General features: G+C 37.8%; 4 protein-coding genes and 1 long non-coding RNA gene across 5 annotated transcripts; 1 reads left to right on the top strand and 4 right to left on the bottom strand.

Annotated features, from left to right (window-relative positions):
* Positions 1-15,326: 15,326 nt before the first annotated feature.
* On the bottom strand, positions 15,327-28,766 carry LOC115925520 (guanylate-binding protein 4-like). The gene is made up of 7 exons (XM_030989542.1): positions 28,611-28,766; positions 27,244-27,360; positions 23,839-23,896; positions 21,634-21,656; positions 20,806-20,866; positions 17,820-17,918; positions 15,327-15,859 (listed from the first exon to the last, which is right to left on the bottom strand). Exons 2-7 carry the CDS (start codon positions 27,321-27,323, stop codon positions 15,674-15,676), a joined length of 507 nt encoding a protein of 168 aa, XP_030845402.1. The 5' UTR covers positions 27,324-27,360; positions 28,611-28,766; the 3' UTR covers positions 15,327-15,673.
* Positions 28,767-42,120: 13,354 nt separating this feature from the next.
* On the top strand, positions 42,121-43,617 carry LOC105447098. Its single transcript, XR_004064601.1, has 2 exons — positions 42,121-42,185; positions 43,565-43,617. It is a non-coding gene; the product is annotated as an uncharacterized LOC105447098 (long non-coding RNA).
* A 7,429-nt stretch (positions 43,618-51,046) lies between these two features.
* Positions 51,047-61,601, bottom strand: LOC115925243 (gastrin/cholecystokinin type B receptor-like). The gene is made up of 2 exons (XM_030988868.1): positions 60,340-61,601; positions 51,047-51,242 (listed from the first exon to the last, which is right to left on the bottom strand). Exons 1-2 carry the CDS (start codon positions 61,560-61,562, stop codon positions 51,047-51,049), a joined length of 1,419 nt encoding a protein of 472 aa, XP_030844728.1. The 5' UTR covers positions 61,563-61,601.
* A 24,638-nt stretch (positions 61,602-86,239) lies between these two features.
* LOC593348 (FAD synthase) lies at positions 86,240-100,521 on the bottom strand. Its single transcript, XM_030988867.1, has 13 exons — positions 100,266-100,521; positions 99,645-99,739; positions 97,437-97,560; positions 96,134-96,249; positions 94,992-95,132; positions 94,216-94,367; positions 93,135-93,223; positions 92,237-92,437; positions 90,925-91,033; positions 89,532-89,633; positions 88,062-88,183; positions 87,470-87,611; positions 86,240-86,419 (listed from the first exon to the last, which is right to left on the bottom strand). The coding sequence occupies exons 1-13, from the start codon at positions 100,411-100,413 to the stop codon at positions 86,269-86,271; spliced, it is 1,692 nt and encodes a 563-aa protein (XP_030844727.1). The 5' UTR covers positions 100,414-100,521; the 3' UTR covers positions 86,240-86,268.
* An 11,501-nt stretch (positions 100,522-112,022) lies between these two features.
* Positions 112,023-113,399, bottom strand: LOC115925242 (uncharacterized protein K02A2.6-like). Its single transcript, XM_030988866.1, has one exon. The coding sequence runs from the start codon at positions 113,397-113,399 to the stop codon at positions 112,023-112,025; it is 1,377 nt and encodes a 458-aa protein (XP_030844726.1).
* Between the last annotated feature and the right edge of the window lie 10,717 nt (positions 113,400-124,116).

Here is a 124,116-nt window from a genome sequence, read left to right as displayed (position 1 = left end):
GAACCTTTGAGAGACTTGTTTGAAATTACTGGACATAAATGTCCAATCATCCTTTCTCTGATTTCACGCTTCTCATTTTTCTGCAATCATGGAAATCAAATCACATACATGTATGTTCATTTTATGTAAAACATTAATAAGGCAGTGTTTCTATTTAAGAATTTTGAAGAAGAAAAAGAGTAAATATATCAATTTTTGCCTCTAACCTAGTTAATTAATCAGTTGTTGCCAAAAACAAATATTTCAATTTCCTTTTTCCCCAAACATATACGCAATGCTTGACTCTTTTAAACCTGTGTTCAGAGAACTGATGAATTGATGGAAAATGCAAGATATTAAAGTTCAACCTTCATCAATGATGGATAGCACTGAATAGCCATAGTTGACAGAATCTAAATCGTTCAGATTTAATGAAAGCAATAAGGAAACAAGCTCAAAAACGCAAAGTCTACCGAAACAAAAACAGGATACCGTTTACTCTGAAGTCCAGGCAGAATTTTAGTTCATTTTTTATGCTGGATTCAAGTACTATCTGACACAGACCATGTGCTAATTGGAGAACAGTAAAAGGCATTGATTTTACACACGATCTCAAGATTCTCAACTTATATGCTGTACACAATTCGATTGCAATTCTTGTTCTGAGTGGATATTTCTCGTCAAGGATATTAGGTCCAAGAGCCAAGGTTCTTAAATCACAGAGGAATATAAATCTTCATTCACCCATTACGTACTGGAACCAAGTTTTTGCTGTATTATAGTCTATGGGAATGAGAGAAGTCAGAAGTTAACAGGTTAATATTTGCAATATCTTACAGAGGATCATGAGATACATGTGCGTCTTGTGGAATCAAAAAACAGCTTTGGATGCCTACCAACCTACTCTGTTTAAACACTGACTTTAAAAGCCGTCTTAAAAATAAATGTTATCTTTATTTACAGCATACTTGTATACGTGGATGTAAATTTGTCAAAGTACCTACTCTTTCCCAATTTTCAAATTTTCTCCTGTTTTATGTAAAGCTCTTTGTACATTTTCTTCTATGTAAGGATATTTGTTGGTATTTTTGTTGTTGTTGTGTGTGTGTGTTAAAGCTCTTTAACATTTTGGTTTCTTTGCAGAGCTTTCCAAACAAAAATTTGTTGTATCACTTGTACTCTTTGTTTTAATTTCTTTACATAATTTATTCTTCTATTTATTATTTTTCAAGTCTTTTAATCTTTAATATCTTGAAGAAAAAAAAAATCATGTGCATTTCCCATAACACCAGAGGTAAAATGAGCATGTACGTATTTGTCCTTATTTTTCTCACGTTCAACAGACCAAGTGCCTGTACAATTATACATGTTAGAGAAGGGGAAGAAGCAAAACTGAACTTTTCATACCCATGTAATATCACAAAGACAACATTGCAACATAGCTCCCAAGCTCCCTTTTACAGTTCAGTAAACCCAGGTTCTAACCCATTGCCTCCACGGTATGAACTTGCAAATCATACAAAAAGTGATGATGACACTACTTGCTTTATCCTCCTAATCATTGACCCTATTTTAAGAAACGATGTGGGTACCTATATTCTCTTGGTATATAACCATAGTCAACTGCTGCTAGAGTATCCTAAAATTGATTTACGTGTTGCCTACCCTCCCGGGAAGGCTTCTTGTGAATCAAGTAGCAACCATGTAGATGGGGCATGGATCAAGCTACAATGTACTGCTCCTTTAGGGAATCTTGCAGGCCAAATTGTATGTTACCAGAATGGCATGAGGCTACCCCCTTTAGGAACACCTGTCGAAAATGGTAGACGACTAAGTCAGGTCATACTGGCGAGAATAGCAGATCACTCTGTGCGCTGTTGTTCATCCACCTTGGACCAAACAAAGACCTTGCAGCAATGCAGGGATTGTGGATGGGATCCCATTCAGAACATAGCATTAAAAGACATTACAGACCTGAGCACTACTGTCTCACCTACACAACACTCAAAATCAACACAAAACTTCACACTGGAAGGTGAAACCCCTTCTTCCCCTCCACACATGATTACAAACATGGCTACAAACAAAGATGTATGGTCCAATTTCAAGAGACCCGTGTACATTGCCTTAAGCTTCTTAATTTCGAGTTATGTTATTTACAGTATTACTCTTCTTCTTAAACAAGTAAAAACAAGATGCTTGAAAAGAAGTCTAATACCTCAAAGGGATCCGGTAACTTTGTGTCAGATTCTGAAACAAAATTCTGGATTTAGCTCATGCTGCAATGATAATTTTAATCCTTTAGGTCAGTCAGGAAGCCCATGACTTTTACAAGCCCATCGCCTCAATTATCAAGATATTTATGATTGAAATTACAAATTTTGAAAAACACTAGAGTCTATTGGGGAAAACGAGTATGGTAAAACCGGTCACTCAAAGATTTTTACTTTTTTGAGGCACTTATTGATCATTTTGAAGCGCAATTTTTTTAGGGCTTCAATATTACACCATATCACAGACACTGATAACACGTAGGGCCGTGTATCTGTATCCGTGTATATGTTAAGAGTTAATAAGAATATGTTACCTTCTATTTTCGATAATATGTTCAAAATAACAAAGGATGTTCATCCACATTACACAAGACATGCTAATGATTTATATATTCCATTGTTAAAATACCATACTTCACGTAGATCAGTTAAATATTCCGGAGTAATTAGTTGGAATGCAATACCTACCAATATAAAAATGTGCCCATCTGTTGCCTCATTTAAACGTAAATACAAGAACTACCCATTGTTTTTTTTTCTCTGTACTTTGTATTATTAATATCTGAGGACACTGGAGCCCAGCCTTTGAAAGGCCAATGGCCTCTGCTGGCTCCTCCATATTCTTTGTATTATTTATATTTATATATTTGCTTATATGTATAATGTATTGTTAAATGTATTTTTATACAAGAAATGGAAATAAAATGAACTTGAACTTGAACTTATCTCATATTTAACATTGTTAAACGATTCCTTTAATCGAGTGTTGAACAGAAAACATCAACTGGAAGAAGAAAAAAAGGTAGCAAACCATGAGACTCTGACATGTATTGAGGGGCGTAGGTAATATGTACAACAATTGAGCAGCTACATGTAATACCAAGCATTGGGGACTTCAGAGGACAAAAGTACATGTGTGTAGTGTATTAAAATGCTAGATTGTATATATAACTGTTATTTCAATTTTCAAGTACATCTTACAGACTCATGGATTGCATCATAAAGTTCTCTCCATTATCTTGCTTTCTATTTATAAAATGAGTAACAAGGCAAAAGCTATTTGGCGGGGGTAGACTCCAAAACTATTTCTTAGAATATGAGTCACCCAAAATCTTGACTATTAGGTCTATGGATAAAATTCAACTAGAAATTACATTCCAATTCAGAAGCTGTTGCAATTTGAAGCAGAAACTACTTGTTTGAGATATTACACAAAGTATTACAAGTTTTTGTAAGAACAGTATATTCAGCTCTAAAGGGATTGTAGAGGACGACCTGATAGTCTAGGTCTTATGATTCCACATCGGACAAATTGGAATCGGTGTTAATCTGTTAATACCAACAAGAGAATGTGAGTACTCATTGTCTTATTCTTACTAATGGCTATTAGTTATGTATCAAGATTAGGTGTAGAATGCTTCTATGTGCAAAATATAAGTGTGGTAGAATACCATTGATTTAATTACTTTAGAGTGCTTGTGGTAATACCACAAAGAAGATCCTGAAATAGAGTACACTCTACAATCATGAACAAAATGGCACTTGATTTTTTAAAGAAAACTTTATTTATTATGAATACTCGGTACACAAGATTGTGCATTGTGTAGTATTGTGTATATAACATGTAAAGAAATTCTTATTTTATATATGTACATGCATATGATGTTGGAAATTAAGATATAATTATAGAGTAAACAAATCATAAGAAATAGGTTATATGGCAGGGTGTTAACTGGAACTGAAGGACAGGACGGAACCATTAATTGGTCTAGGTCTATACCCAGCAACACAGCACTGACAAACTTAAAATAGCCAAGGTTTTACCTGTATACAAAAATGGATATCATGAAACAATCATGAATTATTGCGCTATATGTGTACTCTATATATTTCCAAAAATCAGTGAGCGGTGTTTTTACAACAGACTATTGTAAGAGGTTGTTTAACTTCTTAAAATTACTTTCCTCTCATCCAGCTGTTCATGTATTTTATCTCATTTCCATTTCTTTTCATCACCTTCACCCAGCTCATGTCTTTTTGGTTCATGCTTTATTATTATTCAGAACATTGCCACTGACTCATATCCCATTTCATCCTCGTTGGTTGACCTTTCACCCTTGGTTCTTCTCTTTTCTGTTCCTCTATTGGTTACTTGCTCTTTCATTTGAATGTATTTTTAATACATGTTGTACAAGCAAGGCAATTGAGGTTTGTAATACAGGGCAAATAAATAAAGAAGAGCACTTCTAGACTTCTTCTTCTCAATGTCTTTTAATTTGAGTACTTCTGTTCAGCTACATATATTTCTAGGTGTTTCTTTGCCTGAGTTTGTTTCTTGCATGATTGATTGTGGGGGTGATTGAGCATCTATTTAGTGTATTTACAATAGCATGTTTTTACACTAAGTGCAATATCATTAAACTTAATTGAGTTCTGATTTTTAAAAAAAAATGAATTCTCACAGAATCAAACGAAACTTACACTGAATATTCACGATTACAAATAAATGTCATGTGCCAAACAATTTTGGAAGAAAATGTATGCTGGCTGAGTAATGAGCATCTAAGATTAGGAAATCAATGTTGGTAGCCTCGACACCATTTGTGTATAGTCCCATAATCCATATACATCTTTCTGTGTACAGTGCTTGTTACTTTACCAAGACTGGGCCAAATTTATTATGCTTTTGATGACTCGAGAAACTTGCAGTACACACCAATACTTACATGCTACATGATCAACTTTTTCTGATCCATGCCACACCTTTTCTTTCACAATGCAATCGCATTACTAGAACTCACCTTTATCTTTAATCAACCTGGACGGATCATCGCCCATTCCCATTCACTATACTTTACGTAATAAAAGGCTGTATTGTCTGACCGTTCATGAATATTCATGTTTTTGCTTACCTTGGCAAAATGTTTGCTTTTGGGGGTTGGATGAAATGGACATAATGAACCAAGCAGAAGTGATCTATGATAATTCATGCTTCGATATTATCCTTCGTGTGCTTGACCTATAATCTTAAAATCGCTTAGCAAATTGAGTCCAAAGTTTGACTTGTTTCACATGTGTATTATAGGCAATGACGAGCTTGCAACCTATTTTGATCAAATTACGGTGGGTGAACTTTCAAAAGTCAATGGGACATGAGGGTTCCAATGAAAGAGCTAGTGATAACGTAAGTCGGGGTGGATGTGCTTTTCGTTTAAACAAAAAATGAATTTTTAACAATTTTTTTTGGTACAATTCCATAATGTATGGCTGCTGACTCTGACGATAGGGGGCGTTGTGAAATGAGACAAAAGGGAGCTATATGTTTTATAACTCTAAAACGCACATTTATAGCTGCATTAAGTGCTTTGACAGAGTGGTTGAATGTGGTTCTAGATTAATCTTGAATATACATGAACCTAATTTTATGATTTTCCTAAAATAAGAAATGCAATTTTGATAGTGTGACGTTAAGTACATGTATGATCAATACAATTGTACATCGCATATCAGTATTGAAATTTGGGGGCGTAACCATTGATAATAAACTATCTTGGCAATATCACATTTGTAATAAGGAATTGAAAAATATAAGCATTTTAAATAAGGTGAAAAAAATTCTCAACCGATATCTTTAAAATGTTGTATATTAATGGTTATCAGCGTGATGAGACATATACCTTTATGACTACACTTACATGCTTCTTGATTCCCCAACAAATAATAGGGTATGAAAGGACTGTATCCCCTTTTAGTGTTGAGGTGGCATTATCTTGTCAGCTACCTGCACATGACATGGTAACAGCCTAGGCGGTGGACTCGTACATTAAGACATTCATGAGTCACAGTTATATTAATCATTGCCAAGAGGATTGGATGACATTTAGAAGGAAAAAAAAATTCCCCTCTCTCTTTCAACCGTCATCCTGTATGCTATTTCAAGCATGCTCACAGACGTCATCCTCTAACATCGGGACTCTGTGCGGATCGACTGTGGTGAGCTCATTTTGTTCATTTTCATTACTTTTTTTTAATTCTGTAGTAACTCTACCATACAAAGGTCATACCAAGTGTTGATAGGGAAAGTTTACATTTCAAAAGATTTTTCTTGATATTTGTGTTCTAGATCCCCAATATGGATAGTAAAGGGCAGCAGGCGAAGAATTCTCCTTTATATTGAGGCAGATGGACATGCAGTACTACATGTATGTGCAGGTCTTTGAAGTGGTGAGACATGTGTGTACAGCCAGCCAGGGCGAGTCATGTTTAAAAGATAAAGGCCAGTTGTGAAAGAAACGTTGTGGAATCGATCAGAAAAGGTTGATCATCTAGCATATAAGTTTTGGTGTGTACTGCAAGGTTCTGGAATCATCAAAATGATTTTAGTGTCTAATAATATGTTTTCTGACATGGCAGATTCAACTATACAACTTTCAAAAGTAAAATTGCTTACCTTGACCATGAACATTCAAAATGGCTGCCGTTTCGTTGACAAACATTTAACAACTTCTTATCCATGGGTTTGGAGGAAATTTCAAGGTTATGGCAACCACTTATGATTTAAAAGTTACTTAGTTGAATTTGATATGTCAGATAACATATTATCAGACACTAAAATCATTAGAATTGGACGATGTTAACTGTGTTGGTGAATTTGACCACCAGTCTAAAGTGCATTGACCTTTTTGACCATAGCGCCCTCATTTAAGGTCGGAGGTATAAAAACCTATACATTTTTGGAATCCTCATGACCAGACAAGTAATTTGATATGCAATTTGATAAGGTTTACTGTGTTGGTCAATTTGACTACCAGTCAAAAGTGTTGACCTTTCAACGTTTTTTACCATAGCGCCCTCATTTAAGGTCAGAGGTATAGCAAACTATACATTTTTGGAATCCTTATGACCAGACGAGTAATTTGATATGCATATCGACATGATTTGAATATATTTGAATTTCTACCCTGTATGACCTTTGTTGACCCCTAACAAAAATGCCCAGGATTTTCAAGGGGGCAGCCCAAGTCAAAATTGTTGAGTATTCATCAGGGAACACAAAAACACTTTCAAACCTTTGTTCCCAGAGATTGGTCACAGGATCTACAGGCTGGTCTCCTACTATTCCTCTAAATTAAGATGATTATTTATCATTATCATTATTATTATTATTACATGTATTTCATTATTATTAAAGAGAATTGCACGTATATCACTTTGCCAGATCAAAATTTGTTGCTACATACTGTGTAGCAGTTAAGTAGCGTATTTCATGCCTGCCCTTTTGACCAATCAGAGGCCTAGAATCTTCAAATGCGGTATATAAAGAGAGATGGAGAACCATGAACATGAAGGTAGGTAAAAAATGAAATCGTAAGCAAGAGAAAAATACAGAATGAGAGAAAGAAGCGGGATGTTGAGTTGTGCGTGAGAGGGATGTTTACAGGACAAGTCCACTCAAAAATAACTTTCTTTCAATAAAAGCAGAAAAATCAGAAAAACCAATCAAAAGTCCAATCCAAAAATAATTTGCTTTTGAAAAATGCAGAAAAACAAGAGAAACAGAGCAAGACAAATTTGAGTAAAATACTGCATTAAAGGAAGTTATAAACTTTTTTGAATGTATGAGAAACAATGGAACTTTGAAAATCACTACACAAATTGCCAATTTGATTATCAGTGTGTGAGGTCATTGCCTCACTATTTATCAATTGCTTTATAATGAGTTTTATCCATTAATTTTCCTTTTTATCACCCAAAACTTGATTTCCCCATGCCTTTGCCCAGGTTATACGTTTTGTATCATATTGCGTGCATGACATTTCACAAAATATTTTTATGAACTTTGAAGAATTGACACTATTTCTGAATATTGTATATTCATAATCATTGATAAATGGTTTATCAAAATTCGCTTTTTTCATGATTTAAGTGAAAAAATAATAACTCTATATTAATAGTGCATCCACACAAAAACATATTACTATCAATATAATTTGGATGCTGTTGTGAGGAAATATGATTTTTAGGGGGAAATTTGGAAAATTATATTATCAATATAAAGAAAACAATTAGTGGATAGTGAGGCAATGCGGTCACAGACTCATGAGTAGGTTGCCAATTTTCCTTGTGATTTTCAAAGTTTCCATGTCATTAAGAATTCATAACTTTCTTATTAGTTATCCGATTGAACTCAATCTTTTTTTGATTGGTTTGTCTGATTTTTCTGCTTCTTATGAAAGTAAGTTATTTTGGAGTGGACTTGCCCTTTAATATCTTTCTAGAGGCTAACTTCAAATAAATCCTGCATGTTAAATGAAGAAATTTGATCTAGTTTGTATGTCTTCAGTGTGTTTTGGTAATCCAACAATTGATGCACATATATATGAAGATAGATGAAGGAATAGAAAAAACCCAAAGTAGAAAAAGAAGGGGGTTGAGTTGTGTAGAAGAGGAAAGCTCTAAACTAAATGATCGTAAGTTCTCAAAGTAGACATTGATTAAATGGACATTGCATATCAAATGAAAGCTCATGATCTAAGAAAGTGAAACATGTCATATATTTATACCCTAAAAATACATCTGTGACAACAATCAGACATTTCAAATTAAATCTTGGCATCCCCCCTCCCCCCCCCCAATAAACGAAACCGAAATCATACAAACTGGGGGCTTTAATGATAAGTAGGCGTTTGAAGCAATGTCACTTCCGGATTCACACAACGTCTTAATATCAACATACACGATATCAACAGGGATGAAACAGAGAAATTCCCAAAAGGGAAGTCGATTAAAGGGGGGTAGAAGGGGGCTGTGCCCCCTTTTCGCAGAAAACTTTAGTTGGAATGTATTTCCGTAAAAGGACATATTTTCCTTGCATTTAAATAAAAAAATTGAGAAATATTTGTTACCCCCATCTTGCTTAAAGGGGCTCTATAACATTGTTCAGATGAGAGAAAAATACTGCTAAAGTAGTGAGGTCAATGCTACATGTAGATGTACCATTAATGATAATTTGAAAGTTTAAGTGTTGTTTTGCCCCCGTCTTGAAATCTTGAAATCGGCAGAGGAATCTCATCCCCGTAGCTGCCATATTATCATCAATTTTAATGATAATTTCTAACATATTGAAAATTGGAAATAAGTGAGAGGATGGATATTATGAAGATATTACAGATTCTCAAAGTGACAAAAAAAAATCATACTTGTATTTCACACACCAAGCACTATACACTCATTATATAATATTGGCTGTGGTCTATCTGATACACCACAAAAGAAAGCCAATATTATTATTATTATTATACATACAATATTGAACTAAAGTCAAATTTAATGGATTGAAAGGCCAAATTCCAATGATGATTCATCATGTAAAACAACTTCCAATCCAACAGTGTCTAGATTGAACTTGTTCTATGGAATAGAATAAAATACATGATTTTGTTATCTGGGAAAAGAGCCTCTTGTGTATAATAATACTGTATATGCCACTATTTTTTTAAAGATAAATAACCCGAAAGACAAAATCTAATTAGTGCCTTAATGAAATAGAAACTGAAAGAAGATTAACATCACATGATGTAATTACTTTCTCCATCCTGCAGAAATATGTTTGTTAACAAACTACAAACATTACTGCTTTCTTTCAGCCAACAATCTTCAAAGGCTACAAGCAGTAAGTTTTTGTACAATTTTATATTATATTCAGTAAAGATAATTGACCTATAACTGTCAGTTTTGATGTGGGATGTGATATCCAGGCTTGTACACCTAGAAAATTGCTAATTATTTAAAAAATCATCCATGAACAGTAAATTGTTATACATCTTATGAAAGAGTGTTTTATCCCAAATCATTTAGTATCATTTTTTGTGGTATGTGTTCACGCTTGGATGGACAGGAAGCATTGTTTGCAAGAGTACAAAAATCTACTTGCGCCAAAGTTGCTTATGTGATGTTTGAATAAACTATTGGGATTTGGATATTAATCCGGTCTTTGCAGATCCAAATAATATCCCCAACAAAATTAATCATGCAACACATACCATATAGTGAATATAAAACATCAACAAACATTTGTGCGCGCGTGTTTGTATTTGTGTGACTTTGCTTCTGCAAAAAACATATGCAATGCATTTCATGTGATACATTCAATTCATTCTCTCACTCCGCTAATCCCAACATAATACATGCAATAGGCATCACTTTGGCGCAAGTTGATTTTTGCACTTTTGCAAACAATGTCTCCTGTTCATCCAAGCGTGAATACATACCACACGAAAATGATACCAAATGATTTGGGATAAAAACACTCTTTCATAAGATGTATAATAATTGATTGTTCATAGATGTTTTTTTAAAATAATTAGCGATTTTCTAGGTGTAATTTTTTTTTGACTCACACGGTATAGTGAGAGAACTACAACATCCTACACTCTATACTAAAAGAGTACCAATCACCAATTTGTATTTTCTTTTGTATGCTAGTTGATTTACTTTCCAATTGATGGTCTTACATTTTGCTTTCCATACTCTATGGTTTGCATCTCATTTACATCTCAACTCATGACCTCCATTTCCCCACCTTCACACATCACTCTCATTGCCTTTGCAGCACACTTTGTTACTTCCATTTTCACCTCTCATGTTTGTGATTCCATCACAAAGAATTTTTAGCATGTTAAAAATGTGCTTTCAATTAACAGAAAAGTGACTCCTGAGTAGTGCTGTAACATCACAGATATCTCCAATTCCGTTTAACCGCCAGTCAAAACCGGACGGTTTTCGGAATTTTGTTTAATTTTTTTTTTTTTTTTTTTTTTTTTTGACTGACTCAGTCGGCAGCAAACCAGGTCCATGTGAAAAAGCGGGAAGGACTTTCATTTAACAGCGAGGTGCATTTGAAGGCGCCGATTTGTGCTTGTGAACTTGTCACAAATAATAGTAACAATGTCGTTTTTAGAAGAATGTGTAAGATCATTAATTTAAATAAAAACAGTAGAGGACCTAGGATAGAACCTTGGGGTACGCCATGTGTAAAAGTTGGATGAATTATTATTATAAACTACATATTGAGATCTATTACAAAGATTACTTTCAAACCAAGATGACAGACAAATTGGAGTGTTGTTTTAGTTTCGGAGTGGGGAGTCAACACACAGATTACTGAGCTGGGAGACATTGCCAGGCATAGTGCCAGGTGGAGGGGCATAAATCGAAACTTAAACAAATTAAAATAAAAAAAAAAAATTATTAAAAAAAAATAAAATTAAAAATTAAAAAAAAACGGGAAAACAACACCGTCAAATTGAAAACGGAATCCACCATGGGCGGTCGGATACCCGACGGTTAAACGTTTGACTACAGCACTACTCCTGAGTAATCTAATTGAAGCACCTATAGAGGGCTTATGTGTGTCTGGTTATAAGTTATTCTTTATTTTCTTCATACTCGTTATCCGTTATTCAACAACAACAACACAGCTTGTCACATCTACCGATGATTGGATAATCCTCTCTTCAATCTAGAGGCCAAACTAATATCATCTTTCTTGACTTCCAAAAAGTGTTTGATCGCATACCACATCCACACCTTAGATCCAAACTACATTACCAAGGAATCAGGGGAGACTCTCTCCGCTGGACTATGTCACTCCTAGCGAATAGACTTCAAGCTGTCGTCGTCAATGGTGCTTGCTCAGCATGGATGCCGGTTACTTCAGGAGTACCGCAGGGTTCTGTCATTGGCCAGCTGCTTTTCCTGCTGTACATCAATGACATCAAACTCAAGTCTATTTGCAGATGACAGTGTCATCTATCAGCGGATTGACTTTCCCTGACACTCATGTACTGCAAGAAGATCTTCATATTCTTGCAGATTGGTCCACCAAATAGCTGATGGGATTCAACATCAAGAAGTGTGCTACATTGTCAATCATAAACAAGAAGCACCCCATCACAGTGGACTACACCCTACTAAATGAGTCATTTCGTGAGTAAAATAGTACAAGCATCTTGGTGTCACAATTACCCATGACCTTAAAATGGAACACCCAATGTAAACTCACCACCAAGAAAGCCAATAGAACCCTTGGTCTCCTACGCAGAACTCTATCACCGAGCACCAAGAACATCAAATCCAAAGCCTACACAATGCTTGTTCGTCCTCAACTTGAGTATGGCAGTGAAGCTTTGAACCCTCGAACTTCAGAAAGTACAGCAAGCTGCCGCTCGTTTTTTGTATACCAAGACTACCGGAGAGTAACGTCAGTCATATCACTGTCTTGTCAACAAAGTGGGATGGGATACCCTTCACAATCGCAGGCTTCTTGCACAGTCCACTTTGTTTTTAGATACACCATCATCAAATCAACATGCCTTTTCCCACTCACATTATCCCAGCTACATATCTCGGCAGAAATGATCACCCTCTGAAGTATACAGTGCCAACAGCTTCCATTGATAGCTTCAAATACTCCTTCTATCCTCGCACCATATGAACGTGGAGCCACCTATCAGCTGCTGCGGTAATATCTCCAACAGTGACCATCTTCCAGGAGGCTGCTCTACCCATCATCAGAGCGTTGCCTCCTCCTGTTGGGTCCAAGCTACTGTGTCTCGGTGTTTACTTGCACATCCACCGTTTTATTGTAAATAATGGACATTATTCACTGTTTTGAATTATTTTATGCACTGTCAATATATGCCAGCATGTTGCACGGACATCCCAGTTTAGCTGTATGATAAGCTGCCATCTGGATTATTTCTACAAGGTACAAGGTTAGTCCATGGAAAGAAGGGTACAGATTGTACTAATTCTCTAAAGAGAAATGTCCATTTGAAGGGACAAGAAATCAAGTACTGCTTCTTGCAGTTCTGATCATTGTGCTTTAGTAATGGAAAATGAAGCTTGTTTCATTTGGTCTTAAATGTTTTTATTTTTAAAGAACACCCATGTTCACCCATTTCCTTGTTTAAATTATTCTTCAGAATTATAATGAAATGTACTTCAGCTATATATGATAAATGCTAACCGACTAAAATTCTTAAAAAGTGCTCCTTTCTGATCACAATAGTCTTTCTTCTGAAGTCATATGTATGTGTTTTGTACATGACAGATTAACAGGAAAATCCTCTTATGAATATTTATGTATGATGTTATCTGTGATTTTGTATCTGAATAAAGATTTATTTTAACAACATAAAACAAAAGGCGGGACAATCCTCTTGTCCATAAGTTTACGAAATAATAAATCAATTCCTGCCTATCACCATGTTAATCAGTTGCTGCAAAAATCATAAAATAATGATTTCTGTTTCTTTTTCTCCAGACTCTTGCATACTGCCTGCATCTTTCAAAAGTATTACAAGAACTGAAGACTTCTATGCATTGGACGACACAAGACTTGAAACTACATGTGTATCTCCAGCACCTGTGAAAGATGATGATGGATAACAACAGCCAAATGAATAGCAATCAATCTTGAAAAAGTACGAATGAACCTCCAGAAAACTCAAAGATCTGGCAAACTCAAGTAGTAGGTAATGGTGATAGAATGATGCTTGACACGTGGTAGTTTGAGAGCGGTGATAACAATTTGGAATTCACACCATCAGATAAATTTAAATGCTGTACACAGACTTGTTGAGGAAGAATTTCTTCTGATCACCAAGAAAAACAGATGATCCAGGAGCAAGGCTTCATACTTGTACCTTTTTTTATGAACAGACCAGGCATACATTCAGCCTCACAACGGATCATCGTATAGAGAAGGTGACAAATCAGCAGAAGACAGCTTTAGATATATTGTAGACATTCCCTGTAACCAACATAGATCAATCAACACTGATTTCCTGAGTTCTACATGTACATGTACTACAATCTAAAATAAACTTATTTGTTTATTAGATATTGAGTAAAAATTACACTGTTCACACTATTGATGCTATGCAGAGTAATTGTCCACAAGAATTCTTGAGCAATTTTCAAATTTAATCATCTTTCTACAATTTTGTTTGTTTCTTCTTTCTTTCTTTCTTTTAACATTCATTATTAATGGGTTTTTCAAACTAAAAGCATTCTCATTTCATGTGTATTTCTTTTTCTGGTTTGGAACAAAACTGTTGGGTACATTCACTTTCTTTGATTCATTCTTTTCTTTTCCCAGTCCTTTAATCCATAGTATCTTAAAACATGTCTATGTTCCAGACAACCATAGGTAAAATGAGCCTACACATGTACATATTGGTCCTTATTTTTCTCACATTCAACAGACCAAGTGCCTGTACAATACTGTATGTTCAAGAAGGGGAGGAAGCAAAACTGAACTTTTCATACCCATGTGATATCACAAAGATAACATTGCAACATAGCTACAGAGCTCCCTTTTACAATTCAGAAAATCTAGGTTCTAACCCTTTGCCTCAACGATATGAACTTGAAAATCATGAGAAAAATGACGATGACCCTACTTGCTTTATCCTCCTAATCATTGACCCTGTTTTAAGAAGCGATGAGGGTACCTATATTCTCTCAGTATATAACCATAGTCAACTGCTACCAGAGTATCCTAGAATTGGTTTACGTGTTGCCTACCCTCCTGGTAACGCTTCTTGTGAATCAAGTAGCAACCATATAGATGGGACATGGATCAAGCTACAATGCACTGCTCCTTTAGGGAATCTTCCAGGCCAAATTGTATGTTACCAGAATGGCATGAGGCTACCCCCTTTAGGAACACCTGTCGAAAATGGTGGACGATTAAGTCAGGTCATACTGGCGAGAACAGCGGATCACTCAGTACGCTGTTGTTCATCCACCTTTGACCAAACAAAGACCATGCAGCAATGCAGGGATTGTGGATGGGATCCCATTCAGAACATAGCATTAACAGACATTACAGACCTGAGCACTTCTGTCTCACCTACACTACACTCAAAATCAACACAATACTTCACACTGGAGGGTGAAATCCCTTCTTCCCGTCCACAAATGATAACAGTCAAGGCTACCAACATAAATGTACGTTCCAAGACACCCCTGTACATGTACATTGTTATTGGTTTCATGGGTGTATCCATTGTTATTCTTATAGTACTGTACTTCATTAAGGGTAAGGAAAAAAAGCTGCTTAAAAAGAAGTATGATACCACAGATAGTTCAAATGAGCATGATAAACAAAATATACCAACTGAAGACAACAGTACTGGTATCTAATGAGTAAATGAGGTTCATGTGAATTTACATTAAACAATATTGTACCAAGTGAGATAGCCTTCAGAACAAGGCTCAAAATACACAGGGGCGACGTCAGCCCTGGCCTTCCTCACATGTCTCATGTGTGCATACAGTGAAAGCTGGCTTTAAATCTATCGTTAAAGACCAACAATTTTCATTTCCCTTCAAAATCTTCTTTAAAACCTATACTAAAGGAACCTATACATGTACATAAAGACCATATTTATTGTCTCTTTTGAGCGGTCTCTTATGCAAGGTACATGTACTGTGAATTTGCAAGTTTTCATATATCTCACCTCAGCCCTAACCTTTCGCTCTTCGGCCTCTTGTTTCTCTTGTTGCTCACGTTCTTCACGAGCTCTACGTATCTCCTCCTGTCAACAGAACAAACAAAACAGTGTGGATTATTGTGAACTTTTGAATACCAGAGTGCATACAACTGGGGGGGGGGGGGGTGAATGTATGCTTGGCAGGCTGGTTCATACACATTTGAGCCAAATAAGAGTTCTGTCATGAAAGAATACTGTAGATACATACCTGGTATATTAAAATCTGTAATTTCTAACAATCTAGATGCTATTATCTTGTCAAGGACAGCAAATGATAGTGGATTAATATTATGCAATTTTGAAAACCTCATTGCAAGAATGTATATTTACATATGTGTACACAAACGCATAATAGCAAAAAGGCACAATCACAATTTGTTGCTAGTTTTTTCAATCTTTTAGCTTTGATGAATAAAAAAAACGCACTAATACAGAGAAGTCAGTATACCGGTATTGTATTCCATTATGGAAAGTATCATGATTATAAAAGCAAATTTATATCATGATTATGCCGTACATTATTGTGTGCAACATATGCAATATTCCTACATGTACATGTACATGTTAAATACAGAAGAAACTCTTCTCAGCGTAATTAAGTCAAGTTCATAATGCTGCTGTGAGTCAGAGAGGTGTTACTCTATGTCAAATATTTTACACCTTTCTGGCTTTCACCAAGACAGGTGCTATACAAGTCTGGTGCGATTGCTATTGTTATGTCCTTATATCTCACATTATTGTTATGCATATTATGCTTTAATAATCTTTGCACAAACAGTACTATTTTACTGCTAAGTGCCTCTAGTATATACTGTATATGATATTGTTCCAAATGTATTTTTGCTGCTGTTGTTGTATCAGGGCTATGGTCAATCTTCTGTATTAAAAGTGCTTAATAAGAAACAAACAATAAATTAATTACTTACTTAATTTAATCAATTATTAATATAGATTTCATTGTAAATATTTTAGATTGCCTTTGTGGATTACCAAAGAGGTTGTTGCAAATGTTTTTAAGTTTTCAATAAAATCTTCTTCTTTTTTTAATGATTATGCAGTAGGAGAAACTAAGCGTTTTAATTTAAATCAATGTACAGGGTGTACATGTCAATTAAAATTTTAAGTAAAAGAATACCTCTGAATGGATACACTAAATACAAATATTGTACTCAATGTTGTAACTTGTATAATATATTCGTGACTTGTACTTAATACATACTGTAAGATAGTAATGTGGTAATGCTTGTTCATTCATTTCATTGTCTCAAATTCTAAATTTTCTACTTTCTTCTTCTTATTCAATCATTGTCTCTTTTGTCCTTTTCTTCATTGTTATTCAGGACGTATATTCCTTCTTCCCTACTCACCTTTCAGTTATTCTATTCTTTCCTCCAGACTCACTCAATCCTATCGATTAATTCTCCTTTTCTCACACGCTATTCTATTATTTTAGACATGTCCATTTTCTGCGATGTCATTGGTTAAGATGTTGTAAATGTTTGTTTATCTGAATGTTCTGCAGAAAGCAGTATGCAATACAAAGAAATAAAGTAGAGCACTAGTTACAGTACGAGACTTCACTTTTATAATTTCATTTATTTTGGCTCTCATTTTGGCTACTGACTTGGAGTTTAGTTAGATAATTATTTTTATTGCTGACTCATGTTTGACCGATTTCGGATTCTGATTTGCTGTCTGCGGGTGATTCTCAACTATAATTTAGAAGCTTTACAATACCATAACAATTATATTGTATTGAGGAAAGTGTCATACTATTTCATACATATCGTCCCTGTTTTCACGAAGTGACGGTAGTGAGGAAATTCGTAACACAAAATGTATGCGATTTTCATTCACTACCGTCACTTCGTGAAAATAGGGACGATATGTTGTGCAAGCAAAACAAAACCGATAATCTGTGTCAATAAATTCAATCAATCTTATTCAAATACCTGCGATAAACTGAATATCATCATTTTCTGTGTGACTAGTTTAAAGTACAAACCTTGCGCTCTGGAGTCATGGAGACGGTTGTCATGGTGAATTCTTGCTGCACTCGTTGCTCTGCTTCCACACGCTCCTGTTCTCGTTTTTGACGCAACTCCTGAAATAAGAAATACGTGGATAAGAAGATAGAAATACATGCAACAGTTGAAATCAATTTTTTGTTCACATAAAAAAAAATTAGTTAGAAAAGAATATTTGCCAACAGATCCATTTCAATAACAAACAGTTTTTCTCTATATCTTTTTTAATTATTTTCAAAATTTATAATTTATTTATATATTTGTTTAATCCCATTTCTATTCAATTTATTCTGTTTTTTTTTTTATTGAATTGCTGATCTTACAACCCTGGAAGTGCCAGACCTTGATATATTCATTGGGTGAGGATATTTAACACAACCATTGAGTGAGGATAATAAGAGTCACTATGCCATTTCAGTTGAAACTACTTTACCAATTTTTTGTTTGTTTGTTTTGTTTTGTTTTTTTGGAGGGGGGGGGGGGGCATTCTGTGGCTGAAAATCTAACCATCTATGACCACCACCCCCTCCCCTCGTACCCTTCAGATATTATTCTATGTTAGCACATTAACAAATACGTTAAGCCCATGCAGGTTTTCTGCTGAGAAACCTGCCTGCTAGTAAATTCATTAAAGGAAAATCCAACCTTCATAGACAACTCCTCTAACAGAAAGCAGAAAAATAAAAAGGCAGCAAACTGGTTAAAGTCTGAATATAATTGGACAAAATCCTAAAAAGTGTATGATTCTATTGAATTTGTAATCACTATACATGTACATACGAGCACTTCGATTTGGCTGAATCGGTAATTGGCAATTTACCCATTAGTTTCAAAACATAAAATGACTAAAATGTCAATTGTTCAAAAAGTATCACTCACAAGGTTATTTTCTTTTTGGAGAACCTATAATAACTAGAAATATCGCAATCTGTATTGCCGCGCAATGCGAATGTATCCCCCGGCAGTGGCAGCGATTTTTTTTATCCTTATGTGGAAGGAGGGACAAAGATTCCCTCTCCTCTTTGTGAAACAAAAGGATGACGTAGAGATTGCCGCAAGTGGCTCAGACTATTGTCAAGACTAGGAGCAGCATCACCAAAACAATAGGTGTGTAGATCAGATTATGATGCATATTTATAGAAAATTTGAAAGAAATGTGATTTGCATAGCGACACAAGATATTCCTTTAAATATAACCTTTGACCCTATAAGAGATGGAATACTGGGGGGTAGCAGCACCAAATTTGTGGAGGTCTAGAGTAAACTATAATGAACCTTAATACAAATTTGAAAGAAATCTGTTAAGAAATGTGAGTGCACACAAAACATCTATCAAAATATGGCCTTTGACCCTATAAAAGACGGAACACTGGGGGCAGCATCATCAAAATCTATAGGCTTGTAGATTCTACCAAGATACACCTGCGTTCAGAATTTGAACAAAATCCCTTTAGAAATGTGGCCTATAGAGCGCACACAAACCATCCACAAAAATATAGCCTTGTACCCTATAGAAGACGGAACACTGGGGGCAGCATCACCAAAAGTTATAGGTATGTAGATTATACCAGGATACACCTCCATACAAAATGTGAAAGAAATCCGTAGAGAAATGTGGCAGTTAGAGCGCACACTAGAGTGCACACAAGACATCTATCAAAATATGACCTTTGACCCTATAAAAGACGGAACATTGGAAGCAGCATCACTAAAATCTATAGGCTTGTAGATTATACCAAGATACACCTTCGTTCAAAATTTGAACAATATCCCTTTAGAAATGTGGCCTATAGAGCGCACACAAACAAAAATATGGCCTTGTACCCTATAGAAGGCGGAACACTGGGGGCAGCATTACCAAAAGTTATAGGTATGTAGATTATACCAGGATACACCTCCATACAAAATTTGAAAGAAATCCGTCAAGAAATGTGGCAGTTAGAGCGCACACTAGAGTGCACACAAGACATCTATCAAAATATGACCTTTGACCCTATAAAAGACGGAACATTGGAGGCAGCATCACTAAAATCTATAGGCTTGTAGACTATACCAAGATACACCTTCGTTCAAAATTTGAACAAAATCCCTTTAGAAATGTGGCCTATAGAGCGTACACAAACCATCCACAAAAATATGGCCTTGTACCCTATAGAAGACGGAACACTGGGGGCAGCATCACCAAAAGTTATAGGTATGTAGATTATACCAGGATACACCTCCATACAAAATTTGAAAGAAATCCGTCAAGAAATGTGGCAGTTAGAGCGCACACTAGAGTGCACACAAGACATCTATCAAAATATGACCTTTGACCCTATAAAAGACGGAACATTGGAGGCAGAATCACTAAAATCTATAGGCTTGTAGATTATACCAAGATACACCTTCGTTCAAAATTTGAACAAAATCCCTTTAAAAATGTGGCCTATAGAGCGCACACAAACCATCCACAGAAATATGGCCTTGTACCCTATAGAAGACGGAACACTGGGGGCAGCATCACCAAAAGTTATAGGTATGTAGATTATACCAGGATACACCTCCATACAAAATTTGAAAGAAATCCATCAAGAAATGTGGCAGTGAGAGCGCACACAAGAATATGACGCGGCGGCGGCGGACGCGGCGGCGGCGGCGTAACGCTGCTGAATCCAAAGTACCCCACCGGCATACTGCCGGGGGATACAATAATATTCTATCCATAATATATTTTTATAGTAGTGTCCCAAAGGACAAGGCACTTCAGAGACAATCAGAAATTATTTTTTTTTACTTGCCAATTTCAGATTTGTATAGATCTAGTGATCTCATACTTTGAACATTCATTCATAACTCTCTTTTTATTAGTCTGATTTATTTCAAACTTTCGCCATATTGTTACTCTTATTTTTCTGTTTTCATATAAATTATCTTACTACAAAGGTTGGATTGCCCTTGAACATGATCCATACTTATTCTTACCTCTGCCTTCTTCTCTGCTTCGTTGAGTGTTTTCTCTCCATTACTCACATTCTTTGCCACCCTGTTCAAAACAACCAAAAAAGATCACATAAATATGGTTCAACAATAATAATATTAATACTCAGTTTTTATATAGCACTTATTTCAATCACTAAGCGCTTCCAAACTTGGAGATTCTTACCCTGGCTTTAGCTGTGCTGCCATTAGAGCGCTCTAGCATTTCAAAGAATTAAATCCTGCACATGTATGCTCTGATGACAACTTTTGTATTGTCCATTCCCTCTTTTAAACCGTAGTCCGTACATTAAACATGGACACAACACTATACCTCGACGATACCCTTCTGTAAAACCAAACTTCTTTCATAATCCTAACCCTATAGCATATGTATCTAAAAAATATAATACAGATTAGAGCGTAGATGGAGCTTATATTAGATCATGAGTACACAATGCAAAGGGCTGTAGCGAAAGCATCTCTAAGAAAAGACGAAAATTTACACATGTACCATAATCCAAACAATTTTCAATGTATATTAATAGGGCACAAGTACAATGCATTTTACAAGAAATGTAAGCTCAAATTTGAACAACATTGATATAATCACTGATTTCATTTGTCAATGATGTTGTCCTTATTGTCAACTTTGTCAAAATATGATAATGTAAACATAAAAGGAGATATTAGATTTATACTCCGGATGAGAAATGAATACAAAATATGACATTGTTTATATTGGGCATCTTATACATCAATAAATATTGTGCTACTGAAACTGATTTGATAAATTCCTACCAAAAATAAAGCTTTATGACAAATATTACTTACATTGGTGACTTAGGAGTTTGTTTCTGTAATAACAAGAGAAGAAAAAAAAATAGTAAATACTTAGTACTGTAACACATTACCAAGCTCTTTTTGCAAGACAAGAGTTGGTTAAAATAAAGGATTTTATGGAAATATTATCTGCTCCAAGCATAAAATGTAACTTACTATTAAAACTTCAACACTTCCCCTCCTCTTCTGCCCCCCCCCCCAAAGGCTATAAGAACACATTCAAATTGTACTACATGTATATTTTTTTCCTGTTTTAACGATGGTTTGTCCTTTTGGAGACCTAATCACATGAAGTTCAATGAATCCATTGAAGAGGTCTTTTATTAGAAACCTTCCACCAAATAAAAAAAAAAAGAGAACTGCTTTCAATAAATAAATTTTGAATGTTTGATTCCTTTTTTTTTTCATTTTCTAGACTCAAAAATATTTGTAGGTAATTCTAAATCAATTTGACTGTTATATCTGTTGATTTAAGAATAGCTCCCTCTGCGACAATATGAACACAGCGCTATATCTTCATTTCTTACAAGGAAGTTTCAGAATCTGCAACTGTAAAATTTCACACACAATATACAGTATGTACGATAGAGTTTGCACAAGTCTTCAAAATGGACTTTAACTGCCTTTAAACATCACTATTTATATGTACTTGTACTCAAGTAAATGTCTCATGCATGTTGATTGTACAAAATGTCACACTTAAATACAAATCTGTCTGGAGTGGTGACCTTAAAGACCGTCAATACTACTGGGCCAGAAGGGATTAGACCACACAGGGAGGTCACTGACAGGTGGCTATCTCATTAACTTAGCTCTCAACTAACATAAGAAAAAGAGGATCATGGGGGACCAACAGGCACCGATTGGGGAAGTTTTCTATATAGAGGGAGCAAGTAGCTACAAGTAGGACAGTGGGGCTTGACCTCTTCTAATTTTTTTTTTAAATAAGCTCTTCGAACACATTAAAAATGTACATTTACATTGTTTTTTCTGCCTTAAATATCATTACATGTACAGGTACTCCAAAAAGTGAATGTCTAATGTATGTTGACTGTACACTGTACATAGCAAAAACGCAAAAGTGTCAGACTGAAACCCAAATCTGTCTGGAGTGGTGACCTTAATATTGACCTTTGTGAGCCTACTGTGAAACTGAACCAGTGCCAATAATTGGATCTGTGTGTTTTGTGAGAAGAAAGTTAACATATCATGCATACCGAACACACTCCCAAGATGGTTGGTTACATGAGAGTGTAGAAGTTGAGCAGAAATAGAAATGTAAGAAAGGAGAGGGGAGAGTCTGAGGGGACAGAGAGAAAGAGAGACTGACGAGATAGAGGGGGTGAGCCTAGCTATGAAAGATATAGAAGGGGAGGTATGTAAAGAGAGAGAGAGAGAGAGAGAGAGAGGGGGGGGGGGAGGGGAGAAAAACAATGATAGAGAGGATAGAGGAAGGGTCTAAAGAAAGGCAGATAAGTATTAAAAAAAATTAAAAAAAGATCTCTAGACAAAGAAGAGAGATTTAAGATTTGAAAGAGAATGAAAAAACTGGTGAGAAAGAGAGGGGAGATAGAGGGAGACAGGAGAATAGAGGGAGGGGAGAGGGGAGAGAGAGGGGACAGGGAGAAGAAGGGAGTGGGAGAGAGAGAGAGGGGAGAGAGGGAGGGGAAAGAGGGGGAGAGAGGGAGGGGAAAGAGGGGGAGAGAGGGAGGGGAAAGAGGGGGAGAGAGGGAGGGGAAAGAGGGGGAGAGAGGGAGGGGAAAGAGGAGAGAGAGGGAGGGGAAAGAGGAGAGAGGGAGGGGAAAGAGGGGAAAGAGGGGAGAGAGGAAGGGAGAGAGGAAGGGAGAGAGGGAGGGAAGGGAGAGAGGGAGGGAAGAGAGGGAGGGGAGAGCGGGAGGGGAGAGAGGGAGGGGAGAGAGAAAGGGGAGAGGGGAGAGAGGGAGGGGAGAGAGAAAGGGGAGAGGGGAGAGAGGGAGGGGAGAGAGAAAGGGGAGAGGGGAGAGGGAGGGGAGAGAGAAAGGGGAGAGGAAGGGGAGAGGAAGGGGAGAGAGATAGAGGGGGAGAGAGATAGAGGGGGAGAGAGATAGAGAGGGAGATAATGAGAGAACATGAGGGCAAAGAGAAGATAGAGAGGTGGAGGGAGGGATAGTAAGAGAGGAGAGAGAGAGAGAGAGAGAGAGACTATTTCATACATACCAGCTGTACACTTGGGACTATCACATGAGAGGTCTTGGTGTTTGGGGAAACTGAACCACTGTAAGAAAAAGAAATTAAGAATTACAGCAACAATGATAGTGGTAAACTTATGTACATCTGAATTCTCGCTACCCCAAATAGCGATTCTGCCGAGATCCGGGGAAAATCCTGAAAACGCGCATTGCATTATGGGATAGCTTTTCGACATTACAGCTTCCTGTGCAGGCGGCGCGATAGCGCAAACGTAAAACGCCGTCGCCACACAACGTGTATGCACCGAATATGTCGTCTGCTCGGTCTTGTTTTTTTTTTCGCAAATATTTCAACGTTTATTTGAACATTTCATTCATTGTTTTTTGCGTCTTTTGACATCAGTGACGATGGTTTTCTTTTGTGAGGCTGCACAGTGCTGGGCTCATGATTCCAAGCGTAAGAACCCTGAAAAATGGGGGTGGATGAAGGCCGTGACTTGGGATGGGACTCTATACCGGAAGTTGTAGTGACGACCCGAGAGAGTGAAAATTACCTCGTCTCGCGAATTTCGAGATTTTCGTACCTATTTAGGGTAGCGAGAATTGTACACATTAATGATACATGAATTCACATGTAATACTACCACTACTACTACTAATATCATTTTTGATAATAAATACCAACAACAACAGCAGCACTGCATTAATAATTAAAAGGGGAAAAAAAGAAAATATAAATGTAATTGCTTGTACAGAAAACAGTGTAATCTATAATTTGTAAGTACAGTGTATAAAAATGTACATGCAGTTATTACATGTAGACCCCTCATAGGGAAAAAGATATGAGGTTATATGAAAAAAATCACTTAATTTACATGGGGGTAATTAATGCACAAGTACTGTACAAAGGAAAATAAGTAGGGCTGAAGATTTGCTGATTGCAAAAATATTTCATTATGTTTATGTACATTTTGTACTATGCTATTGTGAAACACATTCAAATGACATGAGAAAATTACATTTAACAAAAAAAGTTCTCATCATTTGTGGTCTGTATAAGATTCTATGGGAATTACCGTATTCAGCCATCAACAAGGTCCAACTGTAAATACTTAACTATTTTTATTTTTTTACTGCTGACAAACAAACAAATTAATTCTGATTTTGTAACTTATACAAAAAGCAGACAAAATGATATTTTTAAAGAAAGAAATTATTTGTCAAAAGTTGAAAAGTTGACATTGAAATCTGTACAGACAGGAAGCTTATATGGTTATAGTTTTGTGCCTCATCATAAATAGAGAAAAAGAGACAAAATTCTTTTATAAAAAAAGGCATGTACTGTACATTCAAGCTCACTAGGAGTATATTTGTCTATAAATATCTAGCATATCCAACATTTTTAAAACTATTTAATTGTGCATAACAACACACATGTATATGTACACTGTATACAAAATCAATGTAGAAACATGCAACAATCATAGGCACTCCTGATTTACAAGTATGCCGTTTTGAACAAGTAAAATATAAATACAGGTTAAAAACACTCTAAATTTTCACACCACCCCTTGCAATCTTCCATCCATTCACATCCCTTTGCTTATTGCCACGATAAACTCATCTACAAACAAATGTACGTTTGCACTGGTGGTGATTTGCGTCTTAGCAAACACTTCACACAAATCTTCCTCATTCCATTTACATTAGGGTTGGCTGACATTTAAACACTTTAAATCCTAAACTGTATCAGGGTGTGTTTGAATACCGTAGCAAAAGGTAACACATCACCATTTTTATTGTAAACATGCACTATCGTGATAGAGATTAGTACCAACAAGATTACCGGTTTACTAACATATTAAAATGTATGGATACTTCTTTCCTTGGACCTACATGTACATGTAGTGACAAGTTATTCCATTAACCTGTCATTAATGAATGAACTACAATACTTGGAATCCAGTCTGCATACATTATGTGTTGCAATACCGGGCAACCATCAGCAAACTTTCAGGTTGTCATGAACAACCTTTGTTTAGAAGTATACATAAAATTTGAATATGTTAGAAAACCGGTCTATTGTGTACCGTAAGAATGACACAGATTCAGTGAGAGCTGGTACAATACGTTGAAGGTATTACTCTTTGAAGGCTTTGGCGGTCGTATGCTACAAACAGTGGATAGCCAGTCACCATGAGTGCCTATACATGTACCACATACATGTACATGTATTCCAAAGAAACATGGCAGTTTGAAGATCTACATGTACATTGTATATCAAGTGACTAGGGTTTGGTGTGAGGGATTTTATGTTATTTTGATGTTATCATTTTTCTCATCATAAGCTGTATTCCAATAAACCCATGTGGGCCTGCATCTTGAAGAGTATCCATCATAGTAATCAAAAATATTAAGTCTATAGCCATCATGGGGATAAAATATCCAATTTTAGCCATGTTATGTCATAGTAGATATATGTAGTAGAGGTTGTCAAGATTTAGGCAAATAAAGTCAGATAAATTTCCCCAAAAATTAACCATTCACTCATGCTCCTCAGATATAAATATTTTACAGTTTGGGTCTAACACTAACAGCATAATTCAATTTTTATTTGTTCTCACATGCAGTGCCTAGAAGTCAAGCCATTTGAGGGGGAGGGGGAGGGGGTGCACACTGGTCTCTCATGATATGCTATGCTCATTTACAATGTCTCTAACATGAGGGGAAGGGTATGCCTGGTGTGGGAGGGGTCCTATCCTCTTCATTTTCTCATAATTTTCCCATTTCTCTTCTTATTCTACCCTTCTTTTCCTTTTTTTGCTTTGTCTGTCTGGTGCAGGTGGGGGAGGGGGAATCCGGAATGTGCCCCTTGTCGCTTTGCCTAAGCTTAATTTAGGTCATACATGTAGATGTACTTACGTGTAGTACATGTATCGCCTGCTAGTCCAGTGATAGCAGGAATGAAAACAATATTTAAATTAATCAAATGCTCTTTCTGTAACATGTTCAGCATTTAACTACAAAAACGTCATCATTAAATGAATGAAAATTGCAGACATTTATATCATGAAACATGTAATTAAAAGCTCAATGCTAACAGATGCCTGAGAAACTAATCCTTTTACATTACTGGGGGAGAACCGAAGAGGTAAATTATATGGAATTGTTTTTAAAGTGGCAAAACTAGATGTACATGTACACTGTACATGTACATTATATCTGATCCCGAGTGGAAAATCTTTCCGCATTATTATTAGCGGCTACTGTTAATTCTTCAGCCTCGAGTCTGGATTTTAAAAGATAATCTTACATAATTTGGCAGTTTGAGCTTCTATTAACCCATTGCTTACTGGAACCTGGTGGTCCCTGTGTTAAGCCTATGGGAATTAGATAATGCAGTAGTCAGCGGGTTAACGGTAACTGAACTTACTTTGTAACTCCTCCATCCATCTCTATGCGTTTGCGATGCCTTTCCTCTTTCTTCCTCTCCCATTCCTCTTGGAAACTCATGGTTGATTGGGGCTGAACGGTCCACGGAATCAAAAAACTGCCACGAAGGGGAATAATAATAATAATAATAATAACGGTGATGTTGATGATGATGAAAATGATAACGATAATGATTATATAATAATAAAATTAATAATAATAAAAGGAATAATCATTATAATGATAATAAGAATGATAATAATAATAATAATAATGGTGATGATGATGATGATGATGATGAAAATGATAACGATAATGATAATAATAATAAAATTAATAATAAAAGGAATAATCATTATAATGATAATAATAATATAAGACTCTAGTATCAATAATATTAATAATAATGATAATAATAACATGTCATTTCAACCCTGTAGCATCATGGGACGTTAACAAAGTTTAAGTTCTATTGTATATAACCAAGCCATGAAGGCGAGGATAAGGATGAAGATATGTGTATCATGTGTAGATTCTACTGTTGTTGTTTTTAAAAAGATTCCACTACGATGAACATGTAAAATAAACTTCACCGTCCTTCTTGAAACATCCAACATTTACTCTAGACATCATCATTTTTACTTGCACCATAAACATTATAGTTAGGCACAAATTCACACAAGCCGTGCACAGTTGGCAGAAGATCACCCTTGTCTAGATGCTGAACAGGCTTTGACAAGTAGCAGAATAGAAGTAGAAGTAGTACTACTATTATTAGCAGACCCTAGTAGATCTACATGTAGTAAAGTAAGAGTCTCAGATCATATCACTTTGATGTCAACAAACAATAATCAATATGTCAATATCATGAATATGAACAACAACTCCATTGTAGAGTCTAAACTGATTCTTAACAATATTAAAGTTACTCTAATCACTGTTTTCACTCTCAATTGAAATTGGGCTAGACTTACAATGCACAATAGACAACAATGACCACTGTGATTGCAATGCACTGCTTATTTACAAAAGAACTTGTCTGAAGGCCTATTCCGAGTCAAAGGAAATATTCACCGCCCGACCGCGCCCACACACAAATCAATAGCATCGAAGAATCTCAAAGCCTAGCCTGCGAGCGCCCAAGCGAGGCTTCACGCATCGTACCGGCGCCGCTACACTGCCAGGGCCGCCTTCTACTTCTAGACCCGACTTCTTCGTTCGCAAGTCGGCAAGTCGTGCGTTCAAAAATCACCAAAATATCATATAAACTATCATCTCTGCCCTATACACACTCTGGCACACCAAACTGAAACCATGCACTCGTAATCAGACATTCAAAGCTGAGCTAATACTTAGTATTATACTTACTTTTAATAGATTGAAATGTCTTTTTCCTTAACCGGACCGGTGTCAACACTCACGGTATATATAGCTTACGTCACGGCGGAACAGGTGTTTTTGTTATAAAGTTTGCGATCGCGATCACCCATCGTCGGATCAAACTGTGCGAGTAGACTTTGTGACGAGAAGGTACACAAAGGGTGAATGGATGCTGGTGAAATGGAATAAGTAGGCTACTTTAAATTTCTACTGGGACCAATTGGAGGAAATTTAATTTTCTAATGTAAATATTAATATGATCAACATACAGTTACCGAAATACTACCAGGAAATGATAAATATTTGGTTTGATATGAATTGGAACGGATGCACATCATGCACCTTATTAAAAAAGGTTTATTCATAAAAAAGGACAAATGTATTTTCATGAAAATCTTTTCTTTAAAAATACCTATAAATTGTACCTTATTATAGACAAAGAAGGAAAATTGAAGTCAGATACTTATTTTAGATATATGGGACTAAATGAAGAGAAAATAGCAATTAAAGAAATGTATGCAGACACGCCTGAACTATGATGATGGAAAATCGATATAATGAAGGATACCCAATAGTTGACGGTTAGAATTTATTTTTTAAAGAAAACTTTTCAATTTTAATCATTGAATCAATGGGTTGAACCAATGGCGGATCCAGGATTTTCCTAAAACCGCGCCGTTTTACTGTTTTACTTTTCTTTTTCTTTTTTCTTCTTCTTCAGTTTTGTTTACTTCTCCCCCCCCCCCCCCCCTCCCCCCCCCCCCCCCCTTCTCTTGCTTACTTACTTGCTTAAGTCGGGTCAACTGCCCGAGCTGCATGTGATATATTCGTGAACCATCATGTATTCCCTTCTCACTTGGCCCCAAAGGGAGGGGGGTAAAACCGCCGAACCTCCCCCCCCCCCCTAGATCCGCCCCTGATTATCTTTTAAAGATAGGCAAATACAAAAATTTGCTAAAAAGTAAACAAGAAGAGAGAAAGATTGCTACAGAGCGAAATACATCGCCTAATATTTTTTTGTTAAAGGGCATTTGAAAGTGTCACAGATGATCAGCATGAAAGTGAAAACATATAATGGATGGCGCTCTGCCGCTATAATAGATACTGCCCTCTTCACTTCTCTTTTTTCTGTTTTGTTTGTTTGTATGTTTGTCGGGGGAAGCGGGGAGGGGAGGGGAAGACTTTGATCTGTAATATATGATTCAGTATAATTAATTTGAAGACATATAACTGCATTATGTATATCAATTAAAATGAAGATGTATTATTTTTTTATTTGTACTGAAGGAATGCAATAAAGAATTCTACAAAAAACAAAAATAACATTAATGCTGAAAAAAAAGTATACAGTATAGTACGGCTGTGAGTTTTTTTCTAGGAGGGGAGCGCCATCGCCCCGAAAAATCTGTGACACAAAAACAAACAAACATACAAACAGCAAGCCAAAACAGAAAATGCAACAACATCAAAAACGAACATTGATAGATGCTTTTAATTGCTGGGAACAAGTTTTCAGTGAAAAAAAGAAACGGTTATGTGACTTTTGTGGGTTCTTTTCATATATTAGCTATAATAGGGCCGAAATTTGATACCGAAGCAAATATTCAGGGCACAATCTCCTTACATTAGGAGCACGTCAGGGGCGAATCCATCTCCGGGCCCCCTCCCCCCCCCCCCCCCCCCTCACCCCCGCTTGTTCGGCCGGCTGGCTGAGTCGCCGCTAAATATTTTATCACGAGTTGGGCCCCCTTCCTCGCCGCCGGCTGGATCCGCCCCTGGAGCATGTACCCCCGGCCCCCTCATATCTGCCAATAATGGCGATTTATTAATTATTGGGAGTTAAATTTCTCTATAAATTATGTTAGATTTATTTTGTGAAGCGACACAATGCGCCGGTGGGCCGACAAAAACAACTTCGTGGAAATACCGACAATTAATACTGAAGAAACAAAAATTACTGAAAGTAAGAAACGCTTTTAAAATCGCGATAGGGCCAAAAATTGTATGAGAATTTTCTTAACTGGAAGAGTTGATCCATATGGATAATACTTCTTTTTAACAACGATTTTAATCAGGAATACATAAATTACAAGATGTGTTATCTGTTCATTTCCTGTGCTAAGTTCAAAGTGACTGTGAAAACAAAAATCATCAAAGAAACTTACTCCCCCCCCCCCCCCTCCCCCAGCTTGCTCCCCTCCCTCCAAATGAAATAAAGCTACATGAGAGCTCAGACTAAAATCCAAGGGCTTTAATGAATTATCATCTAAATGACTATCCGGACACAATTCGACCCGGAATTCGACAGTAAAAGAACGCAATGCAGAGTAATAAGCCCGGCCTACTAATTGCAAATGATGTGAATTTGTATGGATTCTCCCTACAGAGGGCAGCAGATCTAAAAGAATGAAAATTAATTTCTCCCCCCCCCCTCCTCTCTCTCTCTCTCTCTCTCTACTCTCTCTCATGAGTCGTGACTATACAACCTTTCAGTGCATGGCACACTACACCTGACACTCTCTCTTACCCTCCATTGGATACTTTACTTCTTGCAAACTTGTGATTGGTCATTATTACATTTCAAAACATGTCGGCCATATTGGCAACCATCTTGGACGATGCATCAAAATAAAAAAAAGTCCGTGGACTTCAAGTTTTGAAACGTGTAGAACAGAATGTGTATGTTTTTTACACCCATTTCAGATCAGGATTTCTTATCTTCTTCCTTCCATTTTTCTATCTCTCTATTCCTTATTTCTTCCCTCTCCCTTTCTCTCAACTTCTATTTCTTTATATACACCCACAACAAAAAGTGAGTCACCCTTACTCAAATTGATGAGTCACTGGTTTGTCCGTACAGCGAAACACTTGAAGGATCATGTGAGTCACTATGACTCGATACAAATGAGTCTTATTTATCTAAGAGACTCATTTGTATCGAGTCATAGTGACTCACATGATCCTTCAAGTGTTTCGCTGTACGGACAAACCAGTGACTCATCAATTTGAGTAAGGGTGACTCACTTTTTGTTGTGGGTGTAGGCTTTCTTCTTAGTATATTCTTGCTCCTTTTCTCTCTATCTATTTCCTTCTCTTTATCTAGCTGTCTATCTTTCTATTCCTTTCACTCTCTCCTTTCTCCTCTTTGGTAATGATTTCACTTTGCCTCTCCTTCCTTTGCGGTTAAAATTGTTGTTTAAAAGAAAAAATATGAACTACCATTTAGGCATACAAACACAGCTTTAAATAAAATAAACAAATATATTTACATAACAACCGAAATACACAAACATTGGAAAATATAGTTTGAAAAGGAAAAGGCTAAATATGTCATTCTACAAGGGGTTAAATATTTATTTTTTAACGATATGTATTAAAAAATATGCCAGGTATTCCACCATAATTTTGCTCCGGCAGCAATATTTTCTCCAGGATTTGTTCCGTCAAAGATAAGCTCAGGGTTAGATGTATTATTGTCTGGTATTGTTATAAGGATATCAAAATGATTATCGTCACAATTGTCATGGAGATGGAGGAAAAGATGCTATCCTGGTATCCTATGCTTTAAAGTTTTAAAATGTTTTACATTTTTTTTCTTCTTCAGTTTGGTTGGTCCTGTACCTGCCAAGGATAAGTTGTTATATTGGGAAGGAAGAATTAATTAATTATATAGCATAAAGTTGTTTTCGGGGAGAATATTTGTTAGAAGAATTCCTAGAGTAAGTGAGTGAGAGAGAGAGAGAGAGAGAGAGAAAGAGAAAGAGAGAGAGAGGGAGGGAGAGAGGGAGGGAGAGAGAGAGAGGGGGGGGGGTTGCCAAACTTGCCATGTCAGGCAAGGTCGAATGGGTAAGAAGAGGCTTGTCAGTAAATATGTGAAATGATGGAACAAAAGAATTATAAAGAGTAGAGACAGAGGGGGAGGAATGTAAGTCAGGGCTGCCCTGATGATGACAGAGTATAATTATGGAAATCTTAATGTAAATTTAACAAGTAAAAGCGCTATATACGCGGTGTTCTACTTTATATCTTTGGTAAAAGTATATACTTACATAAAATTATATTGTAAGGTAAAAAAAAAAAATAGTGAGTGAGAGAGAGAGATAGGGAGAGAGAAAAAGAGAGAGAGAGAGAGAGATAGGGAGAGAGAGATGGGGCCGATTCATGTATATCCTTACATAAAATTATATTATAAGGTTAAAAAAAAGAAAGAGTGAGTGGGAGAGAGAGAGAGAGAGATGGGGGCCGGGGGAGATAAAGAATGAGGATGTGGCAGAAGGAAGATTGTGATAATAAGAAAGAAAAAGAGGAAAGAAAGAGAGAAATGCGAAATTAAGAGAAAGTAGAATATGTGTGTGATAGTGTATTAATAAGAAATAGGCGAAATGGGAACCTTGGAAAAAACAATTAAGACCAATATGTCTCCTCCAAAGTATCAGTTAAAAATATTATTTAATTATTCTTCCTAGAGAAATCAAATTATAACACTCAATGAATGACCGCTATACTACAGAGATGAAAACTCTGCTTCGGAAAGAGGTAGAGAAAGAGAAAAAAACTAGGGAGAGAGAGGGGGAATGACGTTATTATTGACACTTAAAGGTATAGAGCAGTTCTGTTCATGCGATTGCATTGTGAAAAAATCGTTGTGGAATCGATCAGAAAAGGTTGATCATCTAGCATTTAAAGGGATAGTTGAGTTCTGTTTTCAGACCGCAAATGCCTTCAAAGTGCATGGTTATTGCTCTTATTCTTATCTATGACATTTCTAGTGCCCTTTTAGAACCTAAAATTGCTTTGAAGGTAATTTTAGACCCCAAAATGTGTGAAATTTAGCCAATACAAGCATACCAATTAAGATCCACTGTAAAAAAAAGTCACGGTGACCGTTAATTGATTATTTAATTAAAAATAACAATACATGGGCCAGCTGGTTGTGCGTAATATAAGCAACACGAAAATTGCAACAACAAAAAAACAACATCGGCATTGGCTGAAATACGACGTAAAAGGCGTTAATTACGTTTTTTTTAAACGGTTTTTTCAAATTTTTCAAAATATCTAATATTTGTGGTGGTACACAAGTATTAGAAATCGTTATATTTCAGGCGTCTCTGAACCGATTTTGATCAAACAAAGATGATTTTGTCATTTAAATATTATGTTCTTTCAAATATGACACTCAGTTTTTCATTATCTCACAAAAAATTATTTTGTGTAGCGCCCTCTGCAACAGAACTCAACTATCCCTTTAAGTATTGTTGTGTACTGCAAGGTTCTGGAATCATCAAAATGAAAAGAAATTTGACCCAGTTTTGGTAACGTTACAAGCAATGTACACATACAGATGTATATGGGACTACAGGATATCTATCCATGCCGGATAGATAAGATAATTTACAAAATATATCAATTAGTAGGCGGTTTCTCGGCCAAATTGTATCATCACGTATTAGTCAAAACGTATTATTTCACAAGATTGGTAATATTAGAGCTTCCATTTCTCTTTTTGAGAGGGGGGGGGGGGGGCGTTTCCAAAACTGGTTTATACCTTTAACGTCGAAATGGTTTTATCAAATTTTCTTTGTAATTATTTTTCTTCGGATATTCAATGACACATGAAATTATTACGAAACGACGAGGAAATTTTCGGAAAGGGAGTGAGAGACAGAGAGACATACGGACAAAAAGACATAAGAGGAGGGTAGTAATAACATATTATGTTATGCAGGGCCCGCTGGAAGAGCAGTTTCATAACTGAAGTGGCTACCCTGGGTAAATAAAACGTTATTATTATTATTATTATTATACAAATAAAATTAAAAAAAATTCTAGCTTCCCGCAAGTGTTTTGATACTAATCAGAATTCATTTTCTATATATTACTGCATATTTTAATTCATTTGAATAATTTGTAAGTTAACGTAGTACATAAAATTATGCAAACGTTATTGGTCACAAGAATAGTTACATGGGGTCAAGGGTGTCGATTTGTATCCGTGGTTCTGGGGATGATAGGTGCCAAAATATTTTCGGCAATGGATCAAAGCATCCAAGAGATAGAAGCGTGTGGCAGGTTGCACCCCATCCCCAAGCGCGTAGCCAGGATTTCATTTTAGGGGGGGGGGGGGGGTAGTGAGCACGCGAAGCGCGCTCCCTAGGGGGTTGGGTGCAGGGAGGGAGGAGTTTCCCCCTTCCCAAGCGAAGCGCGGAAGCTTTGACGTTTCATTAAATTATTAGAGAAAGAAGACGATTCGTTGAACCGTTCTCGACTCTTAATCCTTGTTTGAATCCCCTTCCTCCGGGCGTAGCGCGGAAAAGCTCTGACGTTTTATTAGATTATTAAAGAAAGAAGACGATTCGATGTACCATTCTCGACTCTTAATCCTTAAAGTTTGAATCAGGTTCCCCTCCCTCCGCGCGTAGCGCGGAAGCTCTGACGTTTTATTAGATTATTAAAGAAAGAAGACGATTCGATGTACCATTCTCGACTCTTAATCCTTAATGTTTGAATCAGGTTCCCCTCCCTCCGCGCGTAGCGCGGAAGCTTTGGCGTTTCATTAGATTATTAAAGAAAGAAGACGATACGATGTACCATTCTCGACTCTTAATCCTTGTCTGAATTTGAATCAAGTTCCCCTTCCTCCGGGCGTAGCGCGGAAAAGCTCTGACGTTTCATTAGATCATTAAAGAATTTAAGAAGACGATTCGATGTACCTTTCTCGACTCTTAATTCTTGACTGAATTCAGTTCCCCCCCCCCCCTCCTCCCTCGCGAAGCGGGGAACTTTGACATTTCATTTGATTTTTACTCTTAATCTACGTCTGAAATCATTTTCGCCCATCCCGCGCGTAGCGCGGAAGCTTTCACGTTTCATTAAATTATTAGAGAAGGAAGACGATTCGTTGTATCGTGTCCTTGTGTGAATTCAGTTTCCTCCCTCCCGCGCAAAGCGCGGAAGCTTTGACGTTTCATTTGATTATTACTCTTAATCCACGCCTGAAATCATATTCGCCCATCCCGCGCGAAGCGCGGAAGCTTCCACGTTTCATTAAATTATTAGAAAAAGAAGACGATTCGTTGTATCGTGTAATTTTACTTTTCATTTAATTATAACTCTTAATCCTAGTCTGAATCCAGTTGCCCCCCTCCCGCGCAAAGCGCGGAAGCTTTGCCGTTTTACTTAATTATTAGAGAAAGAAAACGATTCGGCGTTGTACTGTTCTCTATATTAAACCTTGTCAGAATTCAGTTTCCCCACATGATGTACGTATGGAACCTTCGTTCTCAAATCTTCGCATGCACAGCCCGAGTGGTGGGTAGCTTGTTATCTCCCGGCAATGCTTGTCGCAATAGCTTCTGGAAAGGAATTGTATACCACTGTTAGTGTTAACGGCCACTAATTAGGCCCATTAGTGACTATACAAAACATATGTATTATGAAAATGAGATAGCAAAATGTGTATATTGATGGTCATCTTGCGAGTAATAACCATTAACTATTCTCATCGGGCTCTCATTAATTTTTCTCTTCATTTTTTTAAATTTTTATGGTCAATTATTGGGGGGGGGGGATGATTGTACAGGCCATCCCCCCACCTGAAATATTGGGGGGGGGGGGATATATCCCCCCACCCCCCCCCCCCCCCCCGGGATCGACACCCATGCATGGGGTATAAAAAGAATCACGTACGCATTATTACAAGTGTCTCGACTCTCAGATTGAGTGATTTATTTGCATGTAAATACATATCGTAGGTATATTGGAAGTAGCAAAGGTGTAAACAGGTTGTGAAGAGTGGGTCATCTGAAGCGAGATAAAGGAGAAGGCGAGAAAATGATTAAGTGAGGTTGCACAAATTGCATTTCAAATTGGAGATAAGGAATAGGGAAGGAGGAGGAGGAAGGAGGAAGGCGGTACGCGCCTGTCGTCAAGTAAATATTTTCCATCCTATCACCGAAAGGGCTTTTGCTCACTCAAGCATAATTAATGTCAGATTTGTTGGTGTCATTTCATAGAACAGGCCTATAGCTATCCACTAAGATGCCTTTTGGGGGAGAAATATGTTGACATTTATTTTGGGAGAGAATTTTTTTTTTTTAAACTCTTTTCTTTTTCCTTGGACGCACTTTAGAAATACGTGTGAATTTATCCTTTGTACCGACCGATACACTATATGAAACGTTTTTATAAGACCAGTGTAGGCCTACATCGTATTTAACATCAACAATGAAATTGAGAAAGTCAACATTAACATTTTACAGGAAACATATAAAAGAAACAACGAGATTGTGAAGATGAATCTGCAAAAAAGTAACATCTGTAAGAAAACTGAAACTATAAAATTATGTATTAAATATGATGGCATCATGTTTTATTCTTTTCTATTCTTTTTCTTTCTTTTCTTTTTATTTCTTTTTCTTTCTTTTTTTTTTTTTTTTTTTTTTTTTTTCTTTTCTTTTTTTTTCTTTTTCTTTTTCTTTTCTTTTCTTTTTTCTTTTTCCTTTTCTTTTCTTTTCTTTTTTTTTTTTTTTTTCTTTTTTTTTTTTTTTCTTTTTTTTTTTCTTTTGTTTTCTTTTGTTTTCTTTTTTTTCTTTTCTTTTGTTTTCCTTTCTTTTCTTTTCTTTACTTTTCTTTACTTTTCTTTTCTTTACTTCTCTTCTCTTTCTTTCTTTTTTTTTCTTTTCTATTCTTTTGTTGTTTTCCTTTCCTGTACTAAACAATGCAATTTATTATAAATTTAGTTAATCATTTTATTTTCCTTGAACATAAATGTATGGTTCGACTTTGGGAGAAAAACATGCATTAAGTATTTTTCAATGTCTTCAATCAATGTCCGGGCCAAAATGACATAATTACCTCAAGGAGTGTATTCAACTTGTATCAGGGGCAGGGAAGGGTCCAAGATTTTCTGGCGGAGGAGGTGCACAAGTCCGAAATAATAGATAATAATAATAATAATAATAATAATAATAATAATAATAATAATAATAATAATAATAATAATAATGACTTAATAGAAAATATAACAAAATAAAAAACGGTCATCACGTTTTTTGGTGAGTCGTTTTCGCTAAAAACAGATAGTATACGTCACACGTTGAGTAAGTTGAGAAAACATTAAATGTGAAAGTATTTACAGCTTTAAGCCAGGATTGAAAGCAATAGAGGAAATCAAATATTGTTGCTCAATACTGGGGTCCAAATATTTACTTTAGCTTTACTTTCAGTGCACAACATAGTCATGGTGATATTCATGTCTTACCAATAAGGCAATCAAATCTACATTTGTATTTTACTTGTCATTTCCTGTAGAAGGCAATTATTGATCTGTTGGTACTTGGTACTAATTGGATACTGGGTAATCCCTTTGGCAGCTCTCCAAGGGTGCTATATTGGGATATGAGGCGAGTAACTGCAAGGAGCGCCACTTCTACCTTGTCAGTTATTGTAATAAAGATAAAGATCTTTGCCAAAGCGAAAAGTCATTTTCATTTGAGATATTGCTTCATTGAGCAGTATTGATCATTCTCTTGACGTCATTTTGCTAAAAGAAAATAAGAGGAACCAACTGATTATATGACTATTGTAAAACATCGGGCAAGTAAAAGGAAAAAACTAAATTAATAATCCAATCTCTATGTATTTTTTAAAATTATTTTGTTGATTATTCTGTAATTAGCTATGGATACCTACCGCATGCTGTTCTACATTGTACCGATAATACTGGTTTTGGCTCATACATCTCAGTCTGAAGGGCAGTCATTTGGTAAGTTGGAGATATTTTCTTCGCCTCTATCATTATATTTGCATTCATATTACTATTATTATTATTATCACTACTTTTATCGTTATCATCATTAAGAATACAATTATAATTTGTTTGCAATCCATTTCATCGTTAGTTAATATTATTAGTATTTGTATTGATATCATCAATTATCATTGTTATTATTTTAACTATTATCAATACTATTGTTATTATTATCATCATTATTATCATTAATGTTACTATGATAACTAGCACTCAGTACTAATGGTATACGTATAGCTAATAGTAGAAGTAGGATCGTATCATCATCATCATCATCACTATCATTATTACAAGCAATTTTTCCCTCTTCAATCGGTTGTAGTCGTAACTTAAGATTTTGTTGTGTACGACAACACAAAGACATGCCATGTTTTTTTCTTTCTATATAATTATGGATTTTAACTTCTATAGTAACACAACAAATTCCCATCATTTTTTCTTTAAATATGTGTCATAATGCTGGAATAATATATGTACAATATACATGTATGTATTTATGTTTTAACAAAAAATAACTACTGCAGATTTCAAGGATACAGCACGACTTAAAAAGAGAGAGGGTATCAGTGAATTTTAAATTTAATAAACGACATATAAATACACCTATTGTAAAATACATTCCATAATTTTTTCAGCTGAAAATAATCGCACTGATTTTTTTTTTTTTTTTTATAGAGATGCGTTCTAAACCTATCGTACTAGAATAATTTGCATAATGAGAGAAATGTTCCACATTTTGCACAATAGGATTCATGAATATTCATTGACTGCCTGTTAAAAGCAGTTTCTTCGAACTTGAATTGGGCTGCTTGGTCAGGCCACCCCCCCCCCCCCCCCCACAGTGGCGACTATCTGTTCCCCTCCTTCCCAAAATAGGAGATGTTTCTACATGATCCAAAATACAATTGTTGTTGAATTTGATATTTCAGAGAAGAGAAAAAAGTCGCACACATTATAGGACGAACTTAATCTATTTTGTAGTGTTTTAGCATTATTTCAAAGAATATTTTTACAACTTCAAAGTCACGTAAACTGGTTTTTATCATAAAATTGTCAACAACTAAGTATACCCCCCCCCCCTGTATTGAAAGTTGAGGTGTATTAATTTTGTACAGGCCATCCCCCTTCTTGAAAAGTGGGGAGATGTATATACCACCGGCCCGTTACCTGCGATTTACGCCTTTGGTAGAACTGAATTCTTATTTCGAATGCTGTTTTGTTCTTCACTTTGCCAAAAAGCGCAAATTGGATTTTGCATTCTCATTGTCTGGTGTTCAGTCATGCAAATAAAGATACCAAACAAAGATTGTATCATGGAACGCAGGGGGGGGGGGGGGGGGGGGTTATACCCAGAAATACCATTAACCCCTCGATGAAAGGTTCGCATTTACAAAATACAAAATTGAAAAGTTGTGAACGCCCCTTTTTTTTTTAGGGGGGGGAGGTCGAATTCCGTACACTGCTATAAAACTATATTTCTTGTGGCTATTTTAATTATTTTCATCACCTTTCAACATGTTCAACAGATTGTTGTTACCAATTCGAACTCTTGGGCTATTTCTATAATTCCAAGAACAACCCTAATCTGACAACCGAGTTGTGTATTGCATCCTGCAAAGAGGGCGGCCAATACGCTTACGCTGGTGTACCTGTCGTCAGTCACGACGGTGATGGCAAGCACTGTTTCTGCGGAAATAATGCTAGCTCAAACTACACTTGCATGGATACGAACTGGAAATGCCCGTGCTCTGAGTCTGAAAGCAGGATTGTCTGTAGCAATTTCGGAGGAATTTCTGTTTTTGATCGTAAGTATAATTGATGACATTACTGTTGCTGGTATTATTATTATTATTATCATTATTATCATCATTATTGTTATTACTATTATTATTATTATTATTATCATACTAACTAGTGTAGTAGAAGTAGCAGTAGTAGTATTTGAATTCAAATAATAGGGCCAATTCTTAAGGGTCTTCAGGAAAAACTATATAGGCCTAATATAATTATATAGAGAGACTCAAATGATTGCCGCGAAGGTATGGAAGGGGTGCTTTTACGGCAGGCCAATGAGATGCCGAGAAATCTGAATTTGGGATAAGGCATCAGAATTTTGAATTATGTGTTACTCCGCTGCTAACATGCCAAGGGAGACAGAATAACCCTACATTAGGCGCCTAGGCACAACCATCTTAGGGAAATAGAACGACCCGACGCCTATAATTCCAACCCTACCCAAAAAGGATGAAGCACCAGCCTCGGACATTGACATAGATTCATATCTGCCACCACTTCAATGGGGATAAAATTACCCCGCTCCTACTCGCTAGATCGATAGGAGCCATCAGCCATTTCAACTACATGGGTTCATACAATTCAGTTAACAACTAAATTATTTATACCCTTACCAACTTTTGCATTTCTTGTGAAGTATGTGAAAAATTGATTTGTCCTGATTTATATTTTTTTTAGAATGTGCAAAGCTTATAATTTTAACGAAATTTAAGCAAAGGCCCTACATAAAATTCAACAAGTCCACTTTTGTTATCTTGAGTAAAACGCAAAAAACACACACCCCCCCCCCCCCTTTACAAAAAAAATTGCAAAGAGGTATGAATAAGGGAAAGAGCAATGTCGATCTGGCCCTGCTCAGTGGCTGCCGGGCTCACGATTATTGGGCCAAAGGAATTTTCATTTTCGGTTTAACTTAATAACATTTGGAGTAGACTTTAAAAGATTATTATTATTAATCTAGTTGTAAACTGTATATCCTACCGCTGAAGGGAAGAAAAACAAACATACACTATGAATGGGTTACCAGTCTTTTCATTGCATGGGTTCATAATCCTACTACTGGCAGCACATGAAGGAAAACGATACAAACCTAAATTAGGGAGCAGTCACTTTAATGGCATGGTTTTGTATTATACCGGTGCCACCACACTGGTAAAAGCAAAACCTATAGCAAAGAGTCACAAATTAGCATAGGCAACGTAAGGTGGCGTAACACACATTTAATCAGATTTGGTTTTTATAGTAATATGGATATTTTTATAGCGCCGGTATCCGCCAGGCTCTGACGCTCATGGCGCTGTACACAGGCGCATACGCAGGGGGGAGGGTTTGGGGGTTAACCCCCCCCTTTGGTAATTTTATGTATGTAAACCCCCCTAAAAAAAAAAACCTAAACCCCCCCCCCCCCCCTTTTGATTTTTTTTTTTTTTTTTTTTTATTTAAAAAAAAAAAAATTATGCCCACGGCCCACCTAAAAAAGGTGACCTTACCCCCCAACTGATCAAAATGTCAAATTTCCAAATTTCGAGACCAGCGGTTGGCTAAGTCGTTGCGAAATTTTCGGACCGATTTATAAATGTTAACCCCCCCCCCCCCCCTGAAAATATCCTGCGTACGCGCCTGGCTGTACATATCACTTTCTTAACTAAAATAAAGTAAACTGAAGGAACACAAGTTATTACGTTACATTGAAATGATTAAATAGCACTGTTTAGAAAGAGATGGGTTTTTAGAGAAACTTTGAAGTCATGGAGGGCAATTAAGTTACGAATACTAAGTGGGATTGGGTAGGCTTCGTTAGAATCGTTACTAATTATTAGGGACTAACTGCAAGACCCCCTTTTTCCTGTATTGTTTTCTGTTTCTAGTTCTTCCTGGTCCTGAAAACTATGTTACTCCCAGAAAGCAAAGGACGACCGAAAAGTCAACTAGCGTGATGGCAATTTCTACGAATTATGGTAACTTAATATTTTATCCTAAAGCTAGCCCGGCCTTTATCATGGTTTTAAACAATTAACAACAGTGTTATACTTTGGTGTGTCTGTGATTGAACATGTTGATGTTCAAACCATCTTTAAAAAAGTAATTCCAAGTGAACCAAACACCGTATTAAGTCAACGTGGATTTTTTTTTTGCAGACGAAAATACCTCGTATTTAATGGTTTAAAAAAAACGCTAACATGTATCACAGGGTCTCCTGCCTACAACACAAGACAGAAGGGCATAACATCGAAATGGCTAAGAGGCACTATAGTCAGGTTTCTCTAGTATCTTAGGTGAATTCGTAAAATTGTAATTACAACTAATCAAGCAGCACCGTTTCCTTCTTCTTCTTCTTCTTCTTCTTCTTCTTTTTTTAAAAGAGTTACCAATGAAAAATAAATAGTTTAAAAAGTGCCCTATAGACACCACAGCACTTTACAAGATAAGTAAATCCGATAAACCTAAATCCACTATGTCACGTGATGTTGTTGTTGTGGATAATGATGTTGTTGCTGTTATTGCTACTGCAGTTGCTGTTGTTTTCTTTCTTTTTGTTATAGGATGCATGAACTAACCATTTTTACTAAAACAAAATATTGAAATCAATTGACTGTAGTGCGAATGTCTAATTTCACTCCATGTACCACATTTTAGCAACACTGCAAAACTGGTTCTGGTGACGGAGATTCTTCTTTCCTTTTTAACTATTCTAATATACTGAGTAGGGCTAGAATTATAACTATGAACCACCATGACCATGTCCCATATTTCCCTCTTCTACATAAAGATCTATATATTTGATCGTTTTACATTTTGTTGTCATCATGCGGTCTGTACCTTGCCAATTCTTCTTCCGGGTCAACTCAGTAGACAGTCATCTCAGAAGACCAACAGCCCCCCAACATCGACAAGGTCGGTCTGGTCAACCTTGTGACTTACTCTCGCTCTCAATGGCCTTCTGAGTCTTTCTGACAACAATTTTTTCAGAAGAGTTCACGAAACCAACATTGTCGGTCTCGTGGGCTGTTAACATATTCTGCATCGCCATATCGTCGATATATTTACATGTTACAAAAATTATGTTTGTCATTATTTTGAGGGATCCACATTTTACAAGCTCTGCTTTTCATTGGATCCCGCTCCATTTCCACAGGTTTATCTCTAAAAAGAAAAATTATAAAACCCATTATACTGGATATGTATGTATACTTTCTATTTCACAACCATGTAAAATGTATTATATTATTGAATGCTGAATTGTATATCTGATTTCTTGTCAAAATTACTGTTCTGTTGAAAATGAAAAATAAAAACTGAAACTGAAACTGAGTCCTGTTTTGTCATTATTTTGCAGCTGGGCAACAGTCAACGATAACTCAGCATGAACCTACACCGCCCTTTATCACCAAAAAAGGTAGTACTGTATTACAAAGTATTTTCATATTTTTATTTTATCAAGGGGACTTTGTTATTCCTTTATCATAGCCTTCACCTGTATGCTCTATATATTCCAGTGTATGAGAACGTGCTCACGGCCTCACGCGTTTTATATTTGGTAAAGAGAAAAACAATTATGCAACAATATGTAATGTAATGCTGCATTATTCCCTCTAAATTCTTAAAGTTTGGACTTTTATTCGAGAAAAAAAAATCAAGAGGCATCATTCAACTCAAATTACCTGTCTCTTTTGATAGGCCTACCACGCACTGATTCTTTCTACTGCAGTTGCCATTATTAATATTGTTGATATTATCATTGTTATTTATGATTATTATTATTATTATTATTATCATTAATATATATATTTTATGGAGCTTGTGGCAGATTAGCCTTGTGCTAAACAAGCTATTTAAGTAGTATTTTACTACTACTACTACTACTTAATATTTCTCTTTTCCTTTCTCCCTTTTTTCCTGTTTGACTTAAAGGAGTGACGGCCGTGGTCCTAGGAACTCTATGTGGAATCCTGCTCATCTATAGTGTTGTAGTTTCTTTGTTGCTTTACTTATCAAGGTATGAGTTAATACACTTCCTAACAATATCATAGACCAGTTCGTAGTTAGCATGTATTACAAGTGACCCAAAACTAAACACAGATCTTTTACACATGGAGTAGTCCCACTTCCACCTGTCTTCCATAGAATGTACCGTCATGACGGTGTATAAAATGAATAACGATTACATGACTTTCATGAGTACATAATTATCTTGTATTCTTTCCGAAGTGTTTAACAATTGTGGTACAGACCTTCATCTGCCTGTGCACAGACTGCCCCCCCCCCCCCCAAAAAAAAAAAAAAAAAAAAAACGCCGGCCAAAAACAAACAAAAAAGAGAAAAAAGAAAGGAAAAGGACGTAGGAAGAAAAAGAGTCGAAAACGGTACATTCTCTAATAATATAATGAAACGTCAAAGCTTCCACGCTTCGCGCGGGAGGGGGGGGGGGAAAACTGAATTAAGATAAAGATTAATAATCGAGAATGGTACAACGAATAGTCTTCTTTCTCTAATAATTTAATGAAACGTCAAAGCTTCCGCGCTTCGTGCGGGAGGGGGGAAACTGAATTCAGACAAGGATTAATAGTCGAGCATGGTACAACGAATCGTCTCCTTTCTTTAATAATTTAATGAAACGTCAGAGCTTCCGCGCTATGTGCGGATGAAGGGGAACATGATTCAAACAAGGATTAAGAGTCAAGAACAGTACAACGAATCGTCTTCTTTCTCTAATAATTTAATGAAACGTCAAAAGAAACTGAATTTAGACAAGGATTAAGAGTCGAGAAAGGTACAACGAATCGCCTTCTTTCGTACAACGAATCGTCTTCTTAATTAAACGTCAAAGCTTTCCCGCGCGAAGTCCCCCCCCCCCCCACCCTGCACCAATCCCCCCAGGGAGCGCGCTTCACGCGCTCTGTAAGTAATTCACACGTTTCGCGTGCTCATTACCGCCCCCCCCTAAAATAAAATCCTGGCTACGCGCTTGGTATCTACGAACTTGTTATTGGATCAATAGGAGCTCGCTCCTTGTATTGGTAACATCTATGGAAATACGACAACATGATGAAATGGTTGTATTAAATAGAAGTGCACTCTCCGTTGTAGTCACAATTTTTATCAACAGAATCGTTGTATCCTTGTATGACATTTCAGACGAGCTCGACGATCCTTGAGGAACTCTAAAGAGCCCACTGCTAAGCAGAAACCGTACACCGGTCTTGATCGGACGAATCCTGAATGCCATTCCTGTCAAGGCATATACCTGAGCCCGAACGGAGAAAGAAATCAATGCCCGAATTCCTTCCAATCTCATTCCTACCAAGAGATCGTAACTCCTTGCTCCTCCTACCGAAATGACGCAGTGGGGCAAGTGCACGGACGACAGGCGGGGCAGGAAGCAAGAAGAAATGCCCCGGACGAACTCGATGACGAGAATTACGTCATACCTGAACTCTAAAAAATATCTGTAATGTAAGGAACCCGGAAAATTGATCCGGACGTTATTATTTTATCATAGATACAGGGTTTTGATTATGATCGCAGTTTGGTTGTAGGGTAGGTTTAGGTTTAGGATTAGATTACAGTTTGGTATAGTGTTTGATACATGGTTAAAGTTAAGTATATGGCTAGTGTATATGAACACGACTGCGGAGTAATCGTCGCCGGAGTATATGTCGTAGCACCCGGGTTTTAACTGTGTTTCATATCTCAAATGATTACAAATTCGTTTATTCATAAAATTAAGAAAATAGATTTAGCTTATCACTAATAGCATACCTGTATAGTGTATATAATATATGCCCTATATCTTATATTTTTTCCAAAATGTAGAACAAACGTGTACGAGAACAATTGTTTTTGTTATAAAAGGAATATCGTCACGCATTTACCCGTGTCTATACATACATTTTATTCACATGTTCGGCAGTAGTTTCAATAAAGTGTATAACTGTCAATGTCATCACTGACAAAGGAGATAGTTTAGACGAGAAGAATAGAAGAATGGATCATTATGTCAACATGCAGATTCCTGTTATTTCATGCCATTAGCGTAGTTGTATATCACCATATTTTATATTTTGGAGATGCATACCGGATAAGTTTACCAGTTTGTCAGTTTTGATTTAACTAAATCAAGATTTGATATGAGCTGACGAATGTATACCCAATTTAATTGGAAAATGTAATCACTCTGTATTATGTCTTCAAATTTTTGTCGAATTCGATTATGTACGTAACAAAGCCAAAGATTGACCGTGACTAGTTTCTATGCTGTACTAAATTATGCAATATTATTCAATAGTGGTTGAATAATAACCAGTACCCGACTTCCAGTAGTTTTGTCGGCACTCACCCGATTTATGATATGGAGCTGGGTTAGTATTTCGTAATGTGGATAATTATGGCCAAGATGAAGATGGCACTGGTCACATGTATACGCTGTGGATTATTGCTGTTTCGTTTATAAAATATTATGATCATAAACATTTATGAAATTGTCTTCCATGTTAGACTGAGATTCAGATGAATCTATTTACTTTATTATAATAGTGCATGATATAAATAACGTAACAACAATATGCCATTGAATTGATTTAAGTTACTATTTAACTTTTCTAAAATACATGTCGATATAATTTTTCTAAAGATAAAAAAAAAAAATGTATTTCTGTCATTCCTTTTCCCAGTCCTACTGTCATGACGTCAGCTACTAAAGTAGACCTCATGCCATTTTAAAGCTCATTCGAACAAGTCAGAAGTCAAATTGAACACAAAAATAAGTCCAGACTGACATCTAAATTATTTCTTTCTGTCGACCATAATTGAATAAAAAGATTTTAAAAACCTTGAGTAAGCAAATCCGACAAATTCTATAGATTTTAACCTGGATCACGTGCCCCAAATTACAAACAATAAGACACATGCACACACAAAGGCGAGCCAAAAGGAAACCAATCAACCAGGGACGGCGATTTCTTTCCATGACCGGCGGAGGGGGGGGGGGGGGGGGCGAAATGCGAGGGGGAATCTGTTTTCCTGGAATACAGATTTTCTACAATATTTACTTCTACATTTTAAAGGATATTATGCGAGGAAGCGTAGCGACCGAGCGACAAGATTTTTGCATTTGTATTAGTCTAAACGCTGCACTCTTGGACCCTCCAGAGCCTAAAAGTGTGTTGAAGTCTTTAGTCAGAATGCTATCCATTTGTTTGTGTGCATTTTTTTTCAAATTTTACGGGGGGAGGGGGAAGATCCCCCCCCCCGAGGCGCTTACGCAGGATTTTTTCGAGGGGGGGGGGGGGTTAACATTTTTAAATCGGGCCGAAAATTTCGCATCGACTCAGCCAGCCGCTGAATAAGCGGGGGGGGGGGGGGGGGGGGGGGGGGGGGGGGGGGGGGGGGGGGGGGGGGGGGGGGGGGGGGGGGGGGGGGGGGGGGGGGGGGGGGGGGGGGGGGGGGGGGGGGGGGGTAAGAGGACACTTTTTTTTTTTTTTTTGTCTCGAAATTTGAAAATTTGACATTTTGCTCCGTTGGGGGGGGGGGGGGTAAGGTCTCCTTTTTTAGGTCAGCTATGGGAATAATTATTATTATTATTATTATTATTTTTTAAGGGGGGTTTATACACATAAAAATAGCAAAGGGGGTTTAACCCCCAAAACACCCCCCCCCCCCCCCTGCGTACGCGCCTGGTCCCCCCCCCCCCCCACCCCCGGGATCGCCGCCCCTGCAACCAACTATCAGGCAGGCACAATTAGCTATTATGAAGATTTTTTTATTAAAAAAAAAAAAAAAAACCAAAGGGGGGTGGGTTTTTTTTTTTTTTAGGGGGGGGGGGGTTAACCCCCAAACACACCCCCCCCCCCTGCGTTCGCGTCTGGAGGAGGTAATCCGCGTTGTAATGACTCAAAATGGCTCTTCTGTAGTATAAATTATGATAGCAAATTATTTTTCAAGAGGACGTTAAATCATTGAATAGCCACAGGTACGGGGATGAAAGCTCTGAAAGAGAGAGAGAGAGAGAGAGAGAGAAAGAGATAGAGAGAGAGAAAAGAGAGAAAGAGAGAGAGAGAGACGGGGAGACGTTGTCATGATTATACAAGATGACACATCAGATTGTGACCTTTAAGTGCGGGGTAGAAAACCTTTTATAGTGGAGAGTACACCGATCAGAGAAAAAAAAAAAATAACGCTGTTAAAGAGAAGTATCACACATAATATTGTGCCTCAATGAGAATAGTTTATAAGATGATGACGTGGATTCTATCAGATGATTGCTTGAAAGTGTACATGTGACCAGGTATTTATTTTGCCTGACGCGTAATTTTTGATAATGACCGGTCATTATCAAAATCATGTTATAAAACATCATTTTATAAAACAAATAAAACACAATCTTATAAAACAAAATAATACACATCATTTTGTTCGGGTAACACTCGATACCTTCAGAACAGTTCGAACACCCTCGGCTGTCGTCTCGGGCTTGTTAGACTGTTCCAAAGGTACCTTTGTGTGGTTATTCTTATTAGTACCCTCAATGCTGTCTATTGTACATTGTACATGAGGCGTTATTAATAACGTAGGACTGCGTCAGAGACGGATGCGTTATTATTTTGACATCGTAGGACAACAGATAATGATTGCAAAAAGGATAGTGCATTTTAAAAATTGAAAAATTGCGTTGAATATTTTGTAATGGCGTTATGGCCGTTTCTTGTGAAGAATCATTTCAGATGAGTGCGTTATAATGTACGTGAGAGTAATCAATACTCTCTCTCTCCGTCTGTCTGTCTCTCTCTCTCCTCTTCTCTCTCTCTCTCTCTCTCATTCTCTATCTCCTCTTCTCTCTCCCTTCTCTCTCTCATTCTCTATCTCCTCTCTCTCTCTCTCACTCTCTATCCGCTTGCTCCCTCTCTCTCTCTCTCTCCTTCTCTATCTCCTCTTCTCTCTCTCTCACTCTCTATCCGCTTCTCTCTCTCTCTCTCTCTCCTTCTCTCTCTCTCTCTGTCACTCTGTTTCTCTCTCTCTCTCTCTCTCATTCTCTATCTCCTCTTCCCTCTCCCCTTCTCTCTCTCATTCTCTATCTCCTCTTCTCTCTCTCTCTCCCCTTCTCTCTCTCTCTCTGTCACTCTCTCTCTCTCTCTCTATCCGCTTGCTCCCTCTCTCTCTCTCTCATTCTCTATCTCCTCTTCTCTCTCTCTCACTCTCTATCCGCTTGCTCCCTCTCTCTCTCTCTCATTCTCTATCTCCTCTTCTCTCTCTCTCACTCTCTATCCGCTTGCTCCCTCTCTCTCTCTCTCATTCTCTATCTCCTCTTCTCTCTCTCTCACTCTCTATCCGCTTGCTCCCTCTCTCTCTCTCCCTTCTCTCTCTCTCTCTGTCACTCTGTTCTCTCTCTCTCTCTCTCTCTCTCTCATCTCTATCTCCTCTTCCCTCTCCCCTTCTCTCTCTCATTCTCTATCTCCTCTTCTCTCTCTCTCTCCCCTTCTCTCTCTCTCTCTGTCACTCTCTCTCTCTCTCTCTCTCTCCTCTTCTCTCTCTCTCCTCTTCTCTCTCTCTGTCACTCTCTCTCTCTCATTCTCTATCTCCTCTCCCTCTCCCCTTCTCTCTCTCATTCTCTATCTCCTCTTCTCTCTCTCTCACTCTCTATCCGCTTGCTCCCTCTCTCTCTCCCCCCTTCTCTCTCTCTCTCTCTCTCTGTCACTCTGTTTCTCCCTCTCTCTCTCATTCTCTATCTCCTCTTCCCTCTCCCTCTCTCTCTCTCTCTCGCTATCATTCTCTATCTACTCTTCCCCCTCTCTCTCTCTCTCTCTCTCTCTATCTCTACCCCCTTGCTCTCTCTCTCTGTCACTCTGTCCCTCACTCTCTCTCTCTCTCTATCTCTCTATCTCCTCTTCTCCTACCTATTCCTCCCCTCTCCCCCTCTCTCTCATTCTATATCTCCTCTCCCCCCCTCTCTCTCCCCCTCTCTCTCATCTCTCTCCCTCTCTCTCTCTCATTCACATTCTCCATCTCCTCCTCCTCCCTCTACTTTTTTTTCTCTCTCTCTCTCTCTCTCTCTCTCTCTCTTACCATAGTTGTCCTTGGTTGGCAAGAGCTTAAAAAAACACTGCATTCAGCTTCAAAATCATTGTGGAAGGAAATGAGAATCATTAAGGCCTCGTTCCTATTCGTTCGTTCGTGTCTCCTTAGATCAAGATTAATGTAATCTTGATCTTCGGAGTAGTTGCTACAACCGGCCGTGTCAGACACGTTGCCCCGGGGTGCGAGATAGGACTCTTGTAGCGTGCCCCCATTTTAAAACAATTATACAGTTACAGTTAACATTACATTTAATTAATAGAATGAAACTATTAAAATTACTCTCATGTTACGGGAAAAAATATTGCATATATATTATGAATCAATTGATTTGGTCGATCCAGTTCGATGGCACAAACACGTACGGCACTACTGGACAGAGATCCTAATAATTCCTATCCTATTCATTAATGCATACAGATGATGTAGAACTATAATTATGTCTACAGGGACATCCATTGACAGTATGCACTATAACAATCCATATTATTTTAAAAATCTCTTGTAAATGGAATAAGAATAATATCTTTCTTAGGTTACATCTCCATGGACGATGACGCTATTCAATTACCAACTAATGGATATACCCTCGGCCATCATTTCTTTTTTCTCATTAAAGGTAATTATCTATGTTTCATTTCAGAGAAGCACACCTGGGTAAATGGGAAGGAGAAAGTCATTATGGTTGTTTGTTCCATTTCTGTTTTGCTTTTTTGCCTTTTTGCTATCTTCCAAAAAAAAAAAAAATCTTTCAATAAGTTAACTTCTCATGCTTCTTGATCACACGGCCACTGCGGGTAGTCTGCTGGTGGTCTACTTCAGCTGGAGGGCTGGCACAGGGGGTTGGGGTTGGAGAACGTCCGCCATCGGAGGTTGGATCAAACGTCATCTCTTCGCGTGTAGGAGTATTGGGTGTCTGGGTTGCCTCCTCATCATGATGGATACGCCTGCAAGGGCTCAATATCATCGAGGTGGTGCGGGTTTCTGCGTAGCACCCTTCCATTAGGTGTCTCGCCCTGGGTCAACTAAATAAATGATTGCAAGCCAACAATCCCTTGGTTTGAAAAAAAAAAATGATCTCTTACACTGCCAACTCAATGTAGAATAAAACAAAACAATTTTCTTTTTTCCTATAGGTGTTCATGCAGTATATCGTACTTTTTATTCTTTATTTGTTCAATTGGTAAGATTACCTTCAGTGCTTGCTATGTTAGAAATATTATATTGTCCACTTTGATTTTTTTTTTAAATAAAAGAGTTGTGAATGTGTAAACTGGCGATTTAGTCATGGGTTATGATGTAGTCATGGACAACTCTCCGTTTGTAATGTACAAACAATGTCATTAATTTCTGTTCTTCTCCGAAGTGCCTCTCTCATGGAGCACTACCAAAAATTTATATTATATATATATATATATATATATATATATATATATATATATATATATATATAATATTATAATAGGTGCTATACGAAGGAGAGACCCTCCTGATTCATAGATTTTGACAAATTGACAGTTAAGTCATTTTGTGTATTGAAAGGAATTGGAAAATAGCCCGGCACTTCGTCACCATGACACTAACGATTTTAATTGCCCATAAAATTCCAAAATTTCTTACTTTTTGGTCGATTTCATTCATTCGTTTACCAGTCAACTTCTTTTATAAATTTCTGCTATCTTTTGATTAAATTTTTTGTAAATCCTTTCATTATCTATCAAGTTGGATTTTATTTTAATTCCCCTTGTGGCTTTCAGTTCTCAACATTTTCCATTATGAAATTAATATTAGCATGTTTTCTAAAATAATGAGTATTATATGCCGTTATTGGCATAACAAAGTAATGGAAGGCTTTTGATATGAACGGGATAATAACCAAATCCAGCTGCGTTTGTAGCGGAGTTTCAAGTGCCCCCTCCAAAAAAGATGATTTTTTAAAAATTATACACGATTTAAGCAAGGCACGAGTATGAAAATAATGCGGAAACCAACATGATCCTCCGCCCACAAAAGCCCCCCCCCCCCCACATAATTTTTTTAATAAATATATATATTATAGAACCGCAGCTGCCTAAATCTTGATGGATTAGTTTTTTTAAATTTAACATGGATAATTGCTGAACCAACCATCACTACCGAGCAGCGCCATTCCGATTTTGATTTATTTAAGTCTTCATCCTACACCCAGAGCCCATTATCACATAAGCCATTGGATTCTTTAACCTATAAGCACTGACTTTAATTATATATTATACAAAACCCAGATTACCGGGATGGATTTGCGACTATGCGCCGCAAGATTACTCGATCAGTTTCACGGCAACAAAAGGATTTTCTACAAAATTGGGAAAAACTATTTAAAGGGCTAGTTAAGTTCTTGTTTAAGACCGCAAATGCCATCAAATTGCATGATTATTGCTCTTATTCTTATTATATGACATGTCTAGTGCCCTTTTAGAACCTAAATTGCTATAAAGGTAATTTTAGATCCCAAAATGTGTGAATTTAGATTGAATACGATCATACCAATTCAGCTCCACTTTTAAAAAAATGTGGTGACCGTTAATTAATTAATAATCAAAATACACGGGCCGGCATTGGCTGGAATAAAACGTATGTGGAGCTATCTCGTTGTTCAACGGCTGGTTCAAAATTACCGAATATTATTATGTGGGGCACCACAATGAAATGGTTATATCTATGGATATTTCAGCCGTCTCTGAACTGATTTTGATTAAACAAGGATGATTTTGTGTTTCAAATTTGACACTCAGTTTTTCATTATCTCCCCAACAGAAATTATTTTGTGTAGCACGTACCCTCTGCAACAAAACTCAACCATCCCTTTAAGAGAGTGTTAGAAAATCCTTCAATGATTTTGTTATCTTAAATAGATTTTAAATCTGTGCATCAGACATAATAAATTTCAAATCCTCACATGACACTAATGAAATTTTCAACTTATTTTCAAAGACAACTGGGACAACAAAGCTATTAACCATGTAATACTAAAGAAAAAACTTTTAAAATTAGGTTATACGATAGCATTCAACTGCAGACGGCTCAACAGCAATGCTATGTTTCCACATTATCTAACTCTTTCAAGTTTCACATAATTTACATATACTGAAGTATTCAAGCTGTTTATACTGTGTTTACAACGTTCCCGCACTGCGCCCACATCGTTAACACTAATCAGACTTAAAGATGAAGTTGAGTTCTGGTCATGCGATTGCATTGTGAAAGAAACGGTGTGGAACCGACCAGAAAAGGTTGATCATCTAGCATATAAGAATTTGTGTGTATTGCAGGTTCTGGAATCATCAAAATGATAAGAAATTTGGCCAAGTCTTGGTAAAGTTACAAACACTGTACACAGAAAGATGTATATGGACTACACGAACACGTGGCGTAAAAAGCCGGCCCCCCGATTTTTACGATGTTACATGCATATTTAGAATATGAAGGCATTTGAAGAGCCATGCTCTTCAGGGAACATGTCTTATCTGATGTTCTTCCACACTTGCATAATAAGAATGAGTAACGTTCACAAATTATTTTTCACCTCTTCCCAGAACTCAACCTTCTCTTTAATACACCGTTAACAATTGCCAATTGCTTTAACACTGTCTACGTGTTGTTTAAACCATGTCCACACGGTCACATTGTTTTCAATTGGTTCTAAATGTAATTTCCACACTTGTCTATTCGCATTGTTCCAGCAGTATATATAATAACTATTTCCACACTATCCACACTATCAGCCTAGTGTTCACACACTCTCCAGGCTGTTCATTTTATTACCACATCACATGCAATTCCACATTGTTTCAAATGTTTCCACACTATTTACAGTCTCTCCTTACTGTTCACACGCTCCACACCCTGTTCACATTATGTCCACATTGTTTACACGCTCCACACCCTGTTCACATTATGTCCACATTGTTTACCCGCTCCACACCCTGTTCACATTATGTCCACATTGTTTACCCGCTCCACACCCTGTTCACATTATTTCCACATTGTTTACACGCTCCACACCCTGTTCACATTATGTCCACATTGTTTACACGCTCCACACCCTGTTCACATTATGTCCACATTGTTCACACGCTCCACACCCTGTTCACATTATGTCCACATTGTTCACACGCTCCACACCCTGTTCACATTATGTCCACATTGTTTACACGCTCCACACCCTGTTCACATTATTTCCACATTGTTTACACGCTCCACACCCTGTTCACATTATTTCCACATTGTTTACCCGCTCCACACCCTGTTCACATTATTTCCACATTGTTTACACGCTCCACACCCTGTTCACATTATGTCCACATTGTTTACACGCTCCACACCCTGTTCACATTATGTCCACATTGTTTACCCGCTCCACACCCTGTTCACATTATTTCCACATTGTTTACACGCTCCACACCCTGTTCACATTATGTCCACATTGTTTACACGCTCCACACCCTGTTCACATTATGTCCACATTGTTCACACGCTCCACACCCTGTTCACATTATGTCCACATTGTTCACACGCTCCACACCCTGTTCACATTATGTCCACATTGTTCACACGCTCCACACCCTGTTCACATTATTTCCACATTGTTTACACGCTCCACACCCTGTTCACATTATTTCCACATTGTTTACACGCTCCACACCCTGTTCACATTATGTCCACATTGTTTACACGCTCCACACCCTGTTCACATTATTTCCACATTGTTTACACGCTCCACACCCTGTTCACATTATGTCCACATTGTTTACACGCTCCACACCCTGTTCACATTATGTCCACATTGTTTACACGCTCCACACCCTGTTCACGTTATGTCCACATTGTTCACACGCTCCACACCCTGTTCACATTATTTCGACATTGTTTACACGCTCCACACCCTGTTCACATTATGTCCACATTGTTTACACGCTCCACACCCTGTTCACATTATGTCCACATTGTTTACACGCTCCACACCCTGTTCACATTATTTCCTCATTGCTTACACGCTCCACACCCTGTTCACATTATTTCCACATTGTTTACACGCTCCACACCCTGTTCACATTATGTCCACATTGTTTACCCGCTCCACACCCTGTTCACATTATTTCCACATTGTTTACACTATTTTTTCACACTTTTCACAATTCCCCACACTGTTTATATATACTGTTTCAACTATTCACATTGTTACCACATTCTTCAAAATGTTTTCCGAAGTATTTTTCCCCATTATAAATTATGTTTAATTTTGCGTTTTGAAGACAGACATTCATTCTTTCATTTTTGCATTTTCTTTCTTATGTAAATGTATACGATTCTTTGTCATGATGTAATGTGTTCCCTAATATTTTGAAGCGCCTTGAGCATTTAATTAAAATGGATAATGGCGCTATATAAATCTCATGTATTATTATTATTATGTATCTTTATTTTGTTTTGAAATCATTCCTTTGAAGGCAGTCATCCTAGTCAAGCATCGTTTATGATTGCGGTCTCCTGCACATTTTCCACAGAGAGTTCGGATAATACTTTAAATTAAAAAAATAATAAGTTATAGAAATATTAAGTTCGTTATCATAATAGTATATACGTAAATAACCTTTTGACATTAAGTTATTATTGTTTGTATATGTTATAGTATACCTTACGATTATATGTTCTTTGTTATTCAGTTATTGTATTTCGAAAAATGTAGGAATAAGAAAATTAGTATTAACACAACATCCCTATACTTTTCATATACACTTTCCACACTTTCCACATTCTCCTCTGTCTCTATTATACATTGAATACACACTGTGAATTATCATGTACTTTCTGATAGAGATTCACATTAAATGGCGTTTATTTCTTACGTGACAACATCATGCGATGTTAAGTGATAATACCTGCTTGGCAAACAGATCGCCAAACCAAATCCAGCAGAATTCCAAAACCGAGTGTTAACCATTCTTGATCATAAGATAAGTAGGCCTACGTGCTTCTCTAATTGCTTTCTTTTCATTCACAGATTGTATGGAACTATAGCAAACAGATAATGGACGGGGGTAATCGATACATCACAACAGGGAGCGGCAATATTGACGGAGAGAGGCAGCAAACTGTCCGTCTCCTGTTGCACTTTTCACACAATCAATTCGGATTGCAGGTCATTTGAATTTTGTTCTATGAAAAAAAATACTACTACGAGAACTTCACCAAAATATTTTTCTCACTGATCGTTGATAAAAAAGCATATTAAAAAAACGTTCCCCGGCTTTTTCTTGACTATAAACGAATCAATAGTTAATATATCGTTGTAATGGCAGTGAAGTAAATGCATTTTGTAATTGAATTGGTTCTCACGTATTCTTCACAAATAAGGTGCGTCCATACACTATGTTTGATATGAAGCTCGAAATAACGAACTATAATTCGCCTTTCCTCCTTGTTGATGGACTTCTTATAATTTTTAATGAAATGATGTCTTCCCCTGCGTAACGTTATCAGATACGAAACTGCAAAACACTTTATATATCGACTGGCCAATAGCGTGATGATAATTTTTTTTAGAAGATCAGCGTTTTTACTATTTGTCATACAGGTGAGGTCAGATTAAGGTAGTGAGGTTGTATATAATTGAACAGCTCAACAAGACCATTTCGAAGTTAGCACAGGGGTCAAATGACACTAAATATCCACAGATCTTTTACTCATGGAGATGTCCCACTTTGTGTATTTTAGAATAATCAATGCCAAAAGTCATGTATGTGCTTCATGAAAAGCTTTTTTTTTGCCCCCTTGTATCATAGAATGTACCGTAGGTGCACACAGGAATAATGATTACATAACATTATGATCAGGCATTCATCTCGGTGGGTTTTACAATTTTATCACAAATGACCTTTATCTGCCCATGCGCAGATAGTATTTACAACGATTATAACGATGATTATGACAACAATTATAATACTATTATACAAGCTACTTCGGCTACAACTATTACTACTATATACTAATAATGATAATAATTGAACAAATAATGATAATAATAACAATGAGTTTTAAGAGCTGGAGTCTGCATGGCAACAAATTATTCCCAGCAGTTGCCGTTTTCTAAGGTTACACAATAGAATGTACAGGTATGATGTTACCATCGATGTCCGAGGTTCGATGCCGCCTCTACATCATTGAAAGGTTGAGTATAGTGATTTTTTTTTTCACAAAGAAATATCGTAAATATTTCACTTTTTATTTGCACTAACGAGGGAAAAATCGAAAAGATGATAGATATGAATACAAAAGCCTATTTGTGTCAAGAAATTTGCTTACATTGTATAAAAGCAGTTTTAATCTGTAAAAAATAGTAACATTTTGCAATCCTAAAAGCTGTAATTTGACACTTCCTATTTACGGCACACAAAAATAAGAAGTGAAATTGTTGATGTACAGTTATTTATGATGTTATTTTCGAGAGATTTTCAGTGCAATCATTCATTTTCCTTTTTTTTTTGTATCTTTCTTGCTTTTTGCCTTCTACGATTTTCCTCCACTTTTCCTCTCCTCCTTTCCCCCCCCCCCAAATCGATAATTTCTAAGCTACATATTTTTTCTATTTATTGATTTTTTAAGTATATTTTGTATACATGGTATATTGTAAAACAGCATCTGAGGAACCAGGCAGGAATCCTTTGTCTACGTTTCTGCAAGGAAGATCCAGTTAATGGAAACCTAACCTCAAAGAAAAAGTGTAGGTATTCTGAAAAACGAGATAAATTCCTGCCTTTTGATGTACAATAAATCTTACGAACGTGTACAAGTGATAACTAAATGAAAATTTCTTGGCATGATGTAATGCTTTTTAGCATGACATGGGCGCAGCCATTTTCTTGAAAATTTGACGTATCAGGCGAAGTTGTACATGTACCAGGCATGCACCAAGCTTTAATTGGAAATACTTTTTAATTCAATATCAAAACCTTTACTTTACAATGGGGGAAAGTCATAGCCGAGAAGGTAAAAATTACATTTGGTGAAAAATATATGATAAGGTAACTATAATTGTAACTCATTTATTAAAAAGTACTAAAATATAGCGGTTGAAAAATCTATTTCATTTATGCGAAACCTTCTGCGTTCTGGCAATTGAAAACAAAGGGTAATCGCAGGTAAATTAAATGCTTCAACACTGCAAACACACCTGGGGAAAAAGCATCCATAAATTTGAAGAACAAATTTTTAATTGGAAAATGTTCCAAATGGCGCTTACAAAATTCCAGAGTGTAAAGCGAAACATAAAACACGTTGACTCATGAAATTGGAAAAATCACATTACGTTACCAGGGGAATAGGTATTTTTATGGATCTTTTGAAGAGGCCAGACGTGTTAATAATGCAAAGTGGCATATTGTTCCACGTTTCCAAGGCAACCCCTGTAAAACGTTTTTTCGCTTGATGAGAGTCTGGATTTGGGAAAAAAATTGTTAATATCTTGTCAGTTGTTGTGCAAAGGTTACAAGCTGGAGTATAATTTGTAGCGTAACATTAAGATATTCAGGTGCCAAGTGATATAATAATAATAATAATAATAATAATAATAATAATAATAACTTTTATTTACCCAGGGTAGCCACTTCAGTTATGAAACTGTTCTTCCAGCGGGCCCTGCATAACATAATATGTTATTACTACCCTTCTCCAATCTAATATGCTGAGCGCCTAGCTAGAAGGCAGAAGCTCCCATTGTTATAAGTCTTTGGTATGACTCGGCCGGGGTTCGAACCCACGACCTCCCGTTCATGAGGCGGGCGCTCTAACGACTGAGCCACCATGCCCGGTTGAAATAGACCGGTATAGACTTTTGAATACAGACAAGCAGACCTTGAATTCATAGTGCGTTGTTGCACATGTATAAAGGTAACCAGTGGAATTCCTTGAATGGGTGTAAAGCATAATGAAATATTGACAGGGCATTAATAAAATTCAGGTCTATCTTACTAGGACCATTGTTTATACATCAAAATCTACCAATCTAATATCGTCAGTTAACCTGACATGATAATCGTAATACATATTTGGCTTAAAGAGAAGGTTGAGTTCTGGGAAGAGGTGAAAAATAATTTGTGAGCGTTATCATTCTTATTATGCAAATGTGGAAGAACATCAGATGAGACATGTAACCTGAAAAGCATGGCTCTTTAAATGCCTTCATATTCTAAATATGTCATGTACATCGTAAAACTTCGGGGGGTAGGTTTTTTACGCCACGTGTTCGTGTAGTCCCATATACATCTTTCTGTGTACAATGTTTGTAACTTTACCAAGACTTGGCCAATTTCTTATCATTTTGATGATTCCAGAACCTTGCAATACACAAAAATTCTTATACGCTAGATGATCAACCTGTTCTGGTCGATTCCACATCGTTTCTTTCACAATGCAATCGCATGACCAGAACTCAACTTCATCTTTAAATTGTCATGTTGGTCAAGGTGAAACAGCTGTTTTGATCCATAATGCTATGAATTACAATACTGGGGTGGGGAGGGGCAGAACTGACACAAAATCTAGCTCCTTTCTGATGACGCCTATCATTGTACTGTTCGTGAATACAAACGATTAATGAATAAAATCATTAAAGTTCCTGATTTGACAACGTTGCATGGGTGCATTCTCCAAATTTGAAACTTATAAAAACAGAAAAAAAATATTCTGAAAGTGTAATAAAAAATATACTAAGATATACAAATATTATTGATAGACCCGTCTCCCTACCCGCATATTGGGGATTTCTAAATTCTCTGGGAGCACTTAACTCCCCTAATCAACACCAAAATACATATTATATGAAAAATCACCTAGTGTAGTGCATGTATTTTTGGTAATATGCGACAAAACGAAACAACCCTCATGTTTCCATCAAAAGAAGTTGCCAGTTTATATACATGTACATGTGGCAGGATGCAACAATTGTATTGGGAGGAAATAAAATCATAAAAGCGTGCTTTTCATCTGTTCCTCAATTTTTTGCACCTAGCAAATATGGCCTTGCAATCTTTTCTAAAGTTTGCGTTCAGGAGTGCATAGACAAAGATACTGACAATGTGATTAAGTGTGCGCAGATGATAGCAGAACGAAATAACGCCGCCCTGAGATGCTGTGCTACGGTAGTCAGCCACTGCTTCATCAGGAATATTGGTAAGGATGAAAGATGGTAGCCAGGACAGGATGAGGATGAGGTTGGTCCCGAGCAACATCCGAGTCATGACGCGTTCTTTCTTCTGCCGATTGCGATGGAAAGGCTGACCGGCGTCTTTTCTCGCAGGAACATTGAGTTGGTCTTGACCGACGGAAGCTGGATTAGACGAATAATCCGCAGCAGAAGGAATAGCTGGCACAATTTCGGGTACCTTGATGTGCAGGACCTGGGTGGTTCCTACCTCGGACAGGTTTTTCAGTGGGTTTCCATTGGTTGTTGCGCCTGGTCCTATCCCACTGCTGCCGCCGCGAGACTGCAACTTTGGAGCTGGAGCGGTGGTGACCTTTCCCTGGTTTGTAGGACAATCCGCTGTTGGTCCACTCTGTTGCGGAAGACAAGACTGATTTGTGTTCCAGGCTGGTTTGGCTGTACCGTGGGGTACTTGGACTTCTTTTCCTGTAAGACCTGCCCTAACCTTAATATGTTTGCGAATTTCCAGATAGATGCGGACATAGACGCATGTGCAGATAATCAATGCTAGCAAGTAGGATGCAGATGTGAAGATCTCGTTACTTAAATCCAGCCAGTCGGGTCCCCCTCGGTAAATGCACTTCTTTACCGGACCGATCTGAAACAATATCACATATAAAGCATATTGAAAGTTACCAGATACGGCCAGGCCTATGCTCACTAGGATCACAGCAGTGACCCTGCGTGGGTTTGAGCGTGTCTCTAAGGGTCTACAGACGGCCATGTAACGGTCAAGAGCGATGCAGGATGTCAGGTAGAGCGCCGAAAATGAAAAGGCACGACTCCCATAAATGCTCGACCTACAAACGAAAGCGTTGATAAAGACGCCGCCGAGAGCTCGAACTAGATGTACAGGAGCGATCAAGCAGGCACACAGGTCGATGATGGCGAGGCTCAGAATCAGCAAAGACGTCGTCGTTTTACGTGATTTCTTGGCGAACACCCAAACCACCAAAAAATTTCCTGGCACCCCGACTGCGAAGATGATGGTAAAAAGAGAAACAGCCACTATTGCTGTCACATCCATTTCAAAAATATTTACTCCATCCCTCTCATACACGATGTAATTCTATTTCGTTCGTTTAAAAAAAAGAAAGATGTTGTCTCAACAAGCGATGACAAACACATCAAGAGTAACAATTACTATTATTAGCATATTCGTCTGAAAATTGTCGCTGTACAATAATGGCGCTGTAAAATACGCGGGAAAAAACGTCTTATCGTGTTGAGCTATCAACAATTAATGAATGCAGACTGTGGCATCTTTTTTAACCGTACTGGACAGACAAGAAGTTCTGAAAGGAGAGAGGGAGAGAGTAAGATTATTTTGCTTAAGACACAGTCATAATTCTCTGCGATTTCTATCGGTTGTATGTTTTATATATTACTGCACCCAGATAAGTCGACAGCTAATGAGCTCGATGTCTACGTTTTTCTTTAGAGAGACGGTCACGTGGCCATCCTCTCGCTCGTTATTTCCCCCACCCATTCTGTCTGTCTCTGTCTCTGTCTCTGTCTCTCTCTCTGTCTCTCTCTCTCTCTATTTTCCCTTTCAGCTGGATCTTGTTCATGAATTATTTTCTAGACAGCTATAGAGATTAAATTGGTATCATTATTTAGGTCGAAATTTCTTCGGTTTGAAGAATAATTATGGATCGTAAAGTGTCACGGAAAGATAAATCTGGTTTGCTTTCAAGCGCTTTGGCCTTTGCTGTTTCAAGCTTCAATTAAAAAAAGAAAGTAAAAGTTCACAAGTGTATTTTCCACATTGATATCTCTCTATCTCACCCCCTCGCCCTCCTCTCTCACTCTTCCTCTCTTCCTGCCATTTCCAATCCATCTCTCATACTTTCTTGATATACTCTCCATAATCTCCCACTCCCACTCTCTCTCTCTCTCTCTCTCTTTCTCTCTCTTCATATCCCTTTCTTCTTTTAACGTTTCTTTACACCCCCCCCCCCAAATCTCCGGGGGCTTGAACCCCGAGAATGTATATGTTGTCTTTAACATTAATGTAATGGTTAATAGCTCCTTTAAAAACAATCCATCTTTCTATATCTATTTTCTGATTCGAAGCATGATAGTTATGTAAGACTGCCTGTCACTACCCGCTAATACCCTTTTCAACTCCGCTAACGAGCATTCATTACCCTTTGAATATGACGTTACACCATCTGGTATATAACATTATAAAGGTCGTAAGAATAGTCGCTATATCAATCCCATTAAGATTGTAAGGAAAACACCTCTGAAAGCTTTCTGTTTGTTTTGTTTTTTTTGTCATTTGTATTTTAAAGAGAAGGATGTGCTAAAAATAAAGGGAAAATAACCTTAATCTTGTGATCTTTTCGGTTGATGTTCAAATTTCTTTCATGAAGTAAGTGAAATTTGTATTTTAAAGAGAAGGATGTGCTAAAAATAAAGGGAAAATAATTTAATCTCGTGATCTTTTCGTTTGATGTTCAAATTTCTTTCATGAAGTAAGTGAAGCTTGTAATAAGAATACAAGGCAATATATCAGACGTGATCTCGTAATTCCTAAATGCCGTGTTGAGTATATCCAAAGCATTCTTATGCTACGACTGCCCTTTATTATGGAATAATTCACCTCTTGATGCAAGAACAAAAAAAGCACACTTCACTAATTCAAAACCTACATTAAAGTCCCACTGTCCTACTTGTAGCTACTTGCTCCCTCTAAGTATATAGAAAACCTCCCCAATCGGTGCCTGTTGGTCCCCCATGATCCTCTTTTTCTTATGTTAATTTGAGAGCTGAGTTGATAAGATAGCCACCTGTCAGTGACCTTGCTGTGTGGTATAATCCCCTCTGGCCCAGTAGTATTGACGGTCTTTAAGGAAAAATTTGTTCATATTGTAAAGACAACTGAAAGTTAATAACTATAATTCAAATTATGTGAATTTCAATTGTATATAAGATGTTTTTTCCTGCACTGTAAAAAAGAATTTGTTCATTGGTAATTTTTACGTATTTTTTCCATGTAGAATTTACTTGAAAACATTAGTTTTGCCACTTACTTACTAAATTTAAGTCTTGCTAACTCAAACTTTTAATTTAGTAGAACATACGTGGAATATTTAAGTAAAATCAAATACATAAGAACTTTAAGTAATTTCAGCTTGTATTAATTTAGTAATTTTAACTCAAAATCAGAAATTATACGTATTACTCAAACAATTTATGTTGATTATTCTTATCTTTTTAAAGTAAGGACCGATGCAGTGCGTAATAGAAATATTTACATAATTTATGAATATTCATTAAGACCAAATTAAACTCTTTTTTAAATAAAACAATTCTTTTTTGTGGTTGAATGAAAATTTAAGGACTTTAAAACATTTACTAATTCATTTAACATGGCTAAGCAAAGACAAGACAATTTTTAATTGTTACCCAGTTCAAAACAAATCAAAACTTGATATTTCAGGAAATTGTCAACCAATTTTCCTTTTAAGATGCTACGATCAAGTATATATAAAATTTGGAGCCTTTCAATATGTGTCGAATTGAAGCGTATGTAATAGTTTGTGATGGTGGTAGATATATATATATATACGGTTAAATCTTAAATAGAAATAGTGTTAGTGATTAGCGATTAATCTTAATTAGAAGTAGTGAATGATTAGTGGATGTTACTTGTTAGATTAGATGGGTACCAAATCGTGCAATATGTAATCCTATCATAACTTTTTTTAATTATCTAAAATGATTACAATACTTCAATTATTTACGTTAATATAACTCGATTTAACTGAGTAAAAATTTATTCAGCAAAATAAGTAAATTCTACTTAAGATGCCGTAGGTAATATTTACTTAATAAAAATAAGGCAATTCTTTTCCTCAATTTTATTGAGTTATTTCGACTATTATTTGTTTACAGTGTGACTTGCTAATTTTGGTGTGACTGATTTTAATTCCTATACTTAATTCTCTCCTCATTTTTTCCCCTCTTTCATTTACTATTTTTTCTTTCCTATCAACGTTCTGTTATATAAAATGTAATTTTCATAATAATATCTATAATGTTCTCTCGGTAACTGAGTTAACTTATTATGGGCGTTCCCAGCTCAAGCTATGCTTTCCGGGTTTTCGCCTCCTGTCGTATTTGAATTATTTACTGCATACTCTATGTTGAAATAATTGTTACGTATATCGTGTATATATACATTGTGTTTCATATTGTACTGTTGAGAAGGAAATAAATGTTAATGTTGATAATACTAATAATTGTATGATTGTTTTTACTGGGGGGGGGGGGGGGGCACGTGCCAATTTTTTTTCTTCCAAGATCGGTTGAACGTTTTTAGACCCCTCCCCAGGACGTCGATCAATTACATGTATGTGCCCCGCAAACATCAAACTCTACAGTTCCTCAGGTAGACAAAGGAACATCCCTTCACTGCTATTATGTAAAAATGTGTAGAACAGGTGAATATGCATGTGACACCTGTTCTACACATTTTTACATAGTTTTTTCACAGTTACGAGGCCATTGCTTTGTCACTGAACCATGACAGTACGCAGCAGGGGCTAGGGTACGGGGCAGTTTCAAAGCAATGGCCTCGTAACTGTGAGGCCCCAGGATCAAAACCGTGTCGATATGCTTTATTAGTGCCCTTTTGTGGGGCATTAATATACAAATAATACACAGCAGTGATGAGGGCATTAGTAAGAATTACCCACACAAGGTACCTTTGGAAAAGTCTAACACGCCCGAGGCGATAGCCGAGGGCGTGTTAGACTTTTCTAAGGTACCGAGTATGGGTAAATATACTAATGCCCGAACAAAATGATGTGTATTATTTGTTTTTATAAAATTACAACGTGGATCCTTGTTATTTGATCAATCGCCCTCATCTTAAACTCAAAGGTCCGAATTCACAAAGGAGGTTAATCTAACCCATTGTTTAAATTCTCATTTACATAACCCATTGTTTAAAATAAGCGCAAATTAAGGCGTATACTTTGCCTTGCGCGCGTCTAATATTAGACCTCTGACTTGTGTCGCGCTTATTTTGCGCTAATTTTAGCTAGATGTATTAATTACCGGTCATTACCACTGGGTAATGACCGTTCATTACCCAAATTACGCGTTAGGCAAAATAAATGCCTGGTCACGTGTACGCTTTCAACCAATCATTTGATTAGGATCTACGTCATCATCTTATAATCCTCATTACTGTCATTTATGACTCAAGGGCGTAGGGCCCCTAGTTGATAAGCATAGTAGCATACACATGCTTTAGCAGTCACGCAAATTTGTCAAATTATTATTCAATAAAATCTGAGAATGTCTACTATTATATAGATCTATTATTTTAAAATTATTTTAAAATAATTCCATAAATTGGGGTAAACCAAAAATATTCCAACTATATGAGCGACAGTGTACATCTTTCTGTGTACAGTGTTTGTAACTTTACCAAGACTTGGCCAAATTTCTTATCATTTTGATGATTCCAAAACCTTGCAATACACACAAATTCTTATATGCTACCTGATCAACCTTTTCTGGTCGATTCCAGACCGTGTCTTTCACAATGCAATCGCATGACCAGCACTCAACTTCATCTTTAATTATAGCGTGCACAGCCACACAGGATGGTATATCATATAGTAATATTTGTCTGGAAAAAGGCACGATGGAACCTTTGCAGAATAAACCTGCATATTGAAAAACACTCGAGAATAAAACGGAGATCGATTTGAATGAGGTAGGGGCGTCGAGAATATTTGTTTGTTCACGTACTTAAGTCTTATGAATACAACCTTTCCATGACAAAATAAATGGAATCCAGTCGCCTCTGCGGCACTCGTCAGCTTTTGTCAATGTTAAAATGTAATAATGTTTGGGAAAGATCTGTCAACATATACTGTCAATACAATTTTCTTCCTGACGGATTGCTTGATTTTTTCTTATCTGGTGGTATTACTGAGAGCGTACATATGTCAACTCGAAAAAAGCCCATACTGTACATTCTCGATGATAAGTGTATTCATTAAAAAATGATAAAATCGAGTCTGTCTCGAATGGCTCATTTAACCGTACTCAGTGTCTGTTAAAGAATATCTGTCTCCTGCCTGTTGAGATTTTCAAGAGATCTTTGCTATTTTGACGTTGTATATATATATATAAATATATATATATAGCTATAAGATGGAGAATACACAGTCATTGAATAATACGAATGTTTCAGCGGAGAAAATAGCGCCTGAGAGCACAATGTACATGATAACGATTGTACTCTGTTTGATTTTGAATACTGCAATATTGTTGATAATACGACAGCAAAGGGAACTGCAAGATCAAATGCGAGTTCTTTACACAATCATGGCTGCATCGGACATGACATTTGGAATCAGTTGGAGCGCTTGGAACATTCTGTGGTTTACAGTTGAAAGTAAAGAGGCATGCCAAGTAATAAGTATGGTTTTCCCTTTTGTTTATCACGTTTCGAATTCGATTGCAATGGCATCATTCTGTGGCATCAGTTTAAACCTCTATATCCTCGTCACAAGACCATTGCGATATTACACGCTGGTAACAATAAGACGTTTTGGTTTGACGGTTGCATTCACAATTTTAGCAATTGTTGTGTCCTGCAGTATCTATCTGCCAATTCCTGAGACTATATTCATGAATCTTCTGGTAGATCGCTGCTTCACCAAGGATCTGAGTGCAAAATCAAACTGGCTTTCTTCAGTCCACACCTTTTATCAGATTTTCCCTGCTTGTGCAACTTTTACGTTCACGTCCGCAATCAACATCAAGTTACTGCTTATTGTGCGTCAGAAGACAAAAGCGATTGCAAACTTTGAGACAGCCCCCCACACAGTAAAACCTGATCACACATGCATTACAACGCGTGAAGCTTGTCACCAATGTCATACAAAGGCGCAGAATAGATCCGGCCGCCAACTCAAAGCGGTTCTTGATGACAGACGGTCAAAATGGCGATTGAAAGGATACGTCACAGTCATAATCATGTCGGCTTTCTTCTGCGCCTTGTGGACACCACATGTTATCTACTATTCGATGGATATTGATCATTATTACGTGGTGGTCCTAGACAAATTTTCAGCAAATAACGCCTGGGTACAGCCCACAATTTACGTGGTAACGAACGCAGAAGCGAGGAGACTGTGCTGGCAGTTTTTACGATTTAACCGGCTTTGTCGGGTATAGAAGAACCGTTAGGATGAACTCTTCAAACTGGGAAAAGTTTCTCCTAACTCCTAAAGAATCTGAACTATAGTGTTCCCAGTTTGTCGCTGAGGAATAAACTATCTAGTTCTTGGTCTAGATGCTTGGTGGAAGCGCTCCCTTGAAGCCCTCCAGGGAAGTAGCGTCAAGCAAGTCCCTATTGTCGTCCCGAAGTGTACTGCAGATAACAAAGGACATTGTCCAGGCAATCGACAAGGTACTATTTTCCTGAAGATCTGAGCCGTTGTGTAGTGGCAATGGTACATTGTATATATCATAATCTTAGTTCCTTCGAATTCGGAGTACCACAGAAATCCGTGTTAGATTCATTGCCTAGCTTTAAAGACAGGCTTTACTACTTCAGCAAGAAGGGATTAGACCACCCAGCGAGCCAGCGAGGTCACTGTGACATGTCATTAACTCAGCTCTCATTTAACATAAGAAAAAGAAGATCATCGGGGACCAACAGGCACCGATTGGGGAAGTTTTTCTATATAGAGGGAGCAAGTAGCTACAAGTAGGACAGTGTGCCTTTAACATTACTACGTGGAAACGGTTATCGTCACCATCAACACTTCATCTTTTTGCTGATGACACACAGTAACACTATGTACGTCGACCAGGTGATGCCGAGATACTAACGGATATTCTGTATCAGTGACATATGTACATAGCAACTTTGGATTTCTTAGTTTCTTAATTATATTTTGTCTGAGAAGCACGAGCTAGTGGGCCGTGGATGCCGACACAGGGATTTAACCTTTACTTTCCAAAATCTCTTCATTATTTTCGGCTAACAATAAAGGAGTGTTTTATTTCAACCATCTTTGCAGGTTGAAATTCATTCCGCTCATTAGCAAGTGAGGGGATTTCCATCCTTTGAATGTTCACAGAACGACGAAGAAAAACAAAATCAAATGAAAGCATAGATATAATAGAAGGAGGCAATACCACGGAAGACAAATAAGGCCTCTTTTGCGGTTTCATGAAGTAGAAAAACCCAACATGTGTGATTTAAAATGCGACAAAGTTTGTATAAATTAAATTTCATTGTTCTTAGAGAAAAAAAGTAGTGAGCACTAATTTTTTATTTTGTTTTGCTTCCGAAAATTTGTAAAATCGCACCCCCCCCCCCCCCTTTGAGCGCCAGGGGGTGGGGGAGGAGGGGGAGGGGTCCATCTCCACAAAAAAAAGGTAAAATTAACGTGTTTTTACACCTTTTTTTCAGAGGAGGGCTCCGCCACTGGGGCTATATAGCTTTAATCTGGAACTTGAGAACAATTATGAAATAAATATTTACAATCAAGGAGTGTAGGTTCAATGATAGTAGTAGTTTCTGAAAATGCCTTTATCATAATAACAATCGTTTCTTTGCCATTCTTGGTCATTTTTTTGTACATGTCTTTTTAATCGTTATAACTGTAATCCATTTCAAATTCAACATAAAACTGTGATTATAGTTATCTCATCAAACAAAACCTTCCAATCAACAATCAAGTATAAATTGAACCTTCTACTTCTACGACGATACTCAGCAGAATCCATAAGTCAGGATGTAGTGGTGAGGAATAAACTATCTAGTTCTTGGTCTAGATGCTTGGTGGAAGCGCTCCCTTCAAGCCCTCCAGTGAAGTAGCGTCAAGGGTGATCTTTGAAAGTGCATTCCACGCAGTTACTGTCCGAGGGGAAAATGAGTTCTGATAGAACTGGGTGCGGGATGGGATAGCCAGCAACTTCTTTGAGTGATACTGTCGCAGTGGCGGATCCAGGGGGGGGGGGGGGGCCGGGGGGCCCGAGCCCCCCCCCCCCCCCTTGAGAAAAAAATCATGTAAAATCACGTGATTTTTACCTTTTTGGGGGGTTGGCCCCCCCCCCCCCTGGCGCTCAAGGGGGGGGGGGGGGGGTGCAAATTGAATTTTTTTTTGAGAATCTAAAAAAAAAAAAAAAAAATGTGCTCACTACCCCCCCCCCCCCCCCCACTGAGCGAATTTTTTGGCCGGCGCGTTTTTTCAAATTTTCGGGAGCAAAAAAAAAAAAAAAAATGTGCTCTGTACCCCCCCCCCCCCCCCCCCCCCCCCCCCCCCCATTGAGCGACTTTTCGGCCGGCGCGATGTTCAAATTTCCGGGAGCTAAAAAAAAAAAAAGTTGGGCCCCCTCCCCTAAGAAATCCTGGATCCGCGCCTGTACTGTCGTGTGTTGCTGGCAATCATGGGTGCTGTGTAATGGTGTGCATTGATAGAACATGTATTGATAGAACATTGATGCAATATATTGAAGAAACACATGCAGGGAAATGATTGTTATGCCATGTATTTGTGCATGATCAATACATTTTAACTTGAACTTGAACTAGAAGTTTAGGCATTTATTATAATATGTTCATTATGTTTTATTTTGTGACAAATTCACCCCCTCACTAGCCCCTGTTTTCCTTTTAGAATACCAATATTCATTATGGCTGCATGTATAAGATATACTTTCTTTTTCAATAATGTATTGAGTTGTCTATTTCGTATGACGTTAGTTATATCAAAAATGTATACAGTTCACGAGGCCAGTAAACATGCAAGTTTCCCTCCTCTTGAATAATACATTACAAGCAAAGAATCCTTTCATAACAGACCCTTTTCACTTTTATGTAAGAATAAAAAAAAAAACTTTCTTCCTTAAAACCTATCTGCACTAGTTTAAGCTGGAAGGATTAGACCTCCCTGCATGGTTAATTTACCATGTCTAGGAGAATTTCGAATTTTATTTTTCGGTTCATTGTGTTTTTTCTTTCTTATGTCTGTTACATGTCCTTTTCTCTAAGCGCCATGAGCACCGAAAGGTGGACCTGTGCGCTATACAAGTAGCCACTATTATTATTATTATTATTATTATTAAATGGTTACCTCATCAAATCAGCTCTCAATTAACCAGGCGCGGATCCAGGATTTCTTAGGGGGGGGGGCCCAAATTTGAAATTATGCGAGCCAAATATTGGTACGTAATGGTGACCAACAGTGACGTAATGCGGGGGGGGGGGTCGATGCAGGGAGGGGCGAGTTTCCCCCTCCCTCCTCCGCGAACGCGGAAGTTTTGAAGTTTCATTAAATTATTAGAGAAATAAGACGATTCGATGTACCGTTCTCAAATATAATTCTCGTCTGAATTTAGTTTTTCCCCTCCCGCGCGAAGCGCGGAAAATTTTACGATTTATTAAATTATTACGATTCTTTGGAGAGTTCTCGACTCTTAATCCTCGTCTGAATTCAGGTTCCCTCCTCCCGCGCTTCGCGCGGAAGCTTTTTAAGTTTCCTTTAATCATTAGAGAAAGAAGACGATTCGTTGTACCGTTTTCGACTCCTAATCCTCGTCTGAATTCAGTCCCTCCCCCCCCCCCTCCCGCGCGAAGCGCGGAAGCTTTTACGTTTCATTAAATCATTCGAAAGAAGACGATTCGTTGTACAGTTCTCGACTCTTAATCCTCGTCCAAATTCAGGTCCCCCCCCCCTTCCCGCGCGAAGCGCGGAAGTTTTTAATTTTCATTGAATCATTAGAGAAAGAAGACGATGCGTTGTACCGTTCTCGAAAAATAATCCTCGTCGGAATATAATTTCCCCTCCATCACGTGCGAAGCGCGGAAGCTTTTACGTATCATTAATTTATTAAAGATTCGTATTACCGTTCTCGCCTCTGAATCCTCGTCTGAATCCATTCCCCCCCCCCCCCCCTCTCGCGCGAAGCGCGGTACCTTTTACGTTTCATTAAAGCATTCGAAAGAAGACGATCCGTTTTACAGTTCTCGACTCTTAATCATCGTCCGAATTCAGGTCCCCCCCCCCCTTTCCCGCGCGAAGCGCGGAAGCTTTTAAGTTTCATAAGATTATGAGAGAAAGAAGACGATTGGCTGTACCGTTCTCGATTCTTAATCCTTGTCTGAATTCAGTTTCCCCCCCCCTCCCCTCCTGAGCGAAGCTTTGACGTTTCATTACATTATTAGAGAAAGAAGACGATGCGTTGTACCGTTGTCTATACTCTTAATCCTTTTTTAAATGTGTTCTTTGTCTGCTCTTTTTTCTTCCTACGTCCTCTTCCGATTTGGGGGGACCGCCCCCCCCCCCCCCGGCTACGCGCCTGCGGTCAGATAAACACATTTTGATACCTTGTCCGACCCCGCAAGCATTTAGGGGCCCGCCTTAGGGCCCCTGATGGGTTCCAGAGGGCGAAGCCCCCCCCCCCCCAAATCAGGGGTTTTAGGCATTAAATTACCGTCAGATGAGCATCTAAGGGCCCGCCGTAGGGTCCTAGGTGGAATCCAGGGGCAGAGCCCCAGGGAGCTTAGGGGTTCTAGGCATTTAAGCACGGTCAGATGAGCATATTTAGATGCCTCATTAATTTTTAACACTGGCAGTTAACTATTGTTTCTTTCTTGCTCTCATTCTATTTTATTTCTCTTTAATATACTTTTTCAAAAAAGTGGGGGGGGGGGGGGGGGGGAGGGAGCTCGAGGCTCCCGATCCCCGCCCCACCTCGGGCCTGACATGTAGGAATCTCAAAAATCATATTTCTTGCCTGGCTGTAAATTTAGTAATTTGTCATTCTCCAACAAACACATATACACGTATTTACTCAAAAGTGAGGAAAAATCTCGGAATTATGTCATTTCTTTCCCTTTCCTTCCTTCTCTCTTATTTTTTTTATTGGGGGGGGGGGGGGGGGGGGGTCAACAGCCTGGGAGGCATGGCCCTTTCGACCCCCCCCCCCCCGATCTCCTTCTTCCCCCTTTTCTTTTTTTCCTTTCTCTTCTTTCTTTCCCTTCTCTCCTCTTTCCCTTTCCCTTCTTTTCCTTTCTTCTCTCTCTTTTTTTTTTTTTTTGCGGGGGGGGGGGGGGGGGGGGCCAAGGCCCGCTCGGCCCCCCCCCCCTGGATCCGCGCCTGCAATTAACATAAGTCTTTCGCTTATGGTTGATCGCCAACGAAACGGAGTTAAGTCTTTTGTCAATTCCGTTTGTTGCTACGGCAGGCAGCCAGTGAAAACGAATTCGATTAATTAAATCATAGAAATGCAAGCATTACTTTAAACAAACGGAACGTTGTTATTCCTAGCTCATCTTCCTGATTGAGGTGTCATATGTAAGGGCAGAAACTCAACTTTCTAGAAATGTGATTTTCTCTTTGGAATTCAGATACCGTCCGCCAAATGACTTTTTGGTTCCTTCTCTTCAAATACTATGCGTGATATATGCATCATAATTATGTTGCATTTAATGAAAGAGGGGGATCTAAACTTTACATATGTGTCATTTATCGATTATAATTGTGATTAAAGGGAAAGTCCACCCCAAAATAATTTTGTTTCGATAGAGGCAGAATAATAAGAAAATCAGGTGAGTGAAAGTTTGAGCAAATTCTGAATGAAAATAAGAAAGTTATGAATTATTGAAGTTGTGATCAATCAAATACAAATTGGCAACTCTGTGACTTATTATACGAGCTCTCCTTCATTTGCTTTGTGCATAATATTCCATAAAATCATGTTTTCTTCGTTATTGATGACGGAATATATATTTGTTCCTTGCAGGGGGAGTATAGAAACATATTTGCAATGATTATATTTAGGGTGCATGTATGGTTGAAATTTTTCTTGAGGGAAAATGAAAATTTTAGATTTTTTTAGTACTGAGCAAATGGAAGTTGAGCTCGCATGATACGTCATAGAGTTGCCAATTTGTGTTTGATTGATCACAACTTCAAAAATCCTAACTTCCTTATTTTTAATCGGAATTTGCTCAAACTTTCACTGACTTGTTTCTCTCATTTTTCTACTCCTATTAAAACTAACTTAATTTCAGGGTGGACTTTCCCTTTAAGTAATGATCAAACATCGGTAATTCTCGGTTTCATTTTTTCTGGGACGCACTGTATAGTTCAAGGTGGAATATTATTGATAAGCTGTATCGAGATTTAGGTCTAAAATACGTTCATTTCTATAATGATGGATTGATTTACAGGTCCCTATATTATCGCATGGACAGTATAGATTTTTTCTCTGTATAAAAATGTATAATGAAGCAGGTCACTTTTTATGCGTCGTGTTTCGTTGTTGTCCCATTTGCAGGCCAAAAAAATGAAAAAGTTAAATTCCAACTGCATTTGAAAGATAATACTAATTTAGAACTTCCCTAAAAAGGTGGGGCTTGAAAATGTCTTCAAGTGGGAAAATAACGACTATTAGTTGTCAAATCGACTTTAGGGCTATAGAGCCCAAAAGTAATAGTCTTGATTTTTAGACAATAATTGTACCGAATGGTCATACGTTTTATGCCGCGCAAAGATTCAATCAGTTTAATCTTGGCCATTACAAGAAGTGGGTTATTGATGTAAACAAATGCTAATGTACCCTTTACAACTCTTTTCATGTATGTTATTACCAATGAAGAAAAAAAGCCAGTCAGTCACTCAATAGTGTCTGACAGTGAAGTCTAGCAAGTAAATGGGTTTCGTTGCATAATTGGAATATGAGGACACTGCTAACGTTTAAATTTCACAGATAGGACAAACATGACATATTCATAATTCCTGCAAAATTCTACAGAATTTGAGGTTGGCTGCAAAAGGGACATAGTACCTTTAATTTGGTAGATACGTAATATAAAATTCTGTGATAATTGCAAACGATGGTTTCGTGTTAAGTTCATGCGAAATGTCATTCCTGACCATGTCTGTCTGTGCCTCAATCAAAATAATGCATCCATCCAGGCAAAACGAGGGTACATACATTCAAGGATTATTCATGCTCCGGCATTGTAAGGGGCGGGGGGAGCAGTGGCGGTTCAAAAAGAAATAATTTTGCGAGGCACATTATAGATGATGCAAGCCCCTCCCGCCCCCCCCCATCCCTAAAATAAAATCTACCAGAACCGATGCCGGGGGAGGGGCGCAACGGACTATTCAAAGGTGGATAAAAGTGAAAATTAACAAATTCACTGTGGGAGGGGCCGAGTCATCTCTCTCTCTCTCTGTCTCTCCCTCTTTTCATTACTTTATTTTATTTTTGTTCACCATTTAATGGGGACACGGTTCACCCGCCCGTGCAACCCCTACCTATACACTAATGCTTAAAGATAAAGTTAAGTTCTGGTCATGAGATTGAATTGTGAAAGAAACGTTGTGGAATCGATCAAAAAAGGTTGATCATCTGGCAAAAGTATTGGTGCATGTGTACTGCAAGATTCTGGAATCATGAAATGATAAGAAATTTGGCACACTCCTGGGAAAGTTTATATACAAGCACTGTACACATAAAGAGGGCTACACGAACATGTTGCAAACAAATCCATTCCGATTTTTATGCTGTTACATAACTTACATGCCGTTTTTAGAATATTAATGCATTTGAAGAGCCGTGCTTTTCAGGGAGCATTTTTAATCTGATGTTCTTCCACACTTGCATAATAACAATGATAACGCCCACAAATTTTTTTTCACCTCTTCCCAGAACTCAACCTTCCCTTTAACATGATTATGACACAGTTCATTATTAAATGCAACACTCATTCTACATTGGGGCATATACCCTTTACGAAAGTCATTCATGCGCTGGATTTAATTAGGTTTTTAGGGCGTTATTCATGGAAAGACATACCGAACGTGCTCACTTTAATTATATTTTGCATGGGTAACGTTGGTCATTTATAGTATAATTATCATCAGGGCTTGGTATATGCTACAAGTTGCCTGCAATAAAAAAAAATGAAACGGCTCACTACCGACGGGGGAAAGAGAGAAAAGAGAGAGAGAGAGAGGGGGGGGGGGAGTGGGTGGAGCCAGGGAGAAAGAGAGAGGGAGGGAGAGAGAGAGAAAGAGAGAGGGGGGGGGGGGACAGCGGGGCGGGAGTGGGTGTAGCCGGGAAAGAGAGAGAGTGAGAGAGAGAGAGAGGGAGAGAGAGAGAGAGAGAGAGGGGGAGAGAGAGAGAGAGACAGCGGGGCGGCAGTGGGTGTAGCCGGGGAAAAGAGAGAGAGAGAGAGAGAGAGAGAGAGAGAGAGAGCGGGGCGGCAGTGAGTGTAGCCGGGGGAAAAAAGAGAGAGAGGGAGGGAGAGAGAGAGAGAGAGAGAGAGAAAGAGAGAGAGAGAGAGAGACAGCGGGGCGGGAGTGGGTGTAGCCGGGGAAAGAGAGAGAGAGAGAGGGAGGGAGAGATGGAGAGAGAGAGAGAGGGGGAGGGGGGTGGGGGGGAGAGGGGGGGGGGTAGGGTAGCCAGGGAGAAAGAGGTAGAGAGAGAAACAGGAATTGAAAAGGAGGTGATAGTACGCCTACATTTCGTTCGTTCGTGTCTCCTTAGATCAAGATTACATTAAATCAAGATTACATTAATCTTGATCTTCGGAGTAGTTGCTACAACCGGCGGTGTCAGACACGTTGCCCCGGGGTGCGAGATAGGACTCTTGTAGCGTGCCCCCATTTAAAACAACAGTTAACATTACATTTAATTAATAGTATGAAACTGTTAAAATTACTCCCATGTTACGGGAAAAAATATTGCATATATATATATTATGAATCAATTGATTTGGTCGATCCAGTTCGATGGCACAAACCCCGGCCCCCCCACTCAGTGTTATTTAGGGTACGCATATGCTCGTTCCCTCTTTTTGAAAGCACCCCCTATCTGAGGACTGCCAACATTTCCGAACCCCCCTTTCGCGGGCTTTTCGCGGGCTTTTCCTGCCTTGGAGACCCCCCTAAATCAGGAAAAATGCTCAATGTACCCCCCTAAATTCGGAATAATTTCTCAGGAGTCCAAAGAGATGAGAGAAAAAAAAAGAAAAAACACCCCCTTTTTAAAGAAATCTCCGGGTGAAAAGTCAAATACACCCCTTTTTTTTACAATTCTCGGGCCGGACTTTGTCGCACGAAAAGTACCCCTTATACCGGACATTTTGGCAACACGCATGCGGTCATTTCGAAACCTGAGTGGGGGGGGGGGGGGGCGGGGCACAAACACGGCACTACTGGACAGAGATCCTAATAATTTCAGAGCTTGGTCTTGTTGCTCTGCATGTTCGCCAGCAGTTTGAGGATATGGAATCCCGCGGCACATTACTCACAAGAGTTCTAACAAGCCAAGCTTATACAGAGCCTATAATAAGTAATGTTGTGCATGTACCACCCACCCGATCGAACAAAAACTCAGAACTCATAACTGAATTTAAAAAATAAAAAATAAAAAAAAAAATTAAGAAAAAAAAAGAAGAAAAAAAAAAACAAAAAAAAACGAAATGGTAACCATCTAAAATGTTATAGTTGTGATAAATATCTATAAAGATTTATCAAGCACCAAAAATAAATAATATCATGTTCAAGAAAATTCGACGGCCTTGATAATCTTATTCATCTATAGTTTATTGGTCATATAATTATATTGGGAATTTTTGTTCTCTAGTGCTTGTAAACTCAATGGCCCGAATTCACAACAGTGGTACAAAAAACCCGGGGGTTTAAACCACCCCCTGGTTTAAACCTCCTTTATGAATCAGAAAATCAGAGGTTTAACCTCTGTTGTGAATTCGGGCCAATAGGTCGATGTAGGGTGGATGACCGCGAGCGAAAATATCATTAATATTAAATGAAACTTCGCCGCATCCGGAGTAGAGCACTTTTGGACCCGATGGTGATCGGACGGGTGACAAATGCTCCCATTAATAAATTGAGAAAATAAAGGGGGTGGGGGAAATAAAAAAAGAACCATGTTAACCATGTTTTTTTGTCCTAATTATACCATCCATGGTAACCATGGTACTAAACAATGAAATCATCAGAAATTATCATTGTTTGATACCATGATTTACAGTGGTTCTTTGTTTAAGCAAAGAGAAAAAGAAATTAGTATCTTAATTTTAAGAGGGGGGGGGGGAAGAAAAAAAAAGAACATGAAAACAGACCCCCCCCCCTCCTATATCAACGGCCACTAATGATCAAGGCCATCGAGAAATCGGTCAATACCACTGATCTCTACGGAAAAGATCAGTGGTCAATACTAGTATCGGCGCGCGCGTGCGACGCGCATTATTTAAGTGCGAATGAACGCCATATGAACGCGCAAACGTTGAACGTACGTCGTACGTAATTAACGGTAAAACTTGTATTTTTTTTAAGACTAGAGGTCGAGGTTGCTCAAATTTGCCAGCCCAGCTCAAGGATCTAGAACAACGGTGACTAGAAAAGAGGAACATTAACAGTTAATAAAGTTAGAATTAGTTCTATCGCCCTGCCCTTGACTTCTGACTGATTCACGTGCACGTGAGTACCGTACAAGAATCAATATAAGAATTAGACCCGGGATTAGACCTGGGATTCGTGATGCCTGGATCTGGATGTCCTGGGACAGTTTTTAGATCTCTTTCGTTCGTTAGCCTCTGATTTGGGTAGGGCCGGCTCCTCTGAAACCAGAGGCTAACGAACGAAACAGACAGAAACTTCGGTCTAGATAGATCTAAGTTAGATCTAGACTTGTTTGAAAACTATTTGTCTGGACATGTGCGTGTTTGCGTTTGTGTGTGTGTTATTAACTGGGGAGGGGGTTATCTGAGCCCTCGACTCTTGCACATAAGGTTGCCGTTAAAACAAAAGCAACTCAAAAAATTAAACGCAACTTGATTTTCAACCAATCAGAATCGCGTAGGCCTAGACCTAGAGGTCTATTTGAGTTGCGATTAAAAATGCATCTAAATAAGGTAGTCTAGACATCTAGATCTATAAATTGTAGATGTCTAGTAGTCTAGGCCTAGTCTAGTAGTAGTCTAGACCATCATCAAAGTTCAAACTAGATTTGCTGTAGGCTATCTGTGTGTGCTCCTTTTCTTCTCTAGAGCCTACTCTCTATACAGAGTCAGAGATCTAGACTAGATCTAGGCCTAGTTCTCTTTCTATCTCTCTCCACTTCCCACCTGGGGCGTGGCAAGTTGCAATCAATTGCATAGACCTTATCCCCTAAATAATCTAAATCAAGCGTAACTTTCTTTCAGCCCCCCCCCCCGGTCAACGCCTCATTAGTAAAAAAAAAAAAAGAGAGAGAGAGAGAGAGACAAAATCCTAGGAAATTTTGGAGACTAGGGTCTAACGTTAGACCTAAGTTAGATCTAACTTCTAAGTTAGTGCCAGAGGGGTGTTGCAAGAAAGTTGAGTTGCAATTGATTGCAAATATCAGTTACAAATTTTGCAACTTGCAATTATCAAAACTTTCTTTCAACGCCCCATAAAGGCCATAGAATAGTCTTCTGTATGCTAGCTTCCTTTTCTCTCTTTTTTTATTGAGATTCTCCTCCTTCCCTTTTCTTTAGACTTTTCTCATCTTTAATTTCCTACCCCGTTTTTACACTTCCCCTATAGATCTAAATCTAGATTCTAGTCTAGACCTAGATCTACCTATTCAATGACACTTTTAATATTTAAATTTACTTGGTTATTTGCATTTAATATCTTTATCATGTCTGTCACTAGTGTCAGTGTCAAAGAGTTATTTTTATTTGATATGTTAGCTTTTACATTTATTTTCGTGTTCCTTTTTCATTCATACATGATGTAGATTCTATCTAGACCCTATGATAGTTTAGAAATTTAATATAATTAAAAATATAATAAAGATATTAATATGTTTGTAGGCCTAATTCCTTTTTGTGTACTTTTATTAGACTATTAGCATTTTTGTATTGAATTCATGTAGGATATGGATACCCAACCGGTAGAAGAGATGGGCGTTGAAGTGGAGACAGGAAACTCACCAAGTCTAGACCCTGTTACTGCGGACACTGCCGAACACTGTGCAGATAGCCCGGGCCAGCCAGCAGAGTCAGCTAACTTAGCTGCTACGTCATCAGTGCCCAAGAATACCACGCAAGGTATATCAATCTAGACCGCTATCATCTAGATCGGATCAAGACCTAACATTCAGCCCATACTATTGGTATTTTCTTTTGGGATGACAAAGTTCAGCTCAAACTTTGCCCAGCTTGGAGGGGGCATTAAAAGACAAAAATGTGTTTTAATAAACTACTACAAGCAGACAGATTGTTCTGTCCACTAATTCTTTAGATCAAGATCAGATTGAGACAAAACAATCTGTCTGTTTCCTTCAGGGATGTACTCCACTGAGACTACATGTATATGCCTGGCTCAACCTCAAAAGATATAAAGATCTATCATAGAGCTCTATCATAAAGCTCCTCCAAGACATTTTTCTGTCTAGATCTGATGGTAAAGACAATAGTATAGAAAAGATTGGCTTGGATAGACTCTATATATATAGAATGAAGAATAATGGCATACCACCCTTTTATTTTTGCGCAGCAACACTTGTTATGTGCCACAATTCATCAAAGATTTATATAGGGTTAGGTTTTCATTTGGGGGTAGTGATAGTGTTTTGGGGGGTTTGTTAGGAAATTGGTTTGACTTGGATAATGACTGCAGAGCAATCGTCCCCAAAAATACATTTATGGTGTATTATCCATGGCTATTATTTTTTATCTGACCTAAATCTATTTTCTTACTGTAGGCTCATTCAAAGTGTTCAGCTTTCGTTGCTAATTCTCACTTCTTGTATTTTGCTAAAGTTAAAGGCAAATCAACTTTTAGCTAAAAGAAGAGCAGAGCTGCATTCAAACAAAATAATACAGTAATAATGACAATAATATAAAGATTTATATCTCTAGCACAGTTCAACTCTAAATGGGAAGTGCCTTACAAAAAAAGTAACATAATCATATTTAATTTATGAAGAACAAATAATTAATAAGCCAACTAATCTCAGTAGTTCTGAATGTATATCTCTTTAATGCAACCATGTATCTGCACTGGATTACCGGTATTAATATATCTGTAAAGCATTTAGGGACATCATTGATGTATACTTATGTACAGTGTACACATGGAATATTATTATTATAGACAAAAGAGGAAAATCATGTTTACGGTTTGTCTGGTTTACTTTTCACAGAAGAAACCAAAGAAACTACAGATGATGACGTCAAAGAAGGCACTGATAAAACTATTACACCAGCGGTAAGTAACTAGATACTTAAATAAAAAATGATGAAAAGAAAGTAAATGTCTATCTCATCTCAGCTTCTTTCCTGAGCCTAAGAATAAACATTGCATTGTTAAGTCAAACTTGCTTTAGGGACCACCTGTCTACAAAGAAATCCCCCCCCCCCCCTTGAAAATTGTTTCTCATTGACTATAGGCACCTGTACATGAAGACCATTTGCCTATAAAATGAAAAACACTTTTCTTGTCTCCCTTAGGTGGTCTTTATAGACAGGTTTCACTGTATTTGTATTTTTGTTGACTTTTGTACAACAGTAGCTACTGGGGCATTGCAACTAAGGGTCTATGGATTGAAGGCACCATGGGCAACTTGTCTTCCCTAAATTTCAGCTGACAAGGATGCTGAATGGGGGAGTATGGGGATGTAATCCTATCGTTTTTTCATGCTCCTTTTTCCTCTCCCTACCATTCTTTTTCCTAATTTTTCTTCTTTCCTATTTTTTTTGTGATCCAATTGGGGAGCAACATTCCCTTAATCTGTAGCTACATGTACGCCACTGACTAGTTTTTATATAGTAGATGGAAATTACATTAGTTTTTACTAGCAGTTTGACCTCAAATAACACAGATGAAAATCAAATTTATCTTTTAACCAAAGGCAAAACAATTCATAAAAAAAAACTATTCATATTGTTATTTTATCGACGTTGAACATGAAATGGCATTAATAAAAAAAGTGATATATATGAATACTGTTGTTACTTCACATCTGCAAATTATCATGTCATAACTGTTGATATATCTGGAACCAATTTTGCCTTTGATTTCTCTTGCATTCTGACATTCTGATTAGAATTCGCAAGAGGAACCGGCTAACCAGGAGGCAGAGACAGAGGTGAAGGAAAACACCATCAGCACCCAAACATCAGAGGATCATGCAGGAGATGACAAGGAGCCAATGAAGGATCCACAGGGAGTCACAGAGACTGTGAAGGAGACGGAGGAGCTGGAAGATGGGGAGACTCCGGCCAAAAAGCCAAAGGTTGCGAATGAGGAAGAGGCTACATCCAACCCTAAGAAAGTTTTCTGTGAAGAATGAGGTCTCAAATATGATGTCTAAACTGTGTTGGTTTCCTATTTTAGATTTGTTGATGTTTTCTTAGAGTTCTGGAGATAATCATTAAAGAATACGATTACCACTCTTGAATTTATGATCCTGTGTAACTGGGGGCTGAGAATGATATTCGGGGATGTACATGTAAGTTAATTTATATACTAAGAATTTGTAAATATTTTGGTAGAGAGGTGTATATAAAGATATCAATTATAAGTTGAAAACAAGCATTTTTTTTCATGTAAAGAAGCCATGTATTATTTCAGCTTTTGTTTCTTTTCTTCTCTCACTAAACTTGATCACTTTTAAAGTGCGAGATTTTGTTTCACTGTCCATACTGTACAAGATTCCATGCCAAAATATCTTACAAGTCAAGCTTACAATGAAGCAAAAACTCTTGAGAGAAGCCATTTCTCTGATTTTATTATGCATGTATATTGAGCAGTTCATTGGGGGAAATATATGAAAGAACACTCAAACTCCACCATTCTGTCATATAGAGCTGGACAAATTATGTTGTATTGATGTTGTACTTAAAAGGAGAATAAAACCATCTCTTTTTTTTTCTCATTATTTATTTTAAATGGCCATTATCAACAAATAATCACTTTGACACAAGGGTGGTAGTGTCAATGGACATGGTTATTTTACTATGTATTCTTTCATATTATGTACTCTTGAATTGTGTTTGATATTTTACTATTTTGTTATGAGAAATTAGGAATTATGTTCATGTGACCATTCCTCTGATTTTGCCAGACACTTGCCGTTGTCATACAGATTTTTTTTCTCCCAATTCTGTAGCTAAAAGTGCCTTCACAAAAGTTATTCGTAAACTAGTAATATTTGCCAAAAGGATGAAATATAAATTATTACATAATTATACATTAATAGTTGTTTGTGTACTGTATTTTAAATGATGTTAGAAAAATCTGTTATAGAATAATGATGTTAGTTGGTTATATAGCCAAATATGAATTTGTGCTGATGTTGAATTTCAAACTTTCTTTTCTTGGAACGTTGTACTTAGTATTTTAATATAATATAGCATGAACTTGCTCTGACAGTTCTTTAATTCTACTTATTCTGGAACCATGGCATTATCTGTAAAGCGCTTAGGCACATCGTTAGATCGGTGTATTGAGCGCTATATAAAAAAACGGATTATTATTATTATTATTATTATTATTATCTCTCACTTGTTAATGTCACTGTTTTTAAAGAAAATAAATAAATGATTGAAGATACTGCACAATTCCTTTGATAATGTAATACCTTGCTTTCTCTCTTCCAAGACCAAATTTATTCAAATTTTCTAAATAAATTTTACAATGACATTCCCAGTTCTAAGGTCAATAAGGTTTCAATATTAGATAGCTCTTTATGCAGATATAAAGGTGTGATTGGTCCAAAGCTTGTCACGTGATGTCGATTAAGAGGATCATAATTAGCATACCGGTATTTCACTCCCGGTCGATTTTTGATGGTTACTATAATTACTGTACGGTCAAACGAGTGTGTCATACCCATATTCATAACGAAAAACTCGTTTAAACTTATACCCCACCACTATAACACAGGAACCAATGTAAATCAGGTGGGGGTATCAAGACCCACTTTTCGTCGGTGGGGGTGACAAAATCTCAATTTTTTTTTAGATTTTGATTTGTTTGCATAATTGTGTACCTAATGGCCTACGACACCACCTGATAAATCCATGGAACGCCTCCTGTCTCGGTTTTTTCACAAATTCCACACAAAGGACGGTGTCACAGCACTAAGTCTCTTGAGACAGGAAATGTTTTTCCGCTCTCCTGAAAATTCATGATTTTTGAGATACAAGGTTTTGTCACCCCATCGACGTTTTGTTTTTCTCGTTAAAACTTGGACAGAGCCTTGCAGCTCTGCGTGAGAGATAATGATATTATATTGCAGCTGTACTCTTCATCATCTTACGTAATAGTGTAAACAAACTCTTACTGGGGCTCTACCTGAAAGGAAATGAGAAGAAGGAAATATGTGTTTTACTTGTTTTAAGATATTTACATGTCCAAAAGTCACTTATAATTTAGATGGAGACCAAAATGAAAGTTCGAACAAAGCAAAATGACCCAGAATTGGCGATAAAACAACAATTTTAACTGAAAATTAGCACTCTTTCTCCCTCTCTATCACCCCGCCAAGGTCTCGGCAGGGGGATTACATTGTCTAGCGCTAGTGTTTACTTTAGGCTTAGCTCTAGGAGAAGTGAAAGTCAAATGGGGGTTTCAATTTTAAACGACGAGTTTTCGTCATGCCAAGCAATATTGTGCATGCCTAATGTTTGCATTGTCTTAGCAACAAGATCAACTTCAAATAACTCTACAATCATTTATTTGTTTTATATTCATAGATATCTTTAATCAATATTCTACACTGATAATATTTTCTTCATACAAAGGTAACCAAAAATACTTGAAAAATATTGCATGAACACTTCCATACATAGTATTACTTTCTTGTATATTACATTTCGTTTTCATAAAACTTATCTTCACTTACGACTACTACCGTTACATGGCATGAAAGTACTCTCAGAGACTTCTTCAAATTTTCACATGGAAGGGGATCGTATAAAATAACAGCCAATTTCATTATTAGCTATAAAAATAGTGCATTGAATGAACAAAATAGTGTATTGAATGAACAAAGACATTGAATGATCAAAATAGTGTATTGAATGAACAAAAACATCATTGAATGAACAAAAACATCATTGAATGATCAATTTAGTGATGGTAAGATACCACATGCATGATTGAGATGAGACATGAAAAAATGTGCTCCACAAATTTCTTCTGTTGCCTGTATTTGAAATACTTTGTAACAAAAGTTAATTGAAAGATCACACACATAATGTCCAACTGCCTCCAAATTGATGATGAGTTCTATAGCATAACAAAAATGGAAAAAAAAAGGCATTTGAAACGGGAGGGTGGTGAGACGTAGGGAGAGAAAGATTCTGATGAGGAAAGAGATCAAAAGTGAGAGACAGACATGGCCAGAGAAAGAGAAGTATAGAGTAAAATGGAAAAAGATATCAGAATAGGAGAAAAGAGTAATAGAGACAATGACAGAATACACCAATGGAAAGAGGGAGAGTAAAGTGACTTGACACAAAAAGAACAGGATTGTAAAAGAGATAAGAGTGATGTGGATTGCTAGGAGATGTTGTCTGGGAAGAGCCAGAAGGAAGTTCAACTCTAAACTTTCACCAGTACCTAAAACCCTTCTCATTCTCAAAGGATGACATATTGATCATTGCTCATATGACCACTAATAAATGTTTTCAAATGAAGACTTATTTCATAGGAAAGATTGGGGACAATTGATTATGTATCTGGGTAAATGATTCTATGATTTACTTGCCTGACGAGGCAAGTGGTAAAATAAAAAATAAAATGATTATGGGAAAGGGAAAGCAAAAGAGGCAATAAACCAGTGTACGTTGAACCATTTTATACACAGAACAAAAAGATAATTTCACAATCATTTGGGGAGGTACTTCTTCCCCAACGCATTCAGAATGCAGGGAAGCCTGGGGGGGGGGGGGGATGTTTGATACACTTCATAGACATACTATCTGAGGTATACTGTAATATGAATCTATACATACTTCCTAATATATGGTTCTTTTTATCACTCAAGAGCTCATCAGAAGTTGCCCAACCTAGCAACAGATGAATTGAACAGTTGCTTCGCATGGAATACGGGAAGACACATGCATAAATTTGAATATGTTAGTACATGTAATCCCATAATTAATGGTTTTTTTTTAACCTGATACATCTCAAGATATATACTTGTTCTGATGATCTGAAAGTTCATGTATCACATCCAAAAGGAAAATTTACTTATACTTGTGTCTTCAAAGATGGACTTCTCCTTGCACATAGTAATTGTTGCTAGGTTGGGCAACCTGTAACAGTTTCAATGTCTGGAGTTCAGACATCTTCCTCAGACGTGAATTGGCAGTCTGAAGGAAGATGAGGAAGTTGTCTGAACTCTAGACATCAAAACTGTTACAGTTAAGCCCCACTGCACTACTTATAGCTAAATGCACCCTCTATATAGCAAACCATGCCTAATTGGTGACCATTATCCTCTTTTTCTTATGTTAATTGAGAGCTGATTTGATGAGATAACCACCTATCAGTGACCTTGCAGGGTGGTCTAATCCCTTCTGTAAACTAGTACAGATGGGCTTTAAATCTTTCATTTTGGATGTGATACAAGAACTTTCAAATCGTTATTACAACCATCTTGATGAATTGTAACTGTTTCATATTAAAGATACTTGTTCTGTCTAAATCACTAGGAGCCCATCATCATTTGGGAGAGAACGGTTTTCTTCCGGACCTCTCTTGTTCCTCTTCTACCAGTTTGTGGGCCGGATGGTGCTTAATCTCGCCCCTCTCGGTGGTGTACATAAGGGCGGGGTTGGCTGAAGTGGTGGAAACACTGCCGAGGGAGGTGTAGCTATCAGAGGGAGAGGGAGATTGAAAACAAATGAAAAGTTGATTATGGGGGTTGTATTGATAGCTGGTTAACAGAGTCTGCAAATACAGACTAGCATGTATAACTAAATATAGAATAATAATAATAATAATAATCTTTTAAAGTCCACTCCAAATTTTATTAAACCGAAAATGGAAATTCTTTTTGCCCAATTGATTGTGAGCCCGGCAGCCACTGAGCAGCGCCAGATTGACCTGCAACCCATGACTTATGCCAGTACTTGATGTCTGACTGCACAGTGCCTCAATAAAGCTACCTTATAAGTTCAATCAAAGCTCTATAACTGGTCTTCTATGAGAAAATAATAGGGGAGAGGGGAGAGGTGGTGTGGGGGAGAGCATTGTCCGTTTCAATGTTCCCCCCAAATTTTAAAAACAAATATCATTTACCACACATCTGAACCCTATTCCAACTGGGCTTTTTTGAAAGGTTATTTAATTTCTTGCCTAAGTACAAACACACAATTAAAACAATAACGCAAAGGTCGTGTTCTACAAAATCAGTTTAACCTGATACAAGGACTAAAGTCAGCATAAGCAAAGGAAAACCTTAGATCTTGGTTTAAGTTCCTCTATTAAACTTGAATTTAGACAGAGCTTATACCCAGCAAAATTTTAGGATACAGACATATTTTAAGAATGATAGTATAATATATAAGTATAATAAGAATTCCTCACCCTTAATCCATTAATGAACTTTATTTTAGACTGAGCTTACACCCAGCATTGGACTTAAATTTTAGAATACGGACCAAAGTAAACAATATCTGAAACTAAAGCACGTTTTCAACACAACATCCTAAATTTGAGCAAGGTTTGCTGTTACACCATGTATTCTTAAGAGATAGAGCACGAGTGGGCCCTTTTCAGGGCTAACGAGCTCTGTCAAAAGAATGTGTGGTGTTACTGCAAACCCTGCTCAGTGATATCATCACCATGGAAGCCTTTACAGATTACATAATATCTTATCATAAAGGAATGTATAGAACGATAAACGACCTCCTTTCCTCACCCTTTATCGTAGAGCCTGCAGTAAGGCACAAATAGACGACGTAGGAAGACCCAGACATCATGATAACTCCAGAACAGCATGGGATTGACCCGCATTAGCTCCGGCCAACCCTCATCGGTCGGGGAGAAGTTACTCAGGCTGGCTGTAAGAAAAAGGGAAATGATATGATCTGATGATTCACAGCATTTATATAGCGCTGTATTTCTGTTTTAACCCTCTGCTTAAGGGAACCTGGTGGTCCCTGTGTTAAGCCTATGGGACCTATAACATTCATTAGTCAACAGGTTAAAACAAAAAAACATTTGAAGGTGGGGGGGGGGGGGGGGGCAATGCCACTGAAGTCAGTGTTTTGTACATCTGCCTTGGTGAAATATAACATCAGTCAAGAAAATTCATATAGATGTAATTGTTATATTGAACTCTGGAGCATTGTTATTAGTGAGATATATGCAATATTGATGTACTAAAATGATATACGAGTCAATTTTATAGACACATTAAGAAGACCAGGAAAGAAGGGCATGAGGGCAATGGTGTGATATGCATTCACTACAACCAGGAAGTTGCAGAAAATCCACTTTTTTTTTTTTACCGGAATGTGGGTCAGTCTGTCTCGTTCCCATTAAGACAGCTTTGATTGACGGGTTACTCTTCTTCAATTCCCATAATGCATCTTTTATCCGCCCCTGTATCAAAATAGTCTTCAGGTTGTACCTGTAAGGAAAGTTATGTTGAAGCAAGTTTAAAGAGAAGGTTGAGTTCTGGGAAGAGGTGCGGAAAAATAATTTGTGAGCGTTATTGTTATTATGGTAGGCAAGTGTGGAAGAACATCAGTTCAAAAATGTTCCCTGGAAAACATGGCACTTCAAAATGCCTTAATATTCTAAATATGGCACGTAACAGCATAAAACCGGGATGGATTTTAATGCCATATGTTCGTTTAGTCCCATATACATATGTCTGTGTACAGTGCTTGTTACTTTACCAAGACTGGGCCAAATTTCTTATCATTCTGATGAATCCAGATCATTGCAGTACACACCAATACTTATATGCTAGATGATCAACCTTTCCTGATCGATCCCACACCGTTTCTTTCATAATGCAATCGCATGACCTAAACTCAATTTTATCTTTAAATGCATTTTTAATAAGGGAAACAAACATTAGTTGTTAGACGTATAAATTAATTATATTGTTCATATATGATATTATTATTCTCATCAAACGTAAGAATATAACATAAAAAAATTAACCGAGGACAAAATACACATAGTGACAGAAAATAATTAACTCAATTAATCTTTGCATTTTGCAGTCAACATGACATCAGTAATCAACTTTTATCTTTGCCAAAGAAATCTTTTCAATGAATATTGAGATTTAAATTTAACACAGATTCAATTATTTACTGTGGTAAGAGTAAACTCAGACCAACTTATTGTAAGTTATATTTCTTTTTTGAGCACATCTCTTTCCATATTTACTCATTCATTTCTGTTATATCTTTCTGTATTTGTACCACAGTACGTGAGGAAAATATAGGTTGTTCTCCTATTATGGGAATAGATTTTGGTTGTTTGGGAAGAGGGCAGTTTCTACATTTACTCTCTTGCAAGCCTCTTCCTTTCAAACGTTCCTCTCTCTTTCTCTCTCTCTTTCATTCTCTCTCTCTCTCTCACTAATCTCTCCCATCTTTCTCTATATCTTCCTTTCTACAATGTACCTCTTTTATGGCTGCCTTTCCTTTTTTTTTTTTTTTTTTTTTTTTTTGGGGGGGGGGGGGGTGTTTCATCCTTCCTTACTTTCCTTCCCCCTATCCACCTCTCCTTCCTTTCTTCTCTCACAATAGGGAATCTTAGAATTGCGTGAACTGATACGTGTGACGTCCATTTAAGGCAGTGCATTAAAAGGACGTCGATCGTAGCAATCCATGTTGTCGTTGGGCCAATCTAAAAGTCCCTAATGCCTACCCCCTTCCTCCCTCCTCTCTCTCTCTCTCTCTCTCTGCCTAAATCAAAATATAAATAGAGACATTGATTACCCAACCAGTTAAGCTCACCTTTTTACCGACTCGTCTACAAACTCATCCACTTCCTTGAATGTACCGTGAGGGTGCTGTATGTACAAGACTTGTAACTGGCCTTTGTAATCCGGGTATTTCCTAATGCATAGTGGAAAAAATGACCAAAAAGGTAAATTAAACAACTGGGCTCCGTCTTATAAAGAGTTCTCTAATAAATCGGAAGTTTGCAGTAACTTATCTCTCGATACACAGTTGTGATTGATGTCAAAACGCAAATAAGTTGTTATTTAAAGGGCCCATGACATCGAAATACATGTGTATTCCTGTTGGTGCGGTCCTGCATACATCTCATATTTTGATATGTAACCTTCTGAATTTGTTTCATAGATTTTGAAATATTTGTTGAAATATTTGTTTTTCAAACTTGCTATTAAGTTCCACCCCAAAACCCTCCAGATCTCATTCCCCTTGTGACATCATCTGTCAGTCATCAATGAGCAAACTTGAGAAAGTGGTATGTATCTTTGCCGAAGTCGACCACCTGTTACAATACGTAATACAATAGCACCATGCAAGTTGCTATGTCAGACATGCTGTAGCATCCCCAGGAAGACAAAGGCAATGATGATGTATTGTGCATATGTATGGAAGCATGTAATTCTATTATGAACGTGTGCTAAGCTGGGGGAAATTACATACCATTGCATATTCTAGAATATTAGTTTAGTCCGACATGTCTGACATTATGATGCTATTGTTTTTCGATGTCATGGGCCCTTTAATATCAACTCTTCGTAAGAAGGGGCCCTGGACTGTATAAAAACAAAATAAATACTAGATATCTTTGTAAACAATCCACAAAAGACACAACCTTTATCTAGTATTCAATAGAAAACATAGGCAAACAATCCTCCCATTTGCAATTGCCAATACTTACACTTTTTTTTTATTAACTGTTGAGAAACAAACATTAAAATTTGAAGAAAACATTTTTTATCTACCACCTTCGTACCTAAATTGTCAGTGAGATATGTCAAACATGAATTTTTAATTCACTTACGTTACTAGCTATATGTCTTTTTGTATTTAGGATATGGCTTGACTTCCTACTACATTTGGCTAGGTTAATAATGATAATAACAATAAATTTTCCTTATATAGCGCTTTTCATACGAGATTTACATCAAAGCGCTTTACAATATTGATGCAAGTAAAACTAAACCGAGTATTGACAAGAGAACAAATTTAAAGTGAATTGTCAAACATAAGATAACGAGGTAAGGTTACAATTTAGGAACTAGGTTGAATATGTCTCTTCCATTAGATTTGTTTTTAATTTTGATCTAAACAAAGCAATATCAGAGATGCAACGAATGGAGGCTGGAAGAGAATTCCACAAACGTGGAGCAGAGCATGAAGGTTACGTTACCTTTTAACGACAGCATGGAAGAGGTGTATAAGGGCCGTGCAATCTTTGCCCCCATTGAATCCCGCACATATCTCATCCATCTTGTACTTCTCAAGAGCTTCCTCTATCACTGTGTAATGCAACAAAGAAAATGATCATGTTAAATAATATGTAAAGTTATGGGGAGTGTTTCACAAAGACTAAGTTTGACTTTAATATTGACTTAACTATCGCAGGATATTCATGTCACTAGCTGCTCTCAACATTATGTTTTTTTCCTTCAATAATAAATTATCACAAAATATGTAAATTCTGTGGATTTTGGAGCATGATTTGTAAGTCCCTTGAAAGACCAATGCCAGTAAAATGGTAAGAGCAAACAGAGGCATGAATGGCCTGCGATAGTTAAGTCCAACTTAAAATAGATCTTAGTCTTTGTGAAACACCCCCTGGTGTAGTTTGAAAGTAATCTTTGAGCTCTCTCATTCATTTCATTCATATATTGTAAAATATCATCAAAAAATTTACTTGCTTTTTTTTTTACTAGTACATACAATCAACACTACAGTATCTCAAGTTAAAAGGGTTATCAAGGCTGGGTGTGCCTACAGAGTGTCACCATTATGGAGAGCCATTTGAAGCCTTAAAATAAAATATTTTCAAAAGCAAAAGTTTTAGAACATGAAATCTCCTTGATAATAGAAAATATGAATGATTTGATGCCTTTTGAAATATCTTTCACAAATATTTTCAATGATGCTAATGGCCCTCCATAATTTTTAAGTCCAACTTAAAGATAACGTAAACTTAGGATCTTTGTGAAACACCCCCCTGGTACCAATCCCTAGTGTGCTTGGATATCTTTTTATATTAAACTAAAGAGAAAATTAAATGTAAAATCTTTCCCAGGCTTGATTGAGCAATGGTAGAGATGATCAGAGCTTACTTTGTGAAGACTCCCTCTCTATTTTCCTTTTTTTGCTAATCATTTTTTTTTCTCCCTCACCAACGCCCTCCTTGAGTAAAAAAAGAAAAGAAAAGAGGATTCGGGGGGGGGGGGGGGAATGGCATCTATTAACATCCCCCCCCCCCCATTTTGAGTAAGAAAATTCTGGAAAATAGGGATAAAATTGGAAAGAAAAAAAGAAAGAAAAAAAGGCAATTGGGAAACCGATTTAAATCGGGTTATAATCAGGCCTGGAAATAACAATAGGGACTTTTAGATTTGCACAACGACAATGTGGATTGCTACGATCGACGTCCTTTCAATGCACTGCCTTGAATGGACGTCACACATATCAGTCCACTCAAATCTAAAAGTCCCTAATAATACCTTTGACTGCTACTGCGACTCTAGCTGACAGTAGGTCCTCTGATCCTGTTGCACTGTCACTGGCAATGCAGGTAGCAGGACTACTTGCGCTGGATTCTAGTTGGGTAGTTCCTGGACTAGTTTGGTCCGTGAGAGATGCTAGGCTGTAGACGGCCTCTGGGGCCTTGCCGATAGGGTCTAGCTCATAGTTTACAATGTGCTCTGTGGTCGGAAAGAAATGAGAATAATACAAATGGTGGCTTCTTATATAGGGGACATGTTTGTCATGGCTTGAGTTTCCTCGCGCTTCACGTTTACCTCGGTCAAAAGCGACGGCCAAATATTAAGTGCTCTAGTGCATCAGGTACCAATTTACAGCTGGGTGAAGAGTGGCAACATGTGAATGATTGTCTAGCCAAAGGACATTGGTGGCAGGCTGGGATTTGAAAACTCGACCTTTAGATTGAGAGTCAAATGAATGGACCACTATACCACACCACCTCCACAGATTTAGAAATACACTTGAGACACAATATAACACACATTATTCCAGCAATTTCACAAGATATGTCCATTCTTGGTATGTATAGTTGAGAGCTGAATTGGTGTTTGGTCATTCTTGTTCAACATTGACTTTATAACACCCTTCTGGCTCTCAGCATATACTATCATGTTTATGCCTATGTTGTTTATATTGTATGTAACACCAATGGGAAACATATGTCTTTATCATTATGGACAATAAAACTTGAATCTTGAATCTTGAATATACTTTTATAATTCATAAACACACAGGTACATTCAGAGCTTGTCAGGCATACTGTCATGATTTTGGAATAAGATGACATTTATAGCCAGAATATTAATTTTCCAATTTTTTGGGATCAAGCAAATAGCAAGCAAGAAAATGTTGTCTCACCTTGAGGTAGCAGAGAAAGAAGTTCACTATGAGCTTTGTTTAATGTCTCTTCATCTTCACACTCTAACGTAACCTTGACTGTGTAGTAACTGGAAAAAATTATAATAGATAATAGTAATAATACATTTATTCTTTGCTTTTGTTCAGAAATTTGTTAAGGGTAATTTCGCCCCTTACACCTCCTTCAAATATGCCAGTGTAATATAATATAATATTAATATTACAGTAGTGAAGTCTTGTATAGCACTCATGTCTGTCACATTGCCACTACAACTAGTAAGCTATTAAATGTGTATCATCATCATCATCGTCATTTATTAAAGTCAGTATTTTCCCTCTTACGAGGGGTAACTGAATTTCGCACCATGATGACACTCCCTCCCTCCCTCCACTTTTTCTTGTCTCCAGCATCCTCTTCATTTAGACCAACCTTTCTGCTATCTTTCTTCACCACATCTTTCCATAAAATCGTCGGTCTTCTTTTCTCTCTTATGCCATCCACTTCCAGATCCCACGCTCTTTTCACAGGTTCATCATCTTCCCGTCTCATCACATAACCCATCCATCCCGATCTATTTCTCTGTACCAGTTCCACCAGTTTCTTCCAGACCCAACTTTCCATGAGCTCCATTGAGCCCTTGTGTTCTTTCTATCAGACAGTTTCACACCACATATCTTCCATATCATAGCTCTTTTTGTTCTCCTTAAGATACCTTCTTCTACTGTCTTCACTGTATACCTTTTTTCAATTCAATTCAATTCGTTTCATTCTCACATACGAATTAAAAAAACAATCACAATAACATATACATTGAAAAAGAAAAAAAAGTATAAAACAAAAATATGGTGGGACTAAATTTGCAAAGGCCATAGGCCTGTCAATGGCGACCCCATTACAAAAAAAATATGATATATGTGTATGTATATGTAACAAACAAGAAAAAACAAAAACAAAAACAAAAAACCTGACTTAAAAAATATTATTTAAAAATGCACAACAACTAGTAATATCAAATGGGATTCTTCAAAAAAGGCATTATTTACATTATACCCATGGTAATATATGAGATTAACCCCTTACCTGTGGCTAAGCTTTGGATAAGACCCAAGATGTACTTTTCCATTGTACTTGGCATTGAATTGATTAAGGTATGGAGCTATGGCTATCTCATGTGTGCCGACGTAAATCTCTCGAAGATGGAAGTGGACAGGAGATCCTTGGAATAATTTCTCCTGTGAGAAGTAAAAGAAATTTTAAGAATATTAATAATAAAAATAATAAAAATAATATTAATGATAATAATCAAAATAATAATAATGAAGGTAATCAAATTAGTAAAAAAAAACACCAACAATAGTGGGTTTTTGTATAGCACTTAAGTCTGTCACACTTGCTATTTAATGGCAATCTATTGTTATTTTCCAAACTTTAGCATGGCAGCCATTACAGTACTCAAGCAATTCCAAGGAATTAATGCTCGTCAGGTACCCATTTACCTCACCTAGGTCAATAATGGTCAATGTAGATCAATATCTTGCCAAGCAACAAATATTTATTGATATAGATTTGTGTCATAGATTTTATTTTGTCTCACAGCAATATGAGGAGGTTCAGCCTTTATTATGTAGGCCAATATTTTAATGTACACATATTTTCGCAGATGACAGTGAGTCTGCTATTTTTGCAAGTTTTTGTGTTTGGGATAATTAACACAGGCTACTCGCAACAGATGCTCACACAGCACATTTCCTTATGTTCTTAAATTCACAATCCTCTGAAAAATTGGGAAATTTGAGAAAATAAAACCTCCTTTACAATTAAGAGTTATAAAAATGACATAAGAGTCAATGACGAACCTTGAGTGAGAGGAAAGCGCCCTCTAGGAGCTTTGGAATGCCAGGGAAGATGTAGACATTCTTGACCGAGATGATTGGGTACAGCATCTTCTGCCCTGTCTTGAGGTTGGTACCGAACGTCAGGGTCGAAGACTTCGGAACCTGGTATACGGAGAGAGTTTAATTGTTGACTGTTTATAACACTCGAACTAATTTGCGATCTGCAGGCAAATACCTGCTTGAGAGTCCTCGAACATGCTCTCATCTAGGTGATCGTTCATTTACTGTCTGTGCATCGAGATTGTGGAATTCTCTTCCCCAAATTCTTTGCTCTTGTCACCAGTCATCCACTTTCAGAACTCAACTAAAGACATACCTATTTCAGATTGCTTACAATTATTCACTGCTTTTTTGTCTTTCCCAACTAGAATCATGAACAGACATTTTGGTAGTTTTTCAGTCTCATCAGTGCCTTTGATTAGGCAACTAGATGTTGGCACTTTATAAATACCTAGATTGGAATTGGTAGAATTGTATTAATAGCATTAAAGATGCATTTGGGCACACAGTGTTATCCCACTACACACAACATGATCACAGTTTTGGAATAAGCAATAACATTGCCTGCACATATAAAAGTGTCAACTTGAAATTTGAGGAAGGCTTGTATCGATTCAGTGCATCATTTTGACACTGCACAAATAAATGAGCTTTAGGTCTGTGAAAGCATTCGTTGTATTTGTAGTCCTGGAATTTTGAAATGACAGTTGACATTTTGAAGATTGAAACTGCTAGAAGTAGATCTTTCCTCATTATTTTTCATTATTTTTACCACATTAATATACAATGCGATGGAGAAGACTACAACTGATATTTGTAACAAACGTTATTTCTAAATGATGCAGTTATGTGCTTTGTCAGGGTATTAATAAGCTTTGCTTAAAATGAAGACTACAAAATGATGTTTGATATTTTAAGAGATATCATGCAGTTATGCATTCAGGCAGCTGACATGAATGCTTGGTAGAAATGGGACATTTGGGCAGCCATGATAAAAAACCAGTCCAATCAGTTCAATGATACGGAAATAAACGCAAAGTAGCTTTAAAACGGCGTATTCTCTAAGAAAAATGTCATTTCAAGACTTTTATTTTCTCTCTTACCAGAGCCATCTTGAGTTGCGGTGAGTCCAGAGAGCTGTTGGCTCCGAAGTAATCTTTACATAACTTCACCAGCTCAGGGTGTGGGACTATCTCCTCTCCAAAGGCCTTGGCTACACCTGCAAATAGAACAGTAATTAGAGGTCCCCCAGGAGAGTCACTGCATATGCACATTAAGAACTTACCGGACTAATAACTAAGAGTAGAAGGAAACCCCAATTAAGTGGTACATCCCAATCAGTTATACCTGGAGGAGATACCCAAGAGTCACAGTGATTCAGTTTGCTTTTCCCCTCCCAGGCACAGGCGATGGCAAATATTTGTTTTAATCAATAGTTGAATTTAAAATCTGAAGTTTAATCAGGTAGCATACCAAAATGATGATTCATTATAATTTATGAAGACTAATACCGCATTATCAGTAATATTATACAACACAGTCACCATTCCCCCTCACATCCTTTTACTACACAAATCAAATAATTTGTAACCAAACACTATACTATACCCTAGCCGCTAACCTAACCAACAACCCAACGGCGACACAACCAACCCTGTATCTTCGATGAGATAAAGCCTAGAACAAAATTACCAGGGTACATGATGGGTCACCTTGGGACATCTCAAACAAGATTTTTTATAACTTTAATAGACTCCAGAGAGGGTAAAAGAGAAGACAAAATGGGGTGATTATATTTTTCTGCTTTAATACCTCAAGTAGCCCAATCTGAATTATATTCCAAATAGATACATATCTTGATTTTAAATGGGTTTGCAGTTTGAACCAAGCCATTTTCATCCCTTGCCAAAAATGATACACCACTGCATTATAGTAGGGTTGGGGCTAGTTTGGGGGATAAAGTTAGGCCCCAAGGGTGATGCAGGTTAAGGTTGTTTGTCATGGAGTACTTGGTACTTGGTTGGGTAATCCCTTTGGCAGCTCACTCAGGAAACTACACTGTATACTGGGATGGTAGGTGAGGCAAGTAACTACAAGGAGTGTCATGAATTGCAGGAATGGTGTGTGGACAAAGAATTTGTTAATTTACAGAAAAATAGTCCAGTGCAAGTAAAAACCAAGCTAGTAAGCTTATATGTGAGAACCAACAGGGGGCTGCATCATTCTGATGGAGGCTAGAGTAGCCTCCTTGAAGTTGGTTATTCCTGTGGCATTGACTGCTGAGCCTGGCAGATGATTCCAGATCCTTATTACACTTGGGTAGTATGAGAATTTGAAGGAGTCAATAGTTGCAACAGGAATTACATACTCTGCAGTTGTACACCAACAAAAAGAGATTTAACTGACCTTCAAAGGTGACATCATCATGTGTAGGCCCGATGCCCCCTGATGTGATAACATGTGTGTAGCGTTTGGAGAAAGAAGCAACCTCCTCGGCAATAACTGATAAATCATCATGGATTACAGAGACCTAGAGAAAATGTTTGTTAGGAAAAAAGTAAATGCGAACTTAATACAGTGAAACCTGTACATGTATATGAAAACTGCTCGAGACAAGTAAAGTGGTCTTTATAGGCAGGTGGTCTATATGTATAGGTTCCTATAGTATATATGTCTCAATGAGACACCACTTTCACTGGAAACAAAAAATATGGTCTTTATTGATAGATGGTCTTTCTATAAAGGTGGTCGCTAAAGCAGGTTTGACTGTATTAACCCATTTCATCAATCCTCATCATTTCTATTTATCGTCTGTGTTTCCAACAATGTGGAATGTTCAATTACTTTTACTTCCCTATTCCAGGGCATCCAATCTCTTACGTCCACACGAAAAGGTCCAAAAGCCTTGACAGAATCTTTTTCTGAGTTTTCTATAGTCTGCCTTCTGGTCTTGAGCCTGCTACACGTTGTACTTTTAAAATTCCAGAGATCTTAAGATAAGTTTTCATTACATGAAAAGTATAGTTATGCATTTTTTTTAAAGGGAGTACATGATTTTCACATAGAAAATTTAGCATCTGTATGCATCAGCTCCTATTTATGCAAGGGTCACTCTGTGGCCTGGACCCACCCTCCTCAGGTCATCACCTTTCTTCACCTGAGCCAATTATTTGTAACCTCAGGGTTTCACCATCACTTCATGTGCTTTACAAAAAACAAAGGCAAAGCATCACTCTTATCAGCAAATGTGTTAGTCCAGGCTTCACCCTTTGAATTATTTGCATAGGTGATGCTTCACTTTTGTCAGTTTTACATAGGTGAGGCTTCACTTGTGTCAGTTTTCCATAGGTGAGGCTTCACTTTTGTAAGTTTTCGGCCGGTCTGAAGCTTCACCACTGTTTCACCATACTTCGACTCGAGCGCACGGCACTGCTGTGGCGTAATACCTTTGTGGAATACGTCAACATTGAAATCTCGCGAAAATATAGGCTAAGTTTTATGCACAGATTTCGTTAATAATCAATCGTAAAACAGGGTCGGAGTAGTACCGTCTCAAAATGATCGGAAAACTCTGAACTTTCTATTTTTTTTCAACTCACCTCGCAAAAACTTGGGGCCAAAACTTGGCACGATCTGCGCTGCGCATGCTGGGTACAATACCGACAGCTCGTAGGCTACAAGTCTCGTTTCCAGACTTGAGGCTGGCCTTTCAGGCACGTATACTGCGAATACTCACGCAACTAGTTATGTGTAGGAGACTAGTAGACTACTCGAAAACGATCTCGTGAAATCTCGAAATCAGTTTCGCTGGAGAAAAGTTCGGTGACCTCAGGACGATCACTCTGCGAGTGCATGAGTGACCGGAATAAAAATTAAATAGTTGTTTTGAAACGCACGATTTCGACATATTTTCGACGCGACCGGTAGTGGCTTCGATGTCACATCACCTGAACAAACAAGGCGACCGATTGGATTCGATGTCACATCACCAGAAAAAACAAATTACTCGTCAAAGCTTCACACATTTCATCAATTTGTATAGTAAAGCTTCACCCAATGAAGAAAAACGAACGTTAGGACTTCACTACAACAACAAATAGGTCAGGGTCAGGCTTAGGCGTCGAGTCGACGTCGATATTTGGCGACCTCTGAGGAGGGTGGGTCCAGGCCACAGAGTGACCCTTGCATTAGTCTGTCTTTGCCTTTGAGCTTCTGAATAAACTTTTAAAAAGAGAGGGGGGGGGTGCAGACTTAGATTTCACAGCCTGTGTGTCCTAGGCACTTGAAGGTTTCGAGCCCTGGTATTAGAAGTAACATAAATATTGTTCTATATAAAATGATGTACACCATGATGTACATGATCTATGAAGAGCTACATTTGCAATTATTATTATAATTATTATTATTTATTCAGCAAAACAAAGTGTACAAAAGAATTACATAGAAGAACAAATCAGACAAAACAAAGGATGAAAATCATTTTTTTTTAAAAACATTATCATGATTCCCATGAGCATTTACAAGTTGCCAGGAATGGGGCAGTCAAACTAATCACCGAAACCGTCTCCCATTCCGAGGAATAGTAAAACAAATTATATGACACATCATCCATACCCTTTCAACTCTGACCCCCAGCTTGTAGAGTTCAGTGCAGATAAAGTGTGAGTTGGTATCAAGTGTTTGGCCTTTCAAGATCTCATCACCAATGACTGGAAAATAAATATAACAGTTTGATCAATAATCTCATTTAGAAATAGGATTTAGGAACACTCTCCAAAAAAAGTCTATAGACAAGATCTATTCTGCATTCATCAATAAATTACTAGGCCTACTTAAACTAGTTATAACAACATCCCAAGTCCACACAGAATGTATTGTAAACAACAACACAAATAGTTACAGTCTAAATGTGTAAAAATGCATCTTGGCTTTCTTTCAACAACCCTAAATTTTCAAAGTGAATATCCCAGGTTTAAAAGTGTGTTTTTCTAAATCATTCATTCAATCATTACGATAAATTCGACCTTGAATCTTGGTTGGAAGGAAAGGAGAACCACTGGTTATTAACATCTAAAGTAAACTAAACTAACATAGTATATATTCCCCCCAAAAAAAATCATCTCGAATAGGCCTGCTCTTAACTTTAAGCAGACAAAGCACCCACAATTTCTCACTTGATATTTCCACCCACCCCACAAATTCCTCCACCGCAACCGAAACACGACGGATACTCACTTATGATCCCCGCCGTAGGTTTCCCGTCTTCGTTCAACGCCATCCTGCTCAAAGCACGTAGTCGATTAGACGTTTGCTGAACGCCGACAAAATGGCGACTAAGGATTGAAACTCGTCTTAAACTTGTAAATGCACTCATCAGAATCATATCAAACAACACGAGAATCCCCAACCCTGGAAAACATTTATGCTTTCGGAATTTTAGAGTTACATGAGCAGAATTGACGCCGGTGAAGGGGTTACATATTATCTTTATGGTAACTGGTAACACGCAAAAAAGAAGGAAAATTATTTTATTGACGTACCGTACCCTGCCCGGTTTCCGCCCGATGGGCAGTTTTTCTCAGATAACTTCTCTGAAAATGAATTATACAGGCGCTAATGTATACCAATTTGTTGCCGAAATTCTAGCAAATCTAGCTATGCCATTCTTACGCCCGAAATCATAAGCGATTGTCCGTAGCGCGCCGTCTGCGTGAGGCATTTTCCTTGCCTAATTCCGCCTAGACCCGCCCTAATTCCGCCCGATGGTGGGCGCGCATCAAAAGTATAGAAAAAGGAAACATCTCGGGTACACGTTAGGCCAAATCAAATTGCTTCCCAGTAGAATTCGATCTACATGTTATTTTGATAATTGATATTTCTTTCTTTATTTCTTCCCTTGCCTCTGTAGGCCTAATGCAAGTGCACTGTTATTTATCAGTTTCTGATCTGGAAAAACAATTTTTTACTGCCTTTGGAAAATCCTGCGACTTGTCTATGATGTTTTAATAATGTGTTCAGTCAAATATTCAGTGTTCTATCGCTAATCGGGAGAGGGGAAGAAAAAAAAATCCACAATAACAACATTTTGTAAAAAAAAAAACTACCACTATTAAAGTAAACACTTTGGAAAGAGAGTAATGGCACTTCATTTTTAATTTTTTTTTTAAAACTGCAAATTATTCTCGACATCTCTCAAATCTTGATTAAAAAATAAATTAGCGTATATTTTTAGGATATTGGTTGGAAAAGCATAGCATTTTCGTCATAGGAATTATCATCATCGCCGACATCGTCTTAATCATCATCATTACAATTTTAGGGTAGGCCTATGTGACGCAAATGTGGTTTCCTGTTTGATTATTTGTTCAAGACTTCAAGTTGTTGTGTTTTTTGTTTTCTAGTTGTTCTAAATTATGCAGTATTTTATGCATTCAATAATAATAGTTCAACTTGAAAGATAAAACTTTCCGAAATGATCTTGAAAACGAAGTCGTCGATTCACTTCCATGGGGGGGGGGGGGGGGGGGGGGGGGGGGGGGGGGGGGGGGTAGTGAGCACATTTTTTTTTTTTGATCCTCAAAAAAATTTCAATTTGCACCCCCCCCCCCCCCTTGAGCGCCAGGGGGGGGGGGCCCAACCCCCAAAAAGGTAAAAATCACGTGATTTTACATGATTTTTTTTCTCAAGGGGGGGGGGGGGGCCCGGGCCCCCCGGGATCCGCCACTGCCCCCACCCCCCCCCCACATTTTCTACATAATGCTACATGTTAAATTCATCCATTCATCTATTTATTTATTCAATATTCATTCATTTTATTGCCGAGAGATATTTATGTTATGGATAGAGATGAAAAATGTTCACCTTTTATTCGCCATAAAACTTTCGCAAAACTAACAACGTAAGAATCACCTTAGCAATTTGAAAGGCCTGACAGGCGTATGCCCTTAATGTATTATTTATACTACTCTTTCGATAGCCATTCATATAGGTTTATTTAACATGAAACAACAGACTGGGATTTTAGTTTCTACCCCTATATTTATTTTATTCACAGTCAACTGAGGGAAATTTATGGCAGCGAAAATGTCATGATTCATGTTGGTCATGTTGGTAAAATTAGATAACACACAAACAATTGAAAAAAAATTGAAAAATAATTATAGCCTAAAGCATAGAAGTATTAAGAAAGAAGGATATAAAATTGAAGAGGGAGACTAAAAGAAAAATGGGGAAAAGGAGGGGTGTAATCGAAGAAACATCCTGTATCGTATTATAAACAAGCACTCTTTTCGCTACAAAGCCACGACGCTGGATTAAAAGGCGACACAACATGAATACAAACTTTTTGCAAATCTATACCAACCCTGGTAACTTTTTTAAAAGCCAGACCTATTTTTTGTCATTGGGATCACTGTCGGAGAACCGAACTTCAAGCATTTCTTAAAATCAATCATATCTAATTTTGTCACAAAATTTAACTTCATGACTAGTAGGCCTACATTAAATTACAAATCAATAGACCACATCGTTACCCGAAATTGTCGGTTGCTCGAACCATGGACCCTACTACGAACGAACGGCCAAACATCATTGCAACATTCTTCGGGGGGAGGGGGGGGGGGGGGGGGCTTCAATCCCGGCCTCCCACCTTATTCGCCTATCATAATAAGGACAATTACACCCCAGAAAACTACTCCCAAGGATAATTACCCAAATGACAATTACCCCTCGACGACTCAAACTACGCCCAGAAAATTACCCCCGATGACGATTACCCCCATCTCTGAAACTTAACCCCTATATAGGACATTGACCCCCCCCCCCCGGGACAACCAAGAACAATACCCCCTGTTCATTAAAGGGGAAGTCAACCCCGATAATAAGTTGGGTAATTTTTAGGGGGAGATCATTTTCAGGGTGGGGGGGGGGGGGGGGTTAAAATTATTATCTATCCCAACATCGGTTAAACGATGTTTACACAGGGAAATTTTCTATAAACATATTGTTTAAAACTGTTGAGTTAAACACGTTTATACTAATCATCTCTAGATACGATGAATTTTAGCTGTGTGTGAAAAGGCTGCATGTTATTGCAATGACGACCTTCGTCATTGCCTTGTTTTCGTTCACATTCTGCCCCATAAATATTCTTCTTATCTTCGTCAGAAAATTGCATTCGTTTTGCACGTAGTGCTTGTTATTCCTAGTTAGGTGCTTTTCTCATGTCCATTTCCTTTCAAATTTCGTATGGTCAAGGGTGAGTTTATGTTACCCCTGGGGGCAATATGTCTTTCTACACAGCCATTCTCAATGTTTTCAAAGTAGTAGGCGTCATGATTCTCAGTATCATTATATGGCTGTATTCCTCTTTTGTTATGTACATAACAAAAGAGGAATACACCCTTGACCATTTTATTATTGTTTTGGTTTCGGCCAGGAATACAGACTGGTCAAATGGCCTAATCCATCAAAGTTTGAGTCATGTTTCGGGCTATACTGTAGGACTGGTAGGATTTCCCTGAATTCAAGTTCGGGGGGAACATGAAAGGAAGTGGACCTGTTGACCAATGGGAATTTAATATTGTATGACCCTTCCCACTTTCTCAAACTGTTGCCCACTGGCGTACCTATGGGGGGCAGGGGGCAGAGTGCCCCCCCCCCTGACGGGCTCCAGGGGGGAAAAGAAAAAGGGGAAAGAAAAGGAAAGAAAGAGAAAAAAGGAAAAAAAGGAAAGAAAAAAGGAAGAAGAGAAAAGAAAGAAAAAGGGAAAAGAAAAGGAAACGAATAAAAATGGGGAAATTTTTTTTAAAAAAAGACCATGGTCGTACGCACCAGGGGGGGGGGGGCAGTTGACCCCAGATATTTTGAAAACGTACAGTTTTTTCCTGAAAATGTAGTGTAGGCCTATACCAAATCCTTCAATTCTACTTTTGAAAATGCAAAAGTACCCTCTTGACCAGTTCGGTCGCTCGAACTCCCTTCACTCCTTTTGCTTTTGAGATTCTTCGAAAACTTTTAACGCATCTTTCCCCCTCCCCACCAGAAAAATATTCCGCATACGGCCCTGAAAAATTAAAACAAATGAAAAAAGGAAAATATAAGTGATATAACAAATTCGAAACTCTTCGCTGGCGCGAACTGCTTGCTAGCCTATTTTGTATTAAATGTTTTCACTTGCTCGTCCCCTGAAAAAAGAAAAGGATTAGTATTGCCTAGAATACAATTGTGCCTGCCCCGACCTGCAACCATGGCAACAATAACACACAATACAGTGCGTCCCAGAAAAAGCGAAACCGAGAAGTATCGATGTTTTATCATAACTTAATCACAACCATAATGAATGAATGATACATATTTGGAAAGCTTAGAGTCTCCTCTTTCAGTTGATGCTACTCCGATGATGCATATTTCACGCATGAGTGATTAAAAGCAATTTGAAGGAAGGAAACCAAAAAGACATTTGGCGGGCGGTATCTGAATTTCGAAGAAAAATTCACATTTCTAGAAAGTTGAGTTTCTGCCCTTTCATATGACACCTCAATCAGGAAAAATGAGCGAGGAATAACAAAGTTCTGTTTGTTTAAAGTAGCCCTTACATGTTCATAATTTTAACAAACGAATTCGTTTTCACTGGGTGCTAATTGCCGTAGCAAAAAGCAGATTTGACAAAAGACTTAACTCCGTTTCGTTGACAATCAGCCATGTATGAAGACTCTCGTCTACGGCTGATTGTCAATGAAACGGAGTTAAGTCTTTTGTTAATTTCGTTTATTGATACGGCAGGCAGCCAGTGAAAACGAATTCGTTTAATAAAATTATGGAGATGCAAGCACTACTTTAAACAAACAGAACTTTGTCATTCCTCGCTCATTTTTCCTGATTGAGGTGTCATATAAAAGGGCAGAAACTCAACTTTCTAGAAATGTGAATTTTTTCTCGAAATCTAGATACCGCCCGCCAAATGTCTTTCATATGGCTCCGTTTAGTCTCATTTCACAACGCCCCCTATCGTCAGAGCATGGTCAGATTCAGCAGCCTAACATGTTAGCCTATGGACGTTTTTTAAAAAAATCGTTAAAAATTCATTTTTTGTTTAAACGAAAAGCACATCCACCCCGACGTACGTTATCACTAGCTCTTTCATTGGAGCCCTCATGTCTAATTGACTTTTGAAAGTTCACCCACCGTAATTTTTCAAAATAGGTTGCAAGCTCGTCATTGCCTATAAAACACATGTGAAACAAGTCTAACTTTGGACTCAGTTTACCAAGCGATTTGAAGATTATAGGTCGAGCACACGAAACATAAAAAGCATGAATTATCATAGATCACTTCTGCCTATTTCGTTTTGTCCATTTCATCCAACCCCCACCGTAATTTTTCCATTTAGTAAAAGCAAACATTTTGCCGAGTTTAGCAAAAACATGAATATTCATGAACGGTCAGACAATACAGCCTTTTAGTACGTAACGTATAGTGAATGGGAATGTGCGATGATCCGTGTAGGAGGTAGAGGTCAGTGGTTTGTGCTGGCAATGTTCACGCGAGCGAAAATGAGACAATCGGAGCAATATGTTGGTTTCCTTCCTTCAAATTGCTTTTAATCACTCATGCGTGAAATATGCATCATCTGAGTAGCATCACATGAAAGAGGAGACTCTAAGCTTTCCAAATATGTATCATTCATTAATTATAGTTGTGATTAAGTTATGATAGAATATCGATACTTCTCGGTTTCGTTTTTTCTGGGACGCACTGTATATGTAAATGTTGCTAAAAGAGACTAATTCATTTTTCTAGCTCGCTACACTCGCTCGCAAATAAAATGAATAGACATTGCTTTGGAAACAATTGTGCCCACCCTTGACCTGCAACAATATCATTAAAAATGGAAGAGTTTTTTCGCCCTCTCGCCAAAGAGGAATTGAATCGCGTTAAACGCGATTGCGTCCATCCTGACCTGCCCCAATAAAAACAAGTTTATTTATTAATTTCTATTAAAAGAGAATTTTTTTGTTTTGCTTGCTCGCTATGCTCGCTCGCCAAAATGGAGTTGCCACCGCTAACGTGTCCGCCCCAACCTGCAACAACCAGTTAATAATTATGTACCAAACGTTATTCAAAGAAGTTTTGGTGTGCTCGTGCTCGCCAAAACGGAATTAACATCACCTTAGACATGGTTGTGTAAGCCCTGCCCTGCAAAACAAAACAAAAAAATCTGAAATTTATGAACCAATTATCATTACAAAAATTTTGCTCGCTCGCCAAAATAGAAATAACACCGCTTTTAATAATCACGTCCCTGACATGGAACAATGAACCCAAGTTTAAATACCATATTTTCCCTATAAAAGAGAAGTGATTTTTTTTGCTTGCTCGCTACGCTCGCTCGCAAAAATAGAAATAACACCGCTTTTAATAATCACGTCCCTGACATGGAACAATGAACCCAAGTTTTATGTACCATATTTTCCCTATAAAAGAGAAGTGATTTTTTTTTCGCTCGCTACGCTCGCTAGCTCGTGGAATTATGTGCCCACCACTAACCTGCTACAATACCATTAAAAAGAGAAATGTAGGGGGTTGCCTGCCCGCCAAAATGGGATTGACATTGCCTTAAACATGATTGTGCCCGCCCCCTACCTGCAACAATGAAACAAATTTTATATAGCAATTCATTGAGAGAAAGATGTATTTTCGCTCGCTAGCTAAAATGGGTATAAAATCACCCTAAACACAATATTGTTCCCGCGCACTGCATGGGACAATTGAACCAAGTTTAAGTGGCAATTATTAAAAAAGAAGTGATTTTTTTCTTGCTCGCTTCACTCGTTTGCAAAGAAATGAAATTAACGTCGCTAACAAGTGAATGTTCCCACCCCCAACTTGCAACAATACCAGTTTATATACCAAACGTTACTTAAAGATTTTTTTTTTGCTCGCTCGCTCGCCAGAAGTGAAAATTAGCATCGCCTTTTTTGTTTGTTTCGGTCGCTTGCCCCCCCCCCCCCCTGACGGAGTACCCCAGGTACGCCACTGCTGTTGTCCAATAACATTTTAGGAAAGTCCTACACTGGTCCATGTATTGTAAATGTGGTATAAGTGCGTGTAAGGAGGAGAGCTCCTCAGAAGAATGATCGGCGAAGAATAATCGACGGAGAAGAGTTGACAAGAATAATTGTTAGAGTCGGGTTGAGAATCGAAATGTAGAACTCAGACTTTTAGAAGAATTGAGAAGAACTATATCAGTCAGATTGAGAATCAATACCGAGAATAGTGACAGAGCCCAGAACTAAGAACTCAGATTCCGAAGCGGAATCAGAATGGGAACATTGTGATTACTGAGCAACACTAAGACTCTAAATCAGAATACAACTACAAAGCATCGTTCTTCGCTAGTCGATATAAAGGGGTGTTGACGGCCACAGAATGCTGAACGAAACTTCATAAGTCAATGACAGAACTTCATTGATTCAACAAGTTGCAGTGACGGTGTTCGTGGTGATTGCCTAATCACTGACGTAGCTAGGGAGTTGCAACTGGACATCCAGAGGACGACAACCACGATCGCACTTCGAATCGGATCCAGTTCGTTGTTGAACTTTTAGAGAGCTCTCGCGCGCACCCCTCCAGGGGCGGATCTAGCTTTTTGCTAAGGGGGGGGGGGTTGACCAATAATGACGATGCGGAGCATCGTCCACGAGCCGCGAAGCGGCGAACCGATTTTTTGGGGGGTGTTTATTTGAACCCCGTAAGTGATGTTTTCCTGGCATCTATTAACACAATGGAGACCATAAAAAGCAGTGCATGAACACGTCCGTATTACACCCCCATGTATGGTAATTTACCCTGTATGCCAACTTTTTTGCATGATTCAAACATACCTTCCAGTAAAAAAAAGATGCGAGACTGGATTGCCGCAACTTCTTTGCCCTGTTTGCTTCCATATTGCTTGTCACTACACTCAGACCAGACTGATAAAAAAGTGAGCAACTTGAACAAGTAATCCAGGAAATGAGCAGCCCAGCTCAGCGTGCGTTGCCAGGTTAAATCTTCAATCCCCACCCAAACGACACTTAAAATATCCCCAAAGTTGCCAAATTTTGACAGAAAATCCCCAAATTCGTTTTTCATAAAACTCAATATTATTTTCATTCCCAAATATTTATTTTTCATCCCCAAAGACTTCAACAATCCCCCAATTTTTTTTTTTTTTTAATGTGGGGATTTTGGGGATGAGAATCGGCAACGCTGGCCTAGCTTGTCACTTCGGCGGTGGCCCGTGTCCTCAAAAAAGCTGATGGGGGGGGGGGGGGCAAGGGACTCTGTGACATTTGTTCGCCCAACCCCCCCCCCCCCCCCCAAAAAGAAATAACAATAATAATAATAATAATAATAATAATAATAATAATAATAATAATAATAAATGAAATAAATACATAGAAATAGAATAAAATAAAATTACAAGTTTAAAAAAAAAGATAAGATTTAAAAAAATGGTCCCCGGATTTTTTTTTTTTTTTTTTTTTTTGGGGGGGGGGGGTTGCAACCCCCCCAACCCCCCCTCTAGATCCGCTTCTGCCCTCGCTTGATTTAAGTAGCGGTACCGTGAGTAGATTTAAAATGAGATTGATATTTTGCTGTTTGATTTGTTGTTGATGATGATGAATGTTATACTTATATATTTTTTAAAGGACCATGTATTAAGTAAATATAATTATACTTCCTATCGACCATTATTTAAAAGTCTACTTACCTCAACATAAGACGTGAGAATGTGTGGTGGTCTATGTGAGTAAAGCCAGTCAATCCTTTGATAATTATTATTACCTGAACCCTGGCATAATAATTTAAAAGTGGTTTCCCCTGCCACTATGCCACGGGTTACATATCAATAGTCATATTTATATACCTCACTTAAGAAATCCAGCCATCTGATTGGTCGAATTGCATTCATAAACTTCAACTGTTCCTGTAAAATTCCCGGTAACCATGCATAAAACATTTCAATATTTTTAATAACCATGGTTATTAAAAAAATAGGTCAGTCTCCATGGTTACCCCATAGGTTTACATGTTAAAAAATGGTTTGAGCGATGGAGGATACCATACGTGTGCGAAAAATTGGTCGGCAATTTCAATACAATTGAATCTCGATCGATCTTACCGACAATTTTATCTTGCATTGTGACATGAAGACGAAAATTAACTCTCAAAAACAAAAAAACAACATCTGCCGATAGATCTTGATCTAAGTTCGTGCCAATATGCATTGCAAAAGTAAAAGAAGGGTCCGTTTCATGGAGCTTTTGCGAAGCATCCCTCACGCGGAGCCGTTTTCAATCCATTTTAATGTATATATTGGAGAAAACTGCCAAGCATGTTAACGACGCGCGATAGCCGAGTGGTCTAAGCGTTGGTTTTCGATACACCTCTTGTTGTACGCAAGAGTTCGTATCCCGTCTTCGACTAAAATGTAAATTATTTTTTATTTTTTATTTTTTACTTTTTAGTCTATTTTTTTTCGGCATATAAAAGTATTAATGACTGCTTTAATATTCGAGAAATAGTTGTTTTATTACGCTCTCGGGAAGGTTACAATTGGGCTATTCCCCTCGGCAAGCCTCGGGGAATAGCACAATTCTAACCTTCCCTTGAGCGTAATAAAACAACTATTTCTCTCAAAGCAGTCATTAATACTATACTATCAATAATTCTATAAATTCAAATTATCAAGTCATTGACAGTTCCATATTATCTTTGGATATATAGGCTTGTGCAATGCTGGATTAAGAACAATGACTAAACTTCTAGACAAGGAAACATATTTCAGTAAATACATAGGACTGCTACAAAGCTACTGAACCGCAGTGCAGTGCACAGCGCAAGTTGAGCAATGCAGATGACGTATCATGACGTCATATAATCATGTTTATTCATGTTCATACGCTACCATAGAGATATATATATACTTAGTATATTAGTTCAACTCCGCTTCTGCATCCGTCTAGCCATGGGGAGATTTTGGAGGGTCAAAAGTGCACACTGCTTCCACTTTTTACGTATTAGCCTATGAAGACGACAAGTTTTTAGTGCACCAGCGAAATGGGGATTTTGGACTGCGCGTAGCGCGCAAAATATTTAAATTAAAATTTTGAATATTCATGACTCTTTTCCACTTATTAGCATATTATCGCAATGAAAAAAAGACAATGCGCATGCGTTACTATATCGACATAATCCTTAATTGGGCTAGCCTTTGGACAAGGCCTCGCGCGCTGCTTGTCTGCCGAGCAGGGTCTGAAAATAGACTAACACAGTGTGGCTTTCCAGCAGTGATCGCTGGACCGAGCCGCTTCAGCGGCTTGGCCTTTGCTAAATTGCGGAGCTCATCATTATGTGCATATGCATAAGGGTCTTACATATACAGCAGCTAGTGATGATCGTGGCCAATCCTAATTGTTTTAACCGCGCGGTGTTTAAAATGGCTTCGTCCATGAAATTGTGGGGGAATCGGTATTCAAATGTACTAAAAAAAATAAAATAATATCTAGTTCAATTTGGAATAAAATATGAATTTATCAAAAACAATATTCTACTTATTGACTAGGGTATTTATTATTTTGCTACTTTAGTAGATTTATAGTAAAATTTTGTTCCCTTGTTTTTCATTTTAACCTACGCATAGTGGTTCGCACGATCAGCTGGTCGGAATTGTTTGTACAACACTCGAATCTGTGTACGTGTGAAAACGATGCGTTCATGGAGCTTTGAATTTGCAGGGCTAACTGCTGAGCTAGCTGCATGCAAGTGAATTAAAATAATGAAAAGGACATCAAATTCTGGTAATTCTGCTTAGGTCTATAATGTAATAGATGTGCAAAAAAGGGTAGATATCTTCTATGCAGTACATTCTGCATGGTTCCTGTTTTATGCTTTTGTTTGACTCTACATAATAGGCAATAAAGTCTGTTTAAAGTTTACAACTTCAACTGGTTAGTGCTTTATTCTAGTAATCTTCATTCTGGTTGTCAAGTCAGTACATAACACAAGAGGGCGCACTGCCACTCTAAACCATATATAACATCCTTCCTTCTTTAAGAAGTTAATACCTGTATATTAGTTTGTCGGCCTGAAATGCATGTATGAATGCCCATGTCAGTACACATAAATCTAATTATAAATCCTCTGGAAATATCTGTGTTTATAGATATAGTATCATAATAAATCAACTTCAGCATGGATGCATAATTACACTTGAGTGGTTTTGTTGTTCTTTTGAGACAATACATATGGGCTTAAATTCTGTTTTCTCTCGATAGTCCTTTGGAACACTGGCTTAGATTATGTATCATCTTCATCAAATTTCAAATAGATCCAAAATCAAATACTTTTGTTTTGATTTGTCTAAACAACATCAACCAATCAATATAAACAACATACTAACTTTCTTTCTTGTTAATTAACAGGTGACTTTCCTGTATAAACAATTAACTTTCTCTTAATGAAACAAATATATAGTTGTCTGTCTACATCTATATAAAGTAGTTACACATAATGTTTATTTAATGATAAACAACAAAATCTTTCATGTGAGCTCAGAGCTGCCAACCTCCAGAACAGAAAATCAGTAATCACAAGGCTCAAAATCAGTAATTTGGGGTATAAATCAGTAATTTCTTATGCGGCGCTATGAATCTAAAAAAACGACACGCCAACACTGCGCGGACGCATGATTATCTGAAATTTTTGGTGATTTTACTCACACAAAGATGTTAAGTATTGAATTTCAGGTCATCACAACACAGTTTATCATGAAAAATGGCTCCTATTCACAGCACTCGCTACGATAAATCATATTTAATTCATTAAAAAAAAAAAAAAAAAAAAAAAAAAAAAAAATCTTTTTTTTTTTTTTTTTTTTAAATCCGTAATTTGAGACAACATTCCGTAATGGTCGTTAATTTCCGTACCAATTACGGAAAATCCGTACTAGTTGGCAGCTCTGCGAGCTGGTGGATGGCGAGCTCTGGTACTACGGCGAGCTGGTCTTGGTGGTTCGTGAGTCTCTTCAGCGAGCTGGGGTTCGCGAATATCATTATTTGCTTCGCGACGAGGAGACTTCGCTACGTGATCTGGTGAATTTGTGTCGCTACGCTTCGCTTCGGATGTTGATGGCTCTGGTTGTTCGCGAGTTACGCTAGTAGGCGTGGAGAATATATCTGACTGGTCACTGAATGTGCTACTACATGTGCGCAAGTGCTTCCTGTTTCGTCGAACTATATTGCCATTCTCTGACCTGACTAGATATGATCTGGAATCAACTTGTTTCTCTACTCTCGCTTTGTGCCATCGCTTACTCTGTGCGTTAGACTGCGGCTGAACACGAACAATATCTCCGCGTTTCAATGGTGGTAGCTCTTTCGTGCTCTTATCGTAGTACTGCTTTTGCTTCTTCTGCTTTTCCGCTTTCTTTGCGACAACTCTATTTTGTGTGCGTGGAATCAGAAGCTTGGACGCGGTTGGTACAAGAGTGCGAGTGCGACGACCATACAGGCGTTGAGCTGGCGAGCTATCAAGTCCTGCTGTGGGTGTGTTACGCCAATTTAGAAGAGCTAGCTGAAAATCTTCTTGAGCTTCAGTTGTCTTACGTAAGAGACCCTTCGCAATCTTGACGGCACTCTCCGCTTTCCCATTGCTCTTGGGATATGCGAAAATGCTCTTTAGTCGCCTGACGACTGCTCTGGTATCTTTCTTGTGTGGCAGAGGAAGAACTTCGAAGTAGTCTGAGAAATAGTCCACAACACAAACATAGTTCTTGTTGTTCAACTCGAATAAGTCTATACCGAGTTTCTGCCACGGACGTTTCGGCAAGTCATGATTGATCAGAGGTTCACTTCTTTGCTTCGGAGCAAAGGTTGCACAGACTTCACAGTGTGAGAGATAGTCTGTAAGATCGCTTGTCATCCCTGGCCAAAATACACATTCTCTGGCCCTTGCGAGTGTGGCCTGTATTCCTGTGTGTGCGCTATGAAGTCGCTGTTTCACACGAGGTCTCACTTTGACAGGAATTACACAACGCTGTCCGCGGAAGATTATACCCTCATCATACGTTAGTTCATCACGGATGTCAAAGTATGGAGAAGTCCCAGGTGGCAGACGAGACTTGTCTTCGGGCCACCCCTCAAGGATCAGTCCCTTTACCGCTTGTAGGCTTTCATCCTGTTGCGTTTCAATCCTGATGAGCGCTAACGTCTTCTGCGACACCGCTATGTCCTCAAGCATGTGAATGCTTTCAACTTCTTTCTCTGTCGGCGATTGCTCGGAGTTCGGTAAGTATGCTCGCGACAGGGTGTCTGCTAGGTACATCTCTCTACCCGGCTTGTAGAAGATCTCTACATTGTACTGTTGCATTCGCAATAGTAATCTTTGCAGTCTCTTGGTGTAGAAGCCAACGGTTTACGCGTTATTGTCACTAGCGGTTTGTGGTCTGTCCAAAGGATCACCTTTCTACCGTACACGTACTGATGGTTTCTTTCAAGTCCGAAAACTTGCGCAAGAAGTTCCTTCTCGATCTGAGAATATCTAGTTTCGGCCTCAGTCAACGCTCTACTTGAGTATGTCACCGGTTGGTCATTCTGAGTCAACACGAAACCCAGGCCCTTTTGTGAGGCATCACCTTGACCCTCTACCGGCAACTGCTGATCAAAGTATCGGAGAACCGGTGCTTCTGTAACAAGTCCTTTGATCGCGATGAACGCTCTAGACTGTTCTTCTCCCCAGTTCCAGGGAGTGTCCTTGTGGGTCAACCTACGTAACGGTTCGCTGAGCCCCGACAATGATGGCAAGAACTTTGCTAAGTATTGAACCATTCCCACAAATCGCTGGATTCCAGGTATATCTACTGGCTGTGGCATGTCAGCGAGAGCTGCGACTTTGCTAGGATCGGGCCGAACGCCTTCCTTGGTCAGTCGGTGACCAATGAACTGCACCTCCTTACATTTGTACTCAAGCTTGCTAGAATTCAGCTTGATGTCTCGCTCCCGACATCGGCGAAGGAAACTAGTCATGTTACGATCATGGTCTATGCAGGCCTCTGCATGTGTCTCACCCTGTCCAGTTATGAGAATGTCATCTGCTATGACGAATACTCCTGGTAGGCCTTCAAGGCACTGATCTAGGCGCTTCTGGAAGAGCTCAAGCGAAGGTGATAGACCAAAGGGTAAGCGAAGAAACCTATATCTACCCAAGGTGTCTGAAATGTTGTAAGCTTGGATGATTCTGCGTCCAACTTACACTGTAGAAAACCTTCCTTCAAGTCGGCCTTGCTGAAAACTTTCACATTCGCTAACTGTGGTAGGACATCATCAATCGTTGACAATGGGTAATGCTCACGCTTCAACGACCTATTAAGATGTTGCGGATCGATGCATACTCTCAATTTACCACTTGGTTTCCTAGCTACTACAAGACTAGATACCCAATCACTAGGATCTTCTACCTTCTCAATCACCTGCAGCTTTTCAAGCCTACACAACTCTTCTTTCAAATCTTCTTTAATTGAAAGAGGGACCCTTCTAGGGGGCATCACTACTGGCTTTGCCTCAGCCTCTAAGGTCAAATGAACTACTCCTGGCATGTTACCCAACCCTGTAAATACATCCTTGTATGAGATCAGAATATCATCATTAGCTACTGCATGAACAACTTCAATGTTTTCATACTGTACTTTGATCAACTTCATCTGCTGGCCTGTACTAGCTCCCAACAGTGGTCTTGTGACTTCGCCCTTCACAACAACAAATGGAACTAAGTACCTCTTGTTATTCTTTACATTCCTAAGATGCAACTTGCATTTCCCTGCAACTGGTACTGTTCCTTGACCATACACAATCAGAACCTGATTTGTACTAGTTAACTCTGTCCCAGATGGAACATCTTCTAGATGGATAACATTACATGTCGCTCCACAATCAACCTGCATACCAATCTCGTCTTCGTCATTGATTCTAAACTTTGCCATGATCTTTTTCTGATAATTTGGACTCTTACTATCAGCAGATACCTGAAATGCTTCATCTGTGCCTATCAGAGAAACATATACACACTCTTGTTCAGAATCTTCATCCTCTTCAATTGTCTCTACTCTGTGAGCCTTGTTCTTATTCTGTCTACATTTCACAGCGAAATGATTTTCTCTTTTGCACAGCTTACACTTTTGGCCATAAGCTGGGCATTTTGATTTGTCTTTTTCATGCTGCTTACCACAGAAACCACAATTAATCAATTTAGGAGCTAGCTTCTTGCCCTTACCCCCACTATGCTTCCAAACCTTTGGTTTATGGGACACTGCATAGGCAGATACTGGTTCCTGCATGGCTTTGCTCTGAGCTTTGGACGACTCCATAGCTCTGCAGATATCCAAACAACTAGACAGAGTAAGATTTGGCTCTTGCAAAAGACGTTTTCTTGTATTATCGTCTCTAATCCCTAGAACGATTCGATCTCTGATGAGGTCATCAGTTAGAGTACCAAACTCACAAGTACTTGCAAGAGACCTTAACCTCACATAATAATTCTCAACTGACTCATCAGTATTCTGAACACACTTATTGAACTGATATCTTTCAAAGTAATGTTTGTTTGCCCGACACAATATTCAGACCAGAGTTTTCTTATGCATTTATAACTCTTTCTTTCCTCCTCATTTCTGAAAGGGAGGCCTTGTTGAATCTCCAATGCATCAGTTCCTAGTGCCGTTATGAAATGTGCCACACGAATTTTATTACTTTCGTGTTCTAACCCAGTTATGACCTCATAACTGTCCCACATCTGGGTGAAAATACCCCAGTTTTTCTTCATATCCCCTTTTACCGAAAGAGGTCTTGGGAGTGGCACATTGTTATACTTGTACTGCCCGGCCTATTTCTGGTCCTAACACTATCATTATCAGTATTGTTATCACTCAAGACCTGACCCTGGTTAGTCCCAGTTTCATTTACTCCTTCTGACTCTTCACTTCCCCTCTGGGGATGATCTTGTACTGCCTCAGTGTTAGACATGGTTATCTCTACCGCCTATACAATTACACTTACAGTAACAAATCAGCAAATTCTAATACGGAGTAAACTATACTTGTATTGCATTTGAATTGTGAATTTAATTTAACCCGAAATATGAATATAATTTAATTCCTTAGTTTGAATTATATATTGAATTTGATTTGAATTGTTAATTTTATATTAATCTGAACTACGAATTGAATTGATGTGAATTATAATTATAGATTGTAGTAATCTGAATTATGAATTTATTTAACCTGAATTGTCAATTAATTTAATCTGAATTATGAATTGTACGCGATCGGGATTTGAATTGAATTATTTCCTGAAATATGAATTGAATCTGTCTGAATCATGAACTGTATTGAATTTGAATTGTGAACTTAACTTAACCCGAATTATGAATTTAATTTTATTACTTAGTTTGAATTATAAACTGAATATGATTTGATTTTGTTAATTATATTTTAATTTGAATTACGAACTGAATGTGATCGGGATTTGAAATGGATTTGATCTGAATTACGAATTGAATTGGTTTAAATTTTTAATTGTATTTAATCTGAATGCGAATGAATTTAATCCGAACTTGAACTGAATTTAACTACTTAATTTATGAATCGAATTTTAGTCTGCATGTTGAACTATCGCATTTGTTGTTACCTATGTCCAAGTTAAATGTTCTACTCTGTACCCATATGTATCTTATTGATGTTTATAATGTGTAACTTTGTACCGACATGCAAATGAAACAAATTTCCAATCATTGGACAATAAATTGAATATGATAAACCCACTGAATGAACCAGACTGATTGGACTTATCGAGTATTAATTCTGATATTAATGCACTCTTTCCATAAATCCACACCATTTCATTCCAAACAATGCACACGTAAAACAACCAAAATAACTAAACATCGTTATTATTATTGATAGTTCACATTACATCGACTGACGAGTCAAGTCTATTGCGACAATGTTCATAAGTCATATTCACCGCTGCTCAACGACGTCGCGTTTATGGATGCTATGCTACGAACCATTCGCTAATCTGTCCACTGTACGACGACTTCGCGTGTACTCGGTTGCTGCAAACTTGCTCGGAACGTGAACAGTTCGACTCTGTAAATTATTCTTCCTGGCTGTACGCCGATTTCAGGAATGAGTCCATGGTCACTACACTTCTGACACCATGTTTTATGCTTTTGTTTGACTCTACATAATAGGCAATAAAGTCTGTTTAAAGTTTACAACTTCAACTGGTTAGTGCTTTATTCTAGTAATCTTCATTCTGGTTGTCAAGTCAGTACATAACACAAGAGGGCGCACTGCCACTCTAAACCATATATAACAGTTCCTGTGCAAGAGTTTTCCTAGCTATTTCTTATACTGAATATATCATTTTATTGTGTGTGACAAGTTTGGTTCACATTCCTTCATTAAAGAAATAAGAGGTGAAACGATAACTTCAATGGACAGTGCAGTGCGGTGTGAGTAGTACCTCCCCATATGGAAACGTTGTATCATCCGCTCAATCTGACTTGCGTGCATAGAACAAATAAGCATTTTCCCATGAAAAAGTGAAGTTTTCTAAAATGTGCGTTTCTTTCCAGCATTGGGGCGCCCGGAAGTCACTCGGGTAACATTTCATGAAGTATAATATAAAAAGACTATATGCAAATTTCTGTACTTTTGTCGGAAAAAATACATTTATCCAGCACAATGTCGTCTCTTTTTGCGTTGGAGAAGAGCAAATAGGGAGTTTCAATCACACTTTGGCCGCTCTCGCAAGCTCTCACTCGTTTCACTGTGGTCAAGAGACTTTGGGGCAAGCGGTTAATGAAAATACTAATCGTTAGCTTTCTTCTGGTATCAAACTTATTTGATTGATCGTATAATTTTGTCGGAATAAAGGAAACAAAAATGCTCGACCAACAACTCATCAGCGTCTGAATTGACCTTTTGACCTTGAATTCCCTGATGCAAGCGCACTAATGACGTGATCTTTGCTAAATCGGTGTCTTTTATCGTAAAATGCGACACTTTCACAATGTTTATACATCTTTTTTTAATTATTAGTAAGATATAACATATTTTTTCTGATATCACTGAAATTTTGGGTTTCATTTAATGAGTAATTTTAAAATAAGAGCCATTTTATTGTTTTAATTTACTGGATCGTACCATTAAAGTTGCAGGGTAGAAAGATGCATTTTCCAACCGCGCCAAATTTAATTTACTTTCCGACATTAGGTTAAATGGGTTCGTGTTGTTAAGAATCCACTGCTTTCTGCTCCAACAAACGTCCACATGCGGAGTCGTTTATCAACTAAATTATTCAAATTTATGGATGCTTCCTAGCTTCCCAGGTGTTTGTGTTGCTGTTGAAGCATTTCATTCATCTGCTATCATTCTTTGTACTCCAATTGCCAGAACGCAAATTTCATTTTGGTTTTATAGTTTCATCGGAGTCGTTTATGATATGTATTCAAATTTATGAATGCTTCCTCCCCAGGTGTTTGTGGTGTTTATGCATTTCATTCACCTGTTATTATTCTTTGTACTCCAATTGTTAGAATACAAAATGCATTTTGGTTATATAGTTTCATGCAATAAGTAAGTCAATAAAAGAGTATGTTCTGCACAATAAAAACAATGTGTGTCCCTATTGTACAATGTAATGTGTCCCCTCATTTTGTAATAGTTAATTTACCCATTCACATAATGGAACTACCTGCCCGATAAAGCCATTGGCCTGTGACCCCTGAGCACTCAACACCGTGGGGGAGTCAGTTCGTGCTCATATTCTTTTATGAGACAAATACAAGCAAACGTTTCCATATGACCCCCGAACTCTGGGCAGCTTCGGGAGTAGACGCCGATGGGGATGGTGTGCTGGCAGCGACTGTGGTCGTCCGCACAAAGAAGTCCTTGCACAGTGAAATGGCTTGAAAATCGCAGATTTGCCATAACCCGTTGGAAGATTAACAAATACATCTTCCCCTTTCACTGCTGATTTTATAGCTTTTGATTGTAACTCCTTAAAAGATGATAATTTCAACCTTTCGACCGCATATTCAAGGCTCTTTGATAAGAGATCTCCTTCGTCGTTCTGTAACCGCTCAAAAATGTATTTATGATTATACATGTTGATAATGAATATGCATGAAGTTTTCTCGAATCGTCTACTCTGATTGGTGCGTCGGATTGGAAGGGGCGGTTTGGCCGGTTTTCTGGGTAAGATACTTTGCATCTAATTATCTCCTGATTCGGGAGCGGAAATATAATACAAAAAAAAAGAAATAAACTACAACAACCACTCAGGTTAGTAAAGGCCGAGCTGCTGACGCACCTCGTCCCACAGATCACAGTCGTCGCGCGATTAGTCTATGTATTCAGGCGCGTTTAGGGAAATACAGCACGAGTGCCTTGACTAAAGGCTATAATTGGGCCGGATAAATGTAGAACAAAGGTCATGCAGAGTTGTGGAGGTGTGTGTGTTGGGGGGGGGGGGGGAGGGGGGGGGTAATAAACTTTTAAATGGTTGACTTAGTTAGGGCCACAAACTTCACTGTCACCAGGATGGAAAGTACATTTTTAAAAATTCAGTTCAGTTAAAAGGCAAAAATAATGACCCCATTTCACTGTTGTACCTCAATTCATTTTTTACCCCTTTTTTTTGTTTGTTTATTAACTTAAATAGTTTTTAAATCAGAAAAACTGCACTGATCATTTAGCCGACTTAACAAGTGATATATTAATATTTTAAGGTCCAAATAATGAATCATTCTCACCTCGACTTCAATGTTCTTCATATTGTGCCCCATCCCCAATGAAATTAAATTTTTGCATTCGTCGTCACTGATTTTGGGGAAATTTGCCCCCCCCCCCCCCCCAACAGTAACATTTTCAATACAGGGACCCCTTCCAATATTGACATTTCCATAGGCTCTATTAACCTCCCTCCCCCATCCACACCCCAATTACCTATATGCTTTCATCATTTGGCATTGACTTATTCTTTATTTAACCCCCCCCTCATCTTTATTGTAAACCATTTTTTATACTGTATTTATACATTAGTCTTGCCCTCCCCTTGTTACATTTCCACTTTCTCTCATTAGGAAAGATGGTTAAATCTATCTCGCTGATACCAGATATAAACAAACATCAAAAGGTCGAACACCATACTCAATTCTACACAAGACTGCATCAGACCCCATCTCACCTCAGTCATACAGCATTATCATTACAGAGTGCCTACATCATCATAATCACCAGCATCATCACATATATTTCACAAAATAAGAAAATGAAAAGAACAGAATTAAGCAGTATCAACTAATTTATTAACATTTATGAACTCATTTATTTTTTTATTTTTTTTTGTTTCTATAAAGATCTTTTTAAATCCAACATGACATCAACAAAAGGATGGCAAATGGATGGGGGGGGGGGCTGTCTCTTGAATTCAAATTTTTCAGTTGTAAAAGTTTACTGTAGATTTTGAAAAAAATATTCAATAATATCAACATGCTATTTTATTATGTAAAGAACAGGTATATACTGAGTTTTATGAGTATTTTATCTTACATTGGACATTATTGTTGTTGTTTTTACTACTATCTGTATTATCATTATTATTACTACTATTATCATGATCATTGTCATTATTGTTACTATTATTTGGAATATTTTTGTTTTACCCCAATTTATGGAATTATTTTATAAATAATTTAAAATAAGATCTGAGAATGTATATTATTATCTAGATCTATTATTTTTAAATTATATTTAAAATAATTCCATAAATTAGGGTAAAACAAAAATATTCCAACTTTATGAGCGACAGTGTATAATTATATTACTACAGTATTACTATTGAACTACATAATTTTATAACCCCCCCCCCTTCAATTTACTATCCAGTACAGCATCCCTAATATTTTTGTCAGAACTTGACTAAGATTAAATATCAAAAAACTATATTCCATGTACACGCATTTAAAAGAAGATATGATTACTTTCATGATCCTCGATATATCTTCTTCTTATTCTTCTGGTAATCTTCAAAAGGCGTTGTAGCCTTTCACGAAGATGAACTAATACTAAAGATTACAAGTGGTGTTGCATTTTAATTTTATTAAAAAATGATAAACTTATGTCTATCTGATAGGGCCTTTTTTGAAGAGAAGAGTAAAGGTTTAAATGTATTTCCAATTATTTTAAAAGTAATTTCCAATTTATTTTAAGTTATTATTTGCTAGACTTTTGTGAACAAAAGTTTGTTAGATATAATGTAATATTTAGGAAAAGTACCTTTGAGTACATCTTTTAATATGCTGAGAGAATAAACTGTAGCAACACCATAGTTTGTCACCTAAATAAAAAGCTAGAGAATAATTGAGAATTACAAGATATAATGCAACACAAGATGACAGTTCCCCAAATCTTTGTATATAGTCCAAGTCGAGTGTGGTGTTCGCATGGGCATAGATTATTTTCGAACTTCATACAAACATACCTTGCCAAAGTTCAACTTAGGTCTTAGGTGTCCTGTTCCTGATTAGATACATTTGTTGATCAGGTCCTGGTGCTCTTTGTTGCACTTCTGTGATCATTATCTGCTTCTTTGTTCCATAGCATCTACAATTAAAAGAAAACAGAAACTTAGTAAGGTTCCTGCTAATATCATAATGCATGCATAAGTTATCTGTTTATAACTTTGTTCATGTCCTTTAGAGAAAGAAATATCCATGTCATATGTAGGGTTGGATCCAGAATTCTCACCAACATAAAACTAAGGAGTGGCATAAAATCCTGAAAATAAACTAATTATTTCAAACAAGGCACAATGACATAACTAAGAGCGAAATCAGGGGAAGTGGGAGGTGGGGAGGGGGGGGGGGAGACACCTTTTTGTTTTGTTTTGTTGTCGTTGGTAGATCTAGCCTAGATCTACATTCAAACTAAGCTGAATCTGGACCTGGATCACAATAATGACACATGTGCACGACTAGTCTAGTCTAGTGAATCAAAAACGAGCCTAGACCCATGGCTTTGGAAGTCTTTGCTACAAGCTATAGATCTAGATCTAATTGCCTATTTTAATATTATTAGTAGGTGGCTCTGGACCTAGATCTAGACCCGTCCCTATGGCTATGCCACATCTTAAAAAGGGGGCACAGAATGATTGTGCACCCCCCCCCCCCCCCCCTCCATATTAAACTTCCACATTGATCCACCTAGATCTAGAGGAAATCTACATCAGGCATTAGATCTATTTAGAATTTTTTGTTAGAGTACATTAGGCCTAGAATCTTGCCCTAGATCTAGGCCTAGATCTATACTAGATTCGGGGTTAAATGCTGTTTAGGTCTAGAATTCTATAGACTTCTAGATCTACTTAAGACAGTGCAACTGCTAGATCTAAAGTTAGGCCTGCATAGCCCGAATTTTCTGTCTCTTTCGTTCGTTAGCCTCCGATTTGGGTAGGGTCGGCTAAAGAGAGGAGCCGACCCTACCCAAATCAGAGGCTAACGAACGACAGAGATAGAAAATTCAGGCTAGAATATGCTATGAATACTAGTCTAGATCTAGGCTTTACTGTAACACTAACACACTGTAAAGTCATAGCCGCGCCAGCTCAGGAAACGCAGTCGCTTCTGGTGTTTCAGCCGGCTAGCACCGGCGGATTGAAAATCACATTCTGCTCGACGAGATCTCATCGGCTTGGACTAGCAATGAGCCATTTGCGCAGTCTACAACAGATCCACATCTACGACCGATTACTATCGGTAATCAAGCTATGAACTGAACTTAAAATTATGAGATGCGCTCTAATGAAATAACCTACGGTAAAATCCTGATTGTTTCTAAAAATATTACCGTCGATGACTTAAATTAGAGTTCATTCAATCAGTTAATATTCTTTGGTGAGAAGAAAGAAAAGAGGATGGGGTAGGGGGTAACCGGGTAATACGTTGTGACAATGCGGGGAGCCGCTCACTGCAATGACGAACACATCACAATAATTTCAGAGACCTTCAAACAAAATGGATCTTTACTTACTTTTCTTGATATCATAGGGTATCACTTCGATGTCAATGTTCGCCTGAAGATTTTCTGCTTCACTAAGATGTACTTGACAAACTTCTATTATAATAGAAATTCACTTAAAAGAAAAATGTTCATTGTTCGTAATTGAATAACTTGAAAGTCGCAGTTCATACAACCGCCATTTTCGTGCTCAAATCGTAGGGAATTCTGGAAATGAAAAAAATGTTTTATGCATGACCTAATACATAAAACATTTTGTCGATGGCCAATCAACGAACAGTAGTTGGCGTATTTTTACGTCATTGCTCATGAATATTCATGACCCTCCAAAACCGTCGTTCAAATCGGACAAAACCCCAATAATTCATCCAATGCAAAACCTATATGAAATGTCAAAGGTCACGATTTTAGTTGGCCCTCTAGTCCTCCTACGAAGGACATACTGTGTATGATCGAATCTCTTTGCTTAGTAGTATGTATCTCTATGTACGCCATAGGCGCCGGAAGTGGGGGGCAGGGGGGCAGTTGCCCCCCCAATCAAAAAAGTGGGGGGGCAAAACGCATTTTTGCCCCCCAAAAACGCCCCCCCCCCCCCTCCAAAAAAAAAAAAAGAAGGCAGTTAAGGAGTAAATATGGTTTGTATTTTTAACCCAAAAGAACATAACAATAATAAAAACCTGAATTAAATCACATATAAAATTCCATTCAAAGAAAAGGAAAGTTCACATGAATTCAATTTCATTAACATTGCGCATTCCACCTATACGGTATATATCAATGGAGGTCTTTATAATAGCGATACGCGCATATTGTGGAAATATTGTGCGAGAATGGGAAAGCGTGTCTGTTTTTTTTGTTATAGGGGTGAGAAGACATGAGCCCCTGAACGCTGGCGTACTGATGGGGGAGGGGGGGGGGGGGGGTGTATTTTCTTATTCGATACCAGTGATTTACAAATATTAC

This window comes from Strongylocentrotus purpuratus, unplaced genomic scaffold, assembly GCF_000002235.5.
Source record: "Strongylocentrotus purpuratus isolate Spur 01 unplaced genomic scaffold, Spur_5.0 spur5_scaffold_18, whole genome shotgun sequence".
NCBI classification, from domain to species: Eukaryota; Metazoa; Echinodermata; class Echinoidea; order Camarodonta; family Strongylocentrotidae; genus Strongylocentrotus; species Strongylocentrotus purpuratus.
Note: the sequence above shows the minus strand (reverse complement) of the source record. Positions and strands in the feature narration are given on the sequence as shown.

Coding starts and splice junctions, on each gene's coding strand:
- LOC115925520 (XM_030989542.1), bottom strand. CDS start 27,323: ATGAGTTTCCAAGAGGAATGGGAGAGGAAGAAAGAGGAAAGGCATCGC. Junction 20,867..21,633: donor CAAACTCCTAAGTCACCAAT/GTAAGTAATATT, acceptor TGTTTTGAACAG/GGTGGCAAAGAATGTGAGTA. Junction 17,919..20,805: donor AAGCAGAGAAGAAGGCAGAG/GTAAGAATAAGT, acceptor TTCTTATTTCAG/GAGTTGCGTCAAAAACGAGA.
- LOC115925243 (XM_030988868.1), bottom strand. CDS start 61,562: ATGGATGTGACAGCAATAGTGGCTGTTTCTCTTTTTACCATCATCTTC. Junction 51,243..60,339: donor TGCAAGGCCATATTTGCTAG/GTGCAAAAAATT, acceptor GAGCCCTTGCAG/GCGTATCCATCATGATGAGG.
- LOC593348 (XM_030988867.1), bottom strand. CDS start 100,413: ATGATTCTGATGAGTGCATTTACAAGTTTAAGACGAGTTTCAATCCTT. Junction 94,368..94,991: donor GCGCTTTCCTCTCACTCAAG/GTTCGTCATTGA, acceptor TACTTCTCACAG/GAGAAATTATTCCAAGGATC. Junction 86,420..87,469: donor TGCAGGCTCTACGATAAAGG/GTGAGGAAAGGA, acceptor TCCCTCTGATAG/CTACACCTCCCTCGGCAGTG.
- LOC115925242 (XM_030988866.1), bottom strand. CDS start 113,399: ATGTACCTAGCAGACACCCTGTCGCGAGCATACTTACCGAACTCCGAG.